This window comes from Pinus tabuliformis, chromosome 7, assembly GCF_031772625.1.
Source record: "Pinus tabuliformis cultivar Carrire ecotype Pingquan chromosome 7, CPIR1, whole genome shotgun sequence".
Lineage (NCBI taxonomy): Eukaryota > Viridiplantae > Streptophyta > Pinopsida > Pinales > Pinaceae > Pinus > Pinus tabuliformis.
This window is the reverse complement of record NC_142293.1, coordinates 485,396,549-485,540,727: the sequence shown is the minus strand read 5'-3', so window position 1 is coordinate 485,540,727 and position 144,179 is coordinate 485,396,549. Positions and strand designations below refer to the sequence as shown.

Genomic DNA, 144,179 nt, shown 5'->3' with positions numbered 1-144,179 from the left:
TGGATAAATCTAGCAAGGGTAGACAAGTTACTTTTGAGGGCAATGAAGTTGAAACTGACAGTGAAGCATATGTTGTCGTTATTGAAGATGACATTGGAACTGAGAAGAGTCGTAAAATACCAAAAGTAACAACACCCAAGAATAAATCTGTTGAGAATGTTATAACGAAGAAAAGTAAAGTTGAAGATTTTGAAGCAGTCATTACCAGCAGTCAAGAACCTAGTGAAACTTCAAAAGAAATCATAGAAATCGTTACACCAAGAGCTGATTTAGAGGATGGCATTATCAAAACAAAACAAAATGCCATTCAAAAGAATTTGACAAAGAAAAACTTAATTGATGGTTGTCGTACATTTCAGCTTAATGTCAGACAAACCTATAAGGCAAGTGAAGGACAATGTCAATATCAAGTCAAAAAACCACACCATCTACATGTTCACAACTTGAATACATTGATGAGGTACAATCCATATGCTCATGTGGTTAATTATGTGCTTCTTGTTGATCCAGTTCAAGTTACCAAAAAAGAAGCATTTGATAAGTCAAAATGTTTTGAATACAATTATTATGTGCTTGGGGGGAACCATTCTGTAGAAGCTCAAAGACAATTGATGGAGGAATATCCCAATAACCCACATTTTGAAACAATGAAATGTATCATTTATGCTAGTTTATTGGATATAGAAGCAAAGTTAGTGGCATGGGATCATAATTCAGATAATGAATATAGGATGTCTATGACTTTCATCCAAAGGGTTAGATTTATTCATAGTGAATTTCAGGAAAAATGTGGTGGGGATAGGATAAATGTTACTGCAGATTTCCGAAGGGAATGTTGTATGGAAATATGCTATCAAATTGAAGAGAAACCCAATTCAAAAGGTGGAAAACGCAACCTTCCTAGTGATATATTTAGAGGTGTTGATAACATTTTCCAAATAGCATTTAGAACTGGAGATGTTTGGAGGTTGATTCATGACATTTTTAGCATGTGGGAAAAAATTGGCATTAAAAACCAGAAGGTCAAAAAGTCTAAGCCATTGATATGTGGTGGCAGTAAATCAGGTCCTGAATTGAAGCAGCTTCCAGAAGATATGACTATCACACCTTAGAGATCAATGCAAGGAGTGAAAGATGGAAAAATTATCAAAACAATATTATCTCGTGTGAAGTCAGGGGAATTATCATTGGAGAAAATTTCCGAGGAATTTCAAAAGTATGTTTGTTGAATTATTTTTATTTATTTCTAGATTATAATTTTATTTTAAATAAAACATGTTGTTCTTGGTAGTATTTGTTATACATATCATTATATTGACTTTTTGTTACTTTATCCATGCAGTCACAAAGTTTACATGAAAATTCAAGAACAAATGGTTAGATTGTTGAATGAAGATAGTTGGGATGATGTTGTACGCAACTATCCAGATTCAAGTTCTACATCAACATTAAAAGCTTTTTATCTTGTATTTAAACAGGTACCTTGATTTACACATTCATTTTTATTCATCTATGTACTATTTTTAATTTATAACTTACAAATATATTTGTTTATTTTATCAAAGATGAAGAAGGATGATAATGGAGCGCCAACTAGCTTCAGAACCTTTATTGAAAAAATAAAGATCGAAAGACTGAGGAAGCAACATGTTAAGAATGTTGAACTTGATCCAAATCTTACTCATTTCATTTGGAATGGGCCAGACACTGTTCAATATCAAGTAATACAAGGCGAATGTGAAGACATTGCTAAACTCATACCTAAAATGGAGTATGCCCTAGTTATTGCAGATATTCCCCATGGTTTCAATATTCCAAACATTGACTATGATAGTGACCCTTATAGTTATCAAGCTCTTAGTAAAGTGGTTGCGGGATTTGTAGAAGTCACGTCATCACCATTATGGAGATTTGTGACATTTCATTCAGACACAATTGGCAATGATATTGTCAAGCTTCAAAGGGAAAACAAATTCACGGATGCAACTTCCATGGTAAGACGTTTAAAATGTATATTTGATTAATGTTGAAAAATTCATTTATGTACAAGTTGATTGAACTTTTACTATTTCATGTAACAGGCAAAAGTCAAATCTTCTTAACCGTGACGATCAAGTATTTATAAATGATTGTGAGTTCATTCATATTGATAGTTGGGTAAAAGATGATAGCTATATGTCTATGATTTTTAATCGGGTAGACGGAAAGAGTCATAGCCAAATACTGACTTATGATGTTGTTGTGAGAAAGCTAATATATGAAGACAAAGAAGAAAAAGGAGAGATAGTTAACATTTATCAAAAACCATAATTATTGATTAACTATCTTAGAGACATACATTCAAATGAAGGAGATTGGGTTCTGGATTTATTTTATGGCTCAAGTAAGTTTTACTATATAGAATTGAATTTCAATATGTTATTTTTTTAATTAATATGTCATTGTACTAATTTACTTCATTATTTCTTTTGTGCTTGATAATTAGGTACAACACTAGCATGCTACCTTCAAAAGGGAAGAAATTGCATTGCAATTGAAAAAGATCCATTACAGTGCAATTTCATTCAACAAAGAATTAATGCTCTTCAATTTCTTCCAGATGCAATGCAAGAAATTGGGTTGAAGAAATGGGACTTTAGTGAATCACGTGTGGAACCTCAACCACCATTACATGTGATGTTTGGAAAGACATACATTGGGAGATTCGTAGACATCAAAGATCCATTAGAGGACGAAAATGAGCAAAAGGAAGCAGAAAATATTGTGGAAGAAGACAATGACGAAACTCTAGAGGATGAAGAGTTTGGATTACGTGACATTGTTGATTAAATTTAAGTTATTCTTGGAAATCAAGCTCATTTTTTGTAACTATTAAGTAGTTATACTTACAATGTTTTTGACTTTGACATTTTATGAGAAGAATATACACTCAATTAAGGTTGTTAGGCATTCAATATTTGTAATATGTGATTTTCGCATTAATTTTTAAGTTAATTATTATTTTTTGAAAAAATAAGTGATTATTATTATTTTTTTGACATGAAATTCATAAAAAAAACTATTATTTAACTATTTTTAGTTAAAATTTTCATATAAAAATTGTGATTTTCGCATGTCAATTGTAGCAAAAAATTATCAAAACGTGTAGTTTTTTAATTATATTTATGTTAAAAATGGCTATTTTTATGTCCATTGTTAAAAAAATATTGTTTTTTAGAAACAATTATTTCTTGTGGATTGAAAAATTAATTAATGACTTATAAATATGTAGAATATCAAAAATTCAAAATATCGACCTTCTTCTTTAAATATGCGAAACAATAAAAACCTCACTACAAAAAAAATAAAATTAAAATAAAAACAAGAAAATATGAAGAAAAAGACCACTTCAAAAATTATTAAATTTACAAAATAATTATTTACATTTCATACATTAGAAAATTAAAAAAGAAAAAGCCTTTTAAAAAAAGGGCCTAGTGTAGAATTACCGCGTTTTTAAATCAGCATAAAAAGCACTACCATTATAAAATACAATGTACATAAAAAAATTTATAGTGCCAAAAACTAAGCTCTAAAAAACACATGTGTGTTCTGCATCACCGCTTTTCAAAATCGGGTCACTTTTTTGTTATCTCTACAAAACGGGTAACAGTATGGATTCCCGTTTCAAAGTTTACATTGTTCACCACGCAAATCAGAGAATACGAGATGGATCAAGTCATTCTGGATTTGGGATCAGATGCGAATGATCTACCAAAACAAACATGGGAGCGAATGGGGAGACCTGCGACAATGATCTTCAATTCAGCTAAGGATGGTGAATCAGTAGAAAATAATACCCATGGGGCGGCTGTATGGAGTAACCATGGATATTGAGGGAGCGAGCGCACTGGTAAACTTTGAAGTAATAGAGATTGTTGATGACAACAATCCCTACCCTGCACTCTTGGGAATTGACTGGGCTACTAATATGAACGGGGTAATGAATATGAAGAAGCGAAAAATGATCTTTGAGAAGAAATCACTGTGCGTAATAATACCCTTGGACCCTGCTGAAGGATCGCGCTATACAGAACTGGTCCACGACTATGAGAGTGATGATGATCTGGAATGCATCTATAAGATAATAGCACGAGACCAAGATTGGGTAAATCCCACCACGAATGGGTGGATTACATGGGAGCGCGAGAGCTCCTTCACTTCGGATTTCGACGAAGAAATAGAATGATGGAAGAATCGGTTACATGAAGTAACTACGCTGAATTGCAATATGATGACCAGGTCACTACGCTACATGTCGTCAAAGGTAAGAAATCTACCTAGTTATGATGGAATGAATGAGGTTGATGCCTTTTTGGATGCGTTTGAAAGAGAGGTGCGAGAAAAACAATGCTTCCAAGCCTTGGATTGGGCACTGCACACTATGCCCTCAAGATTGTGGTGTATGCACAAGGGGAGTTTTGGGGACTGGCGCGAATGTAGAAAAATGTTGCAAACACGATTTGGAAAGCCTAAGATGCAACTGACAGATAAGTACGATGGGAAGAATGACCCATGTGCACATTTGGCTAAATGGACGCAAGCTTATGGAGAAAAGCCCCAACCTAAGCAGATGCACATGTACTCCGTGTTAAAGTACCTGGTCAATAAGCCTGTGTTGGGGGGGGGAATTTGTAGATGGCTTTTATTGTTCCAAGAGTATGATTTCGAAGTTGTTGTGAATCCTGGATGATTGAATGTGGGACCAGATCACCTATTACGCATTGAGAGTGGGGAGGAACCTATTAATTTAGAGGAAGGATTACTTGACGCGCAACTTTTTGCTATGCGCATTGCGGATGGACATTTTGAGGACATAATACATTTCCTAACAACAGGAATTGCACTGCAAGGATACTTTGTCCAACAAAAGAAGGAATTAGTGGTTTTTGCGACAAATTTCTCTGTCATTTCTAGGCATCTATACAAGATGGGGAATGGTGAGATACTGTGAAGGTATGTATGTGAGTTTGAATGAAGTAGCATCCTTGCAGACGCTCATGGGGGGTGCCACGAGAGGACATTATGCAGGGAGAGAAACCACGCAGAAGGTTCTATGCGCATGGTTGTGATGGCCAACCCTTCATCAGGATTCAAAAGCATATTCAAGGCATGCGACATATGTCAAAGAATAGGTAGGCCATCGCAGAGGGATGAAATTATTTGAATCCACAAATGATGTTGCAATGCTTCGAGAAGTGGGAAATAGGTTTTATAAGACCAATTCAGCCCCAAGGAAAGACAGGAATGAAGTATATTATCGTTCCGACGGAGTACTTGACTCATTGGGTAGAAGCAAAGCCAGTGAAGTATTGCACGTGCACGACTGCCGTGAAGTTTCTATTTGAGCATGTACTAACGCGATTTGGCTATCCGAAGATCTTGATGAGTGATCGTGGTACACACTTTCTGAATGAAATGATCAGTGCACTAACGGAGGAATTTAAGGTGTATCATCAAAAGAGCACACCTTATCACCCATAGGCTAATGAGACAATAGAAGCATTCAACAAAGTACTGAAGACCATGCTGACTAAGGTATGCAATGCTCAGCAAAGTGATTTGGACCTCCACATACCTGCAATATTATGGGCTTATCAAACGACATGCAAGAAGCTGACGGGAAAGACACCTTTTAGGATTTTCTATGGAGTTGAAGCCGTAATGCCTATGCAATATATCGTGCCTAGTTTGCACTTTGCAATGCTGACAGATATGGCGGATTGCGAAGCCCTGGAAGAGAGGCTCACGCAGTTGGATAGCTCGAAGAAGAGAGATTTTTGGCTGGTGTTCACTAGCAAGTCGAAAAGTAGCACAAAAAGGCATGGCACGACTGACATATTAAGCTACGCACATTTAAGGTGAATGACTTAGTGCTATTGTATGACAATAAGTTTGATAAATTTCTAGGGAAACTCAGAATGTATTGGTTGGGGCCGTATGTTATTAAGGATATTACTGATGGTGGCACAGTGCAATTGGTAAAGTTGAATGGAGATCCCTTCCTAGGAAAAGTGAACGGCAGTCGTTTGAAGCCATACACAGGTGGCCTGACCATCTGACTAGCTGACAGAAACATAGTCTTAGTGCTCCAAGCAGCTGAAAGGAGGCGCAGGACTATAAATTACACTGCTTGAGAGCTACCCAATGTCAGGACTCCACGAGGTAGCGAAGTGTCACAGGGGCTGCAATAGTGCGAATAGAGCTATGCTGGCATGCAGGTTTGCTAGAAAGTGACCATTAAAGTCACTATTCATGATTTGATGGTTGGTTTCAGGCCAACTGGAGCAGACGGTAGGCATTTAAGGAGAACTTTATGGGCTAGATTCTTAAAAATCTATTGCCAATCTAACATTAATGGACCAAATGTGGGGGGAACGGTTGAATTCAAATTCAAAAGGTCCTATAAATTACAAGTGGTTCTCCAACGAAAAACACTTGGCATTTTGAGAACTGAGCTATTGTGCTATCAACTGTGTATGGATCTTTAGAACTTTGAGGCTTTGAGAGAAAGTTCAGTGTTTGAAACATTGTCCAAGGAGATGCAGGACCTCCTGACTAGAATGATGTCGACACCCATGGAATTCGTGCACGAAATTGTGGAAGTAGAAGCCCCAGAGAGTGCCAGAATAATCGTTGAGGTCCCTAAATCACCACGAAGATCAAGACCTAAGAAGGATAAGAATCCCATGATCCTGGTGTGCATCTCACCCAGAAATCCACTGAGGACCAAGCTCACATTGCAGGAAAAGGGGAAGGCCATTAATCTCGAGGCCAACGAGGAGGAATATGAAGAAATCTTGGTGGAGGAGGAGGATGTAGAGATGGACATTGAAACACAGGGTGCAGATCCTATTACCCGGTTGTCCAAATATGTTCCTCCGCATAAGGGTAAATCCAAGGTGCCGAAGAATATAGATGACATCAAGAGCTCTCTACAAACTCCGGTACTCCCATATGATATTATTTTGAGGGACGATACTTGGGGCGGGTTCCCATGTTGAAATTTGAAGATTGGGACCTCACAGACCATGAGAAGTTCCCGCACTTAGTGACTATGAGGCTAATGCACGAGAGGGTCAATGAGACTGTTGGAACAATTCAATTGGAGCCGCGCACATGGCTCAAAGGTATAGAGAAAGTAGGATTGCTAAACCTTCTCTAGCTGCCACATTATGACTACGCCCTAGTGACCGTCTTCGTCATCAGGCAGCTGCTCTGCTTGGTGCATGATGGGTGCTTATGGCTAGAGGAGCCCTGTTAGGCCCCTATAATACTAGTGACTCCCCCATTACTATTGTCATTATATACCTTATTGTTATTATTGTGCCCCTATTGTCCCCATAGTGTTATTAGTATGTCCCAAAGAAACCCACTATTGTTATTTTTGTGCCCTTATGTTATTACTGTTATGTCACCTTGATTATATTGTGACCCCTTAGACTCTTATATATATAGAAGGGAGGTTTAGTCATTTGTATCTGTTAGCTCTGCTATGTTCTTTGACATTTTATGGATCAAACAGGGTGCGCAGTGTTGATTTTGGTTGCAAAGGAGCTCGCAGCAGTCTATTGGATCCTTCCTCCTTCATTTTCATTATGCCCTTATAACTCCCGCCACTTCCATTTCCTCCTTCCTCTTAATCTTCCTCATTCTCCTTACCCCACTTAAGCCCTTTTCTGGCTCCCGGGATTTTTTTTGTTAACACTATAAAACCCACGTAAACCCATGTTTATTTAGCTCAGGCATTTAAAACATGAACCCGCGCCATTTTAACCCTCTATCGCTTTTGAAATCTCAGCCGTTGATCACCCCGATCTAAAGGTCCCCGCGTTTTCCGCCCACATGTTAAACCTCGTGCACTTTCCTTATCATCTGACCGTCCATTGCCAAATCAACTGTGGACGCTTCCCCCGATCGTGTGACTTGCGAGCGCGTTAACCAGTGGGGGCGGCGGTTTTAACCTCCCACGTGACGCTTTATTATTTGATCACACGCTGTTATACAGAAACCGCCTGCCTTCCAAAGGTGGTGCAGGGAATATCGCCCGCCTCCCAAATCCGTTCTCCCGCGGGTTAATGTCCGTGCACCTTCCGCTTGCGATCACCATCGGATCTGCCTCGTCTAGATCTGACGGCCCTGGTTGCCCATCCTCATCACCTCCCGATAGCTCCTCCCGATGCGATCTCCATCGTTCATCCGTGGATCTGACGGCCATTAATCGTTCTCCTCCTATGCCCGCCTCCGCCATACTATCTTCACTCCTTTGACTATTTTGAGCTCCTGAAGGACGAAACGATCAGCCACCCTGTACCTGCACAGTAATACCTCAGCAACCGCATTTAACAAGAAAAATGGCTGAAGGAAAAAAATTACTACCTCGAGCAGTTGAAGGCATTTATCAAGCATGAAATTTCATCCATAATTCACTCCAACTGCCCGAGAAGGACATCAAAATATCAAAAAAGGTTGATCTTTTTCATTAAAACACTTAGATCATAGCAGAGGCCCATTTCTGAGAATTAATGTATTAGGTGGTCCATTATGACCCCTCCACGCATAGCCTAGCAGAGATTTTTGTAATCAACCTCCATATATACCCATAAACAGAATGTAATGGGGTTGATGAATGTTATTTTGATGTAAGGTTCAACTTCTGGAGACTGTAACTACTGTGATACCTGCAGTGTCTGGTCTTCATTTTCAGCTAACGCAAGCTTCTTTTGATGTTAATTGCTCACTTTCCACTTCTTCTTCTTTGTTCCAGGTTGTGCCTGTTATGCATTTGTTCATGTGTTGTAGATGTTTAGCATTAGAGGGGCTATCATCCCACCTCTGTGTTAGAATCTAGCTAGTATCATTGAATTTGTATGCAAGTTTCTGTTTGTTTAGTGCCAGAGAGCTACCATCCTATCTGTGCATTAGGAAACAAATTTACAGACCTTCTAACTGGTTGCAGCCGGCCATCACAGGGTCCTGTGCATCTGCTGGTGTGGTCAGTGTTCTCCATGATTCACCTAACCCTCAAACTATGAGTAATTGGTGGTCTAAAGCCTTGTAGTCTAGGGGTTTTCACCCATGTCTGGGGTTAAGCACAGTAGAAGTGGTTATCTGGCTTGAATATGCAACATTTCTTTCATTCATCCACCATTTACCAACATTTTTGTTGAGTTTGTAATGTTCCCGAGCATCTCTAAGATACAACCTAGCAGAGTTTCTTGGGGTGATAACATTAATTGGCGCTGTTGCTAGAGAGAGGAGATCGAAGCTCAGCTTCCCTGGGAGAACGATATAGTCCCAGATTTTGATGATAGACAAGGTTTGGGCACATTTCTCGCTGTAATCATCTATCTGGCGACTCTACTAGAGGAAGACCAACCTTTAGCGACTCCACATTGAGGTTCTGGCTCAGTTTGTAAGGTTTGTTCAGAGATATCTTCAGAAATCATCAACTGAACCAGTGCCTGATCCTGAGAAGATCGGTTAGCAGAAGAAAATTTCACACTAAGGATCACCAGGATCAAGTAAGCCTTAAAAGTTCCATGTATCTCTGCTAGTGAAAATCACCTTCAGAGATTCATTTAGCTCCTTAGTCATTCATTTCCCTTTCGGTCCTCAGTTGAAACAAGCATCCATGCTGTCCATCATATTCCTCTATTTCTGTGATTCTTTTCATTGATCCATTCCACTCAGTCTACCGGTATCCTTTCACCTTACCTCAGTCATGGCAAGTCAGAAAGCTCTTACAAAGATAGAAAGAATAGTTGCTGCTAGGTATGGACCCCTCGTCTTGCCTGTCCCTTTGGATGCCATGCCTATAGGAGATTATCAAGAATTTATGCCTAAGTTTATTACTGCAGAAGGAATATCAGCTGAAGAGCATTTAGAGGCCTTTTACAGTTATGCTGATAACCTGGATATCAATGAAGAGGATGTCTGGATGAGGGTCTTTGTCCAAAGCCTAGACGGGGAAGCTAGAAAATGGTTTAGAGAATTAACCCCTAGGTCTATTGCAGACATTGAGGCCCTAGATGATGTGTTCCTAAAGCAATGGGGGAATAATAAAGATCTGCTCTATTATCATACTGAATTTGGGAACTTGCAGAGAGAAGATGGTGAGCTACTGTCTGAATTTAACATCAGATTCAATCATATGTACAACAGAATGCCACCTGAAGTAAGACCTACCCCTGCTTATGCTATGCTCACTTATGCTAATGCCTTCGATTCTCAATTATGCCTGCTGTTAAGAGAAATAAGATGTACTTCTTTGGCTGATATGCAAACTGCAGCCTTTGAAGTAGAAGCAAACATAATTTCTGCAGAAAGACTCAAAGGTGATGATGAATGGAGAAGACATGGAGGTGAATCCTCATCATCCTATGATCCTTAAATAGATGAATTAGCTAGGATGATTGAGTTTTTGACCTCTGACGTTTCTAAAATAAGAGCTGAGCAGTATTCTGAAGAAGCAGGAGCTCCTTGTGACTTTTCTTTTTCAACTCCAAATCCATATAGAGGAGCACATGAACATTTGTAGATTTTGCAAAGAAATAAAGTTACAAATGAGGATAAAGGGGTGAGGCCCCTTTTACAAAATATAGTCATGGAAGATGAGCTGTTCGAAGAGGAGGAAGTCCATGGTTTGGAAGATAAGGGCAGTGCCCCCTTCTTAACCAGAGCTGCATATGAAGAAGTATTATCCAGAGGTACTCCCCGTGAGTTTGTTGTAGCTGCAGAACAACAAGTTGATCAGCAGTAGCCAGCAGCAAATCCCTTCATCCTCAAAGAGTCTAAGCCTGAAGCTAGCCTAGCTTACAATGACTATGCAGATCTGCAAGTTCACCTACCTGCTCTTGTCCCCAACCCGGTGATCGAAAAGGGAGAGGAAAGCTCCTTATCATCTTATGCTTCTCTGTCTGCTCAAATAACAATCCCTCAAAGTTGCCCCTTGAACAATGAGGCAGGAAATAGCTCAATGCTCAAAGCTGAGACTGATCACCTTAGTTTTTATTTTTTGAAGCCTGCTCAAGTGGCCTCCACACAGCTTGAAAAGGCAGCTTATCAGATAACAAAGGAAGACGATGCTCAGTTTTGGGACTCCTCCTTGGATGAGGATGGTTCAAAGCAAGATGCAGGAGAAGATGATGTCCCTGTGTCCCCTGCACAAGAAATCAATGGTTCATCATTCATATTGGTTGTGCAAACCACAGATGACATAGATAAGTACATAGCAACAGTGGTTATTCAACAGGTGTACACAGGCTCCCATGAAGAATGTCCAAGGAGGAAACCACACAGAGGGGAAATGAAATTTGATCTGTATCTACCTCTTAAGCTCAAATGTCCTAAATTGTTTGAGGTAGATGATTAAATCAATCCTGTTTTGCAGCTCTATGATGAAGGGGCCGAGAGCAGGAGAGACAATTTTGATGGCCCATCAGTTGGCCAATTTTTGAATGTTTATGTTGTTTAAGGTCCTCTTGCCTTAATAATTATAAGAAGTTTCTTTTTTAGGTTTTAGAGTAGACTTGGTGTGACTCCATGCCCAATGGATACTAGGCATAGTTTTTAAAGCTGATTTTGCATGAAGGCATTGGTCTGCAGGTTCTTGAGACCTCACAGGGAGGATCTCATCCCCAGAAGGAGCCAGTGTTAGCTCTGCTATGTTCTTTGACATTTGATGGATCAAACAGGGTGGGCAGTGTTGATTTTGGTTGCAAAGGAGCTCGCAGCAGTCTATTGGATCCTTCCTCCTTCATTTTCATTATGCCCTTATAACTCCCGCCACCTCCATTTCCTCCTTCCTCTTAATCTTCCTCATTCTCCTTTAAACCCCGCTTAAGCCCTTTTTCCAGCTCCCAGGCGTTTTTTGTTTTAACACTATAAAACCCGCGTAAACCCATGTTTATTTAGCTCAGGCATTTAAAACATGAACCCGTGCCATTTTAACCCTCTGTCGCTTTTGAAATCTCAGCCGTTGATCACCCCAATCTAACGGTCCCCGCGTTTTCTGCCCGCATGTTAAACCTCGTGCACTTTCCTTATCATCTGACCGTCCATCGCCAAATCAATGGTGGATGCTTCCCCCGATCGTGCGACTTGCGTGTGCGTTAACTCGCGGGGGCGGCAGTTTTAATCTGCCACGCGACGCTTTATTATTTGATCGCACGCTGTTATAGAGAAACCACCTGCCTTCCAAAGGTGGTGCGGGGAATACCGCCGGCCTCCCAAATCCATTCTCCTGTGGGTTAATGTCTGTCACCTTCCGCTTGCGATCACCGTCGGATCTACCTCGTCCAGATCTGACGACCCTGGTTTCCCATCCTCGTCACCTCCTGATAGCTCCTCCTGATGTGATCTCTGTCGTTCATCCGTGGATCCGATGACCATTAATCATTCTCCTCCTGTGCCTGCCTCCGCCATACTATCTTCACTCCTTTGACTGTTTTGAGCTCCTAAAGGACGAAACGATCAACCACCCTGTACCTGCACAGTAATACCTCAGCAACCGCATTTAACAAGCAGAATGGCCGAAGGACAAAAAGTACTACCTCGAGCAGTTGAAGGCATTTATCAGGCATGAAATTTCATCCATAATTCACTCCAGCTGCCCGAGAAGGACATCAGAATATCAGAAAAGGTCGATCTTGTTCATTAAAACACTTAGATCATAGCAGAGGCCTATTTCTGAGAATTAATGTATTAGGTGGTCCATTATGACCCCTCCACGCATAGCCTAGCAAAGATTTTTGTAATCAACCTCCATATATACCCAGAAACAGAATGTAATGGGGTTGATGAATATTATTTTGATGTAAGGTTCAGCTTCTAGAGACTGTAACTACTGTGATACCTGCAGCGTCTGGTCTTCATTTTCATCTAATGCAAGCTTCTTTTGTTGTTAATTGCTCACTTTCCACTTCTTCTTCTTTGTTCCAGGCTGTGCCTGTTATGCATTTGTTCATGTGCTGTAGATGTTTAGCATTAGAGGGGTTGTCATCCCACCTCTGTGTTAGAATCTAGCTTGTATCATTGAATTTGTATGCAGGTTTCTATTTGTTTAGTGCCAGAGAGCTGTCATCCTGTCTGTGCATTAGGAAACAGATTTACAGACCTTCTAACTGGTTGCCGCCAGCCATCAGAGGGTCTTGTGCATCTGCTGGTGTGGTCCGTGTTCTCTATGATTCACCTAATCCTCAAACTGTGAGTAATTGGTGGTCTAAAGCCTTGTAGTCTAGGGGTGTTCACCCATGTCTGGTGTTAAGCATAGTAGAAGTGGTTATCTGGCTTGAATATGCAACATTTCTTTCATTCATCCACCATTTACCAACATTTTTGTTGAGTTTGTAATGTTCCCGAGCATCTCTGAGATACAACCTAGGAGAGTTTCTTGGGTTGATAACAATATCATCCAAGAATTGTTCATTTGTGTAATGTAAAGGAGGTTACCCCATCAAAGAGGCTTATTTCTAAGGCGTTCATCTGTCTTTTCTATCCTTTTGTGAGCTGGTTTCATAACATTTGGTATCAGAGCTTTGGATTCTAGGGTTTTGCTGTTCCAAATAGGTCACCATGGCATGTTCACTATAACTTTAGTTCTGCGATGTTTAAGAAGCTAAAAACAAAACACATTTGAGACGAAATCGCGCTAAATTGTCAGTCCAAATTTCAGATCCTGTCTCGCTATAGTTTTGAAGATATAATCTGAGGAAGTCAGGGTTTTTGCAGACCTCCGAATTACATTCCAAACAGGTCACCTTGGGCAAATCATCATAACTTTCGCTCTGAGCATCAGATTGAATTTTCGTCAGAAGTTGCAGAAAGAGGATGGACTGTAGTTTTTTTGGGTATAATTTTCAGAACCTAAGGTTGAAACAGTGACCCGCGGCATGTCATACAAGTTCGCTCTACTGAACCTATCTATACTCAGGTTATCATGGGAGATTTGGCATAACTCTTCATTAGAGAATCCCATCTTGATCAGAATTGCGAGGATGGAAAGACTACTTAGATTGTTACCACAAGAAGAAATTTCAAACCTGGGAGGTCCAAAATTACAGAGATACATCAGATTCAATATCTAGCTCCTACAAAGTGAAAAAACGTGTGTAGTTTGTTTTTAATTTTTGCATAAGCTTGGTTTGAAAAATTAGTTTGTAGGAATTCAAAGGGCATCGTGAAGCATTATTATCGGTAATTGATGCCCTAAATAAAGAAAATGGAAACACCTAGTAAGTAACCTAAAAGCTCTAGCATGACTCATGAAGAAGAGGAAGAAATGCAACATGATATATCAAAATTACAAGACCATGGGAGAATATGTATTGAATAGCCCAATGCTTTCCATTTCAATGGGTGGTGCTGATGTTGTACTAGGAGTCCAATGGCTACAATCCTTGGGTACAATAGTTTTCAATTTTCAACAACTTTTCATGAAATTTTGTGTGGAAGGAAAGGAATCTGAATTAAGGGGTATTGCAGGGAAACCAGGAAAGATAATCAGCTCTAACAGTATGACAATGCTTCTAAAGAAGTAAAAACGAGGTGTAATTTTACAATAATGTTCACTAGAGGTTCCCACATTGAAATCATCTATTTCTCCAGATCTCCAAAAAGTCTTGGACAACCACTCCAAGGTATTTGAGACTCCCAAAGGTCTCCCACCTATTCATGATTATGATCATGCTATTCATTTTATTTCGGGAAGTGTTCCTCCAAACATCAGGCCGTACAAATATCCCTATGCCCAAAAGAGTGAAATTGAATGTATGGTTACAGAAATTCTAGAGGCTGGTATAATTCAACCTAGTCAAAGTTCTTTGTCTGCTCCAGTAGTATTGGTGCACAAGAAGGATGGATCATGGCACATGTGTCCAGATTACAGGGAGCTCGACAAGCTCACTATTAAAGATAAATTTCCCATTCCTGTCATTGATGAATTATTGGATGAGTTACATGGATCAATTTACCTCACCAAGTTGGACCTTCATTCAAGATATCATCAAATCATTATGAAGACTGAAGACATTCTGAAAACAAAATTTAGAACTCATGACGGTCATTATGAATTTTTGGTCATGCCTTTTGGCCTTACCAATGCACCTTCTACATTTCAAGGTTTGATGAGTTCCATTTTCAAACCCTTCCTTAGAAAATTTGTGTTAGTATTTTTTGATGATATACTAATCTATAGTAAGTCTTGGAAGGATCATGTTGAAGATGTTGACAGGGTGCTCAAACTTTTGGAGGAGAAACAATTATATGCAAAAATATCTAAATGTTTCTTTGGAGTACAAGAGGTGGAATATCTGGGTTATATTGTATCTCATGAAGGTGTTAAGGTAGACCCTAGCAAAATTAAAGCCATTAAGGAATGGAAAATCCCCACATCCATAAAGCATTTGCGAGGATTTCTTGGGTTGACAGGGTATTATCGCAAGTTTGTTACGAATTATGGGAGAATAACAGCACCTCTAACAACATTATTGAAGAAAGATGCATTTTCATGGACTCCAAAAGCAACAAAGGCCTTCGAACATCTTAAAGAGGCAATGTTCCAAGCACCGGTCTTAGCTACACCGGAGTTCACAAAACACTTTATTGTCAAATGTGATGCTTCAGGAAATGGAATTGGTGTTGTTTTAATGCAAGACGAAAAACCCATTGCTTTCGAAAGTCGTCCAATCAAAGGAAAGCATTTACAAAAAGCTTTTATGAGAAGGAAATGTTGGAAATACTACATGCACTTAAGAAATGGTGACCCTACCTAATGGGAAGACACTTCAAGGTAAAAACGGATCATGATAGTCTTAAATACTTTTTAGAACAAATATTATCCTCTGAAGAGCAACAAAAATGGGTCACAAAGATGTTGGGTTATGACTTTGAAATCATCTACAAAAAACGGAAGCAAAATGTTGTGCTAGATGCACTCTCAAGAAAGGATGAGGATGTGGAGGCATTATTGTGCACCATTTCTATTATCCAACCGGATTGGATAAATGACATAAGGGAGAAATGGAAGAATGACGAAGAAGTGTGGGCACACATTTGAAAGTTACAACAAGATCCCAGTATATATGATACATTTAGCTGGAAAAATGATTTGTTATGGTACAAATATCGCTTATACCTATGTAATAATTCCCAACTCAAACAAAAGATTCTTATGGAATTGCACACTTCTCCCTTAGGAGGGCACTCAATATTTTTAAAACTTACCACAAGGTTAAGAAGGAATTTTTTTGGGATGGCCTTAAATCAGATATTGAAAAGTTTGTGGCAGAATGTTTCATTTGCCAATAAAATTTAAGACAGAGTTGGGGAGGGGGCGGAGAGAGGGAGGGAGATAGTGAAAACGTTGGGGGCAAAGAGAGAGAAAGAGAGAGTGATTGGGGGGGGGGAGAGCGTGAGGTGGGAGAGATGGAATGAGAGGAAGGAAAAGTGAGGGGAGAGAGAGAGAGAGAGATGGAGTTGGGTGTGAGAGAGATGGAGGAAAGAACAAAGACATAGAGAGATAGAGGTGGAGAGAGAGTGAGGAGAGAGGATAGGATGGAAGAGAAAGAAGAGGAGAGGATAGAGATAGGGAGAGAAGGGTACGGGAGAGAGATGGAGACATAGAGATGGAGAAGGAAATGGATTGGGGGAGATAGTGATAGATTTGGAAGGAAGAGAGAGAGAGAGTGATTTTGGGGGGAGAGATAGAGGGATGTGGAAGATAAGGGATAGAGAGGAAGGAAGATAGAGATGAGGAGAGAGAGATGGAATTGGAGGGGGCAGGAGAGGGAGGTAACATGAAAAACATAGAGGGAGAAAGGTGGAGAGGGAGAGGGGGTGACAATGGAGTGATGGAGAGAGAGTGAGGGAGAAAGGAGAGCAGGAGGGAATAGAGAGAATTAGATAGAGAGGGAGAGAGTGTGTGTGTATGTTTGGTGGGTGAGTTAGAGAGAGGGAATAAGAAAGAGACACAAATACAAATATAGATATTATAGATTATTATATAACCAACCTAGATCCATATTAACCCTATAACTATCAGGTGCTGAGAGGGATCCAATTTCTCAAGGTGCAAACATTTCCTCAAGTTTTGCACTAGAAAAAAAAGTTTGCACCTCGAGAGATTGGATCCCTCTCAGCGCTTGATAGATCCAAGGTTAAGATGGATCTAGGTCGGTTAATTTGAAATTAAAGTAGTTATTATTCGATATTATAGTCTTAAAAATTAAAATTTCTCTTCAAATTAATTTCAAATTGGAACTAGATCCAATTAGATTCAATGAATATATTTTTTAAGAATACATAAAATAATTTTTTTTATTAAAAATAATATTTTTAAAATTACAAATTATTAGTGATAAATAATGCAAAGTTGGCTCACCTATACACCCAGTGAGGATGAAGAAATGTTTAAGGAATGATAGCCTTTCAACCAATCTTTTTCAATCCCCTATCACTTGTAAGTTTTGATTGCTTGACACAATTAAGATGACTAACATAAGAAAATGATTCATATTATTGTAGTACTTGTTAGGTAGTTGTATTTTTGTTCTTAAACGAAATTAGTCATTCATGTTAGTCATTAATAGTTTTATTACTTATTAGCTAGTCACAAATTTTAACTCGTGACTAAATTAGTGATTTATGTTAGTCATTTTTAGTTTGGTCACTTAAGATTGCTCATTTTTGGTATAATTTCACATGGAAAAGTTGTGGTGACTAACTTTTTTAGTCACCTAGTAACTAATTTCTCATTTTATACTAGTGTGAAGCACCGGATATGGAAAAATTAGATTGGTCCAATGCGACTGTTGTTGGTGTAGCAAAGTGGTACTTTGAAAAATACGTTATAGCATTGAATTCGCATGACATACATCATCAAAATGTCATGATCCCTTCAAATTTAAATGATGATCCATGTGTTTTTAACACTGAAAGAAAAAAATCTTGTAATGCCGAGGAAGATTATGAGCATTTAGTTAACCATGTGCAAAGGCATAAAAAATGTAGTGTTGATTATTATTTACATAAAAAATGGTTTGTTCCTTCATGTTGCTATCATGCTCCAAGGGTGGTTTGTCCAGAATCAACATTTTCGATAGATGAAAAAGGGAGAAAGAAGTATCAATTATGACAACATGATGATCATTTAAACATTCACAATGTTGATGTTTTAACAATGTGGTGAGGAAATGTTGATTGTCGTCCAGCGACATCAGTTTTTAAAGTATATTGCAAAATATGCTTCAAAGGAAGAGAGAAGATCTGAAATTTATCTTTAAATGTTGACCAAAATTGTTGATGGGAGTGCGTTTAAGGATCCTGTATTATCTATGTATAGAAGGTTTGTTGTTGAGACGCTTGTTGAGAGTGACATTGTAGCTCAAGAGACGTTCCATTTGTTGCTAAAGTTGCCTCTTATTGTCTGTAGTCAGAAATTATTCTCCTTGAATGTTGGAAAGAAAGTGTACCAAAGGGTTTCACTACATTCTGATGAAGTTTTGTATGGAAACAATTTCATTTAGGTTTATCAAAGTTGAACTGTTCTTTTGGAACATTTATGCTTGATAGAAATAGCAAGATCATGGAGTTTTGAGGAGAAGCGTAGGCAAGACAAATGGAATCCATGTGATAAGCCGACTATCATTCATGTTTGGCCACGAATTTATGTTGTTCCCGATGAGGGGCTAGAAGCGTTTGAAACGTTTTGTTGGAGTGATTTTCTTTTATACAAGCCATTTTGTGACATTAGTTCAGATATTGGGTTGTCTACTGAAAGTATTGTTGAGAGTTGGAGAAAATGAAGATATCATGTGTGGCATGTTGATCGATGCCCTCTACAAAATAAAGGTGATGAAGAGGATGTGGTGTCACTTATACATGAAGAAAATGTTGATCGATATTTTGAAGAGTGGTAGGAGTTTTTGCAATTAGTTCCTCCAAGCTGTGTAAACATTTCAAACCTTGATAATCTTGGTAGAAGGGAATTTTATGTTGATTATAATTGGTAGGAAATGATGGTGTCAAATGATGCCTTAGAAGAAGGGGTAAATTATGAAAGACATATTCAATTTGCAGGTGTTTTGAAATATGGGTTTGTTATCTAGACACATATTTGGCTCCTTCATCTCTATCAGAAAAACAACTAGCCGCTTTTGAAATTATTTTTGACACTTTGTTAATGGAGAAAATGATGGTTATTTGAAAATGATTATTCCAGGTACTGCTCGAACAAGGAAGTCTTCTCTCATTGGGTGTATTTCACATGCTCCTTCTAGTGTGACAACAAATGGAAAAAGTCCATTATTATTGCTTGCTCCAACTAGTATTGCTGCTTTTAACATACGTGGGAAAACAATACATTCTTATTTAAAAAATCCTATAAAAGATATGAAGCCACTGTGTGGGCAGGCTTTGGCAATGTTCCAAGAGGAAATGAGACATGTTCGATATATATTGATTGATGAGATGAGCTTTATAGGTCCAATTCTATTCATACAAATATATTCTCGTTTGTGAGAAGCCTTTCCTGAAAATAAGGATTGTCCTTTTGGTGGTAGGTCCATCATTCTTGTGGGTGACCTTGCCCAGCTACCTCCTGTTAAGGATAAACCCTTGTATGCAGGTAGAACAACTGGGAAAGTTTTGTGGGAAAGCTTCAACATTGTAGTGGCTCTGGACAAAATTTTTAGGCAGCAAGGGAATGATCCTAGAAAAGCATATTTTCGCCATAATTTAACCAATATTATAAATATAGAGCCTTCCCTTACTAATTCTGATTCTCTTATGATCCCCCTCGATACTTTCTTAGTTTGACAGCAAAGGATTTTGTTTGATTCTTCTATTCACTTATTTGCGACGAAAAATCTCGTCAATTCGCACAATCAAAAAATGATCAAAGCATTAAATTCTCATATTGCGAGATGTGTTGCAGAAAGTAGTAGAATAAGATAAATAAGTAATAGTGATGATGATATATTGGAGCGTGAAGTACTTCTATGTCATGGAGAGTGTGTGATGCTAACGTGTAATTTGTGGGTTGAAGTTGGTCTCGTTAATGGTGCACTTGGATATATTGAAAATATTTTATTTGCGCCTTGTTCAAGGTCACTGCAACTTCTACAATTTGTTATAATTATATTTGAAACGTATTGTGGTGTTCCATTTGATAAGGATTTTCCAATTCATGTACCTATTCCACGTGTTCTTAGGAGGAATATAAGGCAAATTCCTTTGAAAATTGCATAGGAATTGACAATACAAAAATCATAGGGGATGAATTTGCAATGAGCCACTGTAGATATTGGAGATAGAGAAAGGCATGGTCTAACATTTACAACTAAATTGAGAGTGAAATCAATAGATGGTTTGCGGATTTCACCACCTTTTTATTTTCAATGTTGTCCAAAAATGAAAGACAGTGCATATGTTACACTTAAAAAGAAAGAGGAGGAGCGATTAAAGTCAATATAATTTTTGGGGTATTTATCTTCATTACAATTTAGTGTTTATCAATTATTTTTTAAGTAAATAGACTATTTTAGAGAAATTTCTCTTTGATTTCTTGAATTGTATTTGTTTGTTTTTTTATATGTCCTTCTTTTGAATCCTTTTATATTTATGTTTTAATATGAAATAATAAAAATCGTAAATGTATAGTTTTGTTTCTGTTAATTTGTTTTCTTTGAATGTACTCATTTTAATTGTATGTTTTTGTCAATGATTCATAGATATCGAGAACATTTTTGGTAAGTATTACATCATAGTGATTAATTCAATTACAAAAACCATTAGTTTTGTTACCTCTATTTGTGCAAGGTTTGATAGAAGATATGGCTTCCATCATCATTTTCTTGATGAGCATATCCGTGTTTTGAGTGGAATGAACTCAGGTGTTCAAACTTTATATCATTTTCACCAAATAGAATCAGGGAGGAAGACGAGAAGGGACTAACTTGAGAGCATGAAGTATTGTGATCATTATCCTGTTGATTTGAATTGGTGTTTCTTTTGACTCCGCTCTGGGTGTGTTTTAGAAGAGGCTGTTATGAAATAATTCTGTTGTAGTCAAGTGTTGAGAGTTGAATTTTGTTGTCTAATGTGGTATTATCGTTATTATTATTTCTTTCAATGTTACTAAACTTTGGATTGTTGTCATTGGTCTTGTAATGTTTAAAATTTCATCTCATTCCTTTGTTGCATTGTGTGCAACATTGTTAGAATCGCCATTTCTTAACCATCGTGAATGCTTGTTAGTGATTAATAACAATTATTCTTCATGTCGAAATTTATGTTCTCTTCAATGTATTTACTTTTTCTTATGATTATACTTAATTAGTAACATTATTTTATCTTTTTAATTACCAGCATTATTTTATCTTTTTAATTACCAACATTATTTTAGGAACATTTCACATTCGTGAATGTTATGTTTCACTGTGTGCAACATTGTTGGAATCGTCATTTATTAACCATCGTGAATGCTTGTTAGTGATTGACAACAATTGTTGTTGATGTCTAAATTTATGTTCTCTTCAATGTATTTAATTTTTCTTATGATTATACTTAATTAGTAACATTATTTTATCTTTTTAATTACCAACATTATTTTAGAAACATTTCACATTCGTTAATGTTATGGTTTTGTATATCTATTTTGGTTGCTAGTTTTTATTATTAATATTTCATTGTTAATTTGATTCTTTATTTTATCATATTTTTTCTATCATAAATAATGTTATATATTTAGGCATCTAATTTTTATTAATATGTTTTTTTTAATTTCATCCTTTGTTTTATTAATTTGTGTTCAATTATTTTTTATAATATTTGCTTATGTGTTATTATTAATTTCTAAAGTTATTTTAACTTTTTATTATTATTAATATAATATTAATATTATTAATAAGGTTAATATTAATATTAATATAAATTATTATATCATAAGCCTATCGGAGTTTATCAACCACATTTATATTAATATAAATGTGGTTGTGCATAAATGTATTACATAAAATAGATTTTATATTGAAAATACAATATTCTAATCCTTGACTTGTTTTAATTTTTAGATTACATAAAATAAACCTATCACATAGATTTAACATAAATCTATAAAATAGATTTTATTATGTAAAATCTATAAAAAAAAATTACATAAATCTACTATACATATAATAAACAACATTGATAATTGCATAAAATAAATCTATTACATAAAATAGATTTTAGTTAAATTAAATAGATAAATATATTATATGTTTATATTTTATAATGTTATGTTTCTACAAGAAATGTCAATTTATATTAGAACTTCAATATTTGTTATTGCCATAGACTGTGGATAATGTATTGCAATTTGATATGATATTGATTTGTTTTTTGGTTTGATTCACTAATCAAACAAAAAACAATAGAAATTTTATGCAGTTCTATTGTTTAAATAAGTTTTACTGATTATTTTTCAAATTAATCTATTGGATTGACTACTAAATAATATGTCTATCAAACATAGACTACAATATTTCCATAATAACTTATTTAAATTCTTTTATTAATAATATTGTTTAATTGGCCAATAGATTATAATAGTCAATAAAACCATTGTTTAATTCCACTTATGTTTCTAGAATTTGACTACAGAATGGTTTGCATTATCTATTTAGATTTTTTTTTATTTTATGTTCAATATTAATATATTTATTCAATATAAATCTATTGCATACAATTTTTTTAACATCTTTACTTAATTACTTTACGGGTTATGAAAAAAATAATCTTTTAAATCACAAATATGTTAGATTTGTCAAGAGTTGCACAAGGAAGACATGAAATGACAAACCAACACAAGAGGAGCTCACAGGTGTGAATCATGAGGGGCTACCTCAAGCAAAATGCCACACAGAGCTTCACATTAATCTGAATATTAAATAGATACAATTTGTTAGGGACAAAAAATCATATCCCAGGAGAATACGAATTGAATAACTATAGAAAGGAAAAACACAGCTACCTAACAATAATAGCCAATTCTCCATTAATTCTTACACTCCCCTTAATCAAGAAAGGGTTCTTAAACACACCTAATATGTCCCTAAACAATTCAAACTTTAGTATTCCCAGAGGCTTAGTAAATATATCAGCCATATTATCACAATAATTACAATATTCAACACAAATCTCTTTGGACTACACCTTCTACCTAACAAAATGAAATTGAGTGTCTATGTGCTTAGTGTTTTTATGAAACACAGGATTGTAAGCCAGTTTAATGGAACTTTGATTATCGCAATTGATAATCATAGCTTCTGTCTATTCTTCCCCTACATCTTGGAGAAGTCTGCGCAACAAACTACCTCACATGCTACTGCACACATAGCTTGATATTCTTCTTCTGCTAAGGAAAAGGCTATAGCATGCTACTTCTTGTTGCACCAAGATATGACTCAGACCCAATGCTAAAGGCATAACCTGTAATTGATCTTCTATCATCTAAATTTCCCGCCCAATTAGAGTCTGTATAACCTGTCGAGCTAACATCAAATGAATCAGAATACAAAATACCAAAGTCTGAAGTTCCTTGCAAATACCTCAGTACTCCTTTCGTTGCAAGTCAATGGTTCTCATGAGGTTGAGTCCTGAACTGACTCAAAACACTCACTGCATAAGCTAGAGCTGGTCTCATTGTAGTCAAATAAATAAGACTACCAACCAACTGTCTGTACAATGTTGCATCTACATATTTCGAACCATCATTCACCTGAAGTTTGTTGTTCTGTTGCAAAGGCACAAATGTAGCCTTGCACTCATCCATTTTAAATTTAGTCAACAAACTCTTAGCATACTTACCCTGGGACAAGAAAGTTTGGCTTGAATCTCTCCAAACTTCTAGATCCAAACAATAATGCATTACTCCAAGGTCCTTAATCTCAAATTTCTATGATAACTGCTACTTGATTTCTTCAATGAGTTTGTCTGCACTCTCTGTCATGATCAGATCATCTACATATAAAGGAATGAACACTATCTGCCTCTCATCATTAAACACAAAATACAAATTAGGATCATTTTTGCTCCGTTTATAACCATGCATGAGGAAAAATGAATCAATTTTGTTGTACCAAGATCTAGGAGCTTGTTTTAAACCATATAAATCTTTCTTTAGTCTACAGACTAAATGCTCTTCTCCCTTCTTAACAAACCCCTCAGGCTACATTAAGTATACTTCTTCTTTTAAATCACCATTTAAGAAAGCAGATTTAACATCTAATTGATGTATTTTCCAATGATGCTTGGTGGATAAAGCAATAATCAATATAATAGTATTTAATTTTACAACATGGGAAAATGTTTCCTCAAAGTCAATACCTTCTTTATGGGAATACCCCTTTGTAACCAACCTTCCTTTATACTTATCAATAGACCCATCTGCTTTAAATTTCAACTTAAATATCCGTCTGCAACCTGTGGGTTGTCTACCATGAGGAAGCTTTACTAGATCCCAAGTATTATTCTTAATAATAGATTCATATTCCTCCTTCATTGCTTCCTTCAATTCACAACTCTTACTAGCGTCATGAAAATTAGAAGGTTCTACAATGTTTAATTTACCATCATGAGCGCACAATCCTTATACCGAGTTGGTAGCTGTTTCGACCCGCTAGATCTCCTGAGTGGTGGGGTGTCAACTATTCTCCTCTGTTCTTCTCTTTGTGGATTGAACTCAATTTCCTCCTCTTTATCTTGTTCTTGCTATTGCTGCTCACTGATCCCTGTTTCAACATCTCATCTGAAACTAAGGGTACATGCCATTCTTCATTATCTTGAACAAGATTTCCATAATCAACCTGTTCATGGAATACTACGTCTCTACTAACAAAAAACTTGTGAGTATAAGGATCAAACAACTTATAAGGCTTATACTCACTGCAGTATCCAATGAAAGTACATTTAATGGTCTTTGAATCTAACTTCTTTCTATTTTATTTGGGAACACAAGCAAAAGATTTACAACCAAATGCTCTAAGATGACTTACTACAGGCTTGAAGCCAAACAATGCTTCAAAAGGAGTTTTAAAATCAAGACTTTTAGTGGGACTCCTGTTATTCAAATACACTGCAGTATTGACAACTTCTACCCAAAAACCATTAGTTAGATTCTTACCTTTCAACATAGTACGAGCACACTCCACCAGTGTTTTGTTTATCCTCTTAGCTACTCCATTCTGCTGAGGAGTGTAAGGTGTTGTAAAATGTTGTTGTATCCCATTCTCTTTGCAGTATTTGATGAAATCCCCTTTCTTGAATTCTCCTCCTTGATCTAATCGAGGAAATTTGATGAAATTTTCTTGTCTGCTTTTCAATCATGTTCCTGAACTACTTGAAATACACAAAGGCATGACTCTTTAGCCTAAGAAAATACACCCATTAGAATCTTGTACAATCATCAACAAATATCATAAAATAGTAGGCCCACCTAAAAATCTTGTCTGCGTAGGCCCACATAAATCAGTGTGTACAAGTTTGATTGTATCCCTCTGTTTCTTATCTTTAACAACAGGAAATTCATCTTTATGTTGTTTACCAAATGCACATGCTTCACAATCAATATGCAACTTTTTCAAAATAGGAAGACCATTCACCATACCTTTGTTCTGCAACAGAAGAAGATCAATGAAATTGATGTGCCCAAGTCGCTGATGCCACAAGTTTTCAGCAACATGGGCACATCAATTTCACTGATCTTCTTCTATTACAGAACAAAGGTATGGTGAATGGTCTTCCTATTTTGAAAAGGTTGCATATTGACTATGAAGCATGTGCATTCAGTAAACAACGTAGAGATGAATTTCCTATTGTTAAAGATACGAAATAGAGGGATACACTCAAACTTTTCCACATTGATTTATGTGGGCCTATGCAGACAAGATCGTTAGGTGGGGCCTACTATTTTCTAATTTTTTGATGATTATACAAGATTCACATGGGTGTATTTTATTAGACTGAAGAGTCATGCCTTTGAGTATTTCAAGTAGTTCAGGAACATGATGGAAAAGTAGACATGAAAGTTCATCAGTTTTCTTTTATCAGATCAAGGCAGAGAACTCAAGAAAGGGTATTTCATCAAATACTGCAAAGAGCATGGGATACAACAGCAGTTTACAAAACCTTACACTCCTCAGCAGAATGGAGTCGCTGAGAGGAAAAACAGAACATTGGTGGAGTGTGCTCGTAGTATGTTGAAAGGTAAGTATCTAACTAATGGTTTTTGGGAGAAGCTGTCAATACTGCAGTGTATTTGAAGAATAAGAGTCCCACTAAAAGTCTTGATTATAAAACTCCTTTTGAAGTGTTGTTTAGCTACAAGCCTGCAGTAAGTCATCTTAGAGTATTTGGTTGTAAAGCTTTTGCGCATGTTCCCAAAGAAAATATGAAGAAGTTAGATTCAAAGGCCATTAAATGTACTTTCATTGGATATTGCAGTGAGTATAAGGCTTATAAGTTGTTTGATCCTTCTACTCACAAGGTGTTTGTTACTAGAGATGTAGTATTTCATGAACAGTTGATGAATCAACTTGTTCGATGAGTCAGTGTGACCCATTAACTTATATTGTAACTGGCATTCATAATCAACTATAACTAGCACATGCGAACACCATCAAGGGAAAAAATTGGCACGAGTTGGGGGGTTTATCGAGGGATAGTTCAAAAGAATGAGAAAGTAGGGTAAGAAAAATATAAGAAGTAACTAAGGGTAGAAGAGGAGAGCTCTACAATCGAAATCTAGTAACCCAATAGAAAAATGAGCAATGGGTGGTAAGCCGAGTTTAGGAAAATATGTATAGGTATTGAAGTGTAATATTCATAAATTATATTAATTTTACCTAAGACAAGCTGACAATCCAATAAGTTGTCTGTGGAGGGAATTGCGATCTTAGCGACATCTGTTGAGACTATTGTACTTTTCCATAAAAAATAGAATGTTATCCTGGAAAATGCTTTAATGGCGACTAACTAGAAGATGATGGGGTTCTATAGATAATTATTTGGTACAACCAACGCAGGCAGTAGCACCTTGAAATCAAACTAGAATGTTGAAAATATCCTGAGAAACCCTATGTTGTAGAGCTAATTCCTACAAGGGGCAAGTGGAGAATGAGCCGACTGCGGTGCATAGAGGGAGTTAGTTACCTCAGCTAACTAGTATGAGTTAGGACCGTCAATCTTAGGGCTTGAATGACATTTTTTGGAGTGATTTTCTTTTATACAAGCCATTTTGTGACATTAGTTCAGATATTGGGTTTTCTACTAAAAGTATTGTTGAGAGTTGGAGAAAATGAAGATATCACGTGTGGCATGTTGATTGATGCCCTCTACAAAATAAAGGTGATGAAGAGGATGTGGTGCCACTTATACATGAAGCAAATGTTGATCGATATTTTGAAGAGTGGTAGGTGTTTTTGCAGTTAGTTCCTCCAAGCTGTGTAAACATTTCAAACCTTGATAATATTGGTAGAAGGGACTTTTATGTTGATTATAATTGGAAGGAAATGATGGTGTTAAATGATGCCTTAGAAGAAGGGGTCAATTATGAATGACATATGCAATCTGCAGGTGCTTTGAATTATGGGTTTGTTACAGACACATATTTGGCTCCTTCATCTCTATCAGAAAAACAACTAGCCGCTCTTGAATTTATTTTTCGACACTTTGTTAATGGAGAAAATGATAGTTATTCGAGAATGATTATTCCAAGTACTGCTCAAACAAGGAAGTGTTCTCTCATTGGGTGTATTTCACATGCTCTTTCTAGTGTGACAAAGAATGGAAAAAGTCCATTATTATTGCTTGCTCCAACTGGTATTATTGCTTTTAACATACGTGGGAAAACAATACATTCTTATTTTAAAAATCCTATAAAAGATATGAAGCCACTGTGTGGACAGGCTTTGGCAGTGTTCCAAGAGGAAATGAGACATGTTCGATATATATTGATTGATGAGATGAGCTTTATAGGTCCAATTCTATTCATACAAATATATTCTCGTTTGTGAGAACCCTTTCTTGAAAATAAGGATTGTCCTTTTGGTGGTAGGTCCATCATTCTTGTGGGTGACCTTGCCCAGCTACCTCCTGTTAAGGATAAACCTTTGTATGCAGGTAGAACAACTAGGAAAGTTCTATGGGAAAGAAAACTTCAACATTGTAGTGGCTCTAGACAAAATTTATAGGCAACAAGGAAATGATCCCAGAAAAGCATATTTCGCCATAATTTAACCAATATTAGAAATGCAGAGCCTTCTCTTACTGATTCGGATTCTCTTATGATCCCCCTTGATACTTTCTTAGTTTGACAGCAAAGGATTTTGTTTGATTCTTCTATTCACTTATTTGCAACGAAAAATCTCGTCAATTCGCACAATCAAAAAATGATTAAAGTGTTAACTTCTCCTATTGCGAGATGTGTTGCAGAAAGTAGTAGAATAAGATAAGTAAGTAATAGTGATGATGATATATTGGAGTGTGAAGTACTTTTATGTCGTGGAGGGTGTGTGATGTTAACGTGTAATTTGTGGGTTGAAGTTGGTCTCGTTAATGGTGCACTTGGATATATTGAAAATATTTTATTTGCTCCTTGTTCAAGGTCACCGCAACTTCTACAATTTGTTACAATTATATTTGAAACGTATTGTGGTGTTCCATTTGATAAGGATTTTCCAATTCTTTTACCTATTCCACGTGTTCTTAGGAGGAATAGAAGGAAAATTCCTTTGAAAATGGCATAGGAATTGACAATGAACAAATCATAGGGGATGACTTTGCAATGAGCCACTATAGATGTTGGAGATAGAGAAAGGCATGGTCTAACATTTACAGCTAAATTAAGAGTGAAATCAACAGATGGTTTACGTATTTCACCACCTTTTTATTTTCAATGTTGTCCAAAAATGAAAGATAGTGCATATGTTACACTTAAAAAGAAAGAGGAGGAGCGATTAAAGTCAATATAATTTTTGGGGTATTTATCTTCATTACAATTTAGTGTTTATCAATTATTTTTTAAGTAAATAGACTATTTTAGAGCAATTGCTCTTTGATTTCTTGAATTGTAGTTGTTTGTTTTTTCATATGTCCTTCTTTTGAATCCTTTTATATTTATGTTTCAATATGAAATAAGAAAAATCGTAAATGTATAGTTTTGTTTCTGTCAATTTGTTTTCTTTGAATGTACTCATTTTAATTGTATGTTTTTGTCAATGATTCATAGATATCAAGAACATTGTTGGTAATTATTACATCATAGTGATTAATTCAATTACAAAACCATTAGTTTTTTTACCTCTATTTGTGCAAGGTTTGATAGAAGACATGGCTTCCATCCTCATTTTCTTGATGAGCATATTCGTGTTTTGAGTGGAATGAAATCAGATGTTCAAAATTTATATCATTTTCACCAAAGAGAATTAGGGAGGAAGACGAGAAGGGACTAGCTTGAGAGCATGAAGTATTGTGATCATTATCCTGTTGATTTGAATTGGTGTTTCTTTTGACTCCGCTCTGGGTGTGTTTTGGAAGAGGTTGCTATGAAATAATTGTGTTGTAGTCAAGTGTTGAGAGTTGAATTTTGTTGTCGAATGTGGTATTATTGTTATTATTATTTCTTTCAATGTTACTAAACTTTGGATTGTTGTCATTGGTCTTGTAATGTTTAAAATTTCATCTCATTCCTTTGTTGCATTATGTGCAACATAGTTAGAATCGTCGTATCTTAACCATCGTGAATGCTTGTTAGTGATTGACAACAATTATTCTTCATGTTGAAATTTATGCTCTTCAATGTATTTACTTTTTCTTGTGATTATAGTTAATTAGTAACATTATTTTATCTTTTTAATTACCAGCATTATTTTATCTTTTTAATTACCAACATTATGTTAGGAACATTTCACATTCGTGAATGTTATGTTTCACTGTGTGCAACATTGTTAGAATCGTCATTTATTAACCATCGTGAATGCTTGTTAGTGATTGACAACAATTGTTGTTGATGTCGAAATTTATGTTCTCTTCAATGTATTTAATTTTTCTTATGATTATACTTAATTAGTAACATTATTTTATCTTTTTAATTACCAACATTATTTTAGAAACATTTCACATTCGTTAATGTTATGGTTTTGTATATCTATTTCGGTTGCTAGTTTTTATTATTAATATTTCATTGTTAATTTGATTGTTTATTTTATCATGTTTCTATCATAAATAATGTTATATATTTAGGCATTTAATTTTTATTAATATGTTTTGTTTAATTTCATCCTTTGTTTTATTAATTTTGTTCAATTATTTTTTATAATATTTGCTTATATGTGTTATTATTAATTTCTAAAGTTATTTAACTTTTTATTATTATTGATATAATATTAATATTATTAATACGGTTAATATTAATATTAATATAAATTATTATATCATAAACCTATCGAAGTTTATCAACCACATTTATATTAATACAAATGTGGTTGTGCTAGTATAAATCTATTACATAAAATAGATTTTATATTGAAAATACAATATTCTAATTCTTGACTTGTTTTATATTTTTAGATTACATATTATAAAACCTATCACATAGATTTAACGTAAATCTACAAAATAGATTTTATTATGTAAAATCTATAAAAAAAATTACATAAATCTACTACATATAATAAATGACATTGATAATTGCATAAAATAAATCTATTACATAAAATAGATTTTAGTTAAATTAAATAGATAAATATATTATATGTTTATATTTTATAATGTTATGTTTCTACAAGAAATGTCAATTTATATTAAAACTTCAATATTTGTTATTGCCATAGAGTGTGGATAATGTATTGCAATATGATATGATATTGATTTGTTTTTTGGTTTGATTCACTAATCAAACGAAACAATAGAAATTCGATGCAGTTCTATTGTTTAAATAAGTTTTATTGATTATTTTTCAAAATAATCTATTGGATTGACTATTAAATAATGTGTCTATCAAACATAAACTACAATATTTCCATAATAATTTATTTAAATTCTTCTATTAATAATATTGTTCAATTGGCCAATAGATTATAATAGTCAATAAAACCATTGTGTAATTCCACTTATGTTTCTGGAATTTGGCTACAGAAAGGTTTGGATTATCTATTTAGATTTTTTTTCTTTTATGTTCAATATTAATATATTTATTCAATATAAATCTATTGCATACAATTTTTTTAACATCTTTACTTAATTATTTTACGGGTTATGAAAAAAATAATCTTTTAAATCACAAATATGTTAGATTTGTCAAGAGTTGCACTGGGAAGACATGAAACGACAAACCAACACAAGAGGAGCTCACCGGCGCGAATCACGAGGGGCTACCTTAAGAAAAATGCCACGCAAATCTTCACATTAATCTGAATATTAAATAGATACAATTTGTTAAGGACAACAAATCATATCCCAAGAGAATACAAACTGAATAACTATAGAAAGGAAAATCACAGCTACATAACAATAATAGCCAATTCTCCATTAATTCAAACACTGCCCCTTAATAGAGAAAGGGTTCTTAAATGCACCTAATATGTCCCTGAACAATTCAAACTTCAGTATTCCCAAAGGCTTAGTAAATATATCAGCCATATTATCACAATAATTACAATATTCAACACAAATCTCTTTGGACTACACCTTCTCCCTAACAAAATGAAATTGAGTGTCTATGTGCTTAGTGTTTTTATGAAACATAGGATTTTAAGCCAGTTTGATGGAACTTTGATTATCGCAATTGATAATCATAGCTTCTGTCTGTTCTTCTCCTACATCTTGGAGAAGTTTGCGCAACCAAATTGCCTCACATGCTACGGCACACATAGCTTGATATTCTTCTTCTGCTGAGGATAAGGCTATAGCATACTACTTCTTGCTGCACCAAGATATGACTCCGGACCCAATGTTATAGGCATAACCTGTAATTTATCTTCTATCATCTAAATTTCCCACCTAATCAGAGTCTATATAACCTATCGAGCTAACATCAAATGAACTAGAATACAAAATACCAAAGTCTAAAGTTCCTTGAAAATACCTCAATACTCCTTTCGCTGCAAGCCAATGGTTCTCATGAGGTTGAGTCATGAACTGACTCAAAACACTCACTTCATAAGCTAGATCTAGTCTCGTTGTAGTCAAATAAATAACGCTACCAACCAATTGTCTATACAATGTTGCATCTGCATATTTCAAACCATCATTCACCTGAAGTTTGTTGTTCTGCTGTAAAGGCACAAATGTAGCCTTGCACTCATCCATTTTAAATTTATTCAAAAAACTCTTAGCATACTTACCCTGGGACAAGAAAGTTTGGCTTGAACCTTTCATTACTTCTAGACCCAAACAATAATGCATTACTCCAAGGTCCTTCATCTCAAATTTCTGTGATAACTGTTGCTTAATTTCTTCAATGAGTTTGTCTACATTCCCTGTCATGATCAGATCATCTACATATAAAGGAATCAACACTATATGCCTCTCATCATTAAACACAATATACAAATTAGGATCATTTTTGCTTCGCTTATAACCATGCATGAGGAAAAATGAATCATTTTTGTTGTACCAAGATCTAGGAGCCTCTTTTAAACCATATAAATATTTCTTTAGTCTACAGACTAAATGCTCTTCTCCCTTCTTAACAAACCCCTCAGGCTGCATTAAGTATACTTCTTATTTTAAATCACCATGTAAGAAAGAAAATTTAACATCTAATTGATGTATTTTCCAATGATGCTTATTGGATAAAGCAATAATCAATCTAATAGTATTTAATTTTTCAACATGGGAAAATGTTTCCTCAAAGTCAATACCTTCCTTCTAGGAATACCCCTTTGCAGCCAACCTTCCTTTATACTTATCAATAGACCCATCTGCTTTAAATTTCAACTTAAATATCAATCTGCAACCTATGGGTTGTTTGCCATGAGGAAGCTTTACTAAATCCGAAGTATTATTCTTAATAATAGATTCATATTCCTCCTTCATTGCTTCTTTTAATTCACAACTCTTACTAGCTTCATGAAAATTAGAAGGTTCTGCAATGTTTAACATACAATTCATGAGTGCACAATCCCTATACCGAGCTGGCAGCTGTTTTGGCCTACTAGATCTCCTGAGTGGTGGGGTGTCAACTATTCTCCTCTGTTCTTCTCTTTGTGGATTGAACTCAATTTCCTCCTCTTTATCTTGTTGTTGTTGTTGTTGTTGCTACTCCTCACTGATCCCTGTTTCAACATCCTCATCTGAAACTAAGGGTACATGCCATTCTTCATTATCTTGAACAAGATTTCCATCATCAACCTGTTCATGGAATACTATGTCTATACTAACAAACACCTTGTGAGTATAAGGATCAAACAACTTATAAGGCTTATACTCACTGCAGTATCCAATGAAAGTACATTTAATGGCCTTTGAATCTAACTTCTTCCTGTTTTATTTGGGAACACACACAAAAGCTTTACAACCAAATACTCTAAGATGACTTATTGGAGGCTTGAAGCCAAACAATGCTTCAAAAGGAGTTTTAAAATCAAGACTTTTAGTGGGACTCCTACTATTCAAATACACTGCAGTATTGACAGCTTCTACCCAAAAACCATTAGTTAGATTCTTACCTTTCAACATACTGTGAGCACACTCCACCAATGTTTTGTTTTTCCTCTCAGCTACTCCATTCTGCTGAGGAGTGTAAGGTGTTGCAAACTGCTATTGTATCCCATGTTGTTTGCAGTATTTGATGAAATCCCCTTTCTTGAATTCTCCTCCTTGATCCGATCGAAGAAACCTGATGAACTTTCCTGTCTGCTTTTCAATCATGTTCCTGAACTGCTTGAAATACTCAAAGGCATGACTCTTCAACCTAAGAAAATAAACCCATGTGCATCTTATACAATCATCAACAAATATCATAAAATAGTAGGCCCCACCTAACGATCTTGTCTACATAGGCCCACATAAATCAATGTGTACAAGTTTGATTGTATCCCTCTATTTCGTATCTTTAACAATAGGAAATTCATCTCTATGTTGTTTACTGAATGCACATGCTTCACAATCAATATGCAAATTTTTCAAAATAGGAAGACCATTCACCATACCTTTGTTCTGCAACAGAAGAAGATCAGTGAAATTGATGTGCCCAAGTCATTGATGCCACAAGTTTTCAGCGACTTGGGCACATCAATTTCACTGATCTTCTTCTATTACAGAACAAAGGTATAGTGAATGGCCTTCCTGTTTTGAAAAAGTTGCATATTGACTATGGAGCATGTGCATTCGGTAAACAACATAGAGATGAATTTCCTGCTGTTAGAGATAGGAAATAGAGGGATACACTTGAACTTTTCCACACTGATTTATGTGGGCCTATGCAGACAAGATCATTAGGTGGGGCCTACTATTTTCTAATATTTGTTGATGACTGTACAAGATTCACATGGGTGTATTTTATTAGACTGAAGAGTCATGCCTTTGAGTATTTCAAGCAGTTCAGGAACATGATTGAAAAGCAGACATGAAACTTCATCAGGTTTCTTCGATTAGATCAAGGCAGAGAACTCAAGAAAGGGGATTTCATCAAATACTGCAAATAGCATGGGATAAAACATCAGTTTACAACACCTTACACTCCTCAGCAGAATGGAGTAGTTGAGAGGAAAAACAGAACACTGGTGGAGTGTGCTCATAGTATGTTGAAAGGTAAGTATCTAACTAATGGTTTTTTGGGAGAAGCTATCAATACTGCACTGTATTTGAAGAATAAGAGTCCCACTAAAAGTCTTGATTATAAAAGTCCTTTTGAAGTGTTGTTTAGCTTCAAGCCTACAGTAAGTCATCTTATAGTATTTGGTTGCAAAGATTTTGTGCATGTTCCCAAAGAAAATAGGAAGAAGTTAGATTCAAAGGCCATTAAATGTACTTTGATTGGTTACTGCAGTGAGTATAAGGCTTATAAGTTGTTTGATCCTTCTACTCACAAGGTGTTTGTTAGTAGAGATGTAGTATTTCATGAACATGTTGATGATGGAAATCTTGTTCAAGATAATGAAGAATGGTATGTACCCTTAGTTTCAGATGAGGATGTTGAAACAGGGATCAGTGAGCAACAACAACAATAGCAACAACAACAACAACAACAAGATAAAGAGGAGGAAACTGAGTTTAGTCCACAAAGAGAAGAATAGAGTAGAATAGTTGACACCTCACCACTCAGGAGATCTAGCAGGTCGAAATAGCTACCAACTCGGTATAGGGATTGTGTGCTCAGGACCGGTATGTTAAACATTGCAGAACCTTCTAATTTTCATGAAGCTAGTAAGAGTTGTTAATGGAAGGAAGCAATGAAGGAGGAATATGAATCTATTATTAAGAATAATACTTGCGATCTAGTAAAGCTTCCTCATGGTAAACAACCCATAGGTTGCAGATGGTTATTTAAGTTGAAATTTAAAGCAGATGGGTCTATTGATAAGTATAAAGGATGGTTGGTTGCAAACGGGTATTCCATAAAGAAGGTATTGACTTTGAGGAAACATTTTCCCATGTTGCAAAAGTAAATACTATTAGATTGATTATTGCTTTAGCCACTAAGCTTCATTGGAAAACAGATTAATTAGATGTTAAATCTGCTTTCTTAAATGGTGATTTAAACGAAGAAGTATACTTCATGCAGCCCGAGGGGTTTGCTAAGAAGGGAGAAGAGCATTTAGTCTGTAGAATAAAGAAAGCTTTATATGGTTTAAACAGGCTCCTAGATCCTGGTACGACAAAAATGGGAGATCACTTTGATTCAATATCACACATATCAAATTCAGTTTTCACACCCTTCTTTTTTTTACTTGATCTCTTTCCTTCAGCAGCAATTATTTATGCACCACACCAATCTTTTTGCTCACACTGGCACCCACCGTGGGGAGAAGGAGGAACAACATGCCAGCATCAAGCAGGAAAAGAAAAAATGGTATGCGGCTATCACCCTATGTTTTTTTGTTTTGAAGAGGCAACAAACAAAAAAATATCACTGTGAATTTATGAGGGCAGTGGTCTTCTCCTTCTTCTCACGGCTTCCTCCACGGCCACAAAGGCCACCGCGGATCTACACAAGCCCATATCACACCCCCCCTCAATGCATTCTCCTCCTCGGGCTGTCTACAACCATCCTTATGTCGATCAACAGCTGCCTCAAGTGATCTTAGCCCCCTCTGTTGTTCTCCTACGATCTCGGCCTCCTTTGCTATTCTCCTTAGCGGTCTAGCCTCCGTAGGTCCTCGTGACACCTTGGCATCCAACAACAGTGTATCTTCAGCTACAAGTCAAGAGTATCTCTCATGCATATCTCCTCCACGCAAATGCAGTAGCAACGCTCCACTGCTACGATCTTTTCGTCCGCAAGGTCGGCGTGACCTTCCCTCTAGGAGCTGTGAAGATCTGCACGTGTATCCACAATGAATCTGTGTCACCACGAAACTAAAAAATAGTGGAAGTGTTGCAGGTGGATCGGCGCGACTCTCCCTTCAAACGACGAGACGATCTAGCTTCAAACGCGCCAGGCTCTCCCACTCAGGTATCGGCTCCCTCAGCGCGACTCTCCCTTCAAACGACGAGACGATCTAGCTTCAAATGCGCCAACCTCTCCCACTCAGGTATCGTCTCCCTCAAACCTGCAGCTCTGATACCATGTCAAGAGTTTCACAAGGAAGACATGAAATGACAAACCAACACAAGAGGAGCTCACAGTCAGATCACCAGGAGCTACCTCAAGCAAAACGCTACACGGAGCTTCACATTAATTTGAATATTAAATAGATATAATTTGTTAGGGAAAACGAATCATATCCCAAGAGAATAGGAATTGAATAACTATAGAAAAGAAAATCACAACTACGTAACAATAATAGCCTATTCTCCATTAATTCTAACAAGAATGAAATTCTATATCAAGTGCCATATTGAAGAGAAATATGGTAATAAATTTGATTTATTTTACTATTAAAAAAATGAAAAGTTATGATAGTGTGAGAAACAATATTACATGCACAATACTAAAAAAATAAGAATGTTTTATTACAAACAATAATCATACATATAATATTAAAACTTAATAAAATGGTAAAGAAAGCCTTAACACAATATTATAAGCGTTAGACTCAAACATTTTAAAAATGTTTTGTTAAAACAAAACATAACTATTCCCATACATATACATATTCTAGGTATCCACTACCTATCATTTTATTAAACCAAATCTTAAAAGAAACCCTAACTCTAAAAAAAAACTATGCTAGAAAACTTCCATCTAAATACTAATTGATGTTTTCTAAAGTGATCAACTATAACCATGAACATTGAGTAATTGTTTATGTCGTAGTGAGAAACTATAACCATGAACAATGAGTAATTGTTTAGGTCTGAGATATATAAATTGTAACTGTATAATCTAAAATTAGATGAACTTAAGGGAAATTAAAAGAATTAGATTCCACATTTTTTTAGTATTTTGTTAGGGTTGTGAAACAAAGCTTTTCCGTATTTATTTCCTGAGAGTGTGAGGGTTCCTAAAAGGAAAAATAGCGAATTTAAATATAGTTCCAAATAAAAGAAAAAAGTGTATATACATTTCTTTCATTCAATATTCTTTGAACCCTATTATTAACAGTCTTCAAACAATAATTAAATCCCAAGATATGAAATGTTGAAACTTTTGCTTACGTATCGACCTTGTCTTGGTTTTATCCCTTTAATTTTTATGTAGATCAGCTTACCCATGTATTTTATTTTTTTCATTATATTTTATGCTTATTAAATTTAAATATTTTTTTCATTATATTTTATGCTTATTAAATTTAAATATTCATATTGTTTTTAGTTTTAATTTTAAGTTGTTGTTTTAGTTTTAATTTTAAAAACAAAGTAGTATCAATAATTAAATCCCAAAATAGGAAACGTTGAAACCCGTGTCTTGTTTTTATCCCTTTGATTTTTTATTTAGAACAGCTTTGATTTTTATTTAGAACAGATTACTCATGTTTTTTTTTTTCATTATATTCTATGCTTATTAAATTTAAATATTAATGTTGTTTTTAATTTTAATTTTAAATTGTTATTTTAATTTTAATTTAAAAAATAAAGTAATAGTTTTTAAATTAAAGATAATATGTTTTGTATACTTTGCACGGAAGTGTGAGGAGAACCATTGGAGAAGTGGCCATGAAAATAATTTTGTCGTTGAGATCTGAAGCATAGTTGTCTATTAAGATGAAAAACAATGAAATTATTGCAGCCGAAAACAAGAGATTTCGTCCACCGTGTTACTGCTGTCGAGGACATCTCAGATGTTTCTTGATTAACGAAACCTCTCTAAACCTCTCTTTCAATACACCAAGTGTTAACAGAAGTGTTTGAATACAACATCAAGTGTATTTTTATTTATTTATGCTTTTGTTAAATGACATATCCTCACATGACCATCATAATTTATTTTTACACCAAAATTATAAAACCTAACACTATATTATAATTTAACCTTACCATTTCTTACTTATTCATTATATTGTTTAAATGATAATGAAACTCTACCTTTTGTGGATGAATCATTGGAGATTATTTAAACCTTACTTTTTGTTGATGAATCATTGAACATTCATTTGTGTAGGTATATACATTATGAAAGTCTTGCCAACTAGATGAAAAGACATATGTTTGAGAATGTGAACAGTTATAAGTTTCAAAATCAATCCATGTAATCATGTTTTGTAAAAAATTAATTTAAGTACGGCTTAAACACATTGCTTAGATATGCAAGGAAGTTATCACTTTTAATTCAATATGTTGATGGAGTGGCGATGACGAATATACTCGCATCTTCCAATTTACACCATGCGATAAAAAATATTAATTAGCAAAATTATTAAAGTGGTCAATTCCAATGCGGGGGCACATATCAACATAATTACTTGTGATTACTACCCACTAAAATTTATGCAAGTTCTTCTGCATGAGCAAAAAATTTATTTATCCACTTCAGTTCTCAATGTATTAGTTTCAACCAAAGCAAGACTATAGGAGGATTTGTCTATGGAGCAATATTAATTTAGCACTATCAATGTAAATTATAGTTATTGATGCAATTTTGACTAAGCATATTTCTAACCTGAGTTGGATGACTAAACTGCCCTGCAAAATAAAATTACAATATAACAATTTGAATTTTATTATTACTTTTTTTTACTTTTTATTATTAATTGAGCCAATATTTAAATTTTACAATCTTTTATGTATGCTACAATATCTCTCCATACTCTCTATACTCGACCATAAACAAACTAGCAATTGCACCACATGTTGCAAAAGAAATGTCGTAAGCCATAAATTTGAGAAGAATCATGATATATAGAATATCACTTAACATAAAAATTAGTAAACATAATGTCATTCAAACCTAAAGCATAATGAGAAATCACTTACATTATGTCAAATTTACATATTTGATAACCTTTCCAACATAGATTGTCTCTCAATCTTGAAAGATATTATGTCAACTTCCAATAGAAAATATGATTTTTTCATTATTGAACTATGTCACTTGATCAAAAGCTTACAATATTTTACCACTTGCTGTTAAACTAATTGGATCTACGTTTGCTTATCATTTCTTAATTGCTTTTGGGCATTTGGACTAATTTGTGATGGAGAAAGTTTATTTAAAGCTTTTTTCCAATAGTCCCATTAGTTAAATGTGGCTAGAGAACTACTCAAGATAGGAATGTTTGCATTAATAAATATGTTTGTGTGTGAACTCTTACTTGCTGAGTTACAATGTTAATAATACGGTAATTGTGTATATGATGAGTTACACCTAAGTCGATTCCCCATGCATGATTGTTAGATTAAGGACCTGTTGTAGCGACTACAATCACCCTCCAACATTTTTCCTTAACTTTGTTTTGGAGCCTCCCTACCAACAATCCTCAGCAGCATGTCATGCACTATCAAGTACATATGATTCACTCGTTTTTCACTGGCTTACTAGCCTGTTCATGTCAGTTTGCTTCACTCCATTCACATGCTACCATTCGGGACTTAAGCTAATTGCTAGCTAAGAATCTCCCTCAGAAAATTGCACAATTCTAGAGGGTAACCAGCCTTAACTCCAGAAATTGCAGAAAGCTACTGGAAAACTTGTTAGGCTCCAAAATTGTGCAAAGCAGTCAGACACACTTCATTGATAAAATTGCGCAATCTACCTTGCACTGCAGCTCAACCTAGAAATTGTGCAACTCTGGGCAGCAGTCACTTGCTCACCCCATAAATTGTGCAATCCCTTAGGGACAGACAACCCAACTCAGCTAAGAAATTGCGCAAACCCCTCTCCAAGTCTTGCACGCTATTGCATGTGCCTTCAATTTGACCAGTTCCCTCCAGGGCCCAACAAACTTGATTTACATGCATGGACTGCCTTTCCTGAAATAGAAAAAAACAACATGGAAAAAGAATCCCTAGATTTTAGGGATTTATTTTTAGCAGTTGGAGGTCACATGAAAAGATCATTTTAGAAACTTCCCTCCAAGTGTCGCTTTTTCCTAGATTTGTGGCATGCGTGTCGTAAGCCTCAAACTTATTTATTCGACGGTACAAAGCTCATTCTTCAAATCAATATTGGAGCTCTAACATCCCACAAGACATCTAGAAGTCTTCGGCACATCTAGCTCAACTATTTGTAGGTAAGTATGCTTTACATCCCTTTTGTAGCATTTATGTTGCTTTTTATGTTTTGGCTTGTTTGATTGTTTTCTGCTTTATTTATGTGAACTCTTGTTGTCATTTGCATTCATGTTATCCTATAGAAGCATTGTTTCAGTGTTCATTTGCATCTTAGTGTTGTCGCATGCATAACACTATTTTGCACTAATGGTCACCAATTCGACGACCTGTTTCACACACATGCACGTTTTCCCATTTTCTGAACCTTGGATTCAAGGTTTCATGCATGATCATTCACTCTTGCTTACACTCAGTTCCTCCATGCATTCAGATCATCCTATGTTTTGAGTTGCCTGTTAGCGGGTTTGGGCAACCTTGGCCCAAGCATTGCCTCGTCGGGACAACATTGCGCATTTTTTAGAGGGAAGGCTCTGCCTTGCTCCCAAAAAATGCATAAAACTAGTGAGGAACTGTCCTCCAAGCTTTCTTTGCACAATTCTGAGAGGCAGTGCTCTGCTGGCCCAAAACATTATGCAATCCAGTCCCTGGGCCTGCATTCCTTGCTGACTGAGATTTTGCATTACACAATCTATGCACCCAACAAGTCAGCTTGGATTGCGCATTACGCAATTCAAACAGTTAACCAGCCTCCTGACAATCTAGACTTCCTTTTGCATAGTTCTGGCTGTCAGTCTCCCAGCCTCTCAGTGAAAATTCTACAATCCTTGCCATCAGTCTCCCGGGTATGTTGCATGTTAGTCCTTAGGTTTGATTTGGTTTCAATGACAGATTTATTTCCATGCATGTCTCCATGTCTGCAGGTTTAGTAGGTGTTCGTCTGTCTCTCAGCAGTTTAGGTTCAATGGCCTCCAAGAGGGCAGGGTCAAAGGACACCGACAGAAGTGCAACTCGGGAAGTAGTTGAGAAAGTGTCTATGAGTTTGTCGATTTACCAAGACACTAAGTTGATTGTAGACAAGGGCATCAAGCTGAAATGGCGAGACATCAATGATGCATTCTCATACACATTTGAGGAATAACTTGAAGACTGGAGGGTCTATGCGAATATTAACAATTCTGGCCTGTACCGGATAGCATGAAGATACCCTGTGTTACCATGCGTGGACATGATAGATTGGATCATCTCACACACTGGTCCCGAGACGATGGTGTTAAGCAGTGTCAGTGAAACAAATATTGCTACCTTCAGGGCACACGACTATCAATAGATGTACCTCTTGCTGAAGCGAGTGATCATAATTGAGAAACCCTTCAGCATACCTAGTAGCAGTGCAAAATTTAGGGATATCTAGAAGAGCTGGGTGAAGGAGCCAGCCAAGTTCATGATGACACCCAACCAGATTTACAAGACGAAGATACTGCAAAAGGCATATCAAAACTTGGTGATCTTTGCATGGCGCTTGTACGGCCAAGAGAGCACAAAGACATTCCTGCAGAGTTGGGTGATTGCAGTTGACCAACTGGCCAATGACGGTAAAGCATGCAACCAGTCTAACATGTTGTGTCACACGCTAAAGGAATAGGTAGCAAGAGCTCGGTAACCATCCAAAGGTTAGCAAGCGGAAATATACATGTCTTCATACATCTTGGATGCAATCTGTGCCCCTCAAAAGTTCCTAAGCTTGAAGTGGGCATGGACATCAACGGAAACCTCTATACATACTTATTGCAAACTGTTTTCCAAAAGCAACTTCCGCAGAGTCATCATACAGTTGTCAGACTGTTTTGTCAGCCTGGTGTACAAGATGATATTTGAGTAGTATCCACCTTGCATGTCAAAGGTAGAAATGGAGGCATGGATCGACATAGAGGATTGGTATGCCTCACCTTTTGGCACCTTCATATGGATGAATAACGCGGAGAAGCATATGCATGTTTTTCCAAAGATTTCCATGGACAAGCTTGTCATGAAAGAAGTGTCATACCACATCTCGGTAGGATTGTTAGCTAGACTACATCAGAAGAAGAAGGCACCCTAGCACACGCTTCCATTATAGACGGGGTTGTACGAGATACGAAATATCAAACATGCTTATGGTGAGACAAGATTTCAAAATATTTACTTTCAGCATGAGAAGCTTCAATTCGTACGATCCGCATTTCTTTGTAAAGTATCACTATGCGAGAGTGCAATTCCATTGGATCCACGGGGCATGTCATTGGGTAGAGGAAGACCCATGGAGATATTGTCACAGCTTCTCCATGCCCAATGAACTGGTTGACATTACTGTGGAATGGTTAATGAAGAAGTGTGAAGCAACATCTACGAGAGCACCATCATTAGTAACAACAAAGGATGACATACTTTTGCGTGACAAAGGCAAGAGAAAGATTGTTGACAATGTATAGGCAGAACACAGTTGTAAGTTGAAAGCAGATCCAATGGTGGAGAAAGCAACTTTGGAATAGAGACGAAGAGGTAGCAACACGACAAGAGGAATGTGCAAAGGCAGAGAGATAAATAGAGGATGGAGGAAACAATGAAGGAGTTGCAAGAGTTGAAGCAACAACTCTTGGAATAACAAGAGCTGCGCAGACGGAGAAGGAAGCACAATAGGGATAGACACAACAGGGGGTGCAACATGCACATATTGATGAAACTACACCCCATATAGGTGGTAGACTCGTCCGAACAGTTGTCACAAAGCAAACAGTGTGAGCGGTTGTAGGGGCACGAATTCACTCAAGAGATTGAACATATACTTTAGCAGATGGATACGGAAATGGAGTAGTCAAAGTTATAGCAATACATTGGCCTCATGCCTTACAACCAAGAGATAGACCCACTGACTTCACCAGAACTGGAAGAAAATCTAGCACTGAGTGACCAAGCAGATACTAAGATCCTTTGAGGCAATTTGGAAGTAGAGATGCACAACATATCATTCAATGAGTCGCAACATAGAGTTGTGCAATCATGTAGAGTGTCTAATCCAGATGTCCAAACATCTTCTGCGTAGTTTGAGGAACAGGTGATCGTATATGTTGTGCACAAGCATCCAATAAAATTGGCTGATGCTACCAGAGCATATGTTGAAGCCACTAGATTGAGTGTTCGCTTCTTGATAGTAAAGAATGAGTGAATGGCTAAGGATTTATAGACGGCCAAGAAGGGAGGAGAATAGGTTATAGCATTCGCCATATCAGAGTTGAAGAAGGTGATACTGGATGAAGTATCTTCCCTTGAGACAGTCATGAAAATGTTGTATTCCAGATTCGGTACCATGCATAAGGCAGTTGTCCATCTCAATGGTTGGCAACAGCGTTGTGCTAGGAGATCATGTATCTTGTCAAACTTGCATACTTTTGCTAATCCAGATTTAAACAGGAATGCAACAGATTACAAATATACCATAAATACATAGATGCAACAGAAATAATACTTCATTTCATGAATTTAAAATACTAAAATGTGCTTGCAAACAGAAATTGAAATAAACTAGCTCGGGCGATGGTAGCTTATCACTAAGAAGATATGTGGCAGCTAGATGCCTCTGAACTATCTTACAATGAGGTTCGAAGGCCTATTTATTGTTGAGAAACAATGGAAAACACTAAACATCCAAAAACCTAACCCTAGGAGATGAAGTGCCAAACTATGGGCCCCATTTTGGGTAAATTGGTACATCAACTTCTTGGAGTCGTAACTTTGGCACACGATCTTCGTTTGACGTGCGCAATACCTCATTACAAATATCCATCGAAGGACTACGACTTTTGATTGAGAAACATCAGTTCGTGGACCCATGGTTCTCCTAGTTTTCCCAAAAAATGTCGTTTAGGGCCTCAAAATGGCTCGAGAAGTTTAGGACTCGAAAAACTGCCAAAAATAGTAAATTGTGCTATAAATAAGGAAACTGAAAAAATGAAAGAAATAATGGTGGAGGTCCAAGTGGAATAGGTTGGTGGCCACCAAAATCCACCTGGATTAGTTGTCGACCGCATGCAAACATGGACAATGAGATACAAGGGAGCCCTGTTACACTTTCCCAAGTTGATGAAGCCCAAGGCAATTGAGTTGAAGGCATGAGCCCAAGGCAGTTGAGTTGAAGGCATGCATCCGAAGTCAGATCTAGAACTATGAGGAACTCCCGTAGCTCACCACTAGTTTACATGCTTCACATGCACAGGTGTTTAGAAGCATGGATGTTGTTGTGCACGCGCATGCAATCCCATCTATTGAGACACTCACTGAGGAAAATAGAAAGAATCAAGTCCGACTAGAGCTCGATACGTACTTTTACGAGTTGATGTGCATAGCCACCAGCGCGGACTTGGCGATCAGTGCAGACACTATGCATCAGTATGGCACTGGTCCAGTAGCACTCAAGACAATGATGCGCACGTTATGAGACGAGTTGGACAGAAGATCGAAACCAGTGTACCCAAATGTAACAAAGGCAAGAGTTCGTTTCCATAAAGATGTAACCATAGAGTACACAAACACTATCGCAAACTACCAATCTTGGCATAAGTTCACCACTGTTGACCATCGTGAGGATTTCGAAGAGTTGGTCTTCCCAGGGTTGTCTAAGTCTTAGTGATGTCTTGCATGGATTGCTCAAGCCTATTTTTATCTCACATGGGTACATGTGCACATTATATGTAACATCTTGTAAAGTTCAAGTCCAAGTGTTGTTAGTTGAATGTAACAGTCATAGACTAGTTGAAGAGTCATGAGGGTAGGTGAAGAGTCACAAAGGGGAATGTCAAGGGTCACCCCACCCTTTGCTATTTATAGTATATCATAACTCATTGTAGAGGCTTTTGGGTATCCATGCTTCCAATAGGAGTATCTTAGAGAAATATGAAGAGTATTATAATGAGCCTTGACTTCTCCACACTGTAGAGTTAGTACATATCTATGGAGGAGCAGGCAGAAGTCATTGCAACGTTCCGTTATCGGGACTAGTGGTTAGTCATGGTTGTATTGTATGGTTGGAACTTTCACTTCTTAATATAACAAAGGCAACATGTTTCATGCATATTTTGTTATTGTATTTCATTTAACTTGGTTACTCTTATGATATATGTATTTATTTGCTTACACATGTATCTATAGACTATTTTTGTATATGTATATATGAATCTATTTGAGATGTGATGTTGGTTTAACCATCAATTTCGATTGTTGGTTCACGTGTCTTCTAGTTCGTGATGCATCTTTGCTCATGTGTTCCCTTCCAAGTTGCATGTTTACAGAAGTTTCCAAGGGGCACACTCATTCCACCTTTCGTGTGTTAGAACCATTCATGCACCTTCCTTGGCTTGCCCCGCATGTCACACTCTTGCTACCAACAAGGACATCCTACTTACCTTTGCAAGCAACCAGGGTCAAGGCGATACTGTACAACCCACTGCTAGGACTCCTACACCAAACAGTATGAGCTCTAGTTGGGACTTCTTACCAGGGAGATCCCGTGACATGTTGGCCGGTCTAGCATCTTCAAGAGGACCATTATGAAACTATGTAGTATATATGGGTAGATGAAATGCTATTGTAAATAAGATTGGTTCATGAGTAATCAATAAAAAATATAGTTGTTTAGGCATTGATTTGAAAAAAACATATAATCATATTAGTTCATGAGTAAGCAATAACAAATATAGTGGTTTGGGCATTGATATAAAAAACACATATTTTAAAAAGTGATATCATGAATAAGCTCATCTATTATCCTCACCTTAATGAGAATCAACTCCTTTGAAAACTTTAACAAATTAAACTGAAAAGTAAAAATGACCTTAAATTGAAACCTAAAATGAAAACACCTCTATAGTTCATGGCATACAAAACCTAAAATCGTTCATATGGTTTCAAGAATGTTTATAAGTTCATTGAAAGAACCCATAACTTTACCAACACATTATATGATGATAGATAGACTACCCAGTGAATTCATAACAATGATAAAGATGTGTGTTTTTTATATTATAAATTAAAATAAAATAAAAACATTCAGCCAATTATAATATATATACCATATGTATGAATGTAAGATGCACCATGCCACATAACATATCAATTTCTTAAAATCACAATAATGCTAAATTAACATGTACAAAGTAACTTATACAAAGTTTAATATCACCTAACCTACCTACCTAACATATTAATTTGTTGCTCACTACCAATTTCTTTTACTAGGAGCTAAAGATTCCCCACGAAATAATTCTTGAATTTCTTTTACTCAATAGCTAACTATTTTTATCTTCTTTTACTTGAAACAAATATTCCCCACTACATAATCCTGAGTTTCCTTTTACTCATAACTATCTCTATCCTCGTAGATTATAACATATGTTTTATTTTTAAATGATGAATTCAGATGCTATGTTATTTTGATGGTGCTTAATCAAGTAAGAAAACAAAACTATTAACATCTTAAAAATATGTTATCTATGTTTCATTTGATAGAATGATTTCAATTTTTATGATTATGAAACCATGATTGTTACTTTAAATAAATGCACTCACAAATCTTCCATGAGAATCGCATCTCGAGGCCTCCATCATTTATGTCAATCAGACGTTTACTTCAAATGAAAGCATGCACAGACCTAGTTATCAGCCTCTGGGTTGACTAGGAAGGCTTGGAGCAGACATGGATAACAATGAAATGTCAAATACCTTATTTCTATCATGTAACTCAAAAACAAATATAACGGTCATGAGGAACGTGCAATTCTATTCTATTCAAGCGTGCTATTAGAGCAACGTGCAAGTCCAGCACATACTAAATTCTGTTTAAGCCTGTTTGGTAATGCTAAAGCTAAAACTTTGCTCCCAAGGGATACAAAGAAAATTGAAACATCTTCGATTTTAATTCTATCATTCATTGCAAAGATAATGGATATTAAGGTGAATTATTCAAAGTTTGTAATTAATGTATCATTAAACCTTTCCATGTTTGACAGGTCACATCTTTGGCCAAACAATATCAAGAAAATTATGTTTTCATTCCGTTCAAAGTCACTACATCGAATTGTATGAATTGAAAACAATTGATACTGCATGTACCATATTCTATACGCTGAATAGAATTAAAAACAGTTGATTCTCATGGAATATGCTTATCTCATACCTAGAAAGTTGTTTTCAAAAAGAAACATTACAATGTAAATATTAAAACCTAATATTTGAAGAGGTTTTTTGTTACACCAAAATCCACAAATTTTGGTAAACATTCCAAACTAGTAACTAGGATCCTCAGAGTGGAAATTACGGATTCCATAGAGGTGAGGGGATTCTCCCAACACCCCCCTCAAATGAAACTCAGGGAATCGAACCTCGGTCTATGCTCTGATACCATGAAGAGGTTTTCCGTTACACCAAAACCCGCAGGTTTTGGGAAACGTTCCAAACTAGTAACTAGGATCCCCAGGGTGGAAATTACAGATTCCATAGAGGTGCGGTGATTCTTCCAACACCCCCTTCAAACTCAACTTGGGGGAATCGACCCTGTGTCCACGCTCTCATACCATGAAGAGGTTTTACGTTACACCAAAACCTGTAGGTGTTGGTAAACGTTCCAAACCAGTAACTAGGATCCCCACGGTGGAAATTACAGATTCCATAGAGGTGCAGTGATTCTTCCAACACCCCCCCTCAAAAGCAACTCAAGGGAATCGAAACTGGGTCCAGGCTCTGATACCATGAAGAGGTTTTTTGTTACACCAAAACTTGCAAGCTTTGGTAAACGTTCCAAACCAGTAACTAGGATCCCCAGGGTGGAAATTATGGATTCCATAGAGGTGCGGTGATTCTTCCAATACCCCCCCCCTTGGCGCCCACGGTTACACCAAAACTCGCAAGCACCGTTACACCAAAACCCGCAAGTATTGGTAATGTTCCAAACCAATAACTATGATCTCCACGATGGAAATTACGGATTCCATAAAGGTGCGGTGATTCTTCCAACACCCCCCGCCGAACGCAACTCGAGCGAATTGAACTTGGGTCAAGGCTCTGATACCATGAAGAGGTTTTCTGTTACACCAAAACCCGCAAGTTTTGGTAAACATTCCAAACCAGTAACTAGGATCCCCAGTGTCACGCCCCTACACCTGCAGTAGTCTTCCAACCGCTTATAGCAAGGTGCGGCACCACTGAACACTTTTTCTTCACTAATACTAATGTTCATGGACTACGCCTAATTCACATTTCCTTAATTAGTTTGTGTTTCACAACCAAGTAATATTATGTTAGCCTTTATACTAATTAACACCCATACTCATTCATTATCCACAACAATTATAAAAGAGAACAACAATTGCACAGTATAAAAGGAGGGGCAACTCCCTAAACAATGATTCTGCCCGACAATATATATTAATCAATCTTTCTTCAATAATACAAGTATACTTGGCAAGATCCAAGTCTATACTTAGTCATTTTTACAACATAGGCAACAGTCTTTTACAATATACGCGCATGCCTTGTACAACGGGTGGGTGCTCACCCGAGCCACCAAGACACCCTTGTCAAGTCCCGGCACAATGTCACAACCAAACATCCAACCCGGGCACGTCTTGCCCAATACCTTCACCTCTCACTGTGAGCGATTCCAATAAGTGCGTATCACCAGGGAGAGCGCATGAGCTATGCGCTCAACTCTCCTCTAAAACTGCGCACTTAAACCTCTCTTCAAGAGCGAAGATCGAATTGCGTTGTTCGAATTGATTGTTTGATGCTCCAACGCATGCATAATATATATGTGTTGTAAGTGTGGGTGGGGCTGCCCAGCCGACCGCCCACACACCCCTCCGTCGCATCATTTGGGTGCTCCTCAAGTCGGCCACACCCCCTTGTCATAGGTCGGCCACCCCATCACCGCAAACGCTCCAAGGATGGTATAAACCAATCACACTTTCTTTTCATCGCAAGTTCCGTCGCATATGTTATGTCGCATTTCTGTCGTGCAGGTTAACTCGTCGTGCACCCGCGTTCTGCCCGCGTGTCGCCCGTTCACCGCGCGCCCGCCCGTGCACCGTGCGCCCACCTTGTTCACCGCGTGCCCGCCCGTGCATCGTGCGCCTGCCCGCGTTCACTCCAACTCGCGCGCCCGCCCGCTTGTGCGCCCGCGCGCCCGCGTGTTCTGTCCGTCGTGCGGCCCAGCTCGTCGCGCCCAACCGCGCCCGGCTACCCGAGGACCTTACATCCTCCTCCACCTGAAATCGTTGTCGTCCTCGAAAACATATCATCTCGATGTCCATCTACCAAAATCATCAATATCCATGATGTCAACTCCCCCACATAAGACAAACATCCCTGCAACATATGTAGAACTCTATCTCCATCATGTCTCCATCTTAGTGACCAACTTCCACCAAGCTCACCATACCAAGGTATACACCTTAACTGTATGTCATATATCAGATATCATCTCAATCCATGATCATCGACCCCTTTGCCACAACCTCCACTGCAACATCCTGTGTCGACCTCATCATGTGTCATCCCTCCATGTAGTCTCTCATCAGATGCTAGCACATGTGTGCCAACATGTCGACCCAACAGCAACATCTCTCTGCCATGTGTTGACTCGTCTCGACTAATGCCAACATATCTCTGCACATTGGTACCCCTCATGACTCAAACTAGTCGGGTGATCAGTCCAACCATACGCCCAAATCATAAGAATGCACATCCTTATGCCACCACAAGTCTTCTCCTGACTTCTGCTACATCTCGAACTCATCAAGAATCTATCAATCCATGCTTAGGTCCATGGAAACCCCATCTCATTTGCAACATGTTCAAGCCATGGTCTTGTTGCACAAGAGTCTACAACCTCTCCACTTGCTCATACATCTCTATGTCGTAACATCATATGCACAACATCCTTTGCTTCGGTACTCCCCATATAATGTCCATGAATGACACCTCTACACATGCACCTCCTTCATGTCCCTGCATAACTATCATGCTCCATATCTTCAACTTGATGTCCATGACTCTAGTTGTCCATGATGTCCAACCCATGTAGACTCCATCCCAACCTCTGGTCATCTGCACCCAAGTCTGCAATCTGTCATAAAGAAGCCTCCTTCCAAGGCCCTTTGCAAAGTTGGTGTGGTTCCTCCCTACCAAGGTCTCTACACCAACCCATTTCCAAGGTTGTCTATAGAGAAAGGAGGGCCAGGAAGTTTCCTCCCTGACTCTCATCCTCCCATGTGTCAGATTGATGTTCTGTCCTCAAGTATCTATGCATAGCCTCAATCTCATCATATGTACATCCAAGCTCGCCTGGCTTGTCCTTTGTCAACTGAAAGTCATATATGCCCATAGCATACCTGCAAAAGTCCACTATCCCAGCAGGATCTCTACCTCCATAATCCTCATCAACCACTGCCTCTGAAGTAGTACTCGAACTCCCTTCATTTGCAACTCCATTATGAAGATCATCAGTAGAAGATGCTCCCATCAAGTGTCTCCATGTTCGTGAGGTTGTCTTCTCACTTCCTTCATCCTTCTTCCCAGCTCTTGCAACGAATTCCACCAACTTCCTTTCCTTCGTTGGTTGAGTCACACTCCCAAGTCCTCTTTGCTCCACATCCTCATGTTTCACATTCGGATCTTTGGGATACAAAACCATAGAAGTCATCCTCGGCCTATACCCCAAGCAACTTCTTCTATTCATCGGTACCATCATGGTTCTCCCTTCAGCTGTGATCAAGAGAATGTCCCGGTCCACCATTGGTATGGCTTGTGCAAGCTCCATAAAGTCCAGCCCCAACACCATAGAATGATCATCCATGTCCACAACCCTCAATTCCAACTTTCCAAACCACGACCCTACTTTTACCTGAGTGTTTTTTAACACACCATTAATAGCTCTTATGGTAGAGTTGACTGCTTTGAAAGCACTCCATTCCCTCTCCATCTTTGCTTTCTTCCCAAAAGACTTTGTTGTCGTCCTACTTAAGAAGCTATGAGTAGCTCCCGTATCCACCAAAGCTGCAAATCTCTTGCCCTTCATGGTTACTTGCACAAAACTTAGCTTCAAGGAATCACCTCCCTCTATTGGCTTTGTCTTGCGCCTTACATCAGCAACCTTCTTCAAGAATTCGGCCTCAGAAGTGTCAATTGGCTCATGCTCCACCTTGAATTTCCTCCTAAGGTACTTCACCTCCCTGCTTGGTTCTTCTAAACAACTCGATCCTGGTCTAGCTTGATTCCCTTCAAGCTTGCCCTCCATCGCATTCTGTTCAAGTGCACCAACCAAGTGTCCACTGACCAAGTTCATAGAACTAAACTTCCGAATATCCTCTGGATTGTCTCGGTAGTGAGTTCCCAACCTGTCAATGTAGTCGAGCTCTTCTTGCTCAATCACAACAACCTTCTTACCAAGAAGCTTCTTCTTTATTTCTTCCTCAACTTGTTTGATTTCAGCTTCCACCCTAGCAGTTTCCTTCCTCAACTAGGCTCTTTCATCAAAGAGCTCTTGAAGATCAAGACCACTCTGTTGGATCTCCTCATCAAGTGCCTTGAGTTCAACATCTGTTGTACTTTCGCATTGGCTCTTGAGTTCTTCAAGTTCTCTTCTTAGTTCCGAACAGCTCTCCCAAATCTTCATGTTCTCAGCCTTCATCAAAACCCAGTCAGAACTCCATCGACTCATCTATTCCAACACTTTGTACCGGAAAGCTTCAACCACACTATGGCTAGACTCACCTATCGTAGGTTCATCTACCATCTCTGCTTTTCCAGCGATCTCCATGTTCACCAAGTCCCTGCAATCATGAACCAACTCTTGTTCCACTTGTATGTGAAACAATGTCCTTCACTTGCAAGTACTTGTCATGAGCAACCCTGCTCAATCACTAGTCGTCAAGCTTCTTCAACCCTGAATCAGCTTCAATGTCTGCACTTCGTTATGAGCAACCCTGCTCTGATACCAATTGTCACACCTCTACACCTACGGTAGTCTTCCAACCGCTTATAGCGAGGTGCGGCACCACCAAACACGTTCTTTTCACCAATACTAATGTTCATGGACTACGCCTAATTCACTTTTCCTTACTTAGTTTGTGTTTCGCAACCAAGTAATATTATGTTAGCCTTTATACTAATGAACACCCATACTCATTCATTATCCACAACAATTATAAAAGAGAACAACAATTGCACAGTATAAAGGGAGGGGCAACTCCCTGAACAATGAGTCTGCCCGACAATATATATTAATCAATCTTTCTTCAATAATACAAGTATACTTGGCAAGATCCAAGTCTATACTTAGTCATTTTTACAACATAGGCAACAGCCTTTTACAATATACATGCACGCCTTGCACAATGGGTGGGTGCTCACCCAAGCCACCAAGACACCCTTGTCAAGTCCCGGCACAATGTCACAACCGAACATCCAACTCGGGCACGTCTTGCCCAACACCTTCACCTCTCACCGTGAGCAATTCCAACAAGTGCGTATCACCAGGGAGAGCGCATGAGCTATGCGCTCAACTCTCCTCTAAAACTACGCACTTAAACCTCTCTTCAAGAGCGAAGATCGAATTGTGTTGTTCGAATTGATTGTTTGATGCTCCAACGCATGCATAATATATATGTGTTGTAAGTGTGGGTGGGGCTGCCCAGTCGACCACCCACACACCCCTCCGTCGCATCATTTGGGCGCTCCTCAAGTTGGCCACACCCCCTTGTCGTAGGTCGGCCACCCCATCACCGCAAATGATCCAAGGATGGTATAAACCAATCGGACTTGCGTTTCATCGCAAGTTCCGTCGCATATGTTATGTCGCATTTCTGTGATGCAGGTTAACTCGTCGTGCGCCCGCGTTCTGCCCGCGTGTTGTTCGTTCACCACGTGCCCGCCCGTGCACCGTGCGCTCGCCTTGTTCACCGCGCGCCCGCCCGTGCATCGTGCGCCTGCCCGCGTTCACTCCAACTCACGCGCTCGCCCGCTTGTGCGCCCGCGTGTTCTGTCCGTCGTGCGGCTCAGCTCGCTGCACCCAACCGCGCCCGCTTGCCCAACCGCGCTCGGCTACCCGAGGACCTTACACCCAGGGTGGAAATTATGGATTCCATAGAGGTGCGGTGATTCTTCCAACACCCCCCCCTTGGTGCTCACAATGACACCAAAACCTGTAAGTATTGGTAAATTTCCAAACGAGTAACTAGGATCTCAACGGTGGAAATCACAGATTCCATAAAGGTGGAGTGATTCTTCGAGCACCTCCCTCAAACAACTGACAGATTCCATAAAGGTGGATCCCAAGGGTGGAAATTACGGATTCCATAGAAGTGCGGTAATTCTTCCCACAATATTATTATTAATTTTTTATAAACTCCAAATTAAGAATAATAAATTAATACTAGTAATTACCTAAGGCCTTTTTGTAATTTACTAATCAAAATGATCAGATTCAGGTGATAATATTGATGAGACTTTGTATCTCCCTCTTGACAATTTAAATGCACATAGTGATGGTTATCACGGCTTATTATTTGGTTGAAATATTCTCAAACTTCTGTGACTATCCCTCTCTAAAGTCCAGACCTAAAACAGTATTGGGTTTAGTCCTCGAACCTTCCATTAACACTTCGTTACCTAGAGCAGACAACCTGAGTCATATCTAGAAATTAATTAATGAAACGGTTGATTGCAGAAAAGCGATGGACAGTAAGTCGGTCCAAGTGGAATGAAACGCAAAAGCACTTGTCAGTTGTAATCTTATGTGAATTCAAATAACAAATATTGTGAGTACACTTATACATGAGTGGAGATTTGAAACTGAAATTTTTTTGGAAGTGTTTACCATGAAGCCTTTGAGATTAATGACGGTGTCCTTGTTTGTGCCGTTGTTGGGATCAAATATCACCTCTACAAGCTCTGAGAAAAAATGATAGAGCCAACCACAACATCAGAAAATCACTTTGATTAGGTAACATCCGACCTCATAGTGTAATTTGATATAATCAATTATGTTCATAAACATGGAACTCTTTCAAATGAATTAAATTGGAAGATGTATATTATAATAATGCAGCATAGGAAGATGTTTTAGAATAATTTAAAATATAAATATACATAAACTCTTAAATCAAATTACCTGCACAACTCTCTCCTGTTATGTAAAACTCGAGAGACTTGTATGCTGGAAACCTTTCCAACCAATTTAACAGAAAACCGTAATTGTCTTTAGTTGCAAATTCAGTTCGACTAGAAGTTTATTCAACGCTTTTAGACATGAGCTTAACACGACTCAAAGTTTAAAAAATGTGAAATCAAAGCAGGGTGAACGCTAAAATGTTACCTGTAATTTTGTCTCCGAGACACTTCAATTCGGAGAACGTATTTGAATAGAAGAATCCAACTCCAACAGGTGAGTCCAAGAATAACATGCTTGCCTCTGTAAGAAAACAGTCCATAGAATACCATAACTAAAAAGGTTAAGGATTTCGACCAATTCAAACGTCTTATATTTAAATATATGTGTTTTCCAAGAATAACAATTTCTTAGTTAAACATTAAAGATTTTATTAGTTAAACATTAAAGATTTTATGCTTCTCTGCACCATCTTTGTCATTGTTAATTCATTGTTAGGCATGATGGTTATTTACAGCTTATTCTCCTGTACGAGGCTATTTATATTAAAATATTATTTTCATGATGCTTAAATTAGTGAGACATCTGAGGTTCGGGCTTTGTTTAAGGGCAATCCTTCCTTCTGTGAAAAACAAAGGGCGAAAAGATCCATTTACCTCATTCATTAAAGTCACTTAAGAGTTTGGAGAAGCATCAGAAGTGCAGCGAGAAAGTAAAAGCTGCAACAGCGAAACCGTGCAAGAAAAGCGAGACCCTGAAAAAATGAATAGGAACTCTAAGAAAATTTTCGTTAGTTTTGGAAAGAATTGATGAACAAATAGAATAATCCCGGCAAGAGAAGCTCTCTTCTGAGAACCTAGGGGAAGGTTTTGGGAAGAAGTGATAAACAAATAGAATAATCCAAGTAAAAGCATCAAGAAACTCTGTTCTGAGAACGTAGAGGGGAATAAGCCTCCACGTTAAACTATGACCATTAACACCCTAATTATAATTTTTTTTTACTATTAATTATTATCTTACGACTTAAATATCTTCAATCGTCTAACTATCATCAATCCTCTAACATTCTATACATGGTACAGAGCAGTACACAGAGAGAGTTGTTCTCAAAAGGCCTTACAGCTTAATAATTTAAATGTCAATTATATATGACATATATTATATAAAAATATAAAAAATTAAAAAAATCAATATCAACTATATAGAATATATATTATATAAAAAAATAAAAAAAATATAAAATTTTTATGATTAAAATATTTAGAGTAATTTTAATATTCTAAGTATTAATATTTTTTTATGTATATTTTTGTTGATTAGTTTTGTTTAAAATCTACTATACAATCCAATTTCTCATAATAATTTTCCAGATCAAATATATTTATATATTAGAAAATGCAATATATAATTTAAATTTAAATTATATAATTATATATAAACCAGAAATCTAACCAGCGTTTAAGGCAATCAAATCTCTGGGTGTAAATCTATACAGCTAATTAGCAATTATACCAGCAACCCCATAATTCAATCTAATTATATATAAATCAAAATTAACTACAACCCCATAATTCATACTAATTATATATAAATCAAAATTAACCACATTTATCGTGAGTGCCACAGGTTATTAGGATTCGGACGGTACTATGAGCCCTCCTAGTAACATTAACCACAATAATCTGGAGCGCAACAGCTTATTCGGACTTGGACAGCACTGTGAGCTCTTGAGAAAAAGGCAGCTTCATGACGGTGTAGCTCTTGAAGCCTGCCCTCCGAAACAGCCCTTTCAATTCCTTCCCCTGTTCTCTCCTTCCCACCCGGCTGTATAGACCATCGTCTCAATGTTAAATAAGAAACCCTATCTCCTCGACATATTTTCAGCTTCTTCCTCCTCCAACAATTGCTTCCACAATTAAGACTCTCCCGTTCCTTGGTCGCTTCTTTTCAGCAATTTCACACGCTCCTTGTCCCCAATCATGGATAAGTAAATTTATTATGTCTTTTCGAAGATAGCCAATAAATTTGGAAGGATACTGAGAAGATTAGCATGACCCTTATACAAGGATGATACACGCATGGAGAAATAGTGTAACTTTTTTTAATGGAAATGCAAAGCATAGATGAACTTATTAAGCTGCAAACAAGTTTCTGGATTCATACCGCATTTATACTATTTTATAATATAAGTTTGGAACCAGCCATTATGGTTAATTTTCATGAAAATGATCAGAAATATGAAATGAAAGACTGATTCACCCTTCTTTGAAATAAAAAAATAAAGATATGAAAATAAAAACCAACAATAGCCCTTGAAATTATAAATCTTATTATTAATTAAGAACTAAGGTCTCTGCCATACTTACCTTCATCAACACTCCATCGGCTGAAGGACTCTGCCAGATCATATTAACCTCCATCTGCTCCACTCCCGAGACTCATAACTTTCCATAAATCATCATCCACTTGCTGTGGATGATAAAGCAATGAGTTATGGTGGAATTACCTTCATCATGACTCCATCGGCTGAAGGTCTCTGCCAGATCATATTAACCTCCATCTGGTCTACGCCCCGGCCCGAGACTCTCATAACTTTCTATAAATCATCATCCACTTGCTGTGGATGATAAAGAAATGAGTTATGGTGGCAGAGAGTATCATTTCATAAAGCTGGAGTGCTGCAGATTTAAGTGATGAGTTGATCTGTTGCACGGCGGATTGAGCCAATAGAGCGCATACAGGCTGCCATTTATGGACTCCATGAACTTCAGCTTTACGAGATGATAATCTCTGTTGCCAAGCCCATGGCTTTAAAAGTACACTTCATCCCATTCCATATCCATTCCTTTTTCTCATCCCATTGCTCAGGGCACCCGGCAACACATCAACTCATCATGGGCAGGAGCTCTAGCTTTATGAGATGATACCAGAAATGGAATAGATGAATGGTTCATAGAGGCTGTCATGTGATCAGAAATGGAATGGGATGAGTGGTTGTGATTTGTTTATTATCTCTATTTGATTGTAAATTTCGCAATATTCTTAAAATTGGACGGATGACATGACTTCGGTGGAGATAAGGACAAAGAGATAACATTGCTTAACGGGTGGTTAATTTTTGTTAAGGAAATAACACTGCTTAACGGGTCGTTAATTTTTGTTTTCCATGTTTTGGGTTTCGCGAAGATTAGCCATCATCATGGATGCACCGTAATTTGGAAAAAAACAGTTCTATGTCAATCTCATCCTTCAACACTACGGTAGCAGCTGCTTTCCATGTCAATCCATGAATCAACAATAAGCACCTGAGATTTCGAAGCGAATTTGAAAGTAGGGGAGTTCAAAGCAAAATTACTAGTCGAAGAAGGATCTTAAAATATTTATAATAAAAAATATTCCATGTCAATCCATGAATCAACAATAAGCACCTGAGATTTCGAAACGAATTTGAAAGTAGGGGAGTTCAAAGAAAAATTACTAGTCGAAGATCTTAAAATATTTATAATAAAAAATATTCCATGTCAATCCATGAATCAACAATAAGCACCTGAGATATCGAAGCGAATTTGAAAGTAGGGGAGTTCAGAGAAAAATTACTAGTCGAAGAAGGATCTTAAAATATTTATAATAAAAAATATTCATTTTTAATAATTAGATAAATTTAATTATAATTAACTTGTTTTAATGTTTATAAAATTAGCAATTGCAGTACATGTTGTAAAGGAAAAGCCCCGAGGGAAACAGTGGAATTAAATTGTTACTCTTCTAAGAGTAGATTTAAATTGTTACTCTTCCTGCAACATCACGAGGAAAACACATGTAAAAGACTAAGAACTTTGTTTCTTTGTTGTATAAGTCAAATACAAAATAAAAAGGCAATATACAAAAGATGAGTAAATCTAAACTAGAATGCATATGGGCAAACAATATTGTAATTTGCACCATGTCATCCTACAGTTGGAATATGAGTGTTTTGCAAGATTCAGTTTTCAATCTTTTATTGAAAGCAAAGGAAACATTAGCAAACTCAATTTGTTATAACTCAAGTGATGGCACCATTGAACGTAATATATTCATCATTTATTAATTAAAAGAATGACATATAACTGAATATAAACAAAATAAGTTACTTTAAAAATAATATTTCTTTTTTCTTTCCTTTTTCAACAGGGTCAGTTATGATATATTCATTTGAAAAAAAAAAAGAGGCTAACACCTTGGTACAATGTTAAGCAATTTACGAGGGGAACCAGAGAAAAACTCCTAGATTTGTGTTTTCCTCCATTTACGTGAAAATGAAAAACACTTGTTTTACCTACAACATTTAACTTGTAGATTCTAACATATTGTTGTAATAGAAGAATACATTTACTTTTCATTGTTCACTATAATGAGAAACAAAACACTAGAGAGAAAAAAAGTCACGGGGTCTGGGGCGGAGTTGGGTTTGTCTACTCCTCCTACTCTTGATGGATGGATTTTTCCTCTTTCTCTGGATGTACGTCGCTTTGACCATTAGAGCTTGAATTCTCAACAAATTTATTTTTGACCATGTCTTGCAGAGAGTGTAGGGCTTGTTCGATATGGGACCAACATTGGACAATCTTGTCAAGAGAATTTATGAGCGTGGTGCATTAATGATATAAGAACCCCAACTCTGAGGAGCAACGCTCCTTCCACTGATTATGCAGATTTTTGACCTATTCGAGTTCTTCTTTGAGGGAGCTACAATGGGGACAACCATGAATCGAAGCCATTGGGTGAAAGGAGGAGAGGGCAGAGGGGTGAACTGTTATTTCTAGAGATTCTGATGGTTCTAAGTGCAATTGGGTTGCAGAGTGAGACAAGAAGCACCACGGGGCAGAGAGAACAAATAAGAAGATAAGGAAAGAGACTCAGAGGGAGGTTGCATGCTAGAGGAAAGAATGGGCCTCAGAGGGGAGAAATGAGGAGAATTTATGGAAGGGAGAGAGAAGGTTACCGTCATGAGAACTGTATGAGTCAAGTGAACAATTGTGATCTGAGTAAATTTCGAAGGAGAATAGCTCGAGAAGATACTCCTATTCACTTGGAAATTAGAGCTTTGACTGATAAGGATATGCTGAGGGTTTCTGAAGGGTTTGTCGCCAAAGTGGAAAGGGCAATTTTTGGAAATGATTATGACTGGAGTCCTTTCTTGCATGTCATCAAGTAAGAAACTAGGTAATATACTTGATAAAAATCTCCTCGTTGATCCTAGCCTCTCCTCAAGGTCTCAAACATGCATTTTTTTCCAATTCGTCCACCCTACCATTATTTTCTCTGAAGACGTGATAATAGGAGACGTCTCCCAAAATCCTCATTTGATGTTGAATTTGAGAGACTATTTTCCCAAAGTCAGAATTATTTGGAATTGTATTTTTTACCATCTGATGAATGAGGATAATTGAATCTCCAATGACTATCATATTTTTGAAATTGCGCTCACAAAGGATCTGAACACCGAGAAGGAAGCCACATGCCCCATCCTTGTTGTTAGGTTCAATACCTAACCCCAATTGATTGACATTGATTTTGATCCAAGATGATCGATAATGAAACCTCCAGTGCTAGCTCGACCGAGATTTGATTTAGAGGCACCATCAAAGAAGAGGCAAGTCCACCTAAGAGATTTTAGCCAATCCTTGAAAGTCTGATCTTTCAAACGCACCTTCCAATTAACTGAACTGAGAAGATTTCTCATGGGTAGATAGACAATGTGGGGTGATCTATCCAAGACAAAGTTGAACCAATGTCTCTCTTCATTTTGTAATAGCTTGATATATATTTTATTGTTACCTTTGGAGAAAATGGTTTCCATGGAAAGACTCCAAGTTTTGGCCAAGACTTTCCTGGTTTCAGGCTTTTTGTTTTGAAATATATATTTGTTCCTTGATAACTAACGCTTCCAACATAAAAAGGTCGGGAGGATAGTCTAGAAGCATTTAAGCATGATTTTGCTTTTGAAAGAATAAGTATAACTCAGCTTTCAATTGACAAAGAATTCATATATGCTAAGAGTGGAATTTAATTGGACTTGGAGAGGACTTACCAAGGCTTACTAGCAATTATTTGAGAATTTGCATGAAATGAAAAGATGATGAATGGATTCCTCAACTTTAAATAAAAAAGGGAAGATTGAAGGACCATGGACGCCTTATTTTCTGAGATTTTCAGTTGTGAGAATATTCCCCTTGAGCATTATCCATATGAAGACTTTGACTTTAAGGAGATTTTCATATTTCCAAACAATTTTCCAAAGGGGGTATATGGGCTATTACTCAATACCATCTTGGAATTTTCCATCTCCAGATTTGACTGAATAATCTCTTCCAGTTGGCTTCCATTTGAAATTGTATTGTTTCCTAAAACAAATAGGAGTCACTCCCTTAATATGGTGGAAGAGGAGGTTCCTTTGATGGAGAATCTTAGGGGGGACTGTAGGAAGATTCCATTTGTCCCATATATTGTCATGTTGATTCTAGGATGACATTTGATTTGATTTTAAAATGCCTTTATTTTGAAGCCATAACTCGAGATATTGAATGTCTTGTAAGGAAGAGAGAGAAGGCTTACCCATAATGCTATATGTAGAGATGTTTATTTCTTGTCCTCCCCCAAGGATTCTAGAAGAATTGGCTTGTATAAAGGGAAGATCTTTTTTGCATAGCTTCCAAATTTTCGAACATGGTCTATTAGGAATCTAGGAGGTGAAAAACTAATGTCGTGAGGTGTTAATGTATTTATGCTCTAAAACTTGCTTCCACCATGAAGCTTCTGCAGTTATTAGCCTCCATATGAGTTTTCCTCCTCAAGTTGAGTTCATCAAAACTGGATGCATGATAGATATTCCTCCTTTTTCATAAGGAAGTGTTACATGATACCAGCTTACTAAACCTAATCTTTTTGTCTCTGTTTTACCTCCCTGCCAGAGGAACTTCCTTATGATTAACTCAATTTTCTTTTGGATCCCAGTTGGAGCTTCCACAATTGTGTATTAGTATAAGGGGAGGGCGGACAATTGACTTAATCAAATTTATCCTCCCAACCAAATTAATCCATTGCATTCCCTAGTGCTACATTTTCCTCTTCATTTTGTCTACATATTTTTTCCACACCTCAGCCTTCATAAGACAATTTGAAATTGGCATTCCTAAATGCTTGAAATGCGACTAATTTGATTTGAAAGGAATGCCAAAGATTTGAGAAATGTATTGAAGGGGTAAAGTTGAACATAAACAAATCTTAAGAACATGTTAGTACATACCAAGTCATAAGATATGAGTTTGAATTGAGAAAATCAAAACACAGGCTTACGCAACTCCTCGTATAGGAAAAAACACTGGTGGAGGAGGAGGTAAGTCATTTTTATGCATGAATTACATGAACTCTAAGTGACAAATGGAATATGTTGTTAAAAAATTCACTCAAAACAAAAATTAAATTACATAGTAAGGAAAAAAGGGACAAGTATAGGAAAAACACTGGTGGAGGAAGAGTTATGTCACTTTTCTACATGAATTACATGAACTCTAGGTGACAAATGGATGAGGTTGTTTAAAAATTCACTAAAATCAAATATCGCATTCCATACTAAGGAACATAAAGGAAAACATCAGTGAAACTTTTGTTTCTTTCATCTTGAGAATCCCCACACAAGCAAGAGAGGGTCATTATCCCAAGAAACCTCTGAACTACGCCATTGTGAGTCTGTCTCTCTGCTTCTTTTTAACTTTACTTTTGTCTAAAGGTGGCTTGTACCATCTGTTCTCATTCATGAGGATGGTGCCCACTACCATTGAGGAGAGAACTTTCGTATCATTCATTCTCACTTTTCCATACGATTTCAAGGGGCATGCATTCATCCCCAGCCAACATATCCAACTAGTCATCCTAGGAAAACTAATCTGGTGAGGAAGAGGCTCGAAGCCTCTGAGCAAGAGCCTTTATGCCAAGACTTAATCCTATGGGAAAAGATTGCATCATATCTCCCACTCTATTTCCCTCCCATTATTACCCTCTCATTTATATATTTCTTTTACCCTTCAATGATGTTGCCTCATCATCTTCCATCCTCACACATGCTTTGTCACTCAATTAATCACTATTTATCTCCATATTTTGATTTTGGTGTTAGACGATTATAATAACGTCTACCATCATATTGAAAACCAATATTTTCAGTTACAATTGGGTACAATGATATGCCATCGTTACACAGAGCCTCTCTTAATCAGGGGCCTCTTCCTCGCCACACTAGTTGAATACGTGTGGGCATTCCCTCCTCCACAACCACTACATCATTTTATTACTTTTCCCAGGGGAATTGATCGTGTGAACTCTTGCGGCCGAGATTACAAATGAAAAATGATGCGGATAATGTTTTTATTTTTCAGATTAGCACCAGGTTTCAACTATGTTTGTCTTCAATTTTTATTTGTATGTAATGAATAGAATAATCTTATTTTCCTTACATGTTTCAGCATGAAATCATGTTTTGTTAACTCAATACAGTGACGGTAGTTAAAGATGAAACAATCAATGTTTTTAAGTACTTGTTTACATAGAACAAATTTCCCTTTAAATATTTCTTCTAATGACAGGGCTTATATTTATTTTCCATTAGCTCGAGGTGACTGTATTTAAAGAGGATATACATGAACAATTATTATATCATTGATATGCACCTTACAGTTGAAAAGTTAAATAGAGCTTACCCGTCTGTATGCTAGAATCAAGGCCCACGTCCATAGGTGGAAATTAAGATGAGCTTGTAACCAAATTTAGCTCATTTGATTAACTTTTCTTGAAAGATTAAAGTTAAACCAAGTTTTTACTAAAATCTATGTTCTTTCCTTTCAGTGCCCTTGGAAAGGAGCTCACTGGGTACTTTAAGAGTCGATGCTACCGGAGCATATGTCGAAGCCACTAGCTCGAGTGTTCACTTCTTGATAACAGAGAATGAGTGAATGGCGAAGGAGTTACAGACGACCAAGAAGGGAGGAGAATAGGTTATAGAATTCGCCATATCAGAGTTGAAGAAGGTGATACTAGATGAAGTATTGTCCCTTAAGACAGTCATGCGAATGTTGTATTCCAGATTTGGTACCATGCATAAGGCAGTTCTCCATCTCAACCCTGCATACTGTTGTTGATCTAGATTTAAACAGGAACGCAACAGATTACATATATGACCATAAATACAGAGATGCAATAGAAATAATACTTCATTTCATTGATGTAAAACATTGAAATATGCTTGCAAACAGAAATTGAAATAAACTAGCTCGAGCGATGGTAGCTTATCTCTGAGAAGAGATGTGGCAGCTACATGCCTCTGAACTATCTTACAATGGGGTTCGAAGGCCTATTTATTGTTGAGAAGTAATGGAAAACCCTAAACATCCAAAAACCTAACCCTAGGAGATGAAGCACCAAACTATGGGCCCTGTTTTGGGTAAATTGGTACATCAACTTCTTGGGGTCGTAACTTTGGCACATGATCTCCGTTTGACGTGCACAATACCTCGTTACAAATATCTTTCTGAGGACTACAACTTTTGAGGAAGGAACATCACTCCATGGACCCATGTTGCTCCCATATTTCCCAAAAAACATTGTTTACGGCCTCAAAGTGGCTCCAAAAGTTTAGGACCCAAAAAACTGCCAAAAATAGTAAATTGTGCTACAAATAAGGAAACTGAAAAACTGAAAGAAATAATGGTGGAGGTCCATGTGGAATAGGTGGGTGGCCACCAATATCCACTGGATTAGTTTTCAACCGCATGAAAACATGGACAATGAGATACAAGGGAGCCTCATTACACTTTCCGAAGTTGATGAAGCCCAAGGCGGTTGAGTTGAAGGCATGCATCTGAAGTCAGATCCAAAACTATGAGGAACTCCCACAGCTCATCAATAGTTTACAGGCTTCACATGCATGGGTGTTCAAAAGTGGATGTTGTTGTGAAAGTCCATGTGATCACATCTATTGGGACACTCACCAAGGAAAAGACAAAGAATCAAGTCCGATTGGAGCTCGACACGTACTTTGACGAGTTGATGTGCATAGCCACCTGTGCAGACTTGGCGATCAGCGCGAACACTATGCATCAGTATGTCGTTGGTCCAGAAAAACTCAAGACAATGATGCATATGTTATGAGACGAGTTGGAAATAAGATCCAAACCAATGTACCTGGATGCAACGAAGGCAAGAGTTCGTTTCTAGAAAGATGTAACCACAGAGTACATAGACACCATCGCGAACTACCAAGCTTGGCATCAGTTCACCACCGTCGACCATCGTGAGGATGTCGAAGAGTTTGTTAAGTCCCTATACTACTAGCATAACCCCTTATTGTTATTAGTACAACCCCCTTATTATATTGTTGTGCCATGTAGTCCCCATATTGTTATTATTGTGCCCCATAGAAGCCCACTATTGTTATTATTGTGCCCTTACATTATCATTGTTATGTCGGCTCTGATTATATTATGACCCCTTAGACTCCTATAGAAAGGAGGTCTTGTCATTTGTATCATCGAAGAATTGTTCATTTGTGTAATGTAAAGGAGGTTTCCCTCTCGAAGAGGCTGAATTCTAAGGCGTTTATCTTTCTTTCCTATCTTTTTGTGAGTTGGTTTCATAACATTTGGTATCAGAGCTTTGGATTCTAGGGTTTCGCTACTCCAAATAGGTCAGCGTGGAAGTTTCGCTATAACTTTTTCGCTACAAAGTTTCAGAAGCTAAAACAAAAACCCATTTTAGCGGAAATTGTTTGGAACCTCAGCTCCAAAATTCAGATCTTTTCTCGCTATATTTTTGGAGATATGATCTGAGGAAACTAGGGTTTTTGCAAGCTCCAAAATTCAATCTAAGACAAGCCATCATGGAATTTTCGCTATAATTTGTTTTCTACGAAGGTTCAGACGTTGAAATTAAAACCGATTTGAGCCGTAATCGTGGTGCATCTTTGGCGCCAAATTTCAGATCTTGTTTCGCTATTTGTGGAGATATAGTTCAATACATTTAGGGTTTCTGCAGGCTCCCGAATTACATCCAAAAGAGGTGACCTAGGGAAAATCATCATAACTCTCGCTCGGAGCATCTGATTCAAAGTTGTTAAAAAGTGACAGAAAGAAGACAGACTGTATTTTGTTGGGTATCAGCTTCAGAACTGTTATCGGGAAATCTAGTGTCTATGCAGAGCTGCTAGTCCCACTAAGACGGGTAGCTATCTTAGAAACAAATAGATTAAAGTTACTTTCGCTTTCCTTTATGAGAAGTAGATAGGAGAAGATCAAAGAATACCAACCTCAATCCTTCGCTCGATTCTTTGCTTGTTCTTTCTCCTCACTGACCAGTCTTTGCCGCTTCTCCCTTGACCACTCCGCTGCAAAGAGTACCTGTAAAGTCAAAGTAGCATAATACCTTCAAAGTGCAGAGATCTACAATCATAAACAATATAGGACCAGATATATATTGACCACACAAATGCATATACCATCAAACATACAAGAATGTGGAGGAAAACTTGAATAGCTTTATTAATATGAAGATTAGAAGAGAGGTTTACAACCCATTGTTCTGACCCAGCGTCATCCTCCCAGCATGCAAGCCCTTCTTCACCTCATGAAAAGCTTAGATCACCCAACACTATGATATTCCACCAGGAAACCAACAACACTTCCTTACAAGATACAAAATTCCAGCCTCTGGATCTCTGGGATGAGGGATCCATATATAGATGACTACAGGGAGGTGAGTCAGCTTCTGGGATTTTGATTAGTGTCTTCTCTCTGATAGTTCTTGATTCCACTTGGAGATTGATGATCTATTACTCATCCCTGGGCGAATTTAGAGAGGCAAGTGTCACACGAGAAGTTTCTGGAAGATTCCATGATCATCCACCTCGCAAACTGTCTCTGCCATTTGTCCATTCTCGCCCATCGCACCCTACAGAAGGGCTTTCCAGTATGCATCACACCTTTTACAATGGGCAGGCGAGATGCATCGCACCCTTAACACTGAGCAACCTGTATGGTCCAGTTTTGACCAGTTCTGAGCAGTTTCCTGTGGAGAACTTCTGGGAGATGATGTAATCAGCTGACCTTGTTCCTTTAGGGTATGAAACAACACTTTTAGGGACTCAGGAGCCGTTGCTTTATGGACATATATGATTGGGGTTGCAGTGCCCAAAAATGTCTATAACAAATGCCCCCTAAAGCATGAGGTCATTAATCTTTTGATGTCGGGTGAAATGCTTTATCATGAGGATCCGAGGTTTTTCGAACTGGAAGGTGACCTGTAATAAGGTAAAATACAATACATTAACTTCATAATATTTTCATGATCTAGCTGAGGCGAGCATTCCCATGCTCAGCTTTATAAATTCATTTTCATGTACATAGGACAGAAAACTGTCTGTGTGGCAGACTGATGATTCTGATAGAGCCATCATCCTTTGATTCGGATGATCATCTATGCAGCAATGATGTACATTTTATGCCTTTATTTTCCTGAATATATCGTAGCTCGGATGGATGAAACCAGATCCGAGGTCTTCAAACTCGTCCAATCTTTGCCCGAAGTACAAGTCGATCCATGTGAAAAATGTTCTAGTGTCGAACATGGAAAGACATCGCCTGATTACCAGCCAATGATGTAAGCTGTTAACAGGCGCGAGAGGAATCACCAATAATGATGATGACCCTCAAGGTATGACAATACAATTCGCGCGGTGTGAAAATGGGACTTGGCGTCGAACACCACACAAAATCTCTCGGTCGAAGTCCATTGATGTAAACATGTGGCCGAAAGTGAGAAACTTGCCATTGAGGCATGCAAGCTTCAAAGTACTAAAAGGGTTGTTCCTAGAACGACTTCTTGGATAATGCACTGATGTCGACAAGAAGTGACCCGTCGTAGGAGGGCCTTAATGAATCCCACATCTATGACACGGAATGAAGCAAATGACTTTTGGAGGTGAAAATGATATGATGATATAGGGTTCAGGGTGGCGGTCATGAAAGAATGAAGCGTAAAGGTATTGCAGTGGATGAGACACAAGATGGGTTGGTGAATTCTCTGATCGACTTCTCTTGAACATATTGGCGACACTTGAAATGGATTGGTAGCGTTAACCCCAAAGATGGATGGTACGATGGACCAATGGTAATATGACCGGTGAACGGAATAACCCAACCCGACTCAGACATGGAGTGAAAGTGTCATGTTCAAGAGCGACTTTGCTACCAATAAAGTTTCTTCAAGTTTTCTTCCCAATTTTTCCCCAGTCATTGCTGACCAGTACCTCTTTATTTTTATCAAGCTTGAGGAGGATAACATATGCTTGTTCTATAATTTTCCCTTCGGGCAAACCCGTCGCTATGTTTTAACGAGCCTAGCGATAGTGAAACTCGTTCTTGTCTATATGGACAAGTTTGTCGCTATTGGTTTTAACGAGTTTAACGACAAAGATAACTCAGTCCTTTTCAATTTTAGAGAGTTTGAAAGGGATGTAAAGGAAACTCCAATAATCCTTTTTCGTCATATAATCCCTTAAGTCCAAAAAGGTATAAAATAATACGAAAGGGATGAATTTTTGATAATTTTAATGAGCCGAACAAAACAAGCACTCGATCGTTTTGTGTAATAATCCCTCAGGTCCAAAAAGATTAAAATCTAGAGGAGGGATAGCACTCCTAATAGCTTTAACAAGCTGGAGAGGCCAACCGCTCGGCAATATTTTCATATTTTACGAGTCAGATGAAAAGAGCTTAAGAGAGACTCGTTTTTTGAGGAACGAGTGATAATTTCAGGTAGTAGCTGATTCTAGGTAAGGTTTGGAATTTTCCAATCACGGCAGTGTCACGAGGATGGCTAAGAGGATCACTCTTCGTAGCTATTCCTCAAAAGGGGTAAACAATCAAATGGAGGCATATGATCGGCTAAAACAGAGTGGAGGTGATTATGAGAACACGACCAAGGCTCAAAAGCTGATGATAATGCATTCACAATGGTTATTTACCGGAAATTGGTTCATCTTTTAATGAGCTTAAACTCCGAGGAAACATTTTCTCATTGCTTAGGTTTAATTTTTAACGAGCTTGAACTTCACATAAAAACTGCTCGTTCCAGTCATATAATAAGGATGTCTCATCGATAGATTCCATTTTTATGGAGCTTGCACCTTTCGAAGCTTTGCTCCGTATCCTTTCTTGATGTAAGCTAGGAACGACCAATCCTATGAGTTTAACGGGTTTAAGAACCTACAAACTAAGAAAATAAATGGTCACTCTTCACTTGCACAGAAAAAGGTTTGCATGACCCCAGGTATAGTGAAGTAGAGTTTCGAGGTTACCCCTCAATTTGTAAAAAAAACATTTGCTCTATCAGGAAAGGCCTACCTTTTATAGGTTACCCCTCAATTTGCAAACAAAACATTTGTTCTATCAGGAAAGGCATACCTTCTAATGGAGGTATCTTATCCGGTCTAATCCCATTTTCCCATACGGACGGGTGTCGGACCAGTCATATATCCTTCACTGAAACCTACTCTATACCCAGAGTTTTCCTGCCGGAGCAGACCAGGGCGCATGCCCCCTGGGTTTCAGTCACGACCCCCCGAATTACTCGCGTTCTTCAGGTGGATGGACTGGAGATTGATGAGACATTCCTTGCATGAAAAGACCATTTAGGGATGGCATTTGACTATTAGCTATGTGTGAGCCGGGGAATGAAAGATGGTCTACGAGTTGGACCACTCGGCCTTCATGTGGAAAACACATTACTCGAAAGAGTGAGGAGACAATGGCTCCCATGCAATAAATATAGTCATGCCCAAGGAGTAGATTATAGTCTAGAGGTCCTTGGACTACCATTACGTTCATATAAACGATTTTCCTTCTCAACGTTATAGGCACATTGGGGAGGATCCCTAATGGTCGACTAGTTCCTTTGTCGAAGCCTGTTAGATTTCTCATCTCAAGTAGAAGCAATGGCGAACCAAGCGCTTTCCAAGCAGTTGAGGATAGGATACTCACAGAAGCCCCTTCATCTATGATGGTACCGACCATGACCATTTTGTAAGCTTGTACAATGATTCAGAATGGTACATTAGCTAGTAAACGAGGTCTGCCTAGTAGATTCCAATCGAAGGAAATGACTAGGTTGCTTAGAGGTGGGACCGAATAGATGGTCAGATATGACTTTGATGAACTTCCTCCCTGTGGTAAAGGAATGGGTAGATTGCCCCCATGTTCATCGGAGTCTGTGTTTACAAAAAGAATTTGAACAGTGTTGTTCTCATTCTCTTCGGTGATTGTATCATCTGAAGATGGACCTTTCGAAGACAAGACCGGGTCGACTGCCGCCTCAACATTTTGACTTTCATCTAGTATGGATTTAGCAGGTTTATCTTCAATGATAGATGCTTCAACCGACCACAATGGCGTGTTAGTCGGATTTTCAACTAGTGATGGACTCGGCAAGAGTTTCTTGTATCTGGGAGGAAGTCGTAGCAGTGAAGCAGGACGATTATCCAAGACTCTTTTAGCTTCGTCTAGGAAGGGACAATGGTGGATGACGTGATCACCTTCACACAGTTTACAAGGAAATTTACATTTCCTTTTTTATCCAAATACTTCGCTTTCATTAGTTGACGGTGTACTTTCAACATGTTCTTCAGAGGTTGATGACACCGGATTGTGCAAACGAGGAGACCAGTCCCTTAAGATCCGAGGGATGCAAGGACAATCTCGATGATAGTGGTCTCCTTTGCAAATGACACATGGAGATTTAGGCTTGGACGGTGCCGTGTGTGGATTTTCGCTAGATGATGCACGGTTACCCCTTTTTGCCTTTGGCTCCTTCTTATTCTTTTCCTTCTTCTTCTTCCCCTTCTTCTCCTTCTTAGTTACTTGCTTTTTGGTTTTACCAGCTTCATCAAGTGAAGAGGAAGGAGGAGAGGGAGAGTCGGACAAAGTAGAAGGTTGGGGGGTAACTTTAGTATCATCTAGTTGCTAACTTGATTGTTCAGGAATCACGGTGTTCTGAATGACGGAGGTTGAGAAGAGCCATATTGGCAAGCCAATCGTCAATCCTGGAAGTGACAATGTGGCCATATGAGGTGCACCAACATCTCCCCAAGAGGAGAAAGGACTAAGATTTCCTCCAAGGGGAAATCCTTGGTTGGTGGACTCCATTTTCCTCAACCTAAGACCAATGCAGGAATAGTGATGTTATTTCGATTAAAATAAATTTTAGACACTTTGACACAACTTGTTTTTTCAATTTTTAAGAGTCAAAAAAAAAAAGATGACTCTAGTTGCCTTCGATTTTTAATTAGCCTGAAGTGACAAGTGCTCAGATGGACCTTTTCCTTTAAGGAGTTTGAAAAGGAACGAAAGAGACTGCTCTGGAAATCTAGACAGAGGGATTACCAAACCAATCGCAAAACTGCAGAATACTTTTTACGGTACGACAGTCAATCTTCCCGAATACTGTGTTCAATGCATTGCGATCAATAGGGCGGCAGACACGGCTTCCTATGGATAAAGGATATAGCCTATTGTGGTCTCTCAATATATACTCGACGGTACGTGGGAGCACAAGTCCGTACTGGCACTTGTCGTCTCAAAGAGGAGGAATCACCCAACCAACAATGAAAGCGATAGTTACCAAGCTTTACGACGTCAGAATACGTCTCTTGCCTAGACTTCTAAATGTTGTGCGTTAGGTTCCAAAGCGTTTTTATGTTCATTGAATTTATTTTATAGTTGATCCTTCTTAAATTTTCCTTTCAGGTTCACTGTGTGATGTATATATACAATTCCTAAAATGCAATCTAAGATGATAAACAATCGTTTAATATTCTTTTTGCAATGAAAATCCTAGCTACTAAAGAAAGAGATATGATATTATTTCAACATAGAGTAGAGAGAACACACTAGATGCACTGTCCTAAATCAAACCAACAAGCAGTCTAAATGCAAATGCACATGCATGTATTTGTTTTCAGCCTTCTTAATGTGTGAATGACAAGAAGAATGCTAAGTACAAATCTGAATTATCTTTTCAAAGTGACAGTACTAACAAATTTCTCTTCAAAAACGAAAGGAAGATAATGATGACACTTTGCGACTTTGAATTGAAAACTGCTTTCGACACTTGAAAAACTACTAATTCAAATCAAATACAAGAGTAACTGTATAATCAACCATCAAGAACAATAGAATTCTTTTCTTTGACTGAAAACAACACTTGCAACACTTCCAAATCAAAAGACGACAGTTTGATTACGATACTTTTTATAAAAGAGAACTGTAAATGGTGCACAATACATAAAAACATTCACAATTCTTTGTACTATGGAGGCGGAATCATCCAAAGGAAGGGAGTTTCCACAGTGGTATACTGATCACAGACAGCAAAACTCTTGAATAAAGCTGAAGATAGTGAACAAAGAAACCAAAATCTGAGAGCAGAAGAGGTCTTATCTGATCAGCGCACTTGCAACATAGGGAAAGTGCGATGTAGTGCACCTACTACACATGGGAGGTGTGATGCATCCAGATTCCCAAGAGGAGAAAGTGCGATGGTCCAGGGACGAGACTTCAACTTGGTTCTTGGTCACAGTTTGCAGCTTAGTTCAGGGATTTAGGCTGAGCTAATGATAGTTAGTAAATAGAAATCACAGGGGTTGATATAATGAGGTTACTAGAGCCACCACTAGGGCAATTAGGATGTTTGCAAATCGATTGTTCTGTTTATAAACAGAACCTGGAGATAGACTGAAGCAACATTGATCTACTTTGCACTTGCATAGCAAATGCAGTTCGAAGGCTAGCTGGCTTAACTTCAAGCTCCATCTGTAAGTTTATAAAGCAAACAAGTATAGACAAGCAAACAAGTTATTCGCTCCCCAGTGGAGTCGCCATTTTGTTATCAGGAAATCTAGTGTCTATGCAGAGCTGCTAGTCCCACTAAGACGGGTAGCTATCTTAGAAACAAACATATTAAATTTACTTTCGCTTTCCTTTATGAGAAGTAGATAGGAGAAGATCAAAGAATACCAACCTCAATCCTTCGCTCGGTTCTTTGCTTGTTCTTTCTCATCACCGACTGGTCTTTGCCGCTTCTCCCTTGACCACTCCGCTCCAAAGAGTACCTGTAAAGTCAAAGCAGCATAATACCTTCAAAGTGCAGAGATCTACAATCATAAACAATATAGGACCAGATATATATTGACCACACAAATGCATATACCACCAAACATACAAGAATGTGGAGGAAAACTTGAATAACTTTATTAATATGAAGATTAGAAGAGAGGATTACAACCCAATGTTCTGACCCAGCATCATCCTCCCAGCATGGAAGCCCTTCTTCACCTCATGGAAAGCTTAGATCACCCAACACTATGATATTCCACCAGGAAACCAACAGCACTTCCTTACAAGATACAAAATTCCAGCTTCTGGATCTCTAGGATGAGGGATCCATATATAGATGATTGCAGGGAGGTGAGTCAGCTTCTGGGATTTTGATTAGCGTCTTCTCTATGATAGTTCTTGATTCCACTTGGAGATTGATGATCTCTTACTCATCCCTGGGTGAATTCTGAGAGGCAAGTGTCACAAGAGAAGTTTCTGGAAGATTCCATGATCATCCACCTCGCAAACTGTCTCTACCATTTGTCCATTCTCTCCCATCGCACCCTACAGAAGGGCTTTCCAGTATGCATCGCACCTTTTACACTGGGTAGGTGAGATGCATCACACCCTTAGCACTGAGCAACCTGTATGGTCCAGTTTTGACCAGTTCTGAGCAGTTTCTTGTGGAGAACTTCTGAGAGATGATGTAATCAGCTAACCTTGTTCCTCAAGGGTATGAAACAACACTTTTAGGGACTCAGGAGCCGTTGGTTTATGGACATATATGATTGGGCTTGCAGTGCCCAAAAATGTCTATAATAAGAACCTAAGGTCGAAACAGTGACACGTGGCACATCATACAAATTCGCTTTACTGAACTAGTCTATAATTAGGTCATTGCGGGAGAGTGGACATAACTCTATCTCTGGGAATACAATTACGATCAGACTTGTGGGGCTAGAAAGAGGACTCAGAGGGTTACTACATGATGAAATTTCATAACTTGGAGATCTGAGGTTACAAAGTTACAGTCGTTCCAAGATCGAGCTCCTAAAATCAAGAAAATGCGATATGAGGAAGTTTAATGGCAAGGATCTGGTAAATTCGATACTACAGATGGAGCAATATTTTGATCTACATGAGGTGCAACTGTTACAAAAGGTACGTATTGCATCTTCATATTTAGAACCAGATCAAATTTTATGGTATAAAGGGCTTTGTTCTTGTAAACCACTTGTTGTGTGGCCAATTTTCACGGAGGAAATGATAGCACATTATGAGGATACAAAGAGAAACACCTTCTTGAGCCAATTGATAAATCTCAAACAAAAGTGTTCAATGTCAGAGCACATTGAGGACTTTCAAAAGTTGAATATAAGGGAAAATAATATTCCAGAGAAGCAGAGGATTGATGTCTCCACAGGGACTTTAAAGGATAACATTCAACATGAGGTTCGTCTTTGGGAACCTGATTCATTGGTCCAAAGGGCATTCAAGTTGGCAAGAAAAGTGGAAAGAAAAATTATGGAAACAAGGAAGTCTACCCCTCACAACTATAAAGATGGAATTGTTGTTTCTCCTAGCCTTCCACAACCTACAAGGTTGACACCACAACAATTGGAAGAAAAAAGAGCAAAAGGGCTTTGTTACAATTGTGATAACAAATACAATAAAGGTCATAAGTGTGCTAAGAATAAATTATTTTACATAGATTATGAAGAGGAGGAAGAAAAGGATCAAGAAACATCAAAAGAAGAGGATATACACCACGAACCAACCCCAAAGAAACAAGAAATGAATCCGACCATATCTTGTAAAGCATTGGGAAGAATTACCACTCTCAAGATAGAAGGACATATCAAGAAGAAAAAGGTTCAAGAAGTGAAAGAGCACATCAAGAAAGAAGAAATGAATCCGACCATATCTTGTAATGTATTGCCCAGAATTACCACTCCTCAAACTATCAAGATAGAAGGACATATCAAGAAGAAAAATATTCAAGAAGTGAAAGATCACATCGAGCATCAAGAAATGAATCTGACCATATCTTGTAATGCATTGGAAGAAATTACCACTCCTCAAACTCTCAAGATAGAAGGACATATCAAGAAGAAAAAGATTCAACCAGTGAAAAATCACATCGAGCATCAACAACAAGTTCTCCAACTTTTAAAGGATAACGCCAGTTTGGTGCAGAATCAAATGAAACAACAGGTAGATCAACATCGCAGTGAAAGAAGTTTTGATGTAAGCGATTGGGTATTTTTATGACTACATCTCAAGGAAGCTATTTATGAGAAGGAAATTTTGGCAATACTACATGCACTTAAGAAATGGCGACCTTACCTAATGGGAAGACACTTCAAGGTAAGAATGGATCACGATAGTCTTAAGTACTTTTTATAACAAAGATTATCTTTAGAAGAACAACAAAAGTGGGTCACAAATATGTTGGGTTATGACTTTGAAATTATCTACAAAAAAGGGAAGAAAAATGTTGTTGCAAATGCACTCTCAAGAAAGGATGAGGATGTGGAAGCATTGTTTTGTGCTATTTCTATTATCCAACTAGATTGGATAAACAAAGCAAAGAACGAATGGAAGAAGGACAAAGAAGTGTGGCCACTCATTCAAAAGTTGCAGAAGATCCCAGTTCAAACAATATTGCAAGAGCTTGATGAGGAAGGAAAGTCATGTTCGAACCTGGAGCAGTCACAGAAACAAGAAGCCGACGGTTACGAAATCAATCTATTTTAGAGTATCTCATCAAGTGGAAGAACTTACCTGCTGAATATTCCACATGGGTGGACAATAATTTTATACAGAAGCATCAAGAACTACTAAAGTGTTGAGGACAACACTTTTTGAAGGAGAGGGGCATGTTAAGTCCCTATACTACTAGTGTAACCCCTTATTGTTATTAGAACAACCCGCTTATTATATTTTTGTGCCCATGTAGTTTCCATATTGTTATTATTGTGCCCCATAGAAGCCCACTATTGTTAGTATTGTGCCCTTACATTATTATTGTTATGTCGGCTCTGATTATATTATGACCCCTTAAACTCCTATATATAGAAAGGAGGTCTTGTCATTTGTACCATCGAAGAATTGTTCATTTGTGTAATGTAAAGGAGGTTGCCCCCTCGAAGAGGATGAATTCTAAGGCGTTTATCTTTCTTCCATATCTTTTTGTTAGTTGGTTTCATAATAGAGTTGGTATTACCAGAGTTGTCTGAGTCTTAGTGATGACTTGCATGGCTTGCTCAAGCCTATTTTATCTCACATGGGTACATGTGCACATTGTATGTAACATCTTGTAAAGTGGAAGGCCAAGTGTTGATATTTGAATGTAATTGTCATAGAGTAGTTAAAGAGTCATGAGGGTAGGTGAAGAGTCACAAAGGGGAATGTCAAGGGTCACCTCAGTCTTTGTTATTTATAGTATCTCATAACTCATTGTAGAGGCTTTTGGGCAACCAAGCTTCCAATAGGAGTACCTTAGAGAAATTTTGGAGAGTATTGTAATGAGCTTTGACTTCTCCACACTGCAGAGTTAGTACATCTCTTTGGAGAAGCAAGCAGAAGTGATTGTAACGTTCCGTTATCGGAACTAGTAGTTGGTCATGGTTGTATTGTATGGTTGGAACTTTCACTTCTTAATGTAACAAAGACAACATGTTTCATGCATATGTTGTTATTGTATTTCGTTTAACTTGGTTACTCTAATGATATATGTATCTCTTTGCTTACACATGTATGTATAGACTCTTTATGTATATGTATGTATGAATCTTACTGAGATGTGATGTTGGTTTAACCATCAATTTCGATTGTTGGTTCACCTGTCTTCTAGTTCGTGTTGATCTTTGCTCCTGTGTTCCCTTCCAAGTTGCGTGTAAGGGGCGCACTCATTCCACCTTCTGTGTGTTAGAACCATTCATGCACCTTCCTTAGCTTTCTCTGCATGTCACACTCTTGCTACCAACAAGGACATCCTACTTTCCTTTGCACGCAACCGCGTCAAGGCGATACTGTACAACCCGCTGCTAGGACTCCTACACCAAACGGTCTGAGGTCTAGTTGGGACTTCTTATCGAGGAGATCCTATGACATGTTGGCGGGTCCAACGCCGTCAAGAGGACCATTACGAAACTATGTAGTATATGTGGGTAGAGGAAATTCTATTGTAAATAAGATTGGTTCATGAGTAATCAATAACAAATAGAGTTGTTTAGGAATTGATTTGAAAAACACATATAATCATATTGGTTCATGAGTAAGCAATAACAAATATAGTGGTTTAGGCATTGATATGAAAAACACATATTTGAAAAATTAATATCATGAATAAGCTCATCTATAATCTTGTCACTCACCTTAATGGGAATCAACTCCTTTGAAAACTTTAACAAATTAAACTTAAAAGTAAAAATGACCTTAAATTGAAAGCTAAAATGAAAACACCTCTATAGGCATGGCATACAAAACCTAAAATCGTTCAAATGATTTCAAGAATGTTTATAAGTTCATTGAAAGAACCCATAACTTTACCAACACATTATATGATGATAGATTCCCAAGTGAATTCAAAACAATGGTAAAGATGTGCTTTTCTAATATTATAAATTAAAATAAAATAAAAACGTTCACCCAGTTATAATATATATGCCATATGTGTGAGTGTAAGGTGCACCATGTCACACAACATATCAATTTCTTAAAGTCATAATAATGCTAGATTAACATTTACAAAGTAACTTATACAAAGATTTAATATCACCTAACCTACCTAACACAAATTTGTTGCCTACTGCCAATTTCTTTTACTGGGAGCTAAATATTCGCCACGACATAATTCCTGAATTTCTTTTACTCATAGCTAACTATTTTTATCTTCTTTTACTCGAAACAAATATTCCCCACTACATAAATCCTTAGTTTCTTTTATACTCATAACTAACTATCTTTATCCTCGTTTTATTTTTAAATGATGAATTTAGATGCTATGTTATTTTGATGATGCTTAATCAAGTAAGAAAACAAAACTGTAACATCTCAAAAATATGTTATCTATGTTTTATTTGATAGAATGATTTCAATTTTTATGATTATGAAACCATGACTGTTACTTTAAATAAATGCACTCAGAAATCTTCCATGAGAATCGCATCTCGAGCCCTCCATCATTTGTTTCAGTTAGACGTTTACTTCCAATGAAAGCATGCACAGACCTAGTTATCGGCCTCTGGGTTGACTAGGAAGGCTTGGAGCAGACATGGATAACAATGAAATGTCAAATACGTTTATTTCTATCATGTAACTCAAAAACAAATATAACGGTTATGAGGAACGTGCAATTCTATTCTATTCAAGCGTGCTATTAGAGCAACGTGCAAGTCCAGCACATACTGTATTTTATTTAAGCCGGTTATTATAATCCAAGGGATACAAAGCAAATTGAAACATCTTTGCTTTTAATTATATCATTCATTGCAAAGATAAAGGATATTAAAGTGAATTATTCAAAGTTTGTAGTTAATGTATCATCAAAACTTTCCATGTTTGACAGGTCACATCTTTGGCCAAACGATATCAACAAAATTATGTTTTCATTCCATTCAAAGTCACTACAACGAATTGTATGAATTTGAAACAATTGATACTGCATATACCATATTCTATGCGCTAAATATGAATTAAAAACAATTCATTCTCATGGAAGATGCTTATCTCACACCTAGAAAGTTGTTCTCAAAAGAAAAACCCCAACTTAAATATTAAAACCTAATATTTGAAGAGGTTTTCCGTTACACCAAAACCTGCAGGTGTTGGTAAACTTTCCAAACGAGTAACTAGGATCCCTATGGTGGAAATTACGGATTTAGAAATGTGGTGATTTTTCCAACAGCTCCCCTCAAACGATTTCATAGAAGTGCGGTGATTTTTCCAATAGCTCCCCTCAAACGCAACCTGGGGGAATCGAACCTGGGTCTACCATGAAGAGGTTTCCGTAGTTGTTGGTAAACATTCCAAACCAGTAAATAGGATTCCTAGGGTGGAAATTACGGATTCCATAAAGGTGCGGCGACTCCCCCTTGGCACCCACTGTTACACCAAAGGGTGGAAATTACAGATTCCATAGAGGTGCGGTGATTCTTCCAACATCCCCGGTTGGCGCCCACTGTTACACCAAAACCCGCAAGTATTGGTAAACGATCCGAACCAGTAACTAGGATCTCGAGGGTGGAAATTACAGATTCCATAAAGGTGCGGTGATTCTTCCAACATCCCCTCTCAAACGCACCAGTAACTAGGTTCTCCATGGTGGAAATTATGGATTCCATAAAGGTGCCGTGATTCTTCCAACGCCCCCTCTCAAACACAACTCCGGGGAATTGATCTTGGGTCCAGGCTCTAATAACTTGAAGACGTTTTCCGTTACACCAAAACCCGCAGGTTTTGGTAAATGTTCCAAACTAGTAACTAGGATCCCACAGATTCCATAGAGGTGCCGTGATTCTTCCAAAACCCCCCTTCAAACGCAACAACGTCAGTCCTCTGATACCATGAAGAGATTTTCCGTTACACCAAAACCCATAAGTGTTGGTAAACGTTCCAAAACCAATAACTGTGATCCATAGGGTGGAAATTACGGATTCCATAGAGTTGCGATGATTCTTCCAACAATATTGTGATTAATTTTTTATAAACTCCAAATTAAGAATAATAAATTAATACTAGTAATTACCTAAGGCCTTTTTGTAATTTACTAATCAAAATGACCTAACTGATTCACTTGATAATATTGATGAGACTTTGTATCTCCCTCTTGACAATTTAAATGCACAGAGTGATGGTTATCACGGCTTATTATTTGGTTAAAATATTCTCAAATTTCTGTGACTATCCCTCTCTAAAGTCCAGACCTAAAACAGTATTGGGTTTAGTCCTCGAACTTTCCACTAACACTTCGTTATCTAGAGCAGACAACCTGAGTCATATCTAGAAATTAATTAATGAAACGGTTGATTGCAGAAAAGCGATGGACAGTAAGTCGGTCCAAGTGGAATGAAACGCAAAAGCACTTGTCACTTGTAATCTTATGTGAATCAAAATAACAAATATTGTGACTACACTTATACATGAGTGGAGATTTGAAACTGAATTTTTTTTGGAAGTGTTTACCATGAAGCCTTTGAGATTAATGACGGTGTCGTTGTTTGTGCCGTTGTTGCTATCAAATATCACCTCTACAAGCTCTGGGAAAAAATGATACAGCCAACCAGCCGACCTCATAGTGTAATTTGATATAATCAATTATATTCATATACTTGGAACTCTTTCAAATGAATTAAATTGGAAGATGTATATTATAATAATGCAGTATAGGAAGATGTTTTAGAATAATTTAAAATATAAATATACATAAACTCTTAAGTCAAATTACCTTCATAACTCTCTCCTGTTATGTAAAACTCGAGAGACTTGTATGCTGGAAACCTTTCCAACCAATTTAACAAAAAACCGTAATTGTCTTTAGTTGCAAATTCAGTTCGACTAGAAGTTTAATCAACGCTTTTAGACATAAGCTTAACACGACTCAAAGTTTAAAAAATGTGAAATGAAAGCAGGGTGAAGGCTAAAATGTTACCTGTAATTTTGCCTCCGAGACACTTCAATTCGGAGAATGTATTTGAATAGGAGAATCCAACTCCAATAGGTGAGTCCAAGAGTAATATGCTTGCCTCTGTAAGAAAACAGTCCATAGAATACCATAACTAAAAAAGGTGAAGGCTTTCGACCAATTCAAACGTCTTATATTTAAATATATGTGGTTTCCAAGAAAAACAATTTCTTAGTTAGCATTAAAGATTTTATGCTTCTCTGCACCATCTTTGTCCTTCCAGGATTTATTTTATAAATCAATACACCATATGTAAAGCTTAATAAGGTGAGGTTTATAGGCATATAACAGTTTCTTTTCTACAATTCATTGTTAAGTTTTTAAAGGCATGACGGTTATTTACAGCTTATTCTGCTGTACGAGGCTATTTATATTAAAATATTGTTCTCATGGTGCTTAAGTTAGTGAGACATCTGAGATTCTTGCTCTGTTTAAGGAAAAATGATCCACAAAATGCAATCCTTCCTAAAATGCAATCCTTCCTTCTCTGAAAAACAAAGGGCGAAAAGATCCATTTACCTCATTCATTAAAGTCACTCAAGAGATTGGAGAATCATCAGAACTGCACAGAAAGTAAAAGGCGCAGCAGCTAAGCCCCCCAAGAAAAGCGAGACCCTGCAAAATGAATAGGAACTCTAAGAAAATTTTCATTAGTCTTGGGAAGAATTGATGAACAAATAGAATAATCCCTGCAAGAGAAACTCTCTTCTGGGAACGTAGAGGGGAATAAGCTTCCACGTTAAACCATGAAGAAACAGCTCAGGCCATTACACATCTTAACTATTAATTATTAGTTTTCTCTTTATTATTAACTATTATTTCCACAGCCTAAACATCTTCAATACTCTAACATTCCATAGATGGAACAGAGCAGTACACAGTCGCAACTGGGGAGTTGTTGTGATTAAATATTCCAATAAACTTGTAGGCAAAAAATTTCAATAGTTGACTCTAACATTCCAAAGATGGAACAGAGCAGTACACAGTCGCAATGGGGGGAGTTGTTGTGATTAAATATTCCAATAAACTTGTTAAGCAAAAAAAATTCAATATCAACTATACTATATATGACATATATTATATAAAAAAAATTCAAATTAAATTTCTATCATTTAAACATTAAAGACATTTTTTTATGTGTACTTTTTTATGTATATTTTTGTTGATTAATTTTGTTTAAAATCCAACCTACAATCCAACTTCTCAAAATAATTTCGGAGATCAATCTATTTATATATGAGAAGATAAGTATATAATTTAAATTTAAATTATATATATAAACCGGAAATCTAACCAGCGTTTAAGGCAATCAAATCTCTGGGTGTAAATCTATACTGCTAATTAGCAATTATACCACCAGCCCCATAATTCAAACTAATTATATATCAATCAAAATTAACCATAGTTATATTTATACTATCAACCCCATAATTCAATGTAATTATTTATAAATCAAAATTAACCACATTTATCCTGAGCGCCACAGGTTATTAGGATTCGAACGGTACTATGAGCGCTTCTAGTAACATTAACCACAATAATCCGGAGCGCAACAGCTTATTCGGACTTGGACAGCACTGTGAGCTCTTGAGAAAAAGGCACAGCTTGATGATCGTGTAGCTCTTGAAGCCTACCCTCCGAAACAGCCCTCTGAATTCCTTCCCCTGTTCTCTCCTTCCCACCCGGCTGTATAGACCACCATCTCAATGTTAAATAACAAACCCTATCTGCTCGACATATTTTCAACTTCTTCCTCCTCCAACAATTGCTTCCACAATTAAGACTTTCCCGTTCCTTGTTAGCTTCTTTTCAGCGATTTTGTCCCCAGTCATGGATAAGTAAATTTGTTACACGTCTTTTCGGAGATATCCAATAAAATTGGAACGATAAGGAGAAGATTAGGATGACCCTGAACAAGGATGACACACCAATAAAGAAATAGTCCAATTTTTTTTATTTTTTATTATTTTTTATGGAAATGCAAAACCATAGATGAATTCATTATTTTCATCATGAATCATCGGCTGACGGTTTCTGCCGGATCATATTAACCCCCATCTGCTTCACTCCCGGGACTCTTATAATTTTTTATAAATCATCAGTGGTTGATCAAGCAATGGGTTATGGTGGCAGAGAGTATCATCTCATAAAGATGGAGCTAATGAGGGTGCTGCAGATTTAAGTGATGAGTTGATCTGTTGCACGGCCCCATGACCCAAAACATGATCAATAGAGTCCATAGAGGCTGCCATGTATGAACACCATGAACTCCAGATTTACATGATGATAATCTCTGCTGCCAAGCCCATGGCTTTACAAGTACACTTCGTCCCATTCCATACCAATTCCTTTTTCTCATACCATTGCTCATGGCCGCGGGCAACACGTCAACTCTCTTTATGAGATGGTACTCTCTGCCCCCATATCCACAATGAAGATAAGGATGTCTTCATTAGTGGAGTTCATGTGACCAGAAATGGAATAGATGAATAGTTCATAGAGGCTGTCATGTGAGCAGAAATGGAATGGGATGAGTGGTTGTGATTTGTTGGTTATCTTTATTTTGATTATATATTTCGCAATATTCTTAAAATTGGATGATTCACTTAACTTGGGTTGATACATTCGCTATTTTGTCCCTATCCATTTGGTTGGATGTCCCAGAATCTCCAATCTAGAGATAAGCACAAGGGAAATAACACTCCTTAACTGGTGGTTAATTTTTGTTTTCCATGTTTTGAGTTTCGCCCACATGAGACATCATCATCGATGCACCGTAATTTGGAAAAAAACAGTTCTATATCAATCTCATCCTTCAACACTACCTTAGCAGCTGCTTTTGTAAATGTGTTAGAAAACCTACATAGATGAATCTAACTAGTAAAGGTTGAACACACAGTTTTGCAGAGCAAAAACACTAAAAGAAAATGGAAAGAACAAAAGAATGATTCATTAAAAAATATGTTACAATGCTCATGATAGAGCATTATTGGGTGAAGATCCCAAGGTAATGCACCATAGTGGCGATCAATGAGAGGACTCAACACCTACAACAAGTTCCAGAGAGAACTAATAGTTGCGGAGTGAAAGGAGGAGCAAATCAGGGAGTAAATCATGCAAAAGAACTAGCGAGTTGCAGAGTTAAAGAAGGAGCAAATCAGAGAGTAAATCATGCAGAAGGAATCTTGCATGTAGTCCTATGCTCTAACTAAGTGTCCGCATGTAGGTGTGTAGTACCTCCAACACCCCCCTTGAACACCACTATGGGGAAAAATAGAAAATGGGCCCTGGCAACTAAGGCCAAAGGTCACCCAAAATACAGTGCAACTTGTACTAAAATTGAGGAAAGAGGGAAAACCTCGTGGGAAAACCCCCCCTTAAAATACAATGTAATCAAAAGAAAAGAGGAAGAAAAGACAGTTGCTAAGCAACTGTGTCCTTCACTCCAAGATGATCTCGTAGAGAGCAAAACTTCTGCTCAGTGAATGTCTTGGTGAAGATATCTGCAGAGTGTTCTGCTGAAGGACAAAACTGCAAATCAATGACCCGATCATGTACTAAGTCTCTGATCTAGTGCATATGGATCTCTATGTGCTTCATCCACTGCCGCTGTACTGGATCCCTGCAAAATTTGAGAGTTCTCTGGTTGTCACACTAGATGACAATGGGCTAGTGGAACTAGACACCCAACTTAGTGAGGAAGTGCTCTAGCCACAAAGCCTGAATGGTAATGTTGACTACTCCTCTGTACTTGGCCTCGGCTGAAGAGAGAGCAATAGCAGCCTGCTTCTTGCTCGACCAATAGATAGGGCTAGACCCTAGACTGAGTGAATATCCGGAGGTGGACTTGCGATCAATGTTGTCGCCCGCCCAATCAGAATCAGTGAAGCTAAGGAGGTTCAATGCAGTGCCTGCTGCATAGTGAATCCCAAAGTTGATGGTGCCCTGCACATATCGAAGGATGTGCTTGGCAGCATTCCAGTGTAGCTCATGTGGCTCCTGCATGTATCTGGAAACTGCCCCTATTGCATATGAGAGATATGGTCTGGAGTGGGTGAGATACAATAAGCTCCCCACTAGCTGTTAGTAGAGAGTACTGTCAACTAATGGAGTGTCACCTCCATCTTCAAGGCGGACCCCAGACAGAAAAGGAGTTGGTGCTGGCTTGTAGTCAGTCATGTGAAATCTCTCGAGGAGATCCCGTTCATACTTAGCATGAGAGAGTTTGATGCCTGTGGCATCCTGGCTGATCTCAATACCAAGAAAGAAGTGTAATGGACCCATGTCCGTCATCAAGAACCTATCATGCAAGGCCCTCTTGACTGCAGTAATGGTTGAAGCTGAGCTGCCGGTGATCAGGGGATCATCCACATACAAAACTAAGATAAGAATGGAATCATGTGTCCTGAGCATGTAAACCTTCGGATCAGACTTACATCTTTCAAAGTTTTGTGAAAAGAGAAAAGAATCCATCTTCACATACCAAGCTCTCGAGGCCTGCTTAAGGTTGTAGAGAGATTTCTTCAGTCTGCAGACCAAAGATGAATCCTGAATGAAACCATGTGGCTGCTCCATGTAGATCTCCTGAGATAGGTCTCCATGAAGAAAGGCATTCTTCACATCTATCTGATGTACTTCCCATCCCTGGGCAGCAGCAATGGCAAGTGCAAGGTGTATGGAATCCATCTTTGCTACTGGAGCAAAGGTCTCATCATAATCAATTCCATGCACTTGTTCGAAGCCTTTGGCTACTAGCCTATCTTTTTGTCTGGTGATTTGCCCATCTACAGCACTCTTGGTCCTGTAAACCCATTTGCACTAGACAAGTTTCCTTCTTGAAGGAAGGGGGACCAGATCCCGGGTCTGGTTCTCGAGGAGGGAGTTATACTCCTCCTCCATGGCGGACTCCCAAGATGGATGCCCAACAGCCTCAACATAAGACTGCAGATCAAAAGACTGAACCAAATGACAATGCCAGGATGGCGTTGGTTCAGTGGTAGTGAGGGCAAGAGGAGGCTCAATAAACTCTGAGCTAGTCCTCCACAGATCAGAATTATCCACCACAAGACCATTTCTAGCAGCTGGGTGGTCTTGTGCATATATCTCACGTAAGCTCTTCGTTCTCTCATTTATGATAGGGGAAGTTGATTCACTACTGGAAGCCTGATCTGGGCTTGGATGTGGATCATTATATGCATACACTGGATTTGTATATGAAGACTCGGTCTCTGCATCTGCATGCTCTGTATCTTCATCTGAGTGTATTAAGTCATCATCTCGGACATGAGGTATATAAAAGGTGTTTGCATGTGGCAATTGAGGTGCATGCAAGAGACTTTCCTCAAATTTGACACTTTGCTCAATGATGAGCTTGTCCGTAGAGGAAATCAGGAATCGGTATTCCTTCACACCATCAGGGTATCCAACAAAGATGCACTCAATGCTCTGTGGATCAAGAGCCTTCCTCTTTTCAGAGGGGATCCTGGCCCATGCTTGGGAGTCGAAAACACAGAAGTGGGTGACCTCTAGTTTAGTGCCGCTCCAAGCCTCAAAGGGGGTCTGATCCTTGACAGACCTATGAGGAGATCTATTCTGGATGTAGTTAGCACAATTAAGTGCTTCCACCCATAGCTTATGAGGCAGTGACTTAACATGCAACATGCAGGAAGCCATCTCTTTGAGAGATCAGTTCTTTCTCTCAGCAACTCCGTTCTGTTGCGGAGTGTATGGAACTGTGTAATGCAACTGTATGCCGGACTCAAGGCAAAGTTTCTGAAGTGATGTGTTAACATATGCCCCCCCATTGTCTATATGGAGGGCTTTGATCTTTTTCTCTGACTGTGTCTCAACTAGTGCTTTGAAATCTTCAAAGTGTGCAAAAACTTCAGATTGTCCCTGAGAAGATACACCCAAGTATACGATGAGAAATCATCAATAAATGTAAGCACATACCTTGATTTGTTGATGGAAGGATGAGGAAAAGGCCCCATGAGATCGCTATGGATCAGATCTAGAGGAGAGGATGCTCTGTGAGTCTTGCGAGTGTCAAACTTTTCTCTAGGATGTTTGCCAAGGACACACCATTCACAAACTCCTTTGGAGAAACTGATATTTGGCAAGCCTTCCACCATCTCATGCTTGCTTAGCTGCTGCATATACCTATAATTTAAGTGACCAAACCTCTCATGCCAAAGCCTACTATTATCATCACCATATGTAAGCAATAAGGAGGATTCAGATTCAATAAATTCAGAAAATGTATACAGTCTGGCTCCATTGTTTACCTCATCGGTTGCAATTTTGGAGCTGCTATGTAGGTCATATATGTTCATTGCATCTGGAGTGAATTCCACTCTCTTTCTGGTGCCGAAATGAGTGATATGATAAACTGAAAGTAGGTTTACCAAATGTTTTGGAACATGAAGCACATCTTCAAAGATTCCGTGTAAAAGTTCCAATCTACCTTTTCCGGTGACCTCAATAGGTGAGTCATCTCCCATGAGGATGGGAGGTCCTTTGCATGCATCCAAAGAGGAATAGACTTCCTCTGTAGTAGCCATATGATGTGATGCACCAGAATCTATAATCCATGCACTAGGGGAAGAATTAATTGCAACTAAAGCATGAAAATTTTTACCTTTCTCGTGTGGTGGATCCTCAGTTTTCTACTTGACGCCTTGAGGGATGTGGTCCCCAAGGTTGTGCTTCTGAAGGATTTCTGCCATTTGGTCAATTTGTTTCTTCATGCAGGAGGATTCTGGATGGAATCCTCAGTGACAGTAGGTGCATTTATCTCCTTTCTTCCCTTTCTCATTTTTGGAGCTGGAGGAGTCATTGAAGGGCTTGGCGTACCCTTCCTTCTTTGGATGGGAATGCGCTTTTCCCTTGTATTTTCGCTGTTGATGTTTCTGATTTGAATTAGATCTTTGATTTTTATTGTGGCTACCATCATGCATAGCAAGTGCATGCGCTTTTGGAGGTTTGATTTTCCCCATGCCAATGAGTTTATCTTGCTCAAAAGTAAGGGACTCCATGAACTCTTTGAGAGAAGGCATAGTGTAGGATTTACCTGTTGCGAGCCTTACTGAATGAAATGTAGACACAAAGATAGAGTATTCTGGTCCGAGCTTTGACATAATAGAGAGAACTTGGCGACTCTCCTCCTTGGATTTGTCAATTCCACAACCCTTGATTTGTAGCAATATATCATTATATTTGGTGAAGAAGTCTTGAATTCTGTCATAGTTCTGTGGATCCAATGACAACAGCTCCACTTCAAGAAGATGTCCTTTTATCTCATCCTATTTCCCGTAGAGTTCTTCAACCTTTTCCAAATCTCATTGGGAGTATTGCAGGCAGATAGATGAAACTAAAACTTTGGGGAGATGCACATGCATATGGATCCATGGGCCTCATCCATGCGGTTGAGGTACTTGGATTTCTATATCGCTGAAGTGGGTTCCACTTCTGCAGCCATGGTAATCCTGTACAACCCTTTTTGATGAACCTATTGAGCCATTTGGTCCTTCCATTCATGATAGTTGTACGATGTTAGGATCGATGCTTTGGGAAACTCCATTTTTCTGTCGATCTTCGATCTCCAAGCTGTAATACCTACAAAATAAAGTAATGGTGCACTTTTTATCTAGCAACCTGTGGGCTCTGATACCATGTAAATGTGTTAGAAAACCTACACAGATGAATCTAGCTAGTAAAGGTTGAACACACAGCTTTGCAGAGCAAAAACACTAAAAGAAAATCAAAAGAACAAAAGAATGATTCATTAGAAAATAGGTTACAATGCTCATGATATAGCATTATTGGGTGAAGATCCGAAGGTAATGCACCATAGTGTTGATCAATGAGAGGACTCAACACCTACAACAAGTTCCGGAGAGAACTAGCCAGTTGCGGAGTGAAAGGAGGAGCAAATCAGGGAGTAAATCATGCAGAAGAACTAGCGAGTTGCAGAGTTAAAGAAGGAGCAAATCAGAGAGTAAATCATGCAGAAGAACTAGCGAGTTGCGGAGTTAAAGAAGGAGCAAATCAGGGAGTAAATCATGTAGAAAGAATCTTTCATGTAGTCCCATGCTCTAACTAAGTGTCCGCATGTAGGTGTGTAGTACCTCCAACAGCGTTAGGGCATCTTTATCTCGAATGCCGATTCTTGGAATATTCTGCAATTGGAGAGACATGGGCGGCGTCAAATTTTTGACTGGCCCATGTTGATCGAATTGCCTGCTGAATTTTTGGAAAATCTGCAATAGAGATAAGAATATCCGAAAATAGGTGCTACTATAGTGTTGCTAATGAAGTGTTAAAGGATGAGATTAATATAGACCTGTTTTTTTCCAAATTATGGTACATGGATGATGATTTACAGTGCCCATATCCATTAGATTGCCAAAATATTCAGGGAATGAGCAATCCAGATAAGCTCATGGACTACTTTCCATGTCAATTCATGAATCAACAATAAGCAACTCGGATATGTAAGTATTGACACTTTTTATGTATATTTTTGCTGATTAGTTTTATTTAAAATCCAACTTACAATCCAATTTCTCAAAATAATTTTCTAGATCAAATCTATTTATATATTAGAAAATGCAATATATATTTTAAATTTAAATTGTATAATTATATATATAAACCAGAGATCTAACCAGCGTTTAAGGCAACCAAATCTCTAGGTGTACATCTATAATGCTAATTAGCAATTATACTAGCAAACCCATAATTCAAACTAATTGTATATAAATGAAAATTAACCACATTTAGACTAGCAACCCCATAATTCAAACTAATTATATATACATCAAAATTAACCACGTTTATCCTGAACGCCACAGGTTATTAGGATTCGGACGGTACTATGAGCGCTTCTAGTAACATTAACGACAATAACCTGGAGCGCAACAGCTTATTCGGACTTGGACAACACTGTGAGCTCTTGAGAAAAAGGCAGCTTCATGATGGTGTAGCTCTTGAAGCATGCCCTCCGAAACAGCCCTTTGAATTCCTTCCCCTGTTCTCTGCTTCCCACCCGGCTGTATAGACCAACATCTCAATGTTAAATAAGAAACCCTATCTCCTCGACATATTTTCAGCTTCTTTGTCCTCCAACAATTGCTTCCACAATTAAGACTTTCCCCTTCCTTGGTCGCTTCTTTTCAGCAATTTCACACCCTCCTTGTCTCCAATCATGGATAAGTAAATTTATTATGTCTTTTCGAAGATATCCAATAAATTTGGAAGGACACTGAGAAGATTTGAATGACCCTTATACAAGGATAACACATCCATGGAGAAATAGTCTAAATTTTTTTAATGGAAATGCAAAGCATAGATAAATTTATTAAGCTGCAAACAAGTTTCTAAATTCATCTCGCATTTATACTACTTTATAATATAAGTTTCGAACCAGCAATTATGGTCATTTCCATGAAAATAATCAAAACTATGAAATGAAAAACTGATTCACCAATGTTTGAAATAAAAAAATAAAGATCTGAAAATAAAAACCAACAATAGCCCTTGAAATTATAAATCTTATTATTAATTAAGAATTAGGGTCTCTGCCATAGTTACCTTCATCATGACTCCATCCGCTGAAGGACTCTGCCAGATCATATTAACCTCCATCTGCTCCACTCCCGAGACCCTCATAACATTCTATAAATCATCATCCACTTGCTGTGGATGATAAAGCAATGAGTTATGGTGGAATTACCTTCATCATGACTCCATCGGCTGAAGGTCTCTGCCAGATCATATTAACCTCCATCTGCTCCACGCCGGAGACTCTCATAACTTTCTATAAATCGTCATCCACTTGCTGTGGATGATAAAGAAACGAGTTATGGTGGTAGAGAGTATCATTTCATAAAGCTGGAGCTCATGGGGTGCTGCAGATTTAAGTGATGAGTTGATCTGTTGCACGGCGCATTGAGCCAATAGAGTGCATAGAGCCTGCGATCTATGGACTCCATGAACTCCAGCTTTACGAGATGATAATCTCTGTTGCCAAGCCCATGGCTTTAAAAGTACACTCCATCCGATTCCATATCCATTCTTTTTTCTCATCCCATTGCTCAGGCCGCCGGGCAACACAGCAACTCATCATGGAATCGGCAGGAGCTCCAGCTTTATGAGATGATACTCTCAGCCGCCATGTCCACAATGAAATAAGGAGGCCTTGATTAGTGCAGTTCATGTGACCAGAAATGGAATAGATGAATGGTTCATAGAGGCTGTCGTGTGGATCAGAAATGGAATGGGATGAGTGGTTGTGATTTGTTGATTATCTCTATCATGATTGTAAATTGGACCGATGACATGACTTCGGTTGGGATATTTTCTATTTTGTTGGATGTCCCAGAATATCCAATCTAGAGATAAGGACAAAGAAATAACACTGCGTAACGGGTGGTTAACTTTTTTTTTCCCTGTTTTGTGTTTGGCCAAGATTAGCCATCTTCGATGCACCGTAATTCGGAAAAAAACAGTTCTATGTCAATCTCATCCTTCAACACTACGGTCGCAGCTGCTTTCCATGTCAATCCATGAATCAACAATAAGCACCTGAGATATCGAAGCGAATTTGAAAGAAGGGGAGTTCAACTAAAAATTACTAGAAGGATCTTAAAATATTTATAATGAAAAATATTCATTTTTAATAATTAAATAAATTTAATTATATTTAATTTGTTTTAATGTTTAGAAAATTAGCAATTGCACCATATGTTGTAAAAGAAACTCCTCGTGGGAAAGAGTAGAATTAAATTGTTACTCTCCCTGCAACATTACGAGGAAAAAGAATGCAAAAGACTAAGCACTTTGTTTCTTTGTTGTATAAGTCAAATACAAAACAAAAAGACAAAATACAAAAGATGAGTAATTCTAAACTAGAATGCATATGGGCAAACAATATTGTAATTTGCACCATGTCATCCTACAGTTGGAATATGAGTGTTTTGCAAGATTTAGTTTTCAATCTTTAATTGAGAGTTAAGGAAACATTAGCAAATTCAATTTGTTATAACCCATCTTATAGCATATGATAAATTTTAATAATAAAAACCAAAATCAGTTATCCTAGATTAAAGTAGATTTGTTACTAAGATAACAAAAAAAATACCCTAGTCGAGGTTACGTTGAATGGTGCCATCACTTGAACAACAATTTCCATTAGAGAAATCACAAATAGACCGAATGCTTTGAAATGTATTCATCATTTATTAATTAAAAGAACGACATATAACTGAATATAAACAAATTAAGCTACTTTAAAAATAATATTTCTTTTTTCTTTTCTTTTTTAAGAGGGTCAGTTATGGTATATTCATTTGGTAAAAAAAAGAGGCTAACACCTCGTACAATGTTTAGCAGATCACGAGGGGAACCAGAGTAAAACTCCTAGATTTGTGTTTTTTTCCTTTTATGTGAAAATAAAAAACGCTTGTTTTACCTACAACATTTAACTTGTAGATTCTAACATATTGTTGTAGTAGAAGAATACATTTACTTTTAATTGTTCACTACAATGAGAAACAAAACACTAGAGAGAAAAAAAGTCATGGGGTTTGGGGCAGAGTTGGGTTTGTCTACTCCTCCTACCGTTGATGGATGGATTTTTCCTCTTTCTCTGGATGTACGTCGCTTTGATCATTAGAGCTTGAATTCTCAACAAATTTATTTTTGACCATGTCTCGTAGAGAGTGCAGGGCTTGTTCGATATGGGACCAACGTTGGACAATCTTGTCAAGAGAATTTATGAGCGTGGTGCATTAATGATATAAGAACTGCAACTCTGAGGAGCAACGCTCCTTCCATTGATTATGCAAATTTTTGACCTATTCTAGTTCTTCTTTGAGGGAGCTACAATGGGGACAACCATGAATCGAAGCCATTGGGAAAAAGGAGGAGAGGGTGGAGAGGTGAATTGAGATTTCTGGAGATTCTGATGGTTCTAAGTGCAATGGGGTTGCAGGGTGAGACAAGAAGCACCACAGGGCAGAGAGAACAAATAAGAAAATAAGGAAAGAGACTGAGAGGGAGGTTGCATGTTGGAGGAAAGAATGGGCCTCAGAGGGGAGAAATGAGGAGAATTTATGGGAGGGAGAGAGCAGGATACCATCATGAGAACTCTATGAAGAGTCAAGTGAACAATTGTGATTTGAGTAAATTTCAAAGGAGAATAGCTTGAGAAGATACCCCTATTCACTTGGAAATTAGAGCTTTGACCGATAAGGATATGCCGAGGGTTTCTGAACGGTTTTTCACCAAAGTGGAAAGGACAATTTTTGGAAATAATTATGACTGGAGTCCTTTCTTTCATGTCATCAAGTAAGAAATCATGTAATATACTTGATAAAAATCTCCTCGTTGATCCTGGCCTCTCCTCGGGGTCTGCAACATGCATTGTTTTCCAATTTCTCCACCCTACCATTATTTACTCTGAAGACGCGATAATAGAAGACCTCTCCAAAAATTCTCATTTGATGTTGAATTTGAGAGACTATTTTCCAAAGGTCAACATCTTTTGGAATCATAATTTTTACCATCTGATGAACGAGGATAATTGAATCTCCAATCGCTATCATATTTTTGAAATTGCACTCACAAAGGATCTGAACATCGAGAAGGAAGCCATAGGCCCGATCCCTGTTGTTAGATTCAATACCTAACCCCCACTCGAATGACATTGATTTTGATCCCAAATGATCAATAATGAAACCTCTAGCGCTAGCTCGACCGAGATTTGATTTAGACGCACCATCAAAGAAGAAGCAAGTCCACTTGAGAGATTTTAGCCAATCCTTGAATGTCTGATCTTTCAAATGCACCTTCCAATTAATTGAGCTAAGAAGATTTCTCATGGGTAGACAGATAATGTGGGGTGATCTATCCAAGACGAAGTTGAACCAATGTCTCTCTTCATTTTGTAATAGATTGATATATATTTTATTGTTACCTTTGGAGAAAATGGTTTCCATGGAAAGACTCCAAGTTTTGGCCAAGACTTTCCTGGTTTTGGGCTTTTAGTTTTGAAATATATATTTGTTCCTTGCTAACCAATGCTGCCAACATAAAAAAGGCGGGAGGATAGTCTAGAAGCATTTAATCATGATTTTGTTTTTGAAAGAATAAGGATAACTCGACTTCCAATTGATAAAGAATTCATATATTGTAAGAGTGGAATTTAATTGGACTTGGAGAGGACTTACCAAGGCTTGCTAACTATTAATTTTCATGAAATGAAAAGATGATGAATGGATTCTTCAACTTTAAATAAAAAAGTGAAGATTGAAGGACCATGGACACCTTATTTTCTAAGATTGTGAGTTGTGAGAATATTCCCCGTGAGGATTATCCATATGAAGACTTTGACTTTGGGGAGACTTTCAAATTTCCAAACAATTTTCCAAGGGAAGCATATGGGCTATTATTCAATACCATCTTGGAATTTTCCATATCCAGATTTGACGGAATAATCTCTTCCATTTGTCTTGCATTTGAAATTGTATTGTTTCCTGAAACGAATAGGGGTTGCTCCCTTAAGATGGTGGAGGAGGAGGTTCCTTTGATGGAGAAGCTTGGGGGGGACTGTAGGAAGATTCCATTTGTACCATATATTGTCATGTTGATTCTAGGATGACATTTGATTCGATTTTAAAATACCTTTATTTTGAAGCCATAACTCGAGATATTGAATGTCCAATAAGGAAGAGAGAAAAGGCTTACCCATAATTTTATATGTAGAGATGTTTATTTCTTGTCCTCCTCGAGGGATTCTAGAAGAATTGGCTTGTATAAAGGGAAGATCTTTTTGGCATAGCTTCCAAATTTGTGAACATGGTCTATTAGGAATCTAGGAGGTGAGAAACTAATTTCGTGAGGTGCTAACGTATTTATGCTCTAAAACTTGCTTCCACCATGAAGCTTCTCCAATTATTAGCCTCCATATGAGTTTTCCTCCCAAAGTTGAGTTCATCAAACCTGGATTCATGATGGATATTCCTCCTTTTTCATAAGGAAGTGTTACATGATACCAACTTATTAAACTGAATCTTTTTTGTCTCTGTTTTACCTCCCTGCCAGAGGAACTTCCTTATGATTAACTCAATTTTTTTTTGGATCCCAGTTGGAGCTTCCACAATTGTGTATTAGTATAAGGGGATGGCAGAGAGAATTGACTTAATCAAATTTATCCTCTGAGCCAAATTAATCCATTGCATTCCCTAGTGCTACATTTTCCTCTTCATTTTGTCTATATATTTTGTCCACGCCTCAGCCTTCATAAGACAATTTGAAATTGGCATTCCTATATTCTTGAAATGCGACTAATTTGATTTGAAAGGAATGCCAAAGATTTTAGAAAAGCACTAAAGGGTTCTAAAGTTGAACATAAAAAAATCTTAAGAACATGTTAGTACATACCAAGTCATAATATATGAAGTTGAATTGAGAAAATCAAAACACAGGCTTATGCAGCTCCTCGTATAAGAAAAAACACTGGTGGAGGAAGAGGTAAGTCATTTTTCTGCATGTATTACATGAACTCTAAGTGACAAATGGATTAGGTTGTTAGAAAATGCACTCAAAACAAAAATTACATTCCATAGTAAGGAAAAAAAAAAGGACAAGTATAGGAAAAACATTGGTGGAGGAAGAGGTAAGTCACTTTTCTACATGAATGACATGAACTCTAGGTGACAAACGGATGAGGTTGTTTAAAAATTCACTAAAATCACATATCACATTCCATACTAAGGAACATAGAGGAAAAGAAAGAGAGGGTAATTATCCCAAGAAACCTCTAAAGTACACCATTGTGAGTCTGTCTTTCAGCTTCTTTTTAACTTTACTTTTGTCTAAAGGTGGCTTGTAACATCTGGTCTCATGCATGAGGACGGTGCCCACTACCATTGAGGAGATAACTTTCATATCATTCATTCTCACTTTTCCATACGATTTCAAGGGGCATTCATTCATCCCCGCCAACGTATCCAACCAGTCCTCCTAAGAAAACCATTCTGGTGAGGAAAAGGCTCGAAGCCTCTGAGCAAGAGCCTCTATGCCAAGACATCATCCTATGGGAAAATATGGCCTTATATCTCGTACTCTATTTCCCTCCCATTATTACCCTCTCATTTATATATTTCTTCTACCCTGCAATGATATTGGCTCATTATCTTCCATCCTCACACACGCTTTGCCACTCAATTAATCACTATTTATCTCCATATTTTGATTTAGGTATTAGATGATTATAAGAAAGTCTACCATCGGATTAAAAACCAATATTTGCAGTTACAATTGGGTACAATGATAGGCCATTGTTGCACAGAGCCTCTCTTGGTCAGGGGCCTCTTCCTCGCTAGACTAGTTGAATACGTGTGGGCATTTCCTCCTCCACAACCACTGCATCATTTTATTACTTTTACAAGGGGACTTTATTGCGTGACCTCTTGCGGCCGAGATTACAAATGAAAAATGATGTGGATAATGTTTTGATTTTTTAGATTAACACCAGGTTTCAACTATGTCTGTCTTCACTTTTTGTTTCCACCGTGGTAGACCGAGTATTCTTTTTCAACATTATATTTTTTTGTTAAATTAGAATGCTACTTGCCTTCAATTTTTAATTTGTACGTAATGGATAGAATAATATTATTTTCCTTACATGTTTCAGCATGAAATTAGTTTTTGTTTCCACTGTGGTAGACCGAGTATTCTTTTTCAACATTATATTTTTTTGTTAAATTGGAATGCTACCTACCTTCAATTTTTTATTTGTATGTAATGAATAGAATAATATCATTTTCCTTACATGTTTGAGCATGAAAGCATGAAATCGTGTTCAGTTAACTCCATAAAGTGACAGTAGTTAAAGATGAAACAATCAATGTTTTCAAGTACTTGTTTACATAGAACAGATTTCTCTTTAAAGATTTCTTCTAACGACAGGGGTTATTTTCATTTTCTATTAGCTCGAGGTGACTTTATTTAAATAGGATATACGTGAAAAATTATTATATCATTGATACGCACCTTACAGTTGAAAAGTTCAACAGAGCTTACCCGAGCGTATGCTAGACTCAGGGCCCACGTCCATAGGTGGAAATTAAGATGAGCTTGTAACCAAATTTAGCTCATGTGATTAAATTTTCTTGAAAGGTTAAAGTTAAGCCTAGTTTTCACTAAACTCTATGTTCTTTCATTTCAGTGCCCTCGGAAAGGAGCTCTCTCGGTCCTTTAAGAACTTTTATTTCAACTCATTCAACTCCACTTATTTCATTTCAATTTTATTTAATGTAAATGCCTTTGTGAATGACCCCAAGTCACTTGTAACCAAATTTAATTCATTTGATTAAATTTTCTTGAAAGGTTAAAGTAAAACCAAGCTTTGACTAAACCCTATGTTCTTTCATTTCAGTGCCCTCTGAAAGGAGCTCACTGGTACTTTAATAACTTCTATTTCAACATACTTCAACTTGTTCATCTCTGCTTATTTCATTTCAATTTAATTTAATTTAATGTAATTGCCTTTGTGAATGACCCCAAGTTATAGTCAATACGGTAGTGCCCTCGATGGGTTGTATCTAAACTATCGTCCCACTATTTTGCAGGCCAAATTGACTATTGCTTGAATGGAAAGTAAGTCACAGGATCATCCCACTTTTGATGATGATGATGATGGTTAACGTCCACTGAGACCACACTTTGGTCTATCGGACCTAAAGAAACAAATTATTTAGTTTGATTTAAGATTTTATTCTTATGCTCAAAAAGCTTGGAGAGAAGCCTCCCGAGCTCACTATAATTTTGACATAGTAAAAGGCTAGGAAGGTCAGTGTTGCGACAAAGATTATGAATCTGAGATCTAATGTGGTTGTACGCAGGGCACTGTAAGAGGAAGTGGTTTTCATCCTGGATGTTCCTATTCTCAGAGAGATGGTAGATCCTTTCCATCCATGGTGTTTTAGGAACTGCCCAACGACATGTTTCACTATGGAGCTCATGAGAGTTTGTTCTAATCTTCGCTATATTAATTTTCTTTTTTGAGCTAGTTAAAACAAAGAGATACTTTTGATCTTCTATGGTGGGGTTGATGACCTTCTTATAATAAATTAATTTTCTTTTAGCAGCTAAATCTTTATCACACCACATTTTTTCTTTGAACTTAGAAGTAACAATATTTTTAATATTATTAATGTTTTGCAATGCATCATTCTCGCTGATCTCCCAGAGTTTTAACGAGGCCCTCCTGTCTTTATACCACCCCTATATCAATAAATATAATATATTATATTTTCTTTAAAATTATATAAAAGTTAAAGATGATAAAGATAATAATTATAAAAAATTATATTTTATTAAAATAATTATTTACAATTTTATAATTGTTTAAAAGTAATAAAGATAATATTTTATTGATTAACTCATGAGATATAGATTAGTTGGTTTTCCATAGCATTTCATAATGCATTTAACATTGTTAAACGCACAAGTCCGGGATCGAATAACTCTTCCAACTAGAACTGTTTATGTTTATGTTCTCAAGTAACAATAGTCGACCCTTTACTCTGTATTACTTCAAGCAAGAGGATCTACTTGCAAGATCTATGTACCAGATATATGCACCAGATGTTGAGAAGGTAGCCAAAAACCTGTTGGACAAACGCCATTACCTCCTCACGTTTTGCGATGAACAAGACTGATGCGCTTCCCTGAAGCTCACGCGCCACACAATATAGGTATGACTCTCAAATGTGGCAATAGAATTAAAAAATAGTAGCCGGCTCAAACAATGTCATAGAATAGCTCCTCCAGCTCAGGTCCAAAATCAAACAAACTGGAATTCCTCTTCCAATCAACAACTAAACACACGAGAGACTCAATCACAAAGTTAATTAAAGATACAAGAGACTCAATCACAATTTCATATAGTGATGCTATGATATCAAATTAAAATGAACACCAATTAGGGAAGAAATGTCCAGCTCTCATGTGAGACCAACTCAACTTCAAGAGTTTATGCACTCAACACACTACACATTCAATAAACCAAAAATGTCATACATATAGGGTTATATATCAGTTGAGGAGTTATAACAATCTCCTAAAAAATAAGATCACACAATTAACAATAATATAAAATAATTTACATTTCTCCATTATTCCATCTTAAATTAAGGTCTATTTTACCATATAAATTAAAATGGTGATTTTGTAACCATATTTAAATTTATTTAATGATCACATAAAAATTAAATACTTACGATATAACAAGATTCTTAAGCAAGAATATTCACCCCATTTTACTATGGATGTTACTAACTTCTAACTTAATACTTACAATAAACTTTCAAAATAAAAATATTTTTAAACATGGATATTCATCTTCAATTTAAGATGGATATTATTAACTTGTAAATAGGTTTTGTTACAATACCAGTGGCAGTACCATGACTTATCATTAACACTTGCCCCAAAATTATAACTCATTAAAAATTAAAATATTTTATAAATACTTTATTTTTATTTTATTTTATAATATTTTTAAATTAAATCTAAAAATAAAAATGTATGGGGAGATGTTGTAGTGGTGTAAATGTTTGTAAATATTTCCATATCGACTCAATTAAAAAATAATAAAAGATTAAAAGTAATTTCTTAGAAAGACCACCTCCAAAATGTTGTAATGTTGTATAAACATTTTAACTAATTTAAAAATAAATAAATATATAACAAAATAAGAAAAATAATAATGATAATTATCAATAAAACATTTTAACTTGATTAAATTACATAAAACTAAAAATAAAATATAAAATATAAACATAATAATTATATTTATATTTATAATTAATCATAAGATACGCCTCCATCTATCTAAAATCTATCTATCTTAACTCTACCTACCAAAAAATTAAAAGAATCCAATCTCTAAGACATGAAAAGGTACCAGCCTTAGCCTCCAAAAAATAAAATTTATTTCCAAATTAAATAAGAAATATCAAAATTAAATAATATATTCAAACTAAGATAAAGTATTATAAAACAAGTGTAGTGAATCGATCAATTTGTAGTTATAATTTTTTTTATATAGAACATACATTTAAGGGAGTTTTTCTTCATTTCAAGGATGATATTTGGACTAAACTGCTTGATTATAACTTTGCTTTGGTTATGAGCACAATGCATTTCAATCAATAATATACACAGGATAACTACTTACTTTATAACCTTCTATTTGTCTTTCACATCATCCAACCCCTCACATTAACCCATTAATACATAATTCATTATATATCTACTTGAAACAGATATATATCCTAGTCGGTGCCTTCTCAGAAATCCTTGAGGCGCCTCACAAAGGAACGTAGTCTTCTTAATGACAGAAGAAGGAAGATTGCCAACAAAGAGAGCAAGGGGAAGCCTTGATGACAAAAAAAGGAAGATTGGGGAAGCCTTGATGACAGAAAAAGGAAGATTGCTCGCAGAGAGCAAGGGGAATAATTAGCAATCCAGGAAGATGTTGGAATTTCTGCTGATTTCAAACAAAATTCAACAAAGCAGAACAATGCTATGATACCACTGTTGGGGATTTTTCTGGTAAAATCCCAAAAACAAACAAACTGAACACACACAGAGACAATGCTCTGTTTCTCTGCCACAGGATCTTTTGCACAGGGAAGCTTAAAATAAATTTCTGAGAACAGAGTATTACATACCCAGAAAAATGCTTGTATTCATTAAAATAAAAATGCCTGATACATATTTCTTCCTCTTTCACTCAGAGGGATTTACCAAAAATATATTTCAACCAACAAAAAAAACTCACCCAGAAAAATGTTTGTATTTATTAAAATAAAAATGCATGATACATATTTCTTCCTCTTTCACTCAGAGGGATTTACCAAAAATATATTTCAACCAACAAAAAAAACTCTGTCTCCTCCTGAGATTTTACACTGCTAGTGTGTAAAAATCCCTTTTACATTTACTGGTGTAAAAACATTTTACATATACTGCTGTAAAACAATTTTTACATATATTTGCTCAAAAAAAAATATGTGCTACTGCACGTTACAACATCTCACAAATGTTTTCAAATACAATACCAAAATCTTGGATTCATCTTACGCTGCTGCGTTTCACTGGTCTTCGTCTTCGTTCTGTTCTTCATTCACTTCATGTGCAAATAAAAACATAAAACATTACAGCTACGAGCCCTTTTCATTTCATTCATTATTTTTCATTCACCCTTGCACTGCTGTGCAAGCCTCAATTGTTCTTCACACGAAATATGAACATACGCTGCCCCTTATCACTCTACGCACTGCTGTGCGATGCATACTCTCCTTGCTTCACACAAAAATTGGTCAACGCATCATTTATGCACTGCTGTGCATCTTCCCTCATTTTTCACTGCTCCTTCGTTTGGACAACATCCAAAAACTTACATTTTCATTTCAATCTTCATTCTGTTTGCATTAACACATTGCACTGCAGTGCAAAACACTCCTTGCTTCACTCTACGCACTGCTGTGCGATACATTACATGCTTCACACAATGGTCGACTCATAAAAACCATTTCTTAAAACATATGCGCTCCCCCTGTTTTCTTTCACTGTCGCGAGCTCACATTTCACAATAGTCAACTCAACAAAACGTTAACCTTTTTTTAATATATATGCCATCAAAAAAAAATAACACATAACGTGCATATGCCCATATCTCCGGTGTAATTAAAATTTAAGGTTCTACCAACAACTTACAAACCCATTTAATTTTCAGCATGGTGAAGGTACTTCATTAATTCGCTGACAAGTCGGCGGTCAAAACAGAAGTTTGATTTTACTCCACACAAGGTATTTAATGCTGGCTCGAATGCAGGTTGAAACGATGGACGACGGAGATCGATGAGCTGCATCGGACGGTGGACAAGAATATCGGGAGCCCACTTCATGCCGAACGTTAGGCTCCGATAAACCTGTACGGAAGGAAAAATGCTGAGGACGCGTGGCTGAAAAAAATTGCATCGGAGTCGATTGTCCAGAAACCACTTCACACCAAAAGGCGGTTTGAAATCTGTCAGGTGGTTTGCTGAAGTGGTTTTGTTGCTACGTGCTGGCTGAGTCGGCAACTGACTGGCTGTCGTCGCTGTCCACGTCCGCGTCCACGCTGCTTGCAGTTGGAATTAATATTCCAACACTCCCCCTTAATTTCAACTGCTGGGCGTTCAGTCATACCCAGACACTTCATCAAAAATTCAAAACTTTTCTGATCCAATGGTTTGGTCAGAATATCTGCTACCTGCTCCTTCTCTGCTCTCATGGGAGTTTTAATTTCATATCTCTCCCCTATAAGAAGATCCATATGATAGAGTTCTACCAGGGTCTTCATCAAATCTTCAATCTCTTCTTCTGTCATATTGACAAGGGTGTTGGCAGTGAAGCCCATCTCAACCATCTTGGCAAGAGTTACATATCGAACTCCATATTCTTTAAACAGATCTTCAAGGAACTTTAATTCCTTTCTCCCATTCATGGGTTCTGTCCATTTCTTATTTTTAACTCCATCTTTTAAATGAACATGGTCATCAACATGACTGGATAAAGCAAACAAAGAATTCATACCTTCATTTGTTGCCTCTTGTTCATTTCTCCTCAAGGGTGTCTCTTGCTGCCCTTGCGTTGGCACTGCTGTTTGGGGATGTACTTCAGCCATCTCCTCATCATCTTCATTATGAGTCAAACAGTTTTTATCATTCACTGTTTTCTCTAAGCTTTCATCACAAGCTTTCTCCTCAATGAACTGAGGTTTTTCTGTCTTCACTTTCTCCATGCCTTGATAGGCTGCCTTGAGAGTTTGCCATGCTTCTTTGGATGTCTTAGCTGCTGCTATCCTTGGAAACACACTCTCATCCACTGCTCGATACAAGAAGTAGAGGGCCTTAGCATCCTCCTTCTTATAGTTCTTCAACAGCTCTTTCTCTGCCTGAGTTAAGCTATTAAACTCATCATCATTTGCTGGTTTTTCAAAACCATCTTCAACAAATTCCCATAAATCTTCTGAGAAAAGAAAAGCTCTCATAACTATTGCCCAATAGTCATAGTTTTTTCCATTGAGTAGTGGGAGTTGAGTATTAAAAATACCCATGCTAGTGCTGGTGCTTGCCATTCCTTGTACTTCTTAACTATGCTTTAAAATACTTGACTGTGTTTTTAAAATGACTCACTGTTTCTTCAACAGCAACACAGAAAATTAATCTGAGAAATACCTGAATCTTTTCTTGATTAAGTCTTCACTCTGCTGGAGAAGCTGTTGCAGCAAAAGAACTCCTTTCTTCAGCTTCTTGAACACCTTCAAAGACCCTAAACCTGCTCTCATACCACTGTTGGGAATTTCTGATGATTTCGAACAAAATTCAACAGAGCAGAACAATGCTATGATACCACTGTTGGGGATTTTTCTCGTAAAATCCCAAAAACAAACAAACTGAACACACATAGAGACAATGCTCTGTTTCTCTGCCACAGGATCTTTTGCACAGGGAAGCTTAAAATAGATTTCTGAGAACAGAGTATTACATACCCAGAAAAATGCTTGTATTTATTAAAATAAAAATGCCTGATACATATTTATTCCTCTTTCACTCAAAGGGATTTACCAAAAATATATTTCAACCAACAAAAAAAAACTGTCTCCTCCTGAGATTTTACACTGCTGGTGTGTAAAAATCCCTTTTACATTTACTCGTGTAAAAACATTTTACATATACTGCTGTAAAACAATTTTTACATATATTTGCTCAAAAAAACATTATGTGCTACTGCATGTTACAACATCTCACAAATGTTTTCAAATACAATACCAAAATTTTGGATTCATCTTACGCTGCTGCGTTTTCACTGGTCTTCGTCTTCGTTCTGTTCTTCATTCACTTCATGTGCAAATAAAAACATAAAACATTACAGCTACGAGCCCTTTTCATTTCATTCATTATTTTTCATTCACCCTTGCACTACTGTGCAAACCTCAATTGTTCTTCACACGAAATATGAACATACTTGCCCCTTATCACTCTACACACTGCTGTGCAATGCATACTCTCCTTGCTTCACACAAAAATTGGTCACCCTCATTTTTCACTGCTCCTTCGTTTGGACAACATCCAAAACTTACATTTTCATTTCAATCTTCGTTCTGTTTTCATTAACACATTGCACTGCTGTGCAAAACACTCCTTGCTTCACTCTACGCACTGCTGTGCGATACATTACATGCTTCACACAATGGTCGACTCATAAAAACCATTTCTTAAAACATATGCTTCACACAATGGTCGACTCATAAAAACCATTTCTTAAAACATATGCGCTCCCCCTGTTTTCTTTCGCTGCCGTGAGCTCACATTTCACAATAGTCAACTCAACAAAACGTTAACCTTTTTTTAATATATATGCCATCAAAAAAAAATAACACATAACGTGCATATGCCCATACCTCCGGTGTAATTAAAATTTAAGATTCTACCAACAACTTACAAACCCATTTAATTTTCAGCATGGTGAAGGTACTTCATTAATTCGCTGACAAATCGGCGGTCAAAACAGAAGTTTGATTTTACTCCACACAAGGTATTTAATGCTGGCTCGAATGCAGGTTGAAACGATGGACGGCGGAGATCGATGAGCTGCATCGGACGGTGGACAAGAATATCGGGAGCCCACTTCATGCCGAACGTTAGGCTCCAATAAACCTGTACGGAAGGAAAAACGTTGAAGACGCGTGGCTGAAAACAATTGCATCAGAGTCGATTGTCCGGAAACCACTTCACACCAAAAAGCAGTGCGAAATTTGTCAGGTGGTTTGCTGAAGCGGTTTTGTTGCTGCGTGTTGGCTGAGTCGGCAACTGACTGGCTGCCATCGCTGTCCACGTCTGCGTCCACGCTGATTTCTGCTGCAGTTGGAATTAATATTCCAACATAAGATGGTCACTGAAGGAAGCAAACACAATGAAATATGATCATTCCAATTCCATTCGAGATAATCTAAAAACATTTTTACCGATACAATTTGATAAAATACATTTTCTCAACTGAAAATTTCTTAACCAAAATGAGTGGCCAAAAATTAATTTTATTTCCAAATTAAGTAAGAAATATCAAAATGTAAGAAGATATTCAAAGTCAGATAAAGTATTATAAAACAAGCGCAATGAATTGATCAATTTCTAGTTATTATTTTTTATATGGAACATACATTTAAGGGAGTTTTTCTTCATTTCAAAGATGATATTTGGGCTAAACTGCTTGATTATAACTTTGCTTTGGCTACGGGAACAATGCATTTCAATCAATAATATATACATAGGATAACTACTTACCCTATAACCTTCTATTTGTCTTTCGCACCGTGCAAGCCCTCACATTAACCCACTAATCCACTGATACTCTTCTTTTTGTCTTTCACACCATGAAAGCCCTCACATTAACCCACTAATCCAGTGATACGTATTTCATTATTTATCTACTTGAAATATATATATATATATATATATATCCTAGTCGGTGCCTTCTAAGAAAGCCTTGAGGCGCCTCACAAAGGAACGTAGTCTTCTTGATGACAAAAGAAGGAAGATTGCCGGCAAAGAGAACAATTTGCAATCCAGGAAGACGACCGCTGAAGGAAGCAAATGCAATGAAAGATGATCATTTCAATTCCATTCGAGATAATCTAAAAACATTTTTACCGATTCAATTTGATAAAATACATTTTTGCAATATTGATTCTAAGACTAATATAAGGAAAATAAATAATAAGATCCATCTATTGGAAGAATGATAAAAAGGAACATTTGAGATGTAGCACTGTTCTTCATGTCCAAAACACCACAAAAATCAACGGCATCTCCATCTATTCAAAATACCCAACAAAATGTCACGCCTCAAATGCAACACAGACATTAAAAAGAACCACGAAAAAATCAGATACAGAAGCAAATCTCTAATCTGTTTAATACAATACTGTAACAATGGCCAAAATGTTCAGTTCATCAAGAAAGAAATGTGTATTACAATCTCGTTTCAATCACTCAAGGAGGAAAGTTGGTTTCGTGGATTTGTAGATTTGATAGGAATGGTTGTATGTAGCTTTTTTCTTCTAATTACTAATCTGATGGCACATAAATCTTCAATTGTCTAACATTCAATTTGAGGTTGCAGAGTGACGGAGTTTTTTCAAAGAGGAACGCCTTCCAACTTAATAATTAATAATTAATGTAAAGATATTAAAAATATTAATGTGGGTTATATAACCAAAAGCTTCATAAATATAGCAAAAAAAATTATTACAACACGAAGAATACCTTACCAGTGCACACATTTACCTAATTAACCACGTATAAAAAGGTTATGAGTCAACATTAACTTGAGAAAAAAATAGAATTACACATCTTATTGTAAAATGAACCATTTTATTAAATAAAATTTTCTTATATATTAATTTCCCCATCTAATTAAAATATGAACTTATTAGAATAGGAATAATCGCAAATCCCTAGGAAATTGGTGGACATGGTTTGTAACACACTACATACAAACTCTGTAACACACTATAGTCGTTGATAATCATCTAGATGAAACATATGCAGAGCATATTCCCTTGAGAATCAATCTAGGTGGTCAATTAAAAAAATAAAAATAAAAATCAACAGATCCTCATCCACCTTAAGTTGAAATAATAAGCCTTCGGCAATAATAATTAAATGATTCACTTTAAAAGAGCTTTGCATCTCAAGAAATTTGATCTCTCTTGGCTTGGAAATTTGGAGTTAAAATAGATCTAGGCTAGTTTAACTATTATTTATAATTAATTATAATTATAAATATAAATATAATTATTAATTTTATTCCTTTATTAATTTTATTTTATATTACAACATCTCTACATCAAATGTTTACATATCAATTAAGTTTACTTGTGAACTTCAAATATAAAGAATGTTTTTAATAAAAATTGAATTCAGTGATGGAAATCTTGGATAAAATATAATATTACAATAATATATATTACTCAATATTTATTACCACTCACACCCAATAAAAAGTGGCTAGGGGTGGGGGGAATATTAATTCAAATGTTTACATATCAATTAAGTTTACTTACGAACATCAAATATAAAGAATGTTTTTAATAAAAGGTGAATCCAGTTATGGAAATCTTGGATAAAATATAATATTACAATATTATATATTACTCAATATTTATTACCACTCAAGCCCAATAAAAAGTGGCTAGGAGTGGGGGGAATATTAATTAAAATGTAATATTATTACTAATATTGTTGTCACACCCCACCCTAAATATTAGGTTTTATTCAATATTCCCCCTTACCCGTACTAATTTTATAATTGAGCTTGTTTACTTTTAAACTTCAAATATAAAGAAAAATTACAATAAGAAATGGACCTTGGGCAAAATGTAATATTATAATATTATATTTTACCCTTAAAAAATGGACGGAGCTAGGAAAAAAATACATTTTTCCTAATATTTCCCCCACCTGTTATAATATCCACACAAAATGCGGAGTGTGAACATATCCATAAAAACGTTTTACCTTTACAAGCTAAATGGATTATTTTCTACATCTAATTATGTATCTAAATATAACATCAAGCTAAGATGAATCTAGGCTACTTTAATTTCCCCCTTCAATAGGTTACATCATCTAAATATAACATCAGACTAAGACGATCTAGGCTACTTTAATTTCCCCCTTAAATAGGTTATATTCTGCATGAATTCCATGGGTCAATACCATTGATTCTTGAAACAATGGGTTATTTTTATTTTTTTATATTTAATTTTTATACGTTATTTTTGTTTTATTTTCACTAAGTTAAAATGTTTACATTATCCATTTTTTTTCAAGTTCAATTATTTTGATTCACTACATAAATGTATTAGGTTGTAGAGTCGCTCAATAAGTTCAAACAAATTTTAAATAAGTAAATTTAATTTGGTGAAGATTTTTTTATTTTTATTTTGTTTCCATGTGATTCGCCAACCAACTCCTACAAAATTTTTATACCAAGTAAATCCACTTCTAAGTCCACTGAATATTTTTACCAAATATATTCATCTGAGTTCCACCAACTAGATCCACCTCTACGTCTATGGCTGCAGAATATTTGTACCAAGTAGATTCAACCAAGATCCATCCAAAGGTGTCAAATATGGAGCCTTACCACTTTACCTCTAAAAAGTGTAAAGAATTGAATTGGTGACCTCTCAATAACAAAGGTATATTTAACTAGAGAGACAACTAATATATGTGTGTGTGTGTTTTCTTTTAAGGGATCATGGAATCTAATATAAAGAATGCTAAAATAGACAAATAACTCTCTTACAAACAAAAAAATATAATAAAAGAAAAATTATCAAACAAAAATTAATAAATTAGATAAATAAAGTACAAAAACTAATAGATTAAATAAACATAATGTATAAAACGATTGGCTATAACCAAACCAGAAGGCATAACATTTTTCTCAAAAGTTAAATGGTATAATAAGTTGGACTCAAGTGATATTTATATATAATATTTAATTTAACAGAAATGAAAAAATTCATAATTTATAATATTTTTAAAATAAATTATAATTAATTAAAAATAGTTAAATTTCACCTTAAAAATTTAATATAATAATAAATTTAATTTCACAACGTTCATAAAAAATGACTACATGCTATTTTACCAGTATATTCTTTTCTGTAGGATATAGAAATTAATTAGATATGAATGTGTGGCATTTACGTAAAACGACAAAGATGCAAGTGGAACAGTTTCATTTTCTGCCATGAGGTAATAACCCAAAATGGAAAACTGTATAGTTATTTTTCTGCAAGATTATTGTGTAAGCAACAAAAGAAGTAACAACCCAGAAAATTAGGCGATAAATCCCCAAACCCTAGGCTACCCTCAACAATGTTGGATTACACAACTCATAATCTAGACCAAGGGATCCAAAACGGTGTGAAGTAGAACCAACCTGGACAACAGAGAATGCATGCACCTGTAAGTTAGGAACGCCATGGACCCGATCATGTAATACAAAGTTTGTGGAGACTCCTTACATGTTAAGAACAAAAACAAAAATTTAGAAGAAACAACAAAAAAATAATACATTCAATACTTGCCACAAAAGAGAATTATCGAACAAGCCTTACCTCCCATTACGGTGAAACCATGAAGGAGAACTGTGACAGGGCCTTTGTCGGCAAGGTTAAACAAGGTTAGCGACTATGTAAGTTAACATTAAACCATAGTCGTTCAACCTTTAACCAAAATAGACGATTACCTGCAAGATGGAACCCTGGAATCCTCGTACAAGGTCGATGAAAGAGGGTCGAAGGCTCAAGGGTGACATGAGAGGTAACCCTGTCATAGTAGCCACGCCTCCAGAGCTGTAGGAGTGTACCGACAAGAAAACTATGAAGCTCCTCTACCCTGTATGAGCAACAAAAACTCGAGTTGGGTTCTGGATTGATAAAAAAGACAATATAGTGCGTGATACTTCAAACAAAAACAATATGACGGAGAAATACTTACCTAGTTGCATAGCTTCCTCGCGAGGTAACATTGTTGAAAATTAAAAGGGAGTTGTCTATAATGCGACTTTTTGGAGATTCCGGTGACGGAATCCCGCGGAAGAAATTGAGGTTAAATCTTGATTTGTTGCAGTTAAAATGGTTTTTTAACTACATATTTGGATTCAGCACCCTGAAAAACCCTTGGGACGCTTTGATTGTGCAGAAACTAGCTATCAAACTTGCGATTCCAATAAATTGCTGCCGGATTTTGACCAGAAAAACCCACCCGAAAGACTTCCAAAAAGTCTCATTATTAGACAACTGCAAATTAAAAATGAATGTTGGGTTGGGGAAGGCAAGTGGTTACCTTAACTTCCCTAGACAAAATGAGACTTTAGATTAATATTCACAAGATCAACGGTGATAGACATGACACCTGTAGGGTTAACAAAACATCTAGACAATGTACATTAATGATATAAATGTATTATGATGGATGGAAACTAAGATAAGAAACCTTCGGTTGTAGACCAAGCGATGGTGTAATAAATTAATTTAATATTAATTACAATTTTACCCTTTCTACACTAAAAGTCAAGTATGTTATGCCATGGTTCTTAAATAATGAATGAACCTTTAATTAGGAGATTTATTACCGGTTACGTTATGAAAGGAGTTGGTTACTTCAAGTGTCATGGTAAATAATTTATTTTATATATAGTACTGTATACATGTTACATATGGTATCAGAGCCTAGGTTCCGACATTGAAGCTTCTGGGAATTAAAAAGAAACAGTTTGTGGATGTATTAACACAAAGCAAGAGAGAAAGCAACAAGGACAGAATGTAGAGGGGATCCAAGCCGCCAAACAAGTCAAATGCATCATATGTAGGGGCTGACCCAAAAATGTGGATACAATTGGGAGAAGAATCCTGCGAGGCCAATGATGCTCTGCCAGAAACTCTCCTATAGTTATGTGCCAAAATGATTATTTTGAGAATTGATAATGAAAGGTTACGACAGGAGCAAGAAAGGATTTTGAAAAGTTTGTCTGATTGATAGAATCAGTGTAGACCTAAGCCCAGTGCTGGTAAGGGGAATAAAATTGCAACCTTCCATCATAGGGAAGATAATGCCGAGTTGGCAGGGGGACAGGATAATGATGAAGGACATTCTGATAATGTTTATGATGATCGAAAAGAAAAAAGGTAGAAAAATGAACTCCAAGGAGAATTTAAAAAAATAAAACCCCCAATCTTTGAAGGTGAAACTGAAGAAGTAGCGGAAGCATGGTTGATTGATATGAATAAATATTTTCAAATCTACAAGTAGAGCGATAATTTGAATGCCAGACTAGTTGTATATCAACTACGAGGTAAGGCCACTCTGTGATGGGGAGAGATAAAAATTGTGGGGAAAATTGAAGAACAGCAAGTTACTTGCGCATAATTCCATAAGAATTTCAAGGACAAATATTTGACAGAGCATTACTGTGATGAGAAAGAAAAAGAGTTTCATGATTTGAACCTAGGGACCTTAACCATGAATGCGTTTGTAAGACAATTTACCTCCTTACTGCGGTATGTACCATATATGTGGGAGGAGAAAGCTAATATTTAACACTTTATCAGTAGTCTACCTAACTTTATGAAGGAAAAGCTAGAATTTGATTATCCGAAAACAATGGATGAAGCTATACAGAAAGCCCGCATTTGTTATTAGCAGATGAAACAAAAAAGGAAGGTACCAAAGGTGGTTTGAATCGAAAGGGGATGAGGAATCTGCCAGTTAATCGACAGGCAAGGGTTGTTATTGGGAATGACTTACATCAAATAATGTTTAATAAGTATCCAGCAATGAACCCCCCAAAGGACTGAACACAAAGTGAAAACAGGCAAACTGAAGCAACGAATAAATCTGCAAATGATCAGTAGGAGAAGCCAACCTTGCAGTGTCGGAGGTATGGAGAATCTCACTACCACAAGAACTGCCCACATCAAGCAAGAATAAAGAAGATCACAAACATGCAAGAATCCTTTACAGTTGGGGAGGTGGTGATGCAGGGGAATTTGAACACCTTAGTGGAAAAAAAATTAGAGAAAGAGACACGTGGATGACCACATGGACAACCAGGCCAACCATAACTGAATTCTATTCAAGGAACTAATTTGAGTTCAAAAATCAATTAAAACTGAATGTATGCATCAAGAAAAAGAGAGAACAGATGTGCGTGGAGAGGGACGAGCGGTGGCAGAGGACGAGTACGGGGCAGGGGCCGAGGCTTCCCTGACTCGTCCCCAAAATGTATTCTTTCTGTCTTCCGTAATTGGTAGTAACACAGTTGCGGATTGCTAGAGACAACACCTAAGAAGAATATCGAGATAGTGTTGAAAAAGAATGGACAGATTCGATGAACCCTTGAACCAATGCCCTTTCCATCCATCGCAGGCAGTAGTAGGGATCTGCTCGTCATGTCTCAGAGAGCGGTTGGTAAGGTTGGCAAGGGCCAATTATGAACAACGCAGGGGGTGATAAATTACAAGCTGGATTCCTCATCGTGGGGTTACCCTCCTTTCAATAAAAGAATTATGACGACATTGAAGGGATTCGACATAATGACCAGAGACCGAAAATCAAGACGCAGAATTATAAGGGCTCCGATGAAAAGAAAGGAAGGAAGGTTAACTTCTCTGGGTTGAGATCGTTCTTGGGATTTCTCAGGAAAAGAGACTGCAAAAACAATGTCTCCGTGCTGGGGAGACGAGAAAACGGATTACAATGACACCAGGATCGATCTCGGGACGTGCAAGATTTAGGTGTAGCTTCTGTGATGAGAACTGGTTGCACTCCTTTTACAAGACGCAGTGTTTTAGAGTGCAGATTGACGGGAAGGCCTTATTTCAAGGAGTTCAAGAACTTGCTGAGAGATTTCAAGGATCAAGAGTTTGAAGACTTGGAGATGAATGAAGAAGAAGGCACCGAGATAGTGAGACCGTGAGAAGCGTTTCTGATAGGCTTCGTGGGCCCATAACCCACAGGCCTCAAGAACATTTTATTGGGGAAATGGGATTTTGGTTCACCCTTTAAATCTAGTCCTCATCAAGTGGTATCAGAGCGGGAAAAGATTTCCTACGGAGAGGAGTTTTTGCATGCGAAGAAAGAAGAGGTATAGTTTGTTAAAGATTTGTAAGCTTGTAATATTTTTTAATTTATTTTGTGAAGGTGAGAAGATTGCAGCAAACCTGGAGCAGGAGTGCTCAATTGGTTCGAGAGGAGAGAACCACGGAGATGCCGAGAGGACTAAGCTCAGGAGAGAAGCTTGGTAGGGCATCTGGTAGTAGGGAGGACTTGCTATTGCAGAGGTTTGGTTGCAGCTCACATGAAGGCAGTTCCACTAAAAAAGTGAAACAGTGGGTAGAATTGCTAAAGACAAGGAAATGCATATGACCAGGAGGTCATAAATTTTGTACCTCGAGAGTCTGATGCAGGGGCATTCGAACACCTTAGTGGAAAAAAATTAGAGAAAGAGACACATGGACGACCACATGGACAACCAGGCCAACCATAACCAAATTTTGTTCAAGGAACTAATTTCAGTTCAAAAATCAGTTAAAACTGAATGTATGCATCAAGAAAAAGAGAGAACAGGTGTGCGTGGAGAGGGCCGAGTGGTGGCAGAGGACGAGTACGGGGCAGGGGCTGAGGCTTCCTCGACTCGTCCCCATCATGTATTCTTTTTGTCTTCCGTAATTGGTAATAACACAGTTGCGGACTGTTGTAGACAAGACCCAAGAAGAATATTGAGATAGTGTTGAAAAAGAATGGACAGATTCGATGAACCCTTGAACCAATGCCCTTTCCATCCATCGGAGGCAGTAGTAGGGATCTGCTCATCATGTCTCAGAGAGCGGTTGGTAAGGTTGGCAAGGTCCAATTGTGAACAACGCAAGGGGGTGATAAATTGCAAGCCATATTCCTCATCGTGGGGTTACCCTCCATTCAATAAAAATAATTACGATGAAATTGAAGGGATTCGACATAGTGACCAGAGACAAAAAATCAAGACGTATAATTATAAGGGCTTCGATGAAAAGAAAGGAAGGAAGGTTAACTTCTCTGGGTTGAGATTGTTCTTGGGATTTCTCAGGAAAAGAGATTGCAAAAACAATGTCTCCGTGTTGGGGAGATGAGAAAACAGATTACAATGACACTAGGATCGATCTCGGGACATGCAAGATTTAGGTGTAGCTTCTGTGATGAAAGCTGGTTGCGCTCCTTTTAAAAGACGCAGCATTTCAGAGCGTAGACTGACGAGCAGGCCTTATTTCAAGGAGTTCAAGAACTCGCTGAGAGATCTCGAGGATCAAGAGTTTGAAGACTTGGACATGAATGAAGAAGAAGGCACTGAGATAGTGAGACCATGAGAATTGTTTCTGATAGGCTTCGTGGGCCCATAACCCACATGCCTCAAGAACATTTTATTGGGGAAATGGGATTTTGGTTCACCCCAGAATCTTGTCCTCATCAGGTGGCAAGATGCATGCCCATGATCAACGTAGCATTGAATGAGCACGAAGCAGAATATTAGCCCACCATGATTGAATGTGAAGGTAAGATTGCTAAAAAACTTGTCTCTATTTTGATTGATCCAAGTGCTAGTTTGAGCTATATTAGCCCAAAAATTATAGAAGAATGCCAATTACAAAGTATCAAATTTCAAAAACCTTGGCTAGTTCAATTAGCTATGGGCGCTAAGTGAAGGGTAACTGCAAAAACAGATAATTGTCCTGTTGATATCTCAGGAGACCAGATTTATGTGAATATGAATGTACTTCCCTTAGGGTCATACAATGTATTAGTGGGAATGGATTGGTTGGAGAGTCACTGTTCTGTGGCAAATTGTAAGGAAAAAAATGTTAGCTTCCTTACCGAAACATGAAAAAGAAAAGAGATTCAAGGAATTAAGAAAAATATCAAATTACGCCCCATTACTGCTAATTAGTTAAGCAGGTGCGTTAGAAAAGGATGCAAAATTTATGCGGTACAGGTGGGTTATAGCAGTTCTAAAAATAAGATGACTTCTCTTGAAGATATTCTTGTCATCCAAGAATTTGTTGATGTATTTCCTGAATCCATACCCGAGCTACCACCCAAGCGAGATATTGATTTTACCATAGAATTAGTTCCGGGTGCAGCTCCTATTTCAAGAACTCCTTACTATATGAGCATACCTGAATTGATTGAACTCAAAATGCAGCTGCATGAGCTGTTTGATAAAGGATACATTCACCCCAGTGTGTCTCCCTAGGGAGCTCCTATATTATTTGTATGAAAGAAGGATGGAACCTTAAGGTTGTGTATTGATTATCATCATTTAAACAAACTGACCATAAAAAATAAATACCCCTTACCCCGAATTGATGATTTGTTTGACTAGGTTCGTGTAGGTTTTAACCCTGTACAAAAATTACCTGCATACGAATTCTAAAACATAGAAAATAAACAATGCGAGATCATAATGCATAAATCACATATACATAGAGATTTTCCCTTGGATCCCAAAACTAGGACTACCAGCTTGATTTTTCATCATGTTCCTTTCATATGTTACAATACATATATATACATGCTGAAGTATCCAATACCATGGATAGAAAACCATCACGCCCAAAACCATGTGCGAAAACCATGCACAAAACCATAGGTAGGTTCGCCCACCTAATATAGGATCCAAAAAATATTTCCTAGGGGCACTGCCCCAGACCCTGTAGACGGGGCCTACCTACCCCCCTCAAACCCTCTAGACAGGGGAACTGTCGCCCCCGCTCTAACCCCCTGGTTAACTAGGTGGGCTAGTCATGGAAAGAATATAACACAACCCAACATTCTCCTACTTGTTGTTTTCTTTCCACAAGGGGCGAGAGGAGAGCTTAGTCATTTATCCAGCCCTACAATGCCCATTGTTTCTCTACACCAAGAGAGCTTCTTAGAGCTCACAAATTTTGGCAATGCATCTGCAGTATTCTTCAAAGTGTCCACCTTTACCAACAACACCTTTTTGTCTTCTATCATATCCCTCACAAAGTGATACTGAACATCAATGCGCTTTGTCTTTAAATGATAAGCAGGGTTCTTTTCCAAGAAAATTACACTTTGGCTGTCACAATCTATTCTTATAGCTCCTTGTACTAACCCCATACTTGAACACAATCTCTATAACCAAAACTTCTTCCTTGCTTGCATGTATTCTGCCTCTGTAGTTGATAGTGCCACTATAGATTGCTTCTTACTCATTCAACTGACTGCACCTCCGAATAGGTTAAGCACATACCCACTTGTAGATCTTCTCTAATCCAGATCTCTAGCCCAGTCTGCATCAACAAAGCCATGAATATCCAAAACTCTATCCAATCTTGGTCTTCCTTGGTAGCACAAACCAGAATCACTAGTGCCACACAAATACCTGAAAAACCCACTTCACTGTTGTCTAATGCTCCTTCCCTGGTTTTGACATAAACCTACTCAATACTCCCATTGCATGTGCAATGTATGGTATAGTACAGACCATTGCATACATTAGGTTACTGACTCCACTTTCATATGGAACATGGGACATGTCCTCTTCCTCTTCTTGTGTCTTGGGACATTGTTCAATAGATAACTTTACACCTACAGGAATAGGAACCTTCACCGGTTTACAATCATGCATATTAAACCTCTGCAATATTGTCTCGACATACTTCCTCCAGTTTAACTAGAGCTTCCTCTTTACTCGATCTCTTTTAATTTCCATGCTCAAAATATAATTTGCAAGACCAAGATCTTTCATGTTGAATTTGGAGGACAATTGGGTCTTCAAATCCTGGATAATTTCTTTGTCATTTCCAACCAGCAACATGTCATCCACATACAAGACGATATAAATAACGTGGTCACCAATTAATTTAAAATACACACAATGATTTTCTTTACTTCTGGTGAAGCCAAGTCCCTGTATAAATGTATCAAATTTCTGATACCACATCCTTGGTGACTGGTTTGGCCCATACAGAGACTTCTTTAACTTGCATACCAGTTATTTCTTACCCTTCACCGCAAAGCCTTCACGTTTCTTCATGTAGATCTCTTCTTCCAGATCCTCGTGAAGGAATGTTGTCTTCACATCCATATGTTTTACCTCAAAATTAAAAGCTACAACAATAGATAAAAGTAATCTAATAGAAACTACCTTGGCAACACGAGAAAAAATATCACCAAAATCAATTCGTGGCACCTGGGAATAACCTTTTTCTACCAACCAATCTTTGTATTTCTCCACCTTTCCTTCTGCATTTGTATTCTTCTTGAACACCCATTTGTTGCCAATGGGTTTCCTTCCTGTCGGCAACTCCACCAAATCCCAAGACTAATTTTTGTGCAATGATGCCATTTCATCAACCATGGCCTCTTAACAAAGTTTTCCATCCTCTGAATCTATTACTTCCTTCACAGTTCTGGGATCATCATCAGTAATAGATAAAGAAAAATTTGAACAGAACGCATATGGACTATACCTTTCTGCCTACCTTCTTTCTCGAACTGATCTTCTCACAACCGGAGCTTGTGGCTCTTCATCTTCTGATTCCTCTTCTGTTGTAGAGTTTGATTCTTCCTCCTTTAGCTCAAATTCTATCTTCTCAGGTTCCTTTGATGGGACTTATGTTTAATAACATTTTTCACCTCTCTGAACACCACATCTCGGTTGGACATGACCTTCATTGTTACTGGGTTCCAAAGCTTATAACCCTTTAAACCATCCTTATACCCAATAAAGATGCACTTTTCAGATTTACTATCCAACTTTGTGTTGGAAATAATACTGAGAGGGGGGGGTGAATCAGTATTATCAGATCAATAAAACTTTTTCAATGCTCAGAAACATATACGCTACTTCAGTTAAGCGAACCAGCGTGTACACGCTACTGTGTCTAAAGAAAACAATGTATAACCAGAAAACTTATAATTCAGTTAGTTTATCTTCAGTTAAGTGCATCAGGACATTATTCACCATATTAAAAGTAAACAGATGCAGTATAGCAGAACAGATCATCACACAAAAGCCACACACATGAACACCATGATATAAGGTGGAAACCCAATGTGGGTGAAAACCACCTGCTGCAATTCGTCTCTTTCTTCTTTAATGAGAAACTTCTTTTACAATGTACTGGTGCAGTCCTTTACCAGTACGCAGGCTACAACCTGCAGAGGGCTACAACCCTCTCTCGTTTTCCAACTACTTCTGGAAGGGAGCTACAACCCCCTCAGCTCTTGTACTAGCTGATCCATTTACTAGTACGTAGGTGCTGACCCTACAACCTTCAGGGAACACGTTTCATCAATTTTCAGACTGGATCCAAGAGTACAAAGTAAACATTACTGCAATACAATCATCAACTTAAAATTGCATCATAATTCATTAAACAACCCAATACTGAATCACTGAAACCCTGTCATCAAGTACACAGAACCAAAACCAGAGCCCAGAACTCTGCAACAACCACCAGAATCAGCAGCAACCTGAAATATCAAATCTTATTATGCATACGCTACTTCACTGTACCAAAACCGCGTGTATACGCGCTTTCACCAAAGGCAACCCGCGTACAGATCTAGAAATAGATTCTTATGCCTTCGCTGTCAGATCCGACCCTTGCCAAGCGTCCCGAACAGATAACCAGCAATACCAGATCCTCTCACTTCGTCAGACACACGATTCATATCTCTTTGCCTAATGATCTTCTCCTTATATAGCCTTAGGCCTTGTTCAATACCAAGAGCCAAAACCATAGAAACACAATACCATCAACCTCGAAACTAGGGATCAACACGTCCGTCGAGACACCATGGTCCAAAACCATAGGCACAACTTCCAAGGACTAACTGCCACGGATCAAAGGTACTTTTCACATGTACGCGCTTTTACTGAAGCCAACCTGCGTGTACACGCTGATTCTCCTTGATGAACCTGCGTATATCTCTTTCTTGACCTGCTGTACTGAGATCTGTCCTCTGATTAAGTTGCCATCTCCTGTACCAACCTCTGAGCATCTGTACCAACCTATGAGTGAGTTGCCATCAAGGACAACACTTGAATCATAATGCCAACAATCTCCCCCTTTGGACTTGATGGCAACCACCACACCAAGTCTCTCTCCCCCTTTGACATCAAGGGCAAAGGGCGGACCAAGATATTCTCTTCTTTGGTATACCTTCTGCTGTTCATACTCCCCCTGAGTACCTGCTGAAATCTCCAAATGTGCTCCCCCTTTGTGTATGCCAAAGGTACCAATCTATCCATGCTCCCCCTGAGCAGATGCAGGTTCTAAGACCAGCCATTCAGATTTGTACCATAAGCATCAACCTGCAATACTATTCCTTTGATCAAACAACAAGATGTATTATTTAGTTTCATAAGCAATCCATAATGCCAACAATGAATTATTCGAAGTATATGCTCCCCCTGAGTGTGAGCCAACCATGACTGAACCATTTCCTGAGTCTGTTCTGCTGCCCTTTATGCTCCCCCTGAGCCTGAGCCAACCATGACTGAACCTGGGTCTGTTCTGCTGCCCTTTCTCCATATACGCGACTTTGCAGCCTGTAACTCGCGTATATACGCGACTTGTCTTCATTATATCAGCGTATGCAGGATGGAATACTGAATTTCATCACTTTCAGATTCCCCTGTGTCTGTTATGTCAGCTGACTGAGTTATGCCACACCTTTCTGTCTCTGTCTTCTTCAATTCCTGCAACTGTGATGATGTATGGTCCTCTTGTCTTGAATTTTGAAATCTGCTCCTGCATTCTCTTGCTTTATGCCCATAGTTGTTGCATGTATAACACCTAACATTTTTCATGTTCCTTCTAACACAATCAATTGCTTTGTGTCCATATGCATTGCAGGCAAAGCAATACCCTCTGAAATACCTGGGATGCGATGATCTTTCTTGAACCATTCTACTTCTACATCTGGCTGCAACATGTCCAAGATTATGACATACATAACATTCAACATTATTCAATGGAGGAAATAATCGTCTATCACGTCCATAGTTAGGAGTAAAGGATCTTCCTTGAGGAATTTCTTTCCTTGGTTGTTCCTTGAGCATTTCAGATTTCTCATTAGAGTTTCTTGCCTCACCTTGTGAACTAGATTCACCTTCAACATATTCATGAAAACCAAGACCAGTCTTGATAGCAGGAGACCTTTGACTATTAAGAATATCATCCAAGACTTTAGTACTATCTTGAAATCGTAGAAGCTTATCCTTTTCTTCTATTTTACCTTTCAAGATATTTACCTCAACTTGATGTTGTTCTTCCTTTTTCAGATACTGATTCCTTAAGTCTTCTTCAGCTTTTCTCCCTTCTTCCACTTGTCGCTTTAGTTTGATCACTTCATGTTCTTGATCTTCAAGATCTTCTTTTAGAGAGAGGATCTTTGATTCAAGCCTTTGAATAGTTATGCTTTGATCCTTTACTACATCCTGCAATTTCTCCCTCACCCTGGTTACTGTCTCCAATTGTTCATTCAATTTGGTAACTTCTTCAGTTTCTGCATTCTTCTTTTCATGTGCCATGAGACTTTTAATATCTTTGCTATTATTGGATGAAGCATTCTTCTTTTCACGTGCCATGAGACTTCTAATATCTTCACTATCATTGAATGAACTTGTAATATGGGTATAATAGCTTCTACCATCTTCTTCAAATATCTTTCCTTTGTTATGAGGGCATCTAGCAGCATAGTGACCAACTCTACCACATAGAAAACACTTGAAAGGTAGCTTACCTTTGAACCGTCCAGTTCCCCGTTCAAGATTCTTGACAAAATTTACCTCATCTTCTTCCTCTGACACTTCGAATGCGGCTTCTGGTGGTACCTCTTGTCGCATTTCAAAAGCAGTTAAGATCCCGTGAAGCTGTGACATGGTGATTTTCTGCACATTCTCCTTTTCTTCTATGGCAGATACTTTAGAATCAAATTTAGCAGATAGAGATCTCAAAACCTTTTCAACTAAGACAACTTCCTCAAATTCTTCACCCAGATCCCTCATACAATTCACAATCTCATCCATACGCAGGAAATAATTAGCTACGCTTTCATTATTATGCATCTTAAGAGTTTCATACCGGATTCTGAGAGTTTGAAGCTTTGCTCTTTTTACCTGATCATCTCCTTCGTAGCTTGTGATGATTTTGTCCCATATTTCCTTAGCTGATTTGAAATGCATGATCTTCATAAATTCTGATTGAGTCAAACTACTCAATAGGACAGTAACGGCTTTGGCATTGAGCTCATATTTCTTTTTCTTTGCTGGATCTGTAGGAGTTGCTGATGGGAATTTGTATCCTCCTTCTACGATTCCCCAAACTTCTGCTCCAAGTGATTGTAGATATGCAGTGGTTCTTATCTTCCAGTGAGTAAAATTGTTCCCGTCAAAGACTGGTGGCCTGATGTGTGCCTCTCTTTCTGGATTAGCCATTCTGATGGATCTTTACCTTCAAGCGATCAAGCTTCCTCTGAAGGACCTGCTCTGATACCAATTGTTGGAAATAATACTGAGAGGGGGGGGGGGTGAATCAGTATTATCAGATCAATAAAACTTTTTCAATGCTCAGAAACATATACGCTACTTCAGTTAAGCGAACCAGCGTGTACACGCTACTGTGTCTAAAGAAAACAGCGTATAACCAGAAAACTTATAATTCAGTTAGTTTATCTTCAGTTAAGTGCATCATGACATTATTCACCATATTAAAAGTAAACAGATGCAGTATAGCAGAACAGATCATCACACAAAAGCCACACACATGAACACCATGATATAAGGTGGAAACCCAATGTGGGTGAAAACCACCTGCTGCAATTCGTCTCTTTCTTCTTTAATGAGAAACTTCTTTTACAATGTACTGGTGCAGTCCTTTACCAGTATGCAGGCTACAACCTGCAGAGGGCTACAACCCTCTCTCGTTTTCCAACTACTTCTGGAAGGGAGCTACAACCCCCTCAGCTCTTGTACTAGCTGATCCATTTACTAGTACGTAGGTGCTGACCCTACAACCTTCAGGGAACACGTTTCATCAATTTTCAGACTGGATCCAAGAGTACAAAGTAAACATTACTGCAATACAATCATTAACTTAAACTTGCATCATAATTCATTAAACAACCCAATACTGAATCACTGAAACCCTGTCATCAAGTACACAGAACCAAAACCAGAGCCCAGAACTCTCTGCAACAACCACCAGAATCAGCAGCAACCTGAAATATCAAATCTTATTATGCATACGCTACTTCACTGTACCAAAACCGCGTGTATACGCGCTTTCACCAAAGGCAACCCGCGTACAGATCTAGAAATAGATTCTTATGCCTTCGCTGTCAGATCCGACCCTTGCGAAGCGTCCCGAACAGATAACCAGCAATACCAGATCCTCTCACTTCGTCAGACACACGATTCATATCTCTTTGCCTAATGATCTTCTCCTTATATAGCCTTAGGCCTTGTTCAATACCAAGAGCCAAAACCATAGAAACACAATACCATCAACCTCGAAACTAGGGATCAACACATCCGTCGAGACACCATGGTCCAAAACCATAGGCACAACTTCCAAGGACTAACTACCACGGATCAAAGGTACTTTTCACATGTATGCGCTTTTACTGAAGCCAACCTGCGTGTACACGCTGATTCTCCTTGATGAACCTGCGTATATCTCTTTCTTGTCCTGCTGTACTGAGATCTGTCCTCTGATTAAGTTTCCATCTCCTGTACCAACCTCTGAGCATCTGTACCAACTTATGAGTGAGTTGCCATCAAGGACAACACTTGAATCATAATGCCAACACTTTGTTCTTTTCTCCTTTGGAACATGTACATATGCATCACATCCAAATACCCTCATATGTCAAAGAGAGGGTTTCTTACCAGTCCATACATTTTGTGGAGTCTTATCCTCCAACGCTGATTAAGGTAATCTATTGATCATGTAACATGCTATATCCACCGCCTCTACCCAGAATTCATGTCCCAACCCGGTACCACTTGGCATGCTTCTTTCCCTTTCCATCAAATTCTTGTTCATTATTTCTGCAACGCCATTTCTCTCAGGTGTGTATGGAGTAGTCTTCTGTCGTGCTATACAACACTTCTTATAGAATTCTTCAAATTCCTTCTTGCAAAACTCTCCTTCGTTAGTTGTCCTCAACACCTTTATCTTCTTCTCTAACTGGATTTCCACCAGAGCCTTAAATTTTTTAAACCTATCAAAGACTTCATATTTCTTCTTAAGGAAATATATCCTCTTATTCCTTGAGAATTCATCTATAAATGATACATAGTGCACAGACTTACCTAGTGATGGAACCTTCACAGATTCAAACACATCACTGTGCAGAAGATCTAATATTTGTTTCACCCTCTTACCACCAGAGGGGAAACTCACCTGATTTTGGTTCCCATATGCACAATTTTCACAGAAATCAAAATCTAGAGAGCTATTAGTCATACCTTCTACTATACCTTTACCATGAAGTACTCGAAGGCCCTTCTCTCCAATATGTCCAAGCCTTTGATGCTATAGCATGGTCTTTTCTCCAGAGACCACTAGATTTTCTGCTCCACTTTCGGGAACCACATAACTGTTGCACCCATCAATAAAAGTGCTACCTTGCACCTTATACAGAGTTCCAATCCGAACTCCCCACATCAATACCCTTGCTCCCCAAACCATCTTGCATGTATCTTTCTCGAACATTGTTTTTACACTTGCATCATCCAGCGTGCTTACAGAAATCATATTCCTGGCCAATGCAGGAATATGCAGAACACCCGAAAGTGTTATAAGCCTTCCACCTTGCAACTTCAACTTTACTTTTCCGTGACCAATGATTCTAGCCTTCCTATCATCCCCTAAGAAGACATCACCACCATCATATTTCTCATTCTCGCAGAACAACTCTCTATGGGGAGTGAAGTGAAAGGATGCACTTGAGTCAATCAACCATGCCTCATGATCTCCATGTGTACTTGAAGAAGCCAAGTATACATCCCCACCTTCATTTGAGGTGGTTTTCGCCTTTGTAGAAGCATAATCAGATCCCTTTCCTTTCTCAAGAGCTTTAGATTTATAGTCCCTTTTGTAGTGCCCTTCTTTTCTGCATTTCCATCACACCTTTATAGGTTTTCTTGGAGATTTATATCTCCCTCTAGATTTATATCTCCCACTCGATGAGTTATTTTTGTTTCTATTCTGGGACCATCCTCATACAGACAAGGCATCACCATTCTGGCTCTCCATATTTTTTCATCTCATCTCCTCCGTTAGCAAGGATGAGACTATTTCATCAAACTGCAAGGAATTTGCATTGCTACCTATTGCAATAACTAGACTATCCCACGAATCTGGTAGCAAACACAACAAACTGATGCACTTATCTTCATCTGAAATTTTAATATCAACAGATAATAATTGAATTACCCAAGTATTAAATGCATTTAGATGCTCTGTCACCGAGTCTCCATCTTTCATCCTCAGGTTATACAAATTTTTTCGTAGGAACAGTTTCTTCACCAGAGACTTAGATTGGTACAAAGTCCGTAACTTGACCCACAAAGCCTTAGCTGTAGCTTCCCCTGATGCATTAAATAATACTGAATCTGAGACACACAATTGTATTGTGCTCTTTGCCTTCCGATCTAACTTCTTCCATTCTTCATCGAACACTCCCGTTGGTTTAGTACCTGGATCTATCGTGATCCATTGATCTTTATCTACCAACAGATCCTCCATCTTTAGTTTCCATAACTCAAAACTTTGACCATCAAAATTTTTCGATCTTTATCTTTCCACTGCTCGTCATCTTCTTTCACCACCAGAATCGATCCTGCAGATCTCCCACTGAACAGGGTCTACCACAGGACCGAGCGAAACCCCTCAACAACAAAAGCGTCCCCTTGAAGCCAAAAGAAATCTGATACCAAATGTAGGTTTTAACCCCGTACAAAAATGACCTGCATACAAATTCTAAAAGATAGAAACTAAAAAATGTGAGAGCATAACACATAAAACACATATACATAGAGATTTTCCCCTAGTTCCCAAAACTAGGACTACCAGCTTGATTTTTCATTATGTTCTTTTCATATGTGACAATACATATATATACATGCTGAAGGATCCAATACCATGGACCAAAAACCATTGCTCGCAAAACCATGTGCGAAAACCATGCAGAAAACCATAGGAAGGTTCACCCACCTAATATAGGGTCCAAAATTTTTTTCCCTGGCGCACTGTCCCAGACCCCGTAGAGGGTGGGCTACCCACCCCTTTCAAACACACTAGACAGGGGGGGCTCCCGCCCCCTTTGTGACCCCCCCGCTGCACAATCGTCGCAACAAATGGGGGGCTCCGCCCCCCCTCTAACCCCCCGATTAACTAGGTGGGCTAGTCGTGGAAAGAATATAACACAACCCAATAGTTCGATGGGCTTGTCTATTTTCTAAATTAGACTTACGATCCAGATATCATCAAATAATAATTAAATATGAAGACATTTGTAAGACTTCCTTTCGAACTCGTTATGGTCATTATGAGTTCATAGTACTACCCTTTGGTCTTACGAATGCCCCTGCAACTTTTATGAGCTTGATGAATGATATTTTCCAACCGTACTTAGACAAATTTGTGTTGATTTTCATTGATGATATCCTGGTTTGTTCTAAGAATCAGGACGAGCATGAGAAGCACTTGATCTGAAAATGGGGCACTTAGGTTTCTTGTCTAGCTTACAAGAACCTCTCCCACTTCCAAAGCTTATTTATTCCCCAGTCTTATTGATTAACCAATGAGGAATTGACAATATGTGCTTGAAGATAAGGTGTATGCTGGTATTTATTTTAAACTATTCTTGTACTATAAAATCTGTTGTTTATGCTGATATAACAGATACATATAACAGTAAACAATGCAGCAGTGAAAACAAACACATAAAACAACAATTTAATGAGGAGTTCCCCCAAAACTCTTAGGCTACATCTCCTTGAGCTCTACTCAACTCGACTAAGCTCTCTGGGATTATGGCAGCAATCTTTTAACAAGCTCTTTGGCTCAACTCCATGGTTTACACAGAAACAATGGGTTTAGAATTCCATTCGGTCCCTAGCTCTAAAGCTCTCGGCCTTCTTGCTCTGTCTTTAGCTCTTAGGCTCTCATGTTGGCTCTGGCTCTTCGGCTCTGGCTATCTTGAGCTCTCTTTTTTAGCCTCTGCATGCCTCTATGATCCACTTGACCTCCAAGTGATCCTCGACAACCTTCCAGTGACCTTTCTGCAGCTTTGCTGTCTGTCATTCGCACTCTCAGGATTTTTGGCCCCTTCAGCTCTCTATGTTGCCTACTTATGCCTCTCAATCATGCTCTCAGACTCAGCAACCCCTCTGTCTCTGTCATTGAATGGATTTTAAGCCTATCGACGCTTGTCTGCTCGTTTTAGCTCTCGGGCTCTCTGGCTCCCGGTCGTTGTCCCTTCATCTTCCTTCTGGAGCATTTAACAATCATTGCTAACATCCCAAGGTATGGTGGCCACCTGTTTTGCAATGAAAAAGGCCACTGGTGCATTAAAATCCCAAAGATATCATTTCTCTGTTTACACAGAGAAATACACCGAAAACGTTGAAAAATCTGCGTAAACACCTTTTATCAGACTTGAAAATTCCTTAAATCTACTTTATAACTCCTATTGGGTCCACCTTTATGTCGTTTATCGCATCTCCACCATTGATCTGGGAGATCTAGATCCAACGGTAGTGGTTCATTTCGGGCATTCTTTTGTACGGGGGTTAACCACCCGATAAGGGTGGTTTTCTCTCTCCAAGGCTTGGACACATGGCAGCCAATGTATGAGCTCGGGCAGAGCCCAACCAAAACCATTTACCGCTCACTGCCCGCCCAAAATCCTGGCTGTTTCTTGATTTCCTTTGTATTTCGAAAATACATTAAAATGTTTCAAAATCCCGTAAAACGGCCCATATCAGACTTGAAACAATATATATTTTCATTCACAAACCCTTTCGGGTCTAGTTTTCATCGCATCGGTGCTTCCCTTCGTATTTCGTTTAATAAACGAAATACGCAAAAATACATAGAAACTGTCATTTGATGGATCTCAAATTACATTGAATATCGTTCATAACCCCGTCGAGTCTGGATGTATATCACAAGTTGCGTATGTATCGGCCCCCCACTCTGTGGTGTTGCTCCAATGCGATTTTGTGATGCGACTTGTCGCAATCACATATCACATGAGTCCCAGGGTCTATCCATGTGGCATGGCCTATGCCACATGATCCGTCGATGCCGATATCGGTGATCACGATATCGCTCAGCCCAGGGTCCCACCTTTGCCTTGTGGCATCACCGATATCGGTGGCCCAGTCTCGCCTTTATGTTATATGCACATATGCCTTCCTCCGACCCAATTTTCTAGGGATCGACAATCGGGGGTGCTTCCCCTTTTCACTTAAATCCACTCTTTTGCCTCCCTCTGATGCGATTTTCTTCATAAAGCCTTTTAGGCCATTTTTAAAGGATTTTGCCTCTTTTTCTAAGGAACAAATGGCATCTTCTTTCAGCAATAACTTCTGCATCCTAAGTCCATTTTTGCCCATTCAATTTGTAGCAGATTTTGAAGGAAAGGATCTTTGCAATGGGGCTATTTCCAGGAACTTCCTTGGACTTTCATTTTCCTCAGTGAGGAACACTTAGACTTAGGAGTCTATCCAAAATCTATTTTGGATCACGCCTTCCCACTAAAAGAACTTTTGGTCTCCAAAAGACTGATATACTGATCTAAACAGTAAATGAGAGTGACTCACCCTCTTCTTTCAGTCTCCCTACACTTGCCTTGCATAGTGCCTCTTGAACCAAAGTTTCTGACCACTTCCCTTCTGGATGGGCTGGTCTTCTCAGGAAGAACTGTCTTCCTCCTTGCCTTCCTATAGAAATCTTGCTGAAATGGTTATAGAAGGTAGCTTGAGTTGCTCTACCTTGATCATTGATCCAAGGTGGCTCAAGCAAATGTGAAGTACATCTGCTCCACAAAACTTTCATTTGTACCTGTTTGACACGCTGTCAACAACAACTGTTAACAACAATAGGAATATAGACAACAACTGGATGGACTAACTCCTGCTTCATCAAAAGAAATAGATTTCACATCTTGTGAATACCTCCATGTCTTACATCTGCATACAAATGATGGACTAGGTCACAAGCCTACAAAACATGCCTTTAAAACAAATGACCCTTCAAGTCAAGCATGTAGAAAAAGACCATCAGGACTCTTTTCGAAAGATGAAACACTTCATTATTATCTCCATCTTGGAGACCAAGTTAACTTTTCCCAAGTCAACATTGCATCACATGCATGTCAAAGCAATCAACCTTACAAGTTAATTACACATACATGTTCAAAACAAGGAAAACATCGACATCCCTATGTCCATGCACATCGTGCTCATGCATGCATTTCATCCTTCAACTTTAACTTAAGTACACTGTACTTTCGAAGCTGAAATGAAATATAATGTTGCAACAATAAAGTGAGTCTCCTACTCAATCCTTTTTCCATTCACCTTCTTGGTAGCAACTTGCAACTTGCATCTCATCATCAAAGAAATGAAAATAGATGCATCAATAGACATGTAATCTTAATTGGATAAGAACTCTAACCATTTCTTACCATTCCATTTCAGATGTCCTTCTTTTGTCTACACATCAGCATCGACATGTGAATCATCTTGTGATACATCATTCATGGAAACTTCCTTTCTATTTCTGCCATCTTCTCTTTCCACCTTCTTCAACTTTTGTGGAAGCATTGCTGGATTCGGAGTCCAACACCTTTCAGCAAAATCCCCTTGCTTATGGCAGTAAGTGCAACACATGTGCATCCTCTTGACAGCATGATTTGCCTTATCCAATGGACCTTTCGCTTTTTTCTTCTTTTCCTTCAAAATTTTCTTGTATGTGGCCATTCTCTTCCAACATCTAGAAACATGTTGGTTATCCAAACCACAAAAGGAACATGCAATTCTTTTCCCATGCTTATGTGGAAATTTACCATGCTTTGAAAAATCAAAAGGAATATGATTAGAACCAAATTATACTTGCCTCTTTCACCTTTATTTCCTTCATGAGGAGGTGTAGCAAATGAAGAAGTGGCTCCCTTTGGAACACCATCAATCTTTTCAAGGCTATTAGGGGTTCCACAACTCTCTGGTTCAAGTGTGCACTTCTGAACACCTGCATCTTGCAACTGATGTTTCAAGCTATGGAATCCCTCTTGAATACAATCTTCACACTCTTGAGGTGGAGAACATGAAATGAAACTCCTTCTTGGGACTGTTTCAATGGCCTTCATGGTAGCTTTGTAACTTTCCCCATAAGACTCTCCATAGCCAAGACCCAAATACTTACGCCTTTCCTCACCATTATTGGTTCAAAAATACCTTGTGCATGCTTTCCCAAGTCTTTTCCTTCATAGCCCATCTTGGACATTAGCTTGGAACCTATGCCTCTAGTATGTTTTTCAAGAGAACCAATATAAGCATTCTTAGAAGAATTTGAAGACAAACTGGAATGGTTTACCTCTTCTTCAAGCTGATACTTGACCAAGGCTTCTTTGGCAATAGAGAGATGTGACTCCAACTCATGTGTCCTCTTCAGGTTCATGTTTGCAATATGAAGTTGCCTCTCCATTTCCTGTAGTTTGTTGGAAAGCAACTACTTCTCTTCCTTCATGGAATTCAACTGCTCTATAAGTATGCTGCTCTTCCTTCCTTCCTCATACATCTCTCTCACGTTGTCCATCATGATGAACAAGTCTTGCTTCAAGTCTACGAAGGAGGAATTTGAGGATTCACTTGTAGAAGTTGTCATTATACCAATGAAAAAAAGAACTTCAAACATGATTAATAAAGAGCTTATTTAAGAAACCTTTTACAACAAACCTCTTGTGCTTCAGGGATTTCTTTGATGTCCTTTGGGGTAGCAGAATTCCTTCAGACCTTCTTCCTTCTTGTCCTTCCTAGATTGAGGTATCAAATAACTTTCTCTTCACTTCTGCAGACTCAAGCAATAGTTAGTCTACAACAAGCATACCATCAATTAGACAATCAATCCTTGACTACCTAAACACCTTTCAGACAAGAAATCTTTGCTCTGTCAATCAAGCATTCTAATATAACCTTCTTTCAAGGTGGGTTTAATCAAACTTAGGCTCCGATACCACCTGATCTAAAAATGGGGCACTTAGGTTTCTTGTCTAGCTTACAAGAACCTCTCCCACTTCCAAAGCTTATTTATTCCCAAGTCTTATTGATTAACCAATGCGGAATTGATAATATGTGCTTGAAGATAAGGTGTATGCTAGTATTTATTTTAAACTGTTTCTGTACTTTAAGATCTGTTGTTATGCTGATATAACACATACATATAACAGTAAACAATGCAGCAGTGAAAACAAACACACAAAACAACAATTTAATGAGGAGTTCACCAAAAACTCTGGGCTACATCTCCTTGAGCTCTAGTCAACTCGACTGAGCTCTCTGGGATTATGGCAACAATCGTTTTACAAGATCTATCGCTCAACTCCACAGTTTACATAGAAACATTGGGTTTAGAATGCCATTTAGTCCCTAGCTCTGAAGCTCTCAGCCTTCTTGCTCTAGATTTGGCTCTTAGGCTCTCACGCTCGCTCTGGCTCTTTGGCTTTGGTTATCTGTTATGAAACCAGCTCAAGAAAAGATAGAAAAGATAGATCAACGCCTTAGAATTCAGCCTCTTCGAGGGGGCAACCTCCTTTACATTACATAAATGAACAATTCTTGGATGATACAAATGACAAAACCTCCTTTCTATATATAGGAGTCTAAGGAGTCACAATATAATCCAACCGACCTAAAAATAATAATATAAAGCCACAAAAATAACAATAGAGGGATTCTATGGGGCATAGAAATAACAATATGGGGGTCATAGGGGCAGGACAATATAAATAAGGGGTATAACTACAATAGTAATGGGGTAATCACTAGTATTATAGGGACCCAACATGCCCCTCTCCTTCAAAAAAGTGTTTTCCTCAACGCTTGAGTAGTTCTGGATACTTCTGCATAAAATTCTCATCCTCCCATGTGGAATCTTTAGCGGATAAGTTCTTCCACTTGATAAGATACTCTGAAATTGATCGATTTCGTAGCTGTCGAGTTCTTGTTTCTGTGACTGCTTCCGATTCCAATATAATTTTTCCTTCCTCGTCAAGTTCTGGCAATATTGTTTGAATTGGGAGCTTGTCACCTATAACCTTCTTTAAACATGAAACATGGAAAACTGGGTGCAATCGAGAAGCTGAAGGAAGCTCCAATTTGTATGCCATAGTACCAATCTTTTGCAACACCTTGTACGGACCATAATACTTTGGTGATAATTTATTATCCTTCTTAGCTTGCTTTAGGGACATTTGCTTATATGGTTGTAGCCGTAGGAATACCCAATCACCTACATCAAAACTTCTTTCACTGCGATGTTGATCTGCCTGTTGTTTCATTCTATTTTGTGCCAACACGAGGTTATCCTTTAAGAGTTGGAGGACTTGTTGTTGATGTTCGATGTGATGTTCCACTGCCTGAACCTTAGAATTTTCTCTTAAATATGATGTGATGGATGGTGGTTGATACCCATAAAGTGCCATAAATGGGGTCATTTTTGTTGCTGTATGGAAGGAAGTGTTATACCACCATTCAGCCAGAGGCAACCATTTGACCCATTGTGTCTGTTTATCAGATACAAAGCAACGAAGATATCCTTCCAAACATTTGTTTACTATCTCAGTTTGCCCATCAGATTGAGGATGATAAGATGAGCTATGAGCTAACTGAGTACCAAGACAAGAAAATAATTTTGTCCAAAAATTTCCAGTGAAAATGGGATCTCTGTCACTTACAATAATCTTTGGGTTTCCATGTAGCTTTTGAACTGTTTCCATAAATGCAGTAGAAACTGTACTGGCTTTAAATGGATGTGATAATGCACAAAAGTGTGCATACTTGGTAAGTCTGTCAACTACCACCATGATGACACTCTTTCCCTCAGACTTGGGTAAACCTGTGATAAAATCCATTGAAACCTCCTCCCAACGTTGGCTTGGAATGGATAAAGGTTGTAATAGACCCGGTGTCTTAATTGTTTCAACTTTATTTTGCTGGCAAACCAAACATTCCGCCACAAACTTTTGAATATCTGATTTAAGGCCATCCCAAAAAAATTCCTTCTTAACCCTGTGGTAAGTTTTTAAAAATCCTGAGTGCCCTCCTAAGGGAGAAGTGTGCAATTCCATAAGAATCTTTTGTTTTAGCTGGGAATTCTTACAGAGGTATAAGCGATCTTTGTACCATAACGAATCATTTTTCCAGCTAAATGTATCAGAAGTACTGGAATCTTGTTGTAGCTTTCGAATAAGTGCCCACACTTCTTCGTCATTCTTCCATTCCTCCCTTGCTTCGTTTATCCAATCTGGTTGGATAATAGAAATGGCACACAACAATGCTTCCACATCCTCATCCTTTCTTGAGAGTGCATCTGCCACCACATTTTGCTTCCCTTTTTTGTAGATGATTTCAAAGTCATAACCCAACATCTTTGTGACCCACTTTTGTTGCTCTTCAGAGGATAATCTTTGTTCTAAAAAGTATTTAAGGCTATCATGATCCGTTTTTACCTTGAAGTGTCTTCCCATTAGGTAGGGTCGCCATTTCTTAAGTGCATGGAGTATTGCCAACATTTCCTTCTCATAAATAGCTTTGCTTAAAAACTTTCCCTTGATTGGACGACTTTCAAAAGCAATGGGTCTTTCATCTTGCATTAGAACAACACCAATTCCATTTCCTGAAGCATCACATTCCACAATAAAGGTTTTTGTGAAGTCCGGTGTAGCTAAGACTGGTGCTTGGCACATTGCCTCTTTAAGATGTTCAAAGGCCTTTGTTGCTTCCGGAGTCCATGAAAATGAATCTTTCTTCAATAATGTTGTTAGAGGTGCTGCTATTCTCCCATAATTTTAACAAACTTGCGATAATACCCTGTCAACCCAAGAAATCCTCGCAGATGCTTTATGGATGTGGGGATTTTCCATTCCTTAATGGCTTTAATTTTGCTAGGGTCTACCTTAACTCCTTCATGAGATACAATATGACCCAAATATTCCACCTCCTGGACTCCAAAGAAACATTTGGATCTTTTTGCATATAATTGTTTCTCCTCCAATAGTTGTAGCACCCTGTCAACATGTTCAACATGATCCTTCCAAGACTTGCTGTAGATTAGTATATCATCAAAAAATACTAACACAAATTTTCTAAGGAATGGTTTGAAAATTGAATTCATCAAACCTTGAAATGTTGAAGGTGCATTGGTAAGGCCAAAAGGCATGACCAAAAATTCATAATGACCCTCATGAGTTCTAAATGCCATTTTCGGAATGTCTTCAATCTTCATTCTGATTTGATGATATCCCGAACGAAGATCCAACTTGGTGAAGTAAATTGATCCATGCAATTCATCCAGTAATTCATCAATAACAGGAATGGGGAACTTATCTTTAATAGTGAGCTTGTTGAGCTCCCTATAATCCGGACACATGCGCCATGATCCATCCTTCTTGTGCACCAATACTACTGGAGCTGAGAAAAAACTTTGACTTGGTTGAATTATACCAGCCTCTAGCATTTCTGCAACCATACGTTCAATTTCACTTTTTTGGGCATAGGGATATCTGTACGGCCTGATGTTTGGAGGAACACTTCCTGGAATCAGATGAATAGCATGATCATGATCACGCATAGGTGGGAGACCTTTGGGAGTCTCAAATACCTTGGAATGATTGTCCAGGACTTTTTGGAGATCTGGAGAAATAGATGATTCCAATGTGGAAACATCTAGCGAACATAATTGTGCAATTACACCTCTTTGCTCCTTTTTAAGAAGCTTAGTCATGCCATTAGAGCTGATTATCTTTCCTGGTTTCCCTGCAATACCCCTTAATTCAACTTCCTTTCCTTCCGTAGAAAATTTGATGAAAAGTTCTTGAAAATTAAAAGCTATTGTACCCAAGGATTGTAGCCATTGGACTCCTAGTACAACATCATCACCTCCCATTGGAATGGAAAGCATTGGGCTAGTCAATACATATTCTCCCATGGATAGCTTGATATTATGGCACTTTCCAGAGCAATTTATTGTTCCTCCATTTGCAATCATCACTTGACACTCTGGTGCTGGATATAGGAAGCAATTCAATTCTTTTGCTACCCTACAATGAATAAAATTGTGGGTGCTTCCTGAATCAATCAACACTATTACCTTTTTCTTCTTGATTTGTCCTTCTATCTTGATGGTTTGAGGAGTGGTAATTCCCGCCAATGCATTACAAGATATGGTCGGATTTATTTGTTCTTCATCTAGGCTTTGTTCCTGGAGTATATCTTCTTCTTTTGACCTTTCTTGCTCCTTTTCTTCTTCCTCTTCACAATCTATGTAGAATAATTTCTTCTCAGCACACTTATGACCTTTAGTGTATTTGCTATCACAACTGTAACAAAGCCCTTTTGCTCTTTTTTCTTCCAATTTTTGTGGTGTCAACCTTATAGGTTGTGGAAGACTAGGGGCAACAACACTTCCGTCTTTATAGTTGTGAGTGGTATGCTTCCTGGTTGCCATAATTTTGCTTTCCATTTTTCTTGCTAACCTGAATGCCTTCTCTAATGAATCAGGTTCCCAAAGGCGAACATCATGTTGGATATTATCCTTTAAAGACCCTATGAACACATCAATCCTATGCTCCTCTGGAATATCTTTTACCCTTATGTTCAATTTTTGGAACTCCTCAATGTGCTCCATTACTGAACCCTTTTGTTTGAGACTTATCAATTGGCTAAAAAAAGTGTTGCTTTTTGTATCTTCATAATGTGCTATCAATTCTTCCGTAAAAATTGCCCAAGTGATAAATTGTTTACGAGAGCAAAGCCATTGATACCATACAAACTGATTTGGTTCCAAATATACAGTTGTCATACGTACCTTTTGTGCGTTTTGCACATTATTGAGATCGAAGAATTGCTCCATCTGTAATATCCATGTGGCGGGATCCTTGCCATCAAACTTCCTCATATCGATTTTTGGAATATGGTGTTTCTTCGATCCAACATTAGCGTCTATGGAATCATGATTAACATTTCTTTTGTTCTCATCATGAGTTTCCTTTACTACCTTTTCACCATTAGTGACCCTTTCTTGTAGCAACTTCTTCAATTCTTCCATATCTGTCTTCAAATCTATCTTCAAATCTGCCATCGAATCCTCCATCTTAGCTTCCATGCCCTTTATCTTAGATTCCACGCCATTTATCTTAGATTCCACGCCACTTATCTTAGCTTCTGTTAGCTTTTGTGAGCGTGAATTTGTTGCACTTGTTCTTGTAATTTTGATATATCATGTAGCATTTCTTCCTCTTCTTCATGAGTCATGCTAGAGCTTTCAGGTTCCTTACTAGGTGTTTGCATTTTCTTTCCTCGGGGCATCAGTTACCGATAATAATGCTTTACTATGCCCTTTGAATTCCGTTAAACCAAGCTTACACAAAAATTTAAAAAAAAACTACACACCTTTTTTTCACTTTATAGAAGCCTGATATTGAATCTGATGTATCTCTGTAATTTTGGATCATCCAGTTCTGAAATTGCTACCTGTAGTAGCCTTCTGGGTTCTCTTTCCAATGCCACAAGTCTGAGCCAAATTGGATTCTCCAAGGAAGAGTTATGTGAAATCTCCCACAATGACTTGCTTTTAGACTGGTTCAGTAGAGCGAACTTGTACGACGTACCACGAGTCACTGTTTCACACACACAAGAAACTAAATTCCGTCCTCTTTCTTTACCTTCTTACGAAATTTCAATCCGATCCCCAGAGAGAAAGTTATGACGATTTTCCCCAGGTCACCTGTTTTGAATGTAATTCAGGAGTCTGCAAAAAGACCAACTTCCTCAGATCATATCTCCGCCAATATCGCACGAAAAGTTTTGAAATTTGGACCCAAGGTTCAGCGCGATTTCTTCTCAAATGGGTTTTTTTTACGACTTCTAAAACATCACAGAAAAAAAGTTATAGCGAAAATTCCACGATGACCTGTTTGGAGCAGCGAAACCCTAGAATCCAAAGCTCTGATACCAAATGTTATGAAACCAGCTCAAGAAAAGATAGAAAAGATAGATCAACGCCTTAGAATTTAGCCTCTTCGAGGGGGAAACCTCCTTTACATTACATAAATGAACAATTCTTGGATGATACAAATGACAAAACCTCCTTTCTATATATAGGAGTCTAAGGAGTCACAATATAATCCAGCCGACCTAACAATAATAATATAAAGCCACAAAAATAACAATAGAGGGATTCTATGGGGCATAGAAATAACAATATGGGGGTAATAGGGGCACAACAATATAAATAAGGGGTATAACTACAATAGTAATTGGGTAATCACTAGTATTATAGGGACCCAACACTATCTTTAGCTCTCTTTCTCGGCCTCTGCGTGCCTCTGTGATCTGCTTGACCTCCAAGTGATCCTCGACAACCTTCCAATGACTTTTCTGCAGCTTTGCTACTTGTCATTTGCACTCTCAGCCTTTCTGGCCCATTCAACTCTCTACGCTACCTGCTTATGCCTCTCAATCATGCTCTCAGACTCAGTAACCCGTCTGTCTCTATCATTGAATGACTTGTAAGCCTATCAGCACTTATTCGCTCGTTTCAGCTCTCGGGCTCTCTGGCTCCCGGTCATTGTCCCTTCATCTTCCTTCTGGAGCGTTTAGCAATCATTGCTAACGTCCCAAGGTATGGTGGCCACCTGTTTTGCAACGAAAAAGGCCATTGGCGCGTTGAAATCCCAAAGATATCATTTCTTTGTGTAACACAAGAAACATTGAAAAATCTGCATAAACAACTTTTATCGGACTTGAAAATCCAACAAATCTGCTTTATAACTCCTATTAGGTCTGCATTTATGTCATTTATCGCATCCCCACCATTGAGCTGGGAGATCTAGATCCAACAATGCTGGTTCATTTGAGGTGATTCTTTTGTACGGGGGTTAACCACCCGATAAAGGTGGTTTTCTCCCTCCATGGCCTGGACACATGGTAGCCAATGTATGGGCTCGCGTGGAGCCCGGCCAAAACCATTTACCTCCCAAGGCCCACACGAAATCCTGCCTATTTTGTGATTTCCTTTGTATTTCGAAAATATATTAAAACATTGAAAAATCCCGTAAAACACCCCATATAGGACTTGAAACAATATATATTTTCATTCAAAAACCCTTTCGGGTCCAATTTTCATCGCTTTGGTGCTTCGCTTTGTATTTCGTTTAATAAATGAAATACCTGAAAATACATAGAAACTGTCGTTTGACAGATCTCAAATTACATTGAATATCGTTCATAACCTCGTCGGATTCGGATGTATATCGCAAGTCGCGTATGTATCGGCCCCTCGCTCCGTGGTGTTTCTCTGATGCGATTTTGCGATGCGACTTGTTGCAATTGCATATTGCATGAGCCCCGGGGTCTGTCCATATGGCATGGCCTATGCCAATGCGATCCGCCGACGTTGATATTGGCGATTGCGATATCGCTCAGCCCAGAGTCTTGCCTTTGCCTCGTGGCATCGCCGATTGCGATTCGCCGATATTGGCGATCGCAATATCGGCAACCCAGTCCTGCCTTTATGTTATATGTGCATGTGCCTTCCTCCGACCCAATTTGTTAGGGATTGGCAATCGGGGGTGCTTCCCCTTTTCACTTAAATCCGCTCTTTTTCCTTCCTCCAATGCAATTTTCTTCATAAAGCCTTTTAGGCCATTTTTAAAGGATTTTGCCTCTTTTTCTAAGGAACAAAGGGCATCTTCTTTGAGCGATAACTTCTGCATCCTAAGTCCATTTTTGCCCATTCAATTTGCAGTAGATTCTGAAGGAAAGGATCTCTGTAATGGGGCTATTTCTAGGAACTTCCTTGGACTTTCATTTTCCTCAGTGAGGAACAATTAGACTTAGGAGTCTATCCAAAATCTATTTTGGATTAGCACTTGAGAATGGTCTTGTAAACGCTACCTGATAATCATCGATACGCTAAATAAAGCAAATGCAATTTTTACAAAGGCCAAATACGATATCTTAGCCATGTTATTTTAGTAGAGGGTATATCAGTGGACCTGGAAAAGATCAAAACCATTATGGAATGGCCCATTTCAAAGAACATTGCAGATATTAGATCCTTCATGGGTCTAGCAGGGTATTACTATTGGTTTATTGAGGGATTCTTGAAAATTTATTTTCCCATAACAAAATTAGAGAAGAAAGGAAGAATTTTTCATTGGACTACTGAATGTCAGTAGATTTTGGAGTATTTGAAGCATTTACTTACCATTTCACCTATGCTGAAGGTTGCAGACCCAAAAAAATCGTTTTTCATATGCACATATGCGCGCAAGGAAGGTGTGGGGGAGTACTAACGCAATAAGGTAAGGTTATAGCTTATGAATATCACAAGTTAAAGGACCACGAAAAAGGTTACTTTTCTTATGATTTAGAGTTGACAATAGTGGTACATGCTTTGAATGTGTGGTGATACTACTTGTTGGGTAAGAATTTTCTGTTATTAACAGATCACAATAGTCTTACAAGTTTCTTTAGCCATCCTAGTTAAAATGCCCATCAAGCAAGGTGGACAACATTTTTAAGTGAATTTGATTATGAAATATGGCACCTTAAAGGGAAGGAAAATCGAGTTACTGATGTGTTAAGTAGGAAGCTACATTATGGTTATGAAATTCATTTCAGCAAGGTGGAGTCAAATTTTTCTGATATGATTAAAGAAATGTCTCATAAAGACCCTGAATATATTTTCCTTTGGAAGCAAGCTAATAATGCTCAGAATAGTAGAGGAAAATCTGATTATGTAATAAATCAAGATAAATTTCTGACTTTTAGGAATCGCCTTTATGTTGCTAATATGAATTCTATTAAACAATTTTTAATGGATGGATTCCATAAGAAATCATATGTTGCTTATCGTGGATACCATAAATTGTTTTCAGCCATCAAGGAAAGTTATTTTTGGTTGGGCATGAGAAAGGACATTACTGAATATTTGGCTAAATGTTTAGAATGTCAACAAGTGAAAGTAGAACATGAACATCCCACTGGGTTACTTCACCTCTTGCCTATTCATGAGTGGAAGTGGGAAACGATCACTTTAGACTTTTTTACAGATCTACCGAGGACCAAAAAGAAACATGAATCCATTATGGTTTTAGTTGATAAACCAAGCAAGACCTCTCATTTTATACCAGTGAAGTCCACATATAAGACTGTTGAAATTGTTGATATATTTATGAGAGAAATATTCAGATTACATGGGATACCCAAAGTGGTAATCTCTGATCGAGATGTAAAATTTACATTCACATTTTGGAAGACTCTTTTCTCTGGTTTGGGTATGCAAATTCAGTTAAGCATTTCCAACCATCCTCAAATGGATGGACTGACTGAATGAGTCAACCAGGTTCTGGAAGACATGTTAAGAATGTTTGTGATGCAACAACCAAGCAAGTGGGAGGATTACCTCCATCTGGTTGAATTTTCTTATAATAACAGATACCATGAGTCACTAGGAATGAGCCCCTTCAAGGTATTGTATAGGAGGAAATGTAGAGTACACATTGATTGGAGTAGCTTTGTCAACAAATTAGCATTGGGTCCTGATATGCTAACCGAGATGGAGAAAACAGTTAAAAGGTTCGTCAAAATTTGAAGGCTGCTCAGGATAGGAAAAAATCTTATGCAGATAAAAAGAGAACCTATAGAGAGTTTAAGGAAGGGGATCATGTGTACTTGCTAATTAAGTAGAGTAAAAGCACTTTGCAGTGGAGAGGATGTGCTAAATTAGCACCTCGGTACTACGGTCCTTTTCAAATATTGGAACGAATTGGACCAATAGCATACAAACTTGCGCTACCAAGCCATATCTGGATCCACAATGTCTTTCATGTTTCTTTATTAAAAAATATGTGTACGATCCTAAGCATATAATTAACTGTGAAAATGTGCAGGTAATTCAATTAGTGAATTAAATTTTAGTGTATGTTTATATACATCAAGTTAAAAAAAAAAAAAACTGATGATAATTCATAATGATGAAGAGGTTGAATCGGAAGGAGAATTCCTGGTAGAGCCTCTTCGTATTGTCGATCAGAGAGAAGCAACATTACGGGAGCAAGTCATCACCCAGTTTAAAGTGCAGTGCAAGCACTTTGGCCCAGAAGAAGTTACCTGGGAAGAGGAGGATTTTATGCATGAATCTTATCCTGCTATATTTTTGTAAATTGAGGTGAACACCAGGGACAATGTTCCTCATAAGAGGGGGAATATGTAACACCCCAAACTACATGGACAAATTATTTTATTGCTTTACTGTTTTAATTTTACTTTTATTTCTTTGTCATATTGTGTTTCAATGGAAACATTAAAGATTTTATGGCTGAGCTGGCCAAATTAATTTTATGAATAATACGTGACAGAAATAAACATATTTTCAGAAATAGAAAATTAATTGTATGAACCTCATGAGACAGTTAAGGTGGTTACACACCTTTCCTTCAAAATAAGAAATTTGAGGAAGGTGTGGGGCTGGAGATTTTTGGAAAAAAAGGAATTGATTGAGAATGCAGGATGTTGTTGAATAGTCCAAGGAACCTCCTTGATCTGGGTGAGATAGACCAGTGGCAGAACTTGGAAGTAACCCGAAGAGGGTACGGAACTCGAAATTGGATTGATAGTCTTGATGTTTCGAAGTGACTCAATCTATTTATTGAACACATATTGTCTCAAGGGTGAGTCTGGATGTCATAGACAGACTCGTGGCTAGGTGGTGAGAACTTCAAAGAGATTAGGTCATGTTAGCGAAGAAATACAAATAAGTTCTTAACATAGTTCATCTAAGTTTATCAAATTTGATCATTATAGGTATTTTCCTATATATAGAAAGATCTGTATGTAGAAGCATTAATGAGAGAAAACAATTGTAACTTAATTTGTACAGACAATGTTCCTAAAAAATGACTACATGGTATTCTACCAGTATATTCTTTTCTGCAGGATATAGAAATTGATTAGATATGAATGTGTGGATTTATGTAAAATGACAAAGATGCAAGTGAAATAGTTTCATTCTCTTCCATGAAGTAATAACCCAAAAGGGAAAATTGTATAGTTATTTTTATGAAATATTATTGTGTAAGAAACAAAAGAAGTAACAACTCAGAAAATTAGGAGAGAAAACCCCAAACCCTAGGCTACCCTCAATGATGTTGGGCTACATAACTCATAATCTAGACCAAGGGCTCTAAAATGTTGTGAAGTAGAACCAACCTGGACAATAGGAAACACATGCACCTGTAAGTTAGGAACTCCATGAACCCGAGCATGTAATTCAAAAGTTGTGGAGACTCCTTACCTATCGAGAATGTCAACAAAAATGAGAAGAAATGGCAAAAAAATAATACATCAGTACTTGCAGTTGAAGAGAATTATCAAATAACCCTTACCTAGCATTACGGTGAAACCCTAAAGAAACACCGCGACTGGGTCTCTGTTGGCAAGGTTAAAGGAGATTAGCAGCTATGTAAGTTTACATTAAACCATAGTCATTCAAACTTTACCTAGAATAAATGATTACTTGCAAACAGGAACCTTGGAATCCTTGTACAAGGTCGATGAAAGAGGGTTGAAGGCCCCAGGGTGAGGCAAGAGGGATCCCTATCATCGCAGCCACACCTCGAGAGTTATATGAGTGTACTAGCAAGACCACTATGAAGCTCCCCTGCTCTGTATGAGCAACAACAACTCAAGTTGGGTTCTGGGTTGAGAAACAAAGACAATATAGTGCTAGGTACTTCAAACAAAAACAATCCGACAGACAAATCTTTACCTAGTTGCAGAGCTCCCTCGTGAAGTAGCAGTGTTTCAAATGACAAAGGACCGTTTGGTTGGAGATGGCAAGTGGTTAAAATCCAGTCGCTGGATTAGCAGTCACAAGATCAACGGTGATAGAAATGACACGTGTAGGGTTAACGAAGCATCTAGACAATGTACATTCACAATATAAATGTATTAAGATGGATGAAAGCTAAGATAAGCAACCTTCAATTGTAGACCAAGCGACTAAGGTGTAATAGATTTATGCAGTATTAATTACAATTTTACCCTTTCCACACTAAAAGTCAAGTATGTTATGCCACGATTCTTAAATAATGAATGAACCTTTAATTTTGAAATTTATTACTAGCTACGTTATGAAACGAGTTGGGCATTTCAAGATTCACGGTGTGTGTGTGTGTGTATATATATATATATATATATATATATATATATATATATATATATCTATATATATATATATATATATATAATATTGTATACATGTTACAATGTACAATTCATTTATGGGTTTAAAAGTGTATTTTAAAAAGAAAAAAAAATTGAAATCTTGCTTGAAATTGTATTGTTATATTCCAACTAAAAGCTCATTTTATCTATCAATTATATTAGGCCAAATTAAATTTAAGATAATAATTAATTTTCATTAATTTTCAAGTTTAAATTCCAACAATAAAAAATAAATAATTTAAAAAATTAATTAAATAAATAAATGATTTTAAAAAATCGTAAATATATATTTATTATATTTTTTTCAAAATTCTAAACATAAATTACTATTAATATATTATAATTTATATTAATTTATAAAAATAATATTTAGAAGGCAAAGCACTTATACTTAAGTATATGCGAGACATGAAATAGAAACTTTAAATTATATATCTCTCGATCTACCAAGAGTAGAGAAGAATCAAATGTATTTTTGAAAAGAGCTTTGATCTGTCACATTGAAAAGAGATTTGATCCCTCTCCACACTCGGTACATCCAAAATTAAAATGAATCTAAATTGGTTATAAGTACACATAAATTATTATGTAGCATCCCTTGGTAACTTGTAATTATTTTTTTTACTGCAGTAAAAGACATTATGTTACTTTTGTTGGCCATTTAAAGGTCAATTAATAATTAAGAATATTTAGCTTATTATGAAATATCTAAGTTGCTTGCACATGGTTTATATGCACATGGCCATGTAAAGTTCAATTAATAATTAAGAATATTTAGCTTATTATGAAATATCTGAATTGCTTGCACACGGTTTATAAGCACATGGAAGAGTAAGGTTGAACCAGACTAACTAGCCAAGTTGGTTGGTCAGTTACAGGTCATGCGGCCACCTGCCCAAAAATTCTCCTAGAAAAGATAAATATTATGGAAAAAGGAAACTGAGAGGGTACAATGTACCTGATGTGACCTGAAGGACAAGGATACCAAGAACTAAGAAGAATGAATACTGAGAGAGGGTTTTCATCCTGGTTGTCGATAGGAAATCCTTGGGAAAGAAAGAATAATTGTTCTTGGCTAAAGGGAAAATTCGTGAGTCGATGTGACCCATTAACTTATATTGTAACTAGCATTCATAATCAATTATAACTAGCACATGCGAACACCGTCAAGGGAAAAAATCGGCACAAGTTGGGAGGTTTATCGAGGGATAGTTCGAAAGAATGAGAAAGTAGGGTAAGAAAAATATAAGAAGTACCTGAGGGTAGAAGAGGAGAGCTCCACAATCGAAATCTAGTAACCCAAAAGAAAAATGAGCAATGGGTGGTAAGCCGAGTTCAGGAAAATATGTATAGGTATTGAAGTGGAATATTCATAATTTATATTAATTTTACCTAAGACAAGCTGGCAATCCAACAAGTTGTCTGTGGAGGGAATTGCGATCTTAGTGACATCTATTGAGACTATTGTACTTTTCCATAAACAACAGAATGTTATCTTGGAAAACACTTTAATGGGGGTTAACCAGAAAATGATGGGGTTCTATAGATAATTATCTGGTACAACCAACGTAGGCAGTAGCACCTTCAAAACAAACTAGAATGTTGAAAAAATCCTAAGAAACCCTATGTTGTAGATTTAATTCCTAGAAGGGACAAGTGGAGAATGAGTCGACTGCGGTGCATAGAGGGAGTTAGTTACCTCAACTAACTAGTATGAATCAGGACTATCAATCTTAGGGTTTGAATGACAATTGTAGACTCCTCCTTTTCCTCAAGATTTGGATGCTAGGCGTAGGGTCGAATCATGCATTTCCATAAGCTTCATTGATAAGGGTAGTAATAGTCCCTCAATGGTAATCAACATGTTGGCATAGATATTATCACCATGCTTGTGAATTGGTCGCATAAGCTTTGTTGGAGTTAATATACAAACAAACAATAAAATAAACATATATATCTATATCAACAATTAAACATCATAAACTATGTAATGTGGTTTTTTTAAATGAACACCTAGATTATTATTATTATGCCTTTAGAAAGGTTCTTGTATTAGTTAATATATATATATATATATATATATATATATATATATATATATATATATATATATATATATATATATATATATATATATTTATACATGGTTCCTATAAGTTGT

The 144,179-nt window shown here is 37.5% G+C and overlaps 1 protein-coding gene and 3 non-coding genes across 17 annotated transcripts; 3 read left to right on the top strand and 1 right to left on the bottom strand.

Moving 5' to 3' along the window:
* Window positions 1-35,911: 35,911 nt before the first annotated feature.
* On the bottom strand, window positions 35,912-90,977 carry LOC149248137 (serine carboxypeptidase-like 35). 14 transcript variants are annotated; one of them, XR_016266648.1, is made up of 9 exons: window positions 90,377-90,977; window positions 81,305-81,400; window positions 80,753-80,848; window positions 80,549-80,601; window positions 80,287-80,360; window positions 73,022-73,112; window positions 66,258-66,348; window positions 55,130-55,225; window positions 54,951-54,978 (listed from the first exon to the last, which is right to left on the bottom strand). XR_016266648.1 is itself a non-coding variant. In XM_089458345.1 (8 exons), exons 2-8 carry the CDS (start codon window positions 81,307-81,309, stop codon window positions 36,786-36,788), a joined length of 375 nt encoding a protein of 124 aa, XP_089314471.1. In that variant the 5' UTR covers window positions 81,310-81,400; window positions 90,377-90,977; the 3' UTR covers window positions 35,912-36,785. The 14 variants fall into 14 exon arrangements, 9 of the variants coding, with proteins under 9 accessions (XP_089314471.1, XP_089314472.1, XP_089314468.1 ...); XM_089458345.1 differs by lacking the exons at window positions 66,258-66,348; window positions 73,022-73,112; window positions 80,287-80,360 and adding exons at window positions 35,912-36,791; window positions 54,632-54,705 and having other exon boundaries at window positions 54,926-54,970; XM_089458346.1 differs by lacking the exons at window positions 66,258-66,348; window positions 73,022-73,112; window positions 80,287-80,360 and adding exons at window positions 54,532-54,705; window positions 55,579-55,676 and having other exon boundaries at window positions 54,926-54,978; window positions 80,549-80,593.
* On the top strand, window positions 56,923-57,023 carry LOC149248140 (U6 spliceosomal RNA). The gene has a single exon (XR_016267603.1). It is a non-coding gene; the product is annotated as a U6 spliceosomal RNA (small nuclear RNA).
* Window positions 82,639-82,738, top strand: LOC149248139 (U6 spliceosomal RNA). The gene has a single exon (XR_016267604.1). It is a non-coding gene; the product is annotated as a U6 spliceosomal RNA (small nuclear RNA).
* Window positions 90,012-90,112, top strand: LOC149248138 (U6 spliceosomal RNA). The gene has a single exon (XR_016267615.1). It is a non-coding gene; the product is annotated as a U6 spliceosomal RNA (small nuclear RNA).
* Window positions 90,978-144,179: the final 53,202 nt, after the last annotated feature.

Coding starts and splice junctions, on each gene's coding strand:
- LOC149248137 (XM_089458342.1), bottom strand. Junction 80,602..80,752: donor TCTCGGAGGCAAAATTACAG/GTAACATTTTAG, acceptor TTGGTTGGAAAG/GTTTCCAGCATACAAGTCTC. Junction 54,706..54,925: donor AACAGGAGAGAGTTGTGCAG/GTAATTTGATTT, acceptor ATTTTTTCTCAG/AGCTTGTAGAGGTGATATTT.